The 136,384-nt window shown below is 33.7% G+C and overlaps 1 protein-coding gene across 15 annotated transcripts; it reads right to left on the minus strand.

The window, feature by feature from the left end:
• Window positions 1-22,203: 22,203 nt before the first annotated feature.
• Window positions 22,204-118,814, minus strand: LOC128219771 (inositol 1,4,5-trisphosphate receptor type 3-like). Of its 15 annotated transcripts, none has more exons than XM_052927752.1 (69): window positions 118,741-118,814; window positions 117,673-117,951; window positions 112,376-112,446; window positions 111,522-111,646; window positions 107,245-107,331; window positions 104,424-104,501; window positions 100,342-100,422; window positions 99,870-99,973; window positions 97,945-98,032; window positions 97,510-97,597; window positions 96,810-96,917; window positions 95,948-96,093; window positions 95,298-95,376; window positions 94,747-94,832; window positions 90,566-90,691; window positions 90,164-90,214; window positions 89,627-89,763; window positions 88,973-89,102; window positions 88,138-88,365; window positions 87,522-87,632; window positions 86,777-86,806; window positions 82,632-82,700; window positions 82,139-82,271; window positions 81,567-81,652; window positions 78,286-78,417; window positions 77,162-77,291; window positions 76,186-76,279; window positions 75,353-75,407; window positions 74,643-74,752; window positions 70,636-70,723; window positions 70,029-70,136; window positions 69,354-69,490; window positions 68,689-68,756; window positions 68,069-68,124; window positions 67,270-67,431; window positions 66,475-66,713; window positions 66,203-66,284; window positions 65,640-65,827; window positions 65,225-65,338; window positions 56,083-56,161; window positions 55,378-55,464; window positions 54,702-54,878; window positions 54,103-54,232; window positions 53,329-53,467; window positions 52,629-52,938; window positions 48,841-48,938; window positions 47,391-47,490; window positions 46,480-46,590; window positions 45,775-46,020; window positions 44,379-44,525; window positions 43,821-43,970; window positions 43,416-43,517; window positions 42,590-42,688; window positions 41,910-41,948; window positions 39,024-39,092; window positions 37,716-37,733; window positions 34,623-34,728; window positions 33,918-34,036; window positions 33,535-33,704; window positions 32,562-32,651; window positions 31,765-31,917; window positions 31,213-31,318; window positions 30,732-30,855; window positions 28,650-28,828; window positions 24,375-24,524; window positions 23,869-23,946; window positions 23,513-23,632; window positions 23,119-23,253; window positions 22,204-22,487 (listed from the first exon to the last, which is right to left on the minus strand). In XM_052927752.1, the coding sequence occupies exons 2-69, from the start codon at window positions 117,756-117,758 to the stop codon at window positions 22,401-22,403; spliced, it is 7,809 nt and encodes a 2,602-aa protein (XP_052783712.1). In that variant the 5' UTR covers window positions 117,759-117,951; window positions 118,741-118,814; the 3' UTR covers window positions 22,204-22,400. The 15 variants fall into 15 exon arrangements, with proteins under 15 accessions (XP_052783712.1, XP_052783711.1, XP_052783709.1 ...); XM_052927751.1 differs by lacking the exon at window positions 118,741-118,814 and adding an exon at window positions 118,605-118,721; XM_052927749.1 differs by lacking the exon at window positions 118,741-118,814 and adding an exon at window positions 118,596-118,692.
• Between the last annotated feature and the right edge of the window lie 17,570 nt (window positions 118,815-136,384).

The raw sequence follows: 136,384 nt of genomic DNA on the forward strand, positions 1-136,384 counted from the left end.
CCTATTTCACCTGATACTTTGGAAGTAATCAACTTGAAACACATTCTTCATTCTTTTCTTACAATTTATAAACAAGGTGAATAAGTGCAATTTTAATGTTTTCTGACAGTATGACATTATTTGTTTTGGAAAGACAAAGCATTTTCCTCAATTGAATGCAACACAATACTGCTAGGTGGAGACGGATTGTGTTTAATATAGATATTGATATCATACGCTACTGCTCTAATGCACTTTTAAACACAAAAATAGCATGTTATAAACATTGTTCAATGTTCTCAATTACCATACAAACACGTCCCAAAAAACCAAGATGCAAATTTCCTCACGTGGGTATAAAATTATGGCATTAATTGCGCAACAAGCGACCGGACATGTAAACGCCGGATGTATTACTTTTCAAGTACTTCAAGTGTTTTCTTACCAAATGTAACACAATTCTTGTTTGTATTAATTACGTTAATTAATTATGCATTAATTATCAGACCAGTAGGCACAGCTCTAATTGATCAATAACCAGCGTGAAGATAAAATTAATTACAACATGAAGTCATTTTACTATAATCACTCATATTCACTTAGGTGTACCATAAACGTAAACAGACTGAATTAAAACCTTTAAAAATGACATTTAAACTTGATTATTGTTTTTATGCAGTTTTATTGTTTGAGCATATACGAAAAAGGAGAAAAAACGTTAACATTCGAACACATATACAACAGTAGTTATAATTAAAAATTATATTTATGCACGTAAACATAATAATAAACATATGTCCTTTTGCGTTCATAACAAAACACCCCAGTATAGAAAAAAGGAATGTCAATCTTATGTTTTAAAAGTATTAATTATTCTTTTCATTATTTTCTCAAAACGGAATATGTCAAACATCTTAAAATGTACAATCAATTGTGTTTGGTTTGCCTCAAAACAACATTTTATTTACATGACTTATAATGGTATCAGTGAAGTTGACAAAAGATCCATTTTTTCTTATTCCATTATGTAAATGCCATGTTTGGTCAATACGTCAGCTACTAATAACACGGTAACATTGATACTATTGTACACCACTATTTCTTCACTCATACCTTATATTTAAAAGTATAATATTAGTATTAATATATTTCACATCTCGCAAATTTTGAGTATAATTTCATTAACCCTGAGACTGACCAGCTACAGGAATAGAATGATCAGCCAAGTGATTCTATGAATTATATCACATCCCAATCCATGAGGAACAATCTGGTGTTAAGTAATATCACTGAGCAGCACGAGACCATTTCAGACTCATGACATCTTTTGGTGTAAAACTATTTCTACCGACAACATTATCACAAAAGAATTGTATAGTGACATGTTAGGAAGTCTTGATTATCGTAACAAAGTGGGCCAATAAGGTACTATCTCTGTTCGATATGAAATGTGTGGCAAATCCAAATTTAGTTAATTTGTACCACTTTCACATTTATGTTTAAGAATAGAGTGTGTGATGTTGTCAAGCAATCTGAAATGGCGTGAAGGGGTAAGCAATAGTTATACTCTATGCACATATAAACTCATTAAGGAACATTTTGAAATTGAACTTTATCTAGATGTTTTACCAAAGAAACTAAAAATGGCTTTGTCTAAGCTAAGATTGACATCACATAAACTTCATATCGAAACAAGCCGATATGGCCGAATTATTATAATAAAGAGAGCGCAACGTTATTGTACTGCTTGTAAGTGTACTGATTAAGAATACGCATCATTTTATCATTTAAGCATGTCCTGTATATATACAACCTCAGAAAATATTATTAAATCATGTTACATTAGAACCATAAGTTTATCGAACAATTGGTATCAAAAAACATTTATCTCTGTCTGCTTGTCCTATTAATGTTACTTTTGCAGAAATTTTATATTTACCAAACATTCCTTACAATTAAAAATAACGATTTTGTGATAGTTGTTTTGAATGTGTGGATTTTTGTTTAGTTTTACAAATCATCTAAAATAAATACTATAACTATTTGTTAGTAATTCAACACGTTGTTCAAAAGGAATTCTAATCTTCTTGAAACCATTGTTTACAAGTTAACATTATCGTAAAGGCATTTCAAAAATGTGTATAAAAGCCTAGTAGCAAAACAATTACAATGACCCTGTCAAGCCCATGGTAAATGAAATAGGTAAATTGTATACTCTTTAGAGAGAAATGGAAATACTGGACCAGTGACATGTCATACGTTTGGGATTATAACCATAAGGTTATTTCCCAACACCTGAATATATGCAGACATCTGAGGTCACCACTTAAAGACATAGGATAATGATATCACCCATAGCCTGGAAAATACAGACAGGTAACTGTAAGCATGGGAACTGAGAAGCCACTGAGACGAACCCGAATTCACTAAAATAGTATTATGAAATGATGATTTATACCAAATATCAAAATCTCTCATAATACATCCCTCTTCTTACACCATTGTTACGAGCGTGAGAACGGCAGAGACTGGCTTGTTAAGAAGTATTATACAATGAATAAAATTGCAATAATACTAGAATATTAAAATGTAGGCCAATCAACCTAACTGGCCGAATAAAATGCGACCGACAAGACGGTAAACACAATTATTTAATTAAAAATGAACCACAGTTGATAATATCATCAATACAATACAGTAAAAAAATGTACATGCAGATATAGGTGCTCAAAACAATAAATGATACTATGACAAGTTAACAAAGACTCAAGAATGGTACATGTACCCCCCCCCCACCCACACACACACACTGCTGTTTATTCTCTTAAAATGAGTAAATTAACATTTACAGCATACAACTATAACAAAAACAAATAATATCCATAAAAGATATGTTCAGTGTCTACAAGGTATACTTAAGATATATAAAAAAAAAAACCAGTAAATCAAAAGTAATAAGAACTTTGTACAAACATTGCCACCTGAGTCCTATACGTTGTCAGCAAGTGAGATACATATAGACCACTATTTTAATTCCCTATGATTTGTTTTAAATTTGTGAATTGACGATTGGAACGCGAAATAATATCGTTTTATAGTATTTTACGATCCCCAACACAATATTTTGGATGAAAATTCTACTTGTGAACTACACTTTAAACAACATAAGAAAAAGGTACGTTTCTTATAAGGAAAAATAATAAAATTGACAGATCGTAGTCAGTAGGTTTTCGAACAAGTTACCCCATCTTGGGTAGTAGTACAAACAATGCGGTTATAATGTCAACATAAAATCAAGTAGAACCAGCATGTTAAGTTTAAATCACTAACAATACAGCTTTTAATCCTACGAGGGAAATTGTTTGATATTTTATAACAGTGCGCTGATTCACTTCAATGTGAAAAGAGGAAAAATACCACAAGTAACACTGAGATTTCCGAATTGGTTTAGTTTGCACAAGACTGAAGTTGATTGCACCAGGGCTATGAATAGAGTTATTATTACCTTTGCGCAAAACCGTCTCCGTGGCCTAGTGGTTAAGGCTTCCGCCTACGGAGCGGGAGGTCGTGGGTTCGATACCGGGCCGCGTCATACCAAAAGACGTTAAAAGTTGGTACAAGAAGCTCCCTTGCCTGGCGCTCGGCATTAAAAGGGTAGTGCTTTGAAAAGTGGTGTACTCAGTACTGGTTCAACCCAGGAACGTTGCATCCCGTGTATCGGTGCTTTACACCGAGCACGTTAAAGAACCAAGAGGTCTCTTCGCAAAAGAGCTAGGGTATCGCACCCGGATCTCTTGTATCTCACTCTGTTTCTTATGTCTGGATTTGACTGCGAATTGCTGTCACTTCTATCCCATGTCACTTATGGCATTTAAACACAATTTAAGTCGTGATGGCGTAACGGCGGGGTCAAGCCATAATGCAGCCAATGGGCGCGGGCAGACATTAATTAACTCAAATAAACAAACTACCTTTGCGTAAGCAAAATATAAATTAGAGTTAAGTGTCACATGTCAAATAAATATCCTCAAACCCACACACAAATAAATGTAATCGAAATGTGACTCATTTATAAAGAAATATTTTAATGACAGTCTAATAATATGTTATTTAACCAACTAAATGACATGTTTTATCACAAGCGCAATCAGACAATCAAATCCGATTGTTGTACAGTTTGTCAGGATGCAGACCTGTCACGCAAATATCTCAATGTAAAATAGAATCTTACAAAACAATGCAATGGTGAGAATATCAGGAGATAGTCGACTTTGCGAGCTGCAATTTAAACAGTTCTGTACCTGGTTGAACATGCCGTGAAACTCTTAATTATCAGCACCCCTACCCCCCGGTAGTCGGACAAGTCTGAGCGTTAGCCTACAATAGTGTGCATGTTTTGAATTTCAATTGAGTAGAGTTGACAGAACTAACTTCATTAATTGCACGTTTGATAGAGTGAAACTAAGTACAAATGTGTTTTTTTATCAAGTATGTAAAACTTTATTTTATGTGTCTTAACCGACATTGAATTGGCAACAGTTGTAACTTTTATTCAACAAGGGAGACAACTTTAAGACGACATTGACGCGGCACATTGATCTTTCGACGACCTGTACCATTATAGTGTGTATTGTTAATAAATTAGTACTTGATGTCAAATTCAAATCGAGCTTAGAGTTTAGACCTTTAGTGGTGAATAGGATCAGTTAGTAATCATGCCCCAATTTCTCGAAACTTTTTAAGTTCCTTAAAACAGGATTAAGCTAATCTCAGTATTTCCCCTTTTCTATAATTCGCGTAAAATGAACTTCATTTAGAGTTATTCAACCTTAAATAGGAATTTCTTTTATGGATATAACAAATAACCATATTTCAGTTTCCAAAATCACAGTTTAGAATGTTTTTGGCTAAATGAAAGAAGTTACCTAAGCCTTTTAAGCTTAAGAAGTTTCGAGAAATTGGAGCCAGACACACAAACAAGCTCCTTATCAATAGATTATTGGAACCGGTCAATCTTCCATCAGCAGTCCCATGAAAAATATGATTAAAACCAAAACATGAAACCTGAAGAATCCTCTCCAAAAATGATATTCCGCGTTTTCGTTATGAAATGTATCTATCTTTTTTGCATGAATATGACATGAACCGGTACTCGCATACATTTTGCGGGTACCTGGTGAAGTTTTAGTATCCGATACCCGGTCAATACAGAAACGAATTAGACATTACAGGAATGAAAAATACATACGTTTTTTAAGTTATTTAGTTGTTGTTTCATGCGTCAAGCTTACATAAAGATAGGCCGCATTTTGTCAAACGATAAAACCATTTCAACACTGTGTTTGTATTATTTTCAGGTAAAATGTTTACTAAGCGGGGTGGGACAGTGTCTAGTCCATGTTGTGTTTTTTTGCGATTGTCATAGACATGTCAGTTAAATAGTACGCTGGATGTATGTGTACATATATATTGAGAATGCTAACTTTTAACTATAAGTACATTGAGTGCCTCCAACCACATTAGGCTCATTTCGATGTGTCTCGTGCAGACACAATAGTTTCACGGCCCTCTGTATTTCTTATGCGGTTAAAGTCAAGCCATTTAATGCCAACGATTGTCATAGACATGTCAGTTAAATAGTACGCTGGATGTATGTGTACATATATATTGAGAATGCTAACTTTTAACTATAAGTACATTGAGTGCCTCCAACCACATTAGGCTCATTTCGATGTGTCTCGTGCAGACACAATAGTTTCACGGCCCTCTGTATTTCTTATGCGGTTAAAGTCAAGCCATTTAATGCCAACAAAACCAATGTGTAAGTCTAAAATCGAACCTAGTATTTAATTACCACTTTGTGGCCATACTGAATGAGGTGGCCATATCACTAAGATGATCCTTATCGTAAAGATAGTACTAGTAATTCACTTATCTATGAAAACATTTCCATAAAATATAACCGGATGTAATGGAATATAGAATTTACAATTATATCATCCCATATTGGTTACACATTATTTTGCATTCACATCAAATACTAAAACCCACAGGAAATATCAAATTGTATTACGTTTATACCGTGCTCTTAAAAAAGCACTATTACTCCCAAAATAAGATTTACCACAATTAAAGATATTGTTTTAATATTCCGACAAGGATGAATGAATGTCGAAACTAATGGTTCTTATGAAGGATACCGAGTTTAATTTGAAAGAAACGAGCATAAAACACGGTATTTCTACCTTATGAGACTATAGAAGATCACTGTAAATCTTTTAGCATTCACCAATCATTTAATAGTTTTGCGCTTTCTGTTATTAAATACACGGTTATAATCTTGTTATCAGTAAATAATATTTTTCATAAATTCATTTTTTAGTAAATCTGTGATCTACTTTAGTCTCATAAGGTAGATATACCAATGACCTTCATGAAGTTAATCGATCTGCTTATAGAAAGTTCCACTCTACAGAAACCGCTTTACTCAAAATCCATAACGACATCCTCCAATCTTTGGATAAGAACAATTTTACAATTCATGTGATGCTTGATCTATCTGCAGCATTTGATATCATCGACCACGGAACGCTGATCCATCGCTTAGAACGTCACTTTGGTTTTACAGGCAAACCCCTCGCATGGATGACATCATATCTCAGCGACCGCTACCAGACAGTATGCATTGACGGCGATCACGACCAGTGCTCATGAATTACAGTGTACCCCAGGGATCTGTCCTTGGACCAAAAAAATACACTATGTACACAAAACCTGTTGGAGCTATCTGCAGAAAGTACGGATTGAACAATCATTTTTATGCGGACGATTCACAGTTGTACTTATATATTAAGCCTGTGGACTTAATTTCTAGCGAAGAGACCATTCAACGTGTTGAAAGCTGCCTAAAAGATATAGTAAATAGGATGAATAACAACATGCTTAAACGTAACGCTGACAAAATGAAGATATGGCGACAGGAACTTTCAGTCAGCAGCTGCAATGTTGTGGAACGCGCTTCCCTCCTGTATAAAGGACTGTAAAACATTGGCTAGTTTCAAAAAAGGCACTCAAAACTTACTATTTCACTAAAGTACATGGGAACTGATTATATCTACAACATCAAATTGATATTAAAAGGACAAAATATAATTTTAAAACTTTATCATATATCTATTGTTTTTTATATTTAAATCACATTAACTTTCACAAATGTTTTAATCATTTTGTAATGTTTTATAAAATTATCTTTGTTTAAAGTGTTTTATCTGTTAAATTTACAATTCGGTATTGGGATTTTGTTTTAAGCATTTCATATCAAGTAAGGTATTCTGTTTTCATTTTATGTAACTTGGAGTTTGTAAAGCGCTTTTGTTTTGTGCATGAAATGAGCGCTATAAAATCTGGTATATAATAATAATAATAATAATAATAATAATAATGTTCGCTGCACGTTTTTTTACAAATTAAACTCGGTATATAGTAAGTGTTTCTATTTCTATGGGCAACTATATAGTTTGAAACCTATTTGAGGAAAGAATTTCTAAATAAAATTGGAGTAGTATATCAAGCCAATCTAACAAATTAGTATTGATTTGTATTGCAAAGATGTTGTTGCATTTCAGAATAATTCCGGTACCATTTAGGCTATCGAGTCATCCTTGATTGGCCTGTACTCCAGATCAAGTGAGTGTGCATCGGGGATTTCTTATTAGTGTACACTAAGTCAGGAAATGGATCATGAAACAAATGGCAAACCTCAAGACGATTGCTTGTAGTGCTGAACACGTTAAGTAATGCATTTATAAAAGCCTTCAACATTATTATTGTTTGAGGGTTTGTCCTTGATTGTATTGTCATTTAGCTATATCCACACGGCTTGCTGATTCTATACGAGCTTTGCTCATATCGGGACAATTTATTCAAAATATGTTAAAATGAAGCCATGCTGTTTATCTAGCAAACATCCCATCAAAGGATTTTAAAAAAAGTGGTGGTATGTTGTCGAGTGTCGGGTGTTCGAGCGAATTGGTCAAACAAAATTCCGAAACATATCTGATAAATCACCTCGAAATCCACAAGATACATTGATGCAAAGGTGTAAAGTGACAAAAGAACGCGAGGTATAAATCTTCATATATTAAAGAATCAAGGAAATCACTCTCACAAATTAAAATTGAACTTTATTGGTTCGTGTTACACGTTTTTTATATATATACGAGTAAGCTCTAACTATGCAATAAGCAGCGTCAGGACATAATTAATTTTAACATAATGATATATCAAAATAATAATTAAACTAATTATTGCATGGAGAGCTCGATAATATAGTAAAACATTTTTACACATACCTCGTGTTTTAAAGGCTACGTTTTATCGCGCACTTCGCGCCTGTTAGTAAAATTGCATAAACTCGGTCATTGAAACTATGAGACAATTTGCATTGTTTTGCAAATCATTCCTTCATTTAGAATATAATGTGTTTTGTCATAATTGTTTGATAATTTTTGGGTAGGTTTATCAATCCCCAAAATAAATACAGTAATGATATTTGCCATTCAGTACGATAACATTTTACCTTGTTTTCTATTTATCATCAAACTATTGTTTACAAATACACATCAACGGAAAGGCATTTTAAACATTTGTGCTATTTGAATTTGTTTAAAAATAACTTTATATGAATGGCTCCCACTGTTCCATTTATCAATGAGCACAAAGTAAACAAAACAATGCATTCAACTACAGAGGAAAAACCGACAATAAATATTACAATGAACATTACAGGAAAAAGGTAGTACAAAACAATTTACAATGACCTGTTAATCCAATATAAAATGGAAGTGGTTAACTTCATTCCGAAAACGTGACATAAGATTCGGAAATACAGGACCAGTGACATGTCATACGTTTTGAATGATTACCATCAGGTAATTTCTTCAAATCTGAGGTTACCCCAATAGACAGGGCTAGAAAAAAAAGAATTAAATACTTGCCTGGGCCAATAAAAACAGGGAGCTGTAAGCGTGAGAACTGAGTTTTCACTGTTACAAATGGGGAGTCAATATAAATAGTATCATAAAATGATGACTCATACCAAATATCAAAATCTCTTAAAATACATCCCACTTCTGACATCATTGTTACGAGCGTGAGAACGCAGAAGGCAGAGAATGGTTTGTTAAGAAACATTAAATAATGAATAAAATTGCAATAATATTAGAATATTCATATCAACCTTACTGCCCGAATTAAATGCGAACGGCAATAATGATACGGTAAACACAATCATTTAAACATAAATGAACCACATTTGGTAATATTATCAATACAATTTAGTAAAATAATGAACATGCAAATATAGGTGCTCAAAACAATAAATGATACCATGACAAGTTAATCCCACATTGCTTTTAATTCACTTAAAATGAGTAAAATAAACATTTACAGCATATAATTATAACAAAAACTAATATTATCTATAAAAGATATGTTCAGTATCCATAAGGTAAAGTAATAAAAACTATAAAAAAAACCACATCCACCCCTGATTCCTATATGGTTGTCAACAAGTGAACTGCATATTTCAAATGAGTTATTGACCACTTATTGATTTCCTTATGAATTCTTTCAAATTAGTTAATTAGCCGATTTGAACGCAAATAATGTCGGCTTTTAGTATTTCACGATCCATGACACTATATATTTCGGAATGCCGTTAGGGCCATCGCCTATGAATGTGTTGATCTGAAACGCGATACTCGATAGTACGATGATGACAACGCGAACTCACGAAACTACGATGTTGAAAATGCGACAGTACGATGATGAAAACTCGAATGTACGATAACGAAACACGAAAATACGACACTACGATAATGATAATGCGATAAACTATCGTGTTTTCACCATCGTACTTTCGCGTTTTTACCATCGTAATATCGTGATTTCGCGTTTTCATCATCGTACCATCGTACTGTCGTGAATTTATCATCGTACTATCGCGTTTTCACCATCGTACTATCGCGTTTTCACCATCGTACTATCGCGTTTTCATCATCGTAATATCGCGTTTTCATCATCGTACTGTCGTGTTTTCATCATCGTACTATCTCGTTTTCACCATCGTACTATTGCGTTTTCATCATCGTACTGTCGTGTTTTCATCATCGTACCATCGCGTGTTCACCATCTTACTGTTATGTTTTCATCATCGTACTATCGCGTTTTCACCATCGTACTATCGCGTTTTCATCATCGTACCATCGTACTGTCGTGAATTTATCATCGTACTATCGCGTTTTCACCATCGTACTATCGCGTTTTCACCATCGTACTATCGCGTTTTCGTCATCGTAATATCGCGTTTTCATCATCGTACTGTCGTGTTTTCATCATCGTACTATCGCGTTTTCATCATCGTACTGTCGTGTTTTCATCATCGTACCATCGCGTTTTCACCATCTTACTGTTATGTTTTCATCAACGTACTATCGCGTTTTCATCATCGTACTGTCGTGTTTTCATCATCGTACTATCGCGTTTTCATCATCGTACTATCGCGTTTTCATCATCGTACTATCGCGTTTTCATCATCGTACTGTCGTGTTTTCATCATCGTACTATCGCGTTTTCACCATCGTATTATCGCGTTTTCATCATCGTACTGTCGTGTTTTCATCATCGTACTATCGCGTTTTCACCATCTTACTGTCGTGTTTTCATCATCGTACTATCGCCTTCCGGTGCGCATGCGCATAGAAGAGTGCTTGTATTTAGTCATTGAATTATGTCTTCAACTGAAGCTTTTATCATGCATTTTGAATTGATCTGAAATACTGTTCATTAAAAGTTTAAACAACGATGGATAAATAGTAGTAGTAGTAGTAGTAGCAGTAGTAATGGAAGTAGCAGTAGTAATGGAAGTAGTAGTAGTAGTAGTAGTAGTAGTAGAAGTAGTGGTGTGGTGGTGGTGGTGGTGGTGGTGGTGGTGGTGGTGGTGGTAGTAGTAGTAGTAGTAGTAGTAGTAGTAGTGGTGGTTTTGGTGGTAGTGGTATTGGTAGTGGTGGTCGTAGCAGTAAACGTAGTAGTAGTGGTAGTGTTAGTGGAAGTGGTAGTGGTAGTTGTGGTGGTAGCGGTGGTGGTGGTGGTGGTGGTGGAAGTAGTAGTAGTAACCGAATGTCCTGAAATCGACATTTTTTCTATGCGCATGCGCACCAATAGGCGATAATACGATGATGAAAACGCGAAATCACGAAACTACGATGGTGAAAACGCGACAGTACGATGGTGAAAACACGATAGTTTATCGCATTATCATCATCGTACTGTCGTATTTTCGCGTTTTCATCATCGTACTATTGCGTTTTCATCATCGTACTATCGCGTTTTCACCATCGTATTTTCGTGATTTCACGTTTTCACCATCGTACTATCGAGTATCGCGTATCAATTCAACACATTCACAAGTGATGGCCCTATGGGCATTCCGTAATGTATTGGATGAAAATTGTACTTCTGTACTACAATTTAAACAAAATTAGAAAAAGGTACCTTTCTTATAAGAAAAAGAAAAGAAAATTGACTAAACGTAATCAATATGTTTTTGAAAAGGTTATCAAATCCTGGATAATAGTACAAGCAATGTGGTTAAAATGTAAACAAAAACTCAAGTAGAACCAGCATGTTAAGTTTAAATCACAAACAATGCAGCTTCAAAACCTACAGAGAGGGAAAGTAAAAATTGTTTGACATGGTATAACCGTGCGCTCTTTCATTTCAATGTGAAAACAGAAAAAATACCACATGGAACCCCGAGAGTTCACGTTAACTACCGATTTGGTATAGGTTGCGCAATACTGAAGTGGATTGCACCAGGGCTATGAAAAGACTGATTTATTATTACTTTTACGTAAGCAAAATATAAATTAGAGGAAAGTGGCAGATCTTAAATAAGTATCCTCAAACCCATGCACAAATTGAAGTATTCGAAATGTGACTCATTTTTAAAGCAATATTTTAATTATATACTAATAATATTTTATTCAACCTACTACATGTAAATTATATGTTTTATCACAAGTGCAATCAGACACCGATTGTTGTAAAGTTTGTCAGCATGCATATCCTTAATCTATGTAAATAAGAATCTCGAAAATGCGATGCTGAGAATAGCAGTAGAAAATTGACTTTGCGATCTGCAATTCAAACAGTACTGTACCAGGTTGAACATGCCATGAAACTCTTAATATTCAGCACCCCTCTTCTCCCGGCAGTCGGACACTCGCAAGTCTGAGCGTTAGCCTCCAATAGTGTGCATGTATTGAAATTTCAATTGATTAGAGTTGACAAAACTAACTTTAAACCTTAAGTTCATTGATTGCACATTTGAAACAAAATACAAATGTTTTTGTTTTTTTTATCAATTATGTAAAACCGTATTTTATTTGTCTTAACCGACATCGAATTGGAAGCAGTTTTTACTTTTATTCAATAAGCGAGACAACTTCAAGACGACATTGGCGCGGCAAAAAGAAGTGATCTCCCAACGACTTGTACGATTAGAGTGTGTATTGTTAATAAAAAAGAACTTTCTGATGTAAAAATGTTGAGCTTACAGTTTAGGCCTTAAGGGGTGACAATTGAATCAGTTAGTAATCAGCCCCGAATTTCTTGAAACTTCTTAAGCCCCTTATATCAGGATTAAGCTAATCTCACTATGTCTCTTTGTCTATAATTAGCGTAATAGTAACTACAATGAGAGTAATTTAACCTGAAATAGGATTTTCTTTTATGGATATCACAAATAACCATATTTCATTTACCAAAATCACATTTTAGTATGTGTTTTGACTAATTGAAAAAAGCTACTTAATCATGTTAAGCTCTGAGTTTCGAGAAATTGGAGCCAGACACACGAGCAAGCTCCTTATCACCAGATTATTGGAACCGGTTAATCTTCCATCAGCAGACCCCATGCACATTACTATTAAAAACCAGAACGTTAAACCTGAAGAAGAATCTCCAAAGAATCACATCCCGTGTTCTCGTAATGAAATGTGTCTATTTTTTGCACGAATATGACAAGAACGGGTACTTGGGTACGTTTCGGGGGTACCTGGTGAAGTTTTAGTACTTTATCTTAAATGAAGATATACCGCATTTTGTCAAACAATAAAAAACATTTCAAAACTGTATTTGTATTATTTTCAGGTGGCATGTTAACAAAGCGGAATGGAACAGTGTATTAACTAGTCCATGTTGTGTTTTTTGCGATTGTCATATATATTCGATGTCATTTAAATAATACGCTGGATTTATATGTACATATATATTGCGTACTGCTATATTACACATGTGTTATACGGAAAAGGTGTGCTGGTTATATTAAACCGGAAACAAAAATGTCTATATACGAATACTACCTCAGTTCAACAGTGATTGTTCTGAAACTAAACACAGTATCACCATGAAATGCACTAAGATATTATAGTCCCCGAAACATTAATTATACGCCACAGCCAAAGCAAACTGTTTATTTACTTATTTACATGCGTATTTGAATTAGAAGGATTGTTCTGCCAGTTGATATAAATAATCACCATGATAGTGACTGATATATTCGTTCATGTGCTACTTTTAGTCGTGAAGGAGTAACTGGATTTTACACATTTCATAGTTTTGTAAAAGTTAGGTATTGTCTGGCTGTTGCATGGAACATTGACATCTCATTCGATGGGCTTTTCTTATGTATGTATTTATTACATGCTTTCCAATGTCCCTTTCCATATCCAACAGTGAAAATACTGCACGCCGTATGGAATAATCCGTAACACCATACTTTCGTTTTCTGATTCCGTACCAGTTTAGTTGTTTGAAGATTTACGAACAAGGAGAAAAAACGTTAACATTCCAACACATACGCAACAGAAGTTATAAATAAAAATTATGTTTTTGAATGTAACCATCATAATAAAACTATGTCGTTTTGCGTTAATAACAAAACACCCAATATAGAAAAAAGGAACGCCAATCTTATGTTTAAAAAGTGTTAAGCCTTTTTTCATTATTTTCTCAAAACGGAATATGTCAAACATCTTAAAATGTACAATCAATTGTGTTTGGTTTGCCTCAAAACAACATTTTATTTACATGACTTATAATGGTATCAGTGAAGTTGACAAAAGAGTCGTTTTTTTCTTATTCCATTATGTAAATGCCATGTTTGGTCAATACGTCAGCTACTAATAACACGGTAACATTGATACTATGGTACACCCCTATTTCTTCACACATATCTTATATTTTATTTTTCTGTACATTTGATTTATATTTGATACATATAAAAAAATGAGGTACCCTTTTTACCGATATTAAACGCGTGCTTGGCTTAGATTAAGAGAAAACTAGTCTGAATTCTTACAATAATTCATTGTTTCCTGGACCTGCAAGGTGTCTATACAGCATAAGTAAGCACACGATATTAAAGCTGCACTCTCACAGATAAACCGTTTTTACAACTTTTTTTATTTTTTTGTCATAACACAACACGGGTTTGCTTTATTATTACGATAACATATTAACATTTGTTTATTAATTAATATAGGGTAATTACACCTTTTTGAGGTCGTTACCATCTGCAAAGGCCCGCAAAATGGTTTACAGCCCGACGAGTAGCGCGATTGTTGTAAACCATTTGAAGGGCCTTTGCAGATGGTAACAACCGCAAAAAGGTGTATTAACCATTATTGCATAAAATTACACACCATGAGTAACTTTTTTGTTGAAAAGCTGTTTAATGTCACGAAAATACAGAAACAGTTAGTTCAAAATAACCTCATTAACATGTACTTGTGTGACGTCACGAGTGATGTCGCTGAAAAAGTTTTACATTAAGCTCGAATTGGGCTGCAAAAAAACTCGACAGTTTCATTTTTGTTTCAACGCCATTTTTTTCAGTGTTCAGTCGATTGGAAAATGTTTTATTTTTTAGTAATTTACTGGATTACCTGGATTATTTACACACAATACCTATCGGGTAATCGAATAATTACCGATATATTCCTACTTTAACATTTATGTTTTGGCAACTAATTTAAACCGGGAAAAATTGTTAAAATGTTCTGGACAAAATGTTCAGCCTCTAACAGAGAAAAATATATTTGAAAACTCTTTGTTCATTGCATACGAAGTAATAGAATCATGTCCATATAAGTCGTTTGTTCTGAAAAAATCAACAGAAATGACTAAAGTTGGGAGGAGTTAAACGATTTAGACTTAATTTAGTGCTTTTAGAGCAAACAAATAGTCAAAACAACTGCAGAAAGTACTATCTAGTAAACACACATCAGCTTGCCAGGAAAAGATATTTCAGAAGGAAATATGTAAGTTATATGTGGTTTATTTCATTTCTTTAATGTTTGTATACAGCTATATATGCTGAAATATGTTTTAGTGCAATATTTGCATCGTTGACCCACTTTCGGTAAGAAACCAGGTCACTCAGTCTCCATTGTTATGATGCGGGCCCTGATAGCGCTTATGTTAAACAAAAAAGCCGGGAATTAACGGCACGTGAGTTTACTGAATAATGCACGTTTTTTTACCGATAACGCCCGGGTAATTGCGTTTTAACACACCACGATAGTGGACCGAAAACACACATTTTATGCAATGATCGTTATTAATAAAGAATTTAGCGTTCGGAATTTGCCGATATTTCTCATCAAAACAGGCATTATCATACAGCGTATTGGTTCAGCCTCCACGCTTTGGCTCCGGCTTCCTGGCTTTGGCTCCAGCTCAACCCAGAAAAGGAGTATAAACTGCTTATTCCGGTAATCAGGCGGTCATTTTTATTCCCAACAAAATAAAAGCACTCGATAATACTGGCTTTATCTTAAATGTAAGCTTCTTGAGTGAAATTCAGCTGAAAATTGGTGAAAATGTACTACTTTTGTTTGTAAACATTGATGTGTTTGATGGGAAAATCGGTTTTATAACTCCATTAACAATATGTTTACAAAATAACCCAAATACTTGTGAAGATTAAACATATTTATATGGCACTGCATTCCCCGATTTCTCAAATAAGCCCTCATAATTGTGATATTAGATAAAACAACGAGTCATACTTACGTTTTACGATGATATCCGTTCTTTTGCTCTAGCTCGGAAGTGTCATTGGCTCCTTTTTATACACAGCTCCTAAAAGAGCTGGAGCCACTGTTTCGCATCCGTGAACTAGTTGTTTGCCAATTCAAAAAGAGGCGAATTCGCGTCATCGAAAGTAAAAGCGATTGACTCAGGAACTTCCCGCAGTTTTGTATATTTATAATGATCTTCAAAAATCACTTTTGTTAAAATGGCCGCATTCTTCTTTAAAAAATGACGTAAAATAAGTAACGTAAATATTTGTCATTTTTTGCTGTGACAATTCTTCATGTTTTGCTAAATAAAGAAAATTCTGTATTATCTGACTTGATTTGCTGGAGTAGCCTCCCGCGACTTCAATACACAAAAGAACGTCGTTGACATGATTTGTTTGATATTGCATTGCCTTCGCTTCTGGCTACGATAAGAATTGGTATATGTACACTTTTGCACGTAATGATCAATGCTGGGGCAATAAATTAACTGGTTTCACCCCTAACTGAAAACTAACTATGCCAAGGCGGTAACGTAGTTGTATGATTGTTGTTGTTTTCTTGTAGAGTTGTGTCTCTTGTGTGATTTTTGTTGTCTTACAGCGTTTTGTTCTTTGTTTGGCGTTTGTTGTATTGCAGCGCTGTGGCTCTGTTTGGTGTTTGGTCTCTTAGTTTAAACTTTATATATTTTACAACGACTGAGAAGTAAGCTATGATGGCTTTTACCTCAGTCACTCTCGTTGGCACGATGTTGCGCGAGAGTGTGGTCTTGTGATGTGGGGGAAACCGTTGAACCGGAGAAAACCCACTTGTCCGGCTTGGTGACTATTAACCAAACTCACATGCGCACTGGCCGGGAAATGAACCCGGGTCGCCTTGGTGAAAAGCGAGTGCGCTAACCACTGCTCTTACCGGAAAACCTTGGTCTCTGTAGCGTTGTGTCTTTTTAAAGTGTTTGCTATCTAATAGCATTGTGTCTCTTGTTCTGGCGTGTGTTGTATTGTAGCGCTGCACGGCTCTTCTTTGGTGTGTGTTGTCTTTTATCGCCATGCCTTCTATTTGGCGTTTGTTTGTTGTCGTGTGGCGTTTAAGTCTCTTGTGTGGTGTTTGTTTTTCAGCGTTATGTTATTTGTGTGATGTTTGTTCATTTTTAAGACGTTCTGCAGAAATGGCATTCAAAAAAACTGCTGTAAGTCACCAGAACATTTACGCAAAGCAAGGATTCTTACCGCTGAAATACACTCCAAACCGCACGACGTAGGGTCAACCAACCCTAATATTTTATTTTATTCCAAATTACATTGCTAATTCACACGTAAATGCATTTTAAAGCACTGCGGATGGTCCCCTAAACATGTTACGCAAAGCATTGGCACTTAACGCTGAATTGCGTCCTAACGCACAACGGGAAATCACCCGAACCCTATTTTCTTACGGATTAAATGGAACAATTCACGCGTACTTGTAGGGATATAATTTTAACTACAAATAATGTAGACGTTTTCTAAATACATTTAGTATACAAAAGAGGCTACATAAATAAATAAAAGAAAGAAAATATGGTAAAAGCAATTTTACTTTTTTTATCAATGATATATTTGAAAAATGCATTCAGTATTATATTCAAGCAGATAATTGTTACTGAAGTAAGATTTCTATTTTCATATAATGCAGCGTTAGACAATCGATGTATGTATACATCTAAATGATATTAACAATAATAGCACAAAAAAACCGTTTCAACTGCACTTATAAAACTAATAACAATCAAACTTTAAATTGTAGACATCAGTAGTAAATTGTATACCATTTTTCAATGATTTGGACGGGTAATTATTGTGTGCATATTTACCGATCAATAAAGATTTGAACTTTGACCAAACCAAAGATTTTACTCGTTTTATACAATGTATATATATATATATATATATATATATATATATATATATATATATATATATAAAATAAACTGCAGCTGGCAACAGTTTCACTGTAACCTGCACTGTTACACGCTGACATCAATTATATTATATAATACTTGTTTTTAATTGATTTTTTAAAGCTGCACTCCCACAGATTGAAAGTTTTGACAGCTTTTTTGTCTTGGAACGAGCCAATTTATGCGAAAATGCATGTAAACCAGTCATATAAGACTGCTGACAAAACATAAGATTGCAGATTTTTATATTTAAGTTCAAAAATAGATGTTTTATACATTTTTCTTAAACCGTTAGTACACAGTTTTAGCCATAATTAAAACATTAATTTTGGAACGGAAATATGAAAATCTGCGATCTAATTTTTTGTCAGCAGTCTTCAATCTCTGGTTTGCAAATATTTACGCAAATATTTGCTCATTCCAATCTTCATGACAAAAATTTAAAAAAAGTTGTAAAAAAGGGTAAATCCGTGAGAGTGCAGCTTTAAATATAAGCTAACTATCTAAATTTTTCCCCCAATGTCCCACCTGATCCTCATTTTTCTGTAATTCATCCATTAGTATGTAGAATAAAACGATCCATTTGCACCAAAAACCTTGGATATATTTGGAATGAAAGGTCATTAGGTCAAGATTGTGTAATATAGTTCTGCTCCCTGAAAAAGGCATATGGTTGAAAATATTGGTCTGGCAGTCGTTCAGTCGGCACAATAACACTAGATGTATTGTTTTTTTACATTAAATGGTAATGGTTCAGGTTTTCTAGGTCAAGTACATAGTCCCCAGTGTTTTAAAGGTTAGTATGTTTAAGGCTATGGTCCTCACCAATAGTGAAAAGATCGTCTGTAGAATAGCTTGATAACGGTTTGACCTAGGACGACGAAACCTCTATGGTTGGTTGGACCACAAGATGACCCTCATAGTCTTCTGTCAGTAGGTAAAAAACGAAGGTCGCATACTTATGATGTTGTTTGAGAAAAAAATGTTCGTACACTTTTGCACAAAACTTAGTGGTAGACTTTATCCGCAGTATAACTTTTGAACGGTAAATATTATATACCCCATACCATAGCACACATAACATAGTTCCGAAAAAAGAAGACTTAACTTGCAAGATAAATGACGCTAATAAACGGAATAAAAAACAACTACAAAAAGTTCCAAAAGATAATTTATTAATATTGTATGAACATCAAAAAGACGTAGAATTCAAAATGGACGGGCGACATTGGTTCATTATAAATATTTGGAGCACATTAAACAGATAATTAAATCAAAGAGAGGCACATAATGACAATATAACAGATAAAACTTCAATTTTTATCAACATTTCCAAAGATCTATATATGTATATTGTATTCATCCAAATATTTTTGCATTGATTTCGAGAAAAGATAAAGTTTTAATATCTAAATTTCAAAGTACTTAGTGTTAGCTTTGGTGTTAAGAAAGCAAAGTAAATTGTTGGTTGTTTATCTAAATATACTTAAACTATGGGTATTATGATATTCTTCTCAAAAATGTTTTTTTGGAAACAAAAATGTTCTCTCATTTAAAATAGCATGACCATCAAATTTCATAGCATAAAATAAATAAACAACATCAATCATAAATAGCCCATGTTATAAACACAGGTATCACATGAACACTTTTTCGAATTAGTATTCATAATAATATATAATCTTAAATCTATGAAATATATTTTGAGTCCAAGAGCTTTATTGGTATTTGACGTCTAGGCAAAGCATGTTTCATTTAGCAAATAAAGTTTTTTTAAAACTCGATTTGATTTGTGAAAGTCACTAAATATTTAACTGAATTTCCTGATCTTACGATATCATTGTCATACGCAATATTATGGTCGTACGCTTGTTGGTCAAGTTTAAGTGTTAAACAATATGTTCTATTCTGTGCAGTCGATAAGATGGCCCCTATATCTTTGCATTTGACACTCACGAGATGCATGTTTTTTTTATAAAATGTCAATATCACAGTGTATGTATAAATATAGTTTAACAATATCTTATATGTAACAACTCTTACCGGGACATTCAAAAATAGAAAATAGAGAACTCAAAAATGATGCTGTGCAGTTACTTAAACGAAGGCTTATAATGAATTATGCATTGTGCAGAAATATTTAAAAAAAAAAACATGAAAAGAAAAAGAGTGAAACATTAACATATCAATTTCTGCTTAATAATTATATGTCCAAAGCTCTTGCTGATAAAACAACAAATATGGGTTTAACGCATGCTGATCGGTGTTTTATTTCTACTTGATTTAAAACCGTAGATGATCAAAGTTGAATGTATGGAATATGACAGCGCATTGGTTAATGTATCAAGAAACTCATAGGTCATAATTAAACACACAAAAGCATTGACTGAAAAATGCTTTTTGAAAAAGTATTTATTTATGGATCAGTTTTTTCAAAAAAATAAAAAAGTACTTCAATTCATCGCATCTTAACACTTAATTTCAATCAGAACAAACTACCAATTTTCATTAATTGTTACAGTGAAAAGGTTGAAAAAACTATATAACATATCACAGACAAGTTATCTCTTTTAACAAAGCTGAATTAAAATAAAAAAAGATGTTTCGATCAATAATGTAATGATTGTCTTACTACACATACTTCTATAATTTTACTGTTTTAATACTTTGTAATTGTCAAGAAAACCCTTGCAAACATGATACAATAAACAAGTCAATTGTCACTTTAAATGTAAATGTCTGAAATATTGAAAGAACAGTATCAAACAAAACTTATATAGTGTGTCTGCTTCAAATAGTTTATAACATCAGCACACTTAATAGAAAATAAATAATTTCATATGTTCTAAACATGTAAATGTTCAGAAAAATTCATTTAAAAGCATCATATTCAGATCGATCAAATTATAACATTCAGCATGTCTGCTATAATATATATTGTTCATATAACTGTAACACACATCTTGTCTGCTATAACTTATGCACAATTTCGACACACAATAAACAATTTCACTGGTCCTATACATATGAATATGAAGAAAAAACATTTTAATAATATCATCATATTATCAAGAAAATTGATATTTTATAATTATGCTGTATGGTATATTTTATTACATCTGCACAAACAATAAACATTTTCACTTATCTATACATGTGAATGTCATGGAAACTTTAAGGAACATTATCATATTAAATAAAAACATAGCATAAAGCTTGATTGATCTCAGACACCACAGTTTACTAAAATAATAATACTGGACAAATATATACTTTAAAACCAGTGCAACGCAACGAGATGCAACTGCTCATTTTGAAATTGAAAAGGGCTTATGAGCCAGAGTTGAGAGCTTTGCTATATATGTGTTTATTGTCTCTGGCAACAGAAGTACTGTTTCTTACTTGAATCTTACAAAACATACAAGCCAAAGTCAATAAATAAATAAATTAAAACAACATATAGTTGCAACCGGATGAACAATATAAACAGAAATAATATAAATGTAAGACATCACATTTGTACATTGTCATGTCTGTTACTGTTATAATTGTGGAACAACCACTCGTAATAAATGAATTATAAGAGTTATAGAAAATGAAAAATCACATAACATATTTAAAGATATAAGTATATGCCACGTATAGGTTGTGGTTCTTGTTTACTTCTTCTTAATAGTTTACCCATTTTATAATGTCATAAAAAGCCATCTAGTATGTTCTTTTATATTGATAATGTTCGAATGGCATATGCTTATAAAAGTCTGACTTCAGTTTACATTATCAAATACATAACACAGTTGCAAGTGCTGTATGAAATCACAAGGAGTGATACATCTAAAACAACTTGTACGTTTTGAATATGATTTGAATTATTTCACAAATCATTTATTTTTGTTTTTGTCTAAGATCAACCTTATTTAAACTCATTAAAGCTGTATAATAATTACACAATACTTACAAAACCAAAATACCTAATACCTAAATATCAGCTAAAGGCAAACTTCAGTTTTTTAAGTTTTGTATGTCTTTTTAAAAAACAAATGGTTGCTCTAAAACTATTTCTACTTTTCCATCACTAAACCATTCAAGGGTTACATAAATCATTCACATTTTATGACAAGAAATCTAATAGTGTCATGGTATCATGTATTTGTGGTCATTGATTCCAGAAAAAGTATGTGTCATTTTTAGGGTTTGGAGTCTACAACAATATCGAATGGCGAAGATATAAAATAAAAAGCAAAGTAACACAAGCTATTACATAGTATTCTTTCAAGAACCAATGATCCTGTTTTGTTCACCATGTTTTCCTTGTATACTTTAGAGTTTATAGGTTTTTATGTTCCCTTATTCCCATTTTTCTTGTGTGTCTGTTCCCATTCCTGTTGGCGCTGTTTTTCCTTTGCTCTTAGATGATCGGCCTCCTGAAAAGTACATGTCACATTTGTAATATTAACTTTATACTGTAAAACCAGCATTGTGGATGTTTTGATTTCTATTTTATGCGTGTAAAAAACCCATACACACAAGAATACTATATTCTGAACATATTGTCAGTGTACCATTTCCGTCATAATAATGCAATACAGTCTACCTTTTCTTTTATTCTAAAGTGTGTAACCTATTAAAGCATAGTTCCTTCTTTCTAAGGTATGGAAAACTTTAAAGCAAAACTGTTCTTTCATTCTAAAGTATGGTAAAGTATTTAAAGCACAACTGTTCTTTCATTCTAAAATATTTAAGCACAAAGATCGTTCTAAAATAAGTTATACATGAAGACAAAACTAGTCCTTCATGTTCATTAATGCAATACAAGAGAGCCTAACTGTTCGCTCATTCTAAAGTATTTAATAAACTAAAGCCTAACTGTTCCTTAATCTTAAAATATGTAATACCTTAATGTTTAACTTTCTTTTCATTCTGAAGTAAGACATTAATATAAGCTTACCCTTTGTTTCATTTTTAACATGTATCTGTTGATTCATTCTAAAGTATGTAAACTATTAAAGCTCAACTGTTGCTTTGTCAGAAAGTATGTAATACATTAATGCTTACCTGCTCTTTCATTTTAGTAACCAGGTAGTCAATCTGCTGCTGGAGGTGTTCCATTCTCTGCTCGTTCGTGTCTTCCTCATTCTCGAGACTCAGAGCTCGATTCAGGGGGAAGAACTCAAAGTTGTTGATTGTCAGCTGGAACGGAGGTATTATATGCATTAGACGGAATTCAAACTGAGTATGTATACCGCCGATATACAACGATCAATCTGATCAGTAAAATTACTTTAAATTAGGTCTTCGATATGTTATATAATTAGCACACCACATGGTCTTATTTAACAATTAACATGTATTTCCAAATGCCAATACACCATCTGCACTGTACATCCTCCCGAGGCTTTATTTACTACATCAAGCAAAGACCAATCATGTGTGTTGCTCCTGTACTTACGAGTTTGTAGACAAATAGCTCAAGAGCTGAGTAATCATTAGGCCGCGTCTCGTCCAAGTGAATGAAGAAAAACAGGTACGCCCACTGGTAATGCTCCTCCTTAACATGCTTTATGAAACCCTGAAATGTGCGAGGATAACATGTTCAACTAGTTCTCATTTTTCTCGGCCCATCATGCGTATTTTTTAATAAACATGTATTACACAATGTGTGTAATTGTCACTAGTAATACACGTACACCAAGTTTTGTATGTATTTCATTAATCGTTTTTGAGATATGTTAAAACAGTGTGCATGGTGACAACACGCTATGACACTACCTCAACATTTCTAAAAGCTGAAATATCAATACTCACGCCTCCCTGTCTTTCAAAATCATAACTCTCTCTGCTACAGATGAAACAGTTGCTTTGCATATCTTTGTCGATTTCCCACTGAAAAGAAAGCAATGTAACATTTTAAGATCTGTGATGAAAGAAATGGCATAGATATTGTCCAGACCATTCAGAATAAAATAAAAGTTAAAACTTACATATTTTAAAACGATTGTGAGACAAGTTATTACTACATTATATTAATAACTCTCGTTGGCACGATTTTACACGAGTGTGGTCTTGTTGTGTGGGGGAAACACCAGTCCCCGGAGGGAACCCACTTGTCCGGCGTGGTGACCACAAACCAGAATAAGATATCATAATTATATACCGGTATGTGTGTTTATTTATGTTATTATTTATAGTTTATTTTCTATATTATGAACATGTGTTTGTAATATATCAATTTTTAGATCACAGGTATTTTTTGTGTCTTGAACAATCTAAATACGTTCAATTTTAGGTCACATCAAAACAAAATCACTCACCTTAGAATCTCTCAGCTGTGAGAATGTATCAACGATGATACCGAAGATGATGTTCAGGCCGATGGTCGTAATGATGATGAAGAATGAAACGTCGAAGAACGTAATTCCAATGGCCTGTTTGAAGTCGTCTGACATGTTGCCTTCAAATTGCTGGTGGATAAATAAAAGACAATCCGTCATTACGAGGCTCCATTATTAACAAACGAGGTAAACATTTATAACATCCAGGGGCCCGTTCCAATAAAGATCGTTTGGCTTAAAATTGTGAATTCTCCAGGAATAACACCGATTTGGCTTAAACTACGTTTTGTTATTTCAAAAACAAATCAGAAGAACATTTAGACTATGTTTAGTGTTACATAGCACCATTAAGCAGCGTAAGGTTAACGAAGAAGACTCCTTGTTTCTTGTTTGTGATGTTTTGTTTTTGTGTTCTATGTATTTGGCGTTTACCTTGTGCAATTAAATGTGGTTTATGTTTAAACATTTGGCTATTGAGCTTGTTTCTGTAGTTTTTCATATAAATGTTCTTATTGGAACGGGGCCCGGAATCTTAATCTTTCTAGTAAAGCACATAACAGATTAACATTATGTCAATATTTGGTTGTATAAAAAACATGCATACGCCGATATATATATTTTTTTTATCATTTTCATACTTATTATGTTTTCCTAAAAGAATGATTTTTTTCTAAAATCAATTACTTCTGACAATTTGTTTTTCTTTTCTTGTAAAGTATACAAAACATACTACAGATTATGTAGACATATTATTTATTAAGAATACAGAATTAGCTACATACATTTAGAAAATAAAGAAATGAGAATGTTATACATTGTAAAAGCATTTTTTATAGAAAAAAATGACAACATGCATTCAGTAATCTTATCAAACAGACAATAAAAAACTGAAGTATGAAATAGTGATTTCCAAATAATGCAGAGTTAACAGCAGATGTATACATCTGAATGATATTTAAAACAATACAACTAAACAACTGCACTTCAAGAACAAGCAACAACCAAACTCTAAATTACATATAGGCTTCTGCATTCCGAATTTGTATAAAACTTGAAAGATTATAGTCTACCTTTATCCTTAGGCTAGTTTGCACATTTTACTGAATTGGTTAATACTATCAATTGGATACATATTCACCTATCAAAAAAACTTTTAACTAATTTTGACCAATCCAAAGATTTGACTAGTTTTATACAATTGACTGCAGTTACGCAATAAGCAAGCTTTAATGCATGTATCAGTTTTGTCGAACCAGCGGGCACACTCAGGGGATTAAGACGAAGTGCAAATACTTTTACTTTACTCCTGTTATTCCCTACACAAGATAAAGTTTTCTGCAGCGGTAATAAAATGAATTTTGCAGATAACAATCATAGCCTCATAGTTATCTATTGTCCACATCCCAATCAGCAGGAGAATTTTTCGGAATTACTGGCATCATAGATGTTCCAAGAAAATAAATCATTCGGAGAACAAAAAAATGCCAAGTCTGTACGTAGGTGGGCTGTCTCATCGGGCAAGTTAAAATCCTGCCTGTCAGAAATCACCTGCTTTCTGAAATCTGTACGCAGTGTGGCAATCCAACCGGTTCAAATCATATCTGTCGGTAACCACCCGCTGTCCTAAGTCCCCTATATGCATGCTACTACCAATGCGACAAAAATGATAGGTGCATTACAATTATTATTTTCCTGTATGTTCTATGTAACACCAAAGGGCGAATTAAATTTGCAAAGGCGATGAAAATATACTGGTACAGACAAGCTAAAGTCATATTTCACCATATATGGTCCCCCAACAAAACCGTGATGTAGAACGGAAATATAACATTCATATATTGTTCTACAGTGTCGTCCATTTTCTGCATTCCACAACCATTCACGGTAAAAGGCAAACACAATCAAGGCATATATGTAGAACACTGCCAGAAATAAACATCCCACCATAAGTAATGAACGACCTGAAAGTGATATAATCGGCTTTAAAAGGCACATACCAAGAGCCCATCATTATACAAGGTTTTTAATGTTTCAAATTGCTGTTGTCTGCTCGGTGGTTACTGTAAATGTTTAAACGATTCAGTTACGCTAAGTCCTCTGCTGGTAAACTTAGGTTGAATAAAGGTGCCTATCGAGCCAAGAAGTAAGCAATACAAGCAAGAGTTGAATTAGTTAAGGCCAAATTGAAGGTTAGGGGAAATCATTCGCCACAGCAAGTTGCAAAAAAAACCTCCCAAAACAATTAACAACCAATTTCAAGTATTAGTTTTTACCGAACAAAACACCAAACAAATCAACGAAGAACGATAACTGAGCACACTACAGTCAGCATCCCTGAACATATCAAAACTCTGCATGGTTGTATATACAGTAAGAATTTGGGATTTAACGATGATTAAGTTATTATTGCAGAGTTTTTATTTCTGTCCCTGAATTCGGCGATAGTCGATTATCGCTAGAAGTGAAATAACAATACACAATATCATTTTTATCAAAATTGTTGAATTTCCGTTTCCATTTGTAAAAGAATCAAGTATTCTTACTCATTATGGATCTCTCAGTGATGACTCTAGATAAAGTTATAACAGCACTCGATAATTACTAAAGGCTACTTTGTGAAATAAATAATATATTCAGTCCAAGTACGAGCACATGAATTGTGCTTGTCCAGCGTTATCATGTGACTAGTTAATGTCTATATTGGTTAACAGTAAGGATAATTGATATCAGGGTGGTTCTGTGTCATGTCATCAGCGTTATTATGTGACTAGTAGATTTCTCCAATCAATTCGCCTTAAACATCAAAGATTCTTTCAAGGATTTATTTACACAGGAAAAGACAAAACTATTCAAACCACACAACTCTGTCAATTTCAACAAGACGTTTCATTTGCAGCAATTATCACACAACGTATGACAAGCAGACGCTAATAAAACAAAACAATTCAGAAGAGCAAAACCTTTCAGGCTCAAAATACCACCAAATATGTGTTCTTACAGCATACGCGCTATCAACTAGAGCGTGGTGAACGATTGAAACAAAGCACTCGTAAACTGTTCGACAATGGCGACCATTTTCCGCCAGCCATCTATCTCCGTAGAACGCAAACAATACCAACGAATATATGTAAAATATTGCCAGACCCAAGACTGCAACTAACAGAAGAGATCGTCCTGAAAAGTAATTATTTCATTTTGTTCAGAATTTCATTTTAAATATTTTGTTCACTTGTAGCTTCATTCATCGTGCATGTGGAATAAATGTCGAACTATGTTGAGTGTGGAACAAATGTCAAAACATGTGTGACATACATACACAAATTACAAACTGACAATTATACTACGTTTTAATTTTGTGATTTGAACAAGTACAATACAACGGAGACTGAACAGTGATGCTTGCAAAATTACGCCTTACATATACAGAAACAGTTTGACCAGACACCTAATGTTGTTAGAAGATCATTGTATATTCATGGGTACAGTCATGTACTATTTTGTTTAAACCAGGTCAACCAAAGACCATGTGATATCGCGTGGTAGTTATTGGATACTCGCCTAAATAACTGTAAATTACTAGTATCAAATATGAAAACTGTTTATAATGCCCTTAAATCAAAAAATGAGTTCCCACCGGAGGGTTAAGGACGATCAAAATACTGTGGACTAAGATACACTGCAAATGGCACATGGAAAGCCTTGATAAGGAGATTTTCAAGTACCAAAGAGAATATTTGCAAGGGAATAGTCAAACTAGGCTGCCATATCCTATTACCATCTTAGCTTAGATTTACCATTATCTTAATTTTAAAAGGAGAGACGGATAGGAATCACTGAGGCATGTCTTAGAATAAGGGTAGGTACTTTATTTAATTCGACCTCTTTCAGGTCTGTCAACATCCGATCAATCAGAAATTACTTGCTAAAACAATTAGAAAACATATGCGCTGCCATATCAATCTCTGTGAAAAGCATTGAAAAGTGCCAAACTTGCAATCTTTAAATTAATAATAAGAGAGGGGTAGGGTGGAAAATGAATATTGATAACAACACAACATATTACAAGACAGAATGTTAAATGACAGCAGAAACCAAATAAGAGAAAAGGTGAGTCCATATTATTGGGGAGGTCAATGAATGGGTGCAACTAAATAACAGTTTACACTACAGGGTTATACACGATGTTAGCACATATAACATTAAGTGAGTTTTAAGAAGTGGAAGGACTGTTCGGACTTTGTTCCCATGGCTTACCGTATAGGGTCCTTCAACCAGTCCATGATGGATAATGGACGTTAAACACTCGTAAATAGTGGTACAGTGGCGGCCGTTCTCGGTCGACCACATCCATTCTCGATAAAACGCAAATAAAATAAGAGCGTATATATAAAAGATGACCAGACCGAGAAGGGCGACCATCAGTAATGACTTTCCTGAAATAAAGCAACATGTGTAGCTTAGGGTATTCTGGGAATGGTGCAATGGGTGTGGCAGGCATGACCGCTCCCATTTGCTGATGTGCAATGCAAGTGGGAAGATCATTGGTCTTTCTACATGTGCTCATGGCTTACCGTATATGGCCCTTCCACCAATCCATGATGGAGTACAGACACAAAACACTCGTAAATGGTGGTGCAGTGGCGGCCATTCTCGGTCGACCACATCCATTCACGATAAAACGCAAAGATTATCAGAGCGTATATATAGAAGATGGCCAGACCGAGAAGGGCAACCAACATTAATGATTTCCCTGAAAGAAAACAACACTTGTGGCTTAATGATAGTATCCAAATACCCGGTAACCCCATTTTATTTTTGTATCGTTTGAAAAGGTTATAATGCCTTCTTATTGCATATAATATGTATGAAAATGTATAAAACAAAATAAATAAATATATTGCAGTTTGTATTTTTGTTCTTTATTTCTAACGAAATCAAAGGTTAACCATTATTTTTTTTTAAATATTTTAGGTCATAAAAGTTTGTTGGTTATATTATTTTAGTAAATTTATTACATACTTTTTTCTACTACTAAACCTATTCGAATGATATCAAACTTATATGTGGTCCGAAGGCATTTTGAATTCAGTTCATTCAATATCATGTAGATCTGCATGTATGCCTTACTGTAGTTCATTACTCACTAAAACCACTCCTTGCCTTGTATAAGTGTTATTGCCTATGACCATAATTAATCAGAAAACCATTTGACCACTATCACCACTATGTAATTGGTTCATCTAACTAATTGCTTCTTTATCTTAACTTTGCCGTCTTTGGAGACCAAACAATTTCATTTTTCGATCTTCAATATATCCAGTAGAATGTTTACACATTACAGTTTTACATATTGATGACACCTTCAAAGTCATATCAAAACAATCAGGCATAAGATAATTATACAAATAAAGGAGTATGAGACATAGCCTCTAAACATTTAAAAAGCATATGAACATCGGAAACTTAATACATACAAACAGTATGAGAAACAAATATGATATCTTTATAAACGATTTACAAATGGTGTTGTAACAAGAAATATCACACAAGTGTTTAATACCCTCAGAATTACTGCCTGGACACAGAAATGTTCAATTGTTGTGTTTGTGAATCAATAACGATCAGCATGTACATTATAAAACTGACCAACATTCTGCTTTTGTTTTATTAGACTTACACAACATTGTTCAGATCATTTGTGCTATTTCATTCCACCAAGTTAAGGGCCATAACTCTTATTTAATGTTGTGAAATGTCTCCCAAATTGCAGGGACATAATTTTCCATGTTGACCAACATTAAGTTTCTTGAGTGTAGGTGCATTACTTTTAAAGCTACATGCACAACACAAAATAGACCATTATTTAGCAGGTCAAGGGCCATTTATTTTATAAGAAGAGAAATGCTAACACATTTCAAGTGCCCGATTTCTTATGCTGATCAACATTCATATGAAGTTTCATGACTGTGCGTATATACATGTATGTTTTATTTTTGGAGCTACAAACTGTGTGACAAGACCGGACATGTGCAACTCCTATGAAGCCCTCAGATATCTATCCGAGGGAATTATAATCAAACACTGCATGAGACAAATATAATAGCCTTAATTAGTTTGTATAACTTTTGAACATAGGTACAAGTTCAGCTAGGTAAAATACTATTAAACAAATGTCATACGAAATACAAAAGCAAATCTCCATATATGAAATAAAACTTAAAATATTTAAAAGCAGATTGTTTAAAAAAGAGAAGGAAATGTATCCAACATTTAAAAACTTTTATTTTATTTCTTAAAATAAAGTAAAAAACTTCAATAGAAACATAAAAGTCATACCATTTGTTGTAACAGCCTGAATAACTCTCTTCAGAAGCTGGTTCATCTCCGTAATGTGGAGCAAGTGGAAGGCAAAGAAGTAGCCATCTGTAATAGTGCCGGCTATGGAACATCCTAGGAACAGCTGGAAGGTAAACAATTTTACATTCAGTGTCAATTCATATTAATATTTATGCCAATATTTTCGGGACAACTAATTGTAGAGCAAACAATATACTTGAGTAACTGTTAAAAACAATGAGTGTAGAAAACTTTCTTTGGAATCTTTACAAACGATTTTAATCGACACATCTGTGAAAAAAAGTGTCAAAACATATGAATTTTATACATGTTGATGTTCTGAAGTAAAATTAGTCGAGATTGAAATTTAACTGAAGCATTTTAGTTACGTTGGTGCCAGAGATACTGCATGTTTTTTGGCTAAACGTACATAAAAAATCATAATATAATTCTATTCACAAAAGAGCAATACACAGCTTACCACATAATAAATGGTTTTCACTCCATATGCCTTCATTTCTAGATGTGATTCACCCTGCTTGTCATTCCACGTACCCTCACTTTCATCTTCTGCTTCATGTTTTTTCCTAAAATCACAAAGCTTAGTATAATCAGCTTAATAATTAATAGCAGGACATAATTTCTCTAAAATACAATTGTGTTTAAACATTATCAAATTCTATGCTTTAACAATTCAGCAATTATATACAATATGCATGTGTTGCTTTAAATTATTTAGATTTTTATTTCTACTATGAAATACTATGTCGGATATAAGAGGAATGTTTCCTTGAAAGTTACACAATTAGTTTATAATTTCATTTTCCATGGTAAGAAAATAATAAGATAATTTTATGATTGTTTTTTTTAAAAGAGGGCATGTGCTCCTTTTTATTTTTTTGAGCTTATTGGACGCCTTTACCCAGTTTTTAACCTCTGATGGTGGTTTCAAGCATAGAAAGGCTGGAATGAAATCTACAGATTTTTTTTTCCAAATTGAATGCATTAAGTACCTCTCTCCAAAATGTCTTACCTGCACACACTGACTATGTCTGCGAAGGAAGGAAACGTGGGTCTGTTAGATACCACATAGCTGATGAATATCGCTAGAGACAGTAAATTGTGTATGCCCCCAAGGACATAGATGGCAGTGCTGCCACCTGAAAATCTGTACCCGGGTATGTAACTGAAATTAACAAAGTAAATAAAAATATGCCCTTTCCTGTGCTTTAACCATTGAGATGAGCTCTGAATGGTCATCGATGCATGGCAAAAATATATTAGAGAATATGCTTTAAACAAAGAGTAAAAACATAATTATAATGATTTTGAGCCATGCTATGCTAAGATATAGTATATAATTAATAAGTTGGGACAGATTGAGAAATGACTTAAAAAGCGGTTTTGTGATATTGTGGCCTGATACACTTAAACCAATCAGCAATCACCACCAATGAGCAAAACTTATGATACCAGAACCCCAATGGAAATAATCTTCAAGGTTTTCATGGGTCATCCTAGGTACCAAATATAATTTCTCAGTTTTGAGATTGCTAATACATATATTGAATATTTTGTATTCATTAAGATATCCAGATTATATAACTAATGCTTGTATTTTAAAATTTAGCATTTGTGATAAGTTTTGTGATGTTTTGAGGTACATTGGAGCTCTATTCTACATTGTAGCTCTATTCTAATGTTAACGTTTTTTAAATCTACCGAATTATATGTAACGATGTGTAAATTGAGTGTGTTTTAACATGAATTAATATATATATCAATCAATTTATCGGGCAACATGTAATCTGATCCATGTCTCTTTGTTACCTTGGTTTAGTGTCATCTGCCTCCCAGGTGACGAGAACTACCATAGTGATGGCAAGTGTTATCAACATCACCATGTAGTTCAGAGGCAACCTGAAAAACGCAGAAACATATATGTAAGAGTGATGGCTAACATAATTAACAGAATGATCGCAAATAAAATCAACTTCACCATCTTGTTAAGATGCAACTTGCAAAACCAAAGAAAAACAGTAGTGGCTAATGAAATCAACATCAGCATTTTCTGTGTTGCAAAACACAGGTACAGGTATGTCGGAGTGGTGGCAAATATAATCAACAATGTTGATTTTGCATGTTGCCTCTTGGCAACATGGTGATGTTGATTCAACTTTACCATGTTGCCAAGAGGCAACATGCAAAATACAGGCAAGTCAGAGTCTGGCAAATGAAATCAACATCATCATGTTGTTCAAAAATAACTTGCAAAACATAGGTAAGTTAGAGTGGTGGCAAATGTTATCCATAAAGTGATGGCAAATACAATCAACATAATGATGGCAAATATGATCAACATAAACATGTTGTTCAGTGGCAATCTGTAAATCACATACATCAGATGGTAAATATAATTGACATCTCTATATTGTTCACAAGCCACCAGTGAAACACAGAAATGTCAGAGTGTTGGAAAATATAATCTAGCTGGTAATATGTGTACTTAAGATTATGTAAATATCTTGAGAGATTTTGACTTATAGCCAAGGTAACAGGTTTGCATAATGATAAAGCAGATGATGCTACCACCATTGACAATCCAAGCATTGACAATATCATTTCTGCAAGAAAAGACAAACTAAAATTTTATTGTTTTTACATAAATTACTATTCCTCCAAAATGTAATTCCTGTGAAAAAGATTTTCTTACATAAATTTTACTTTCAAATGCAGAAAAACACCAATAATGACATCATTTCCAGTTACTTTAGCAGGTTTGTTGCATCATCTCTTTGCTTACCACATCTTTGTAAGCAGTCTGCCAACTGGGTTTGCATGCACTCTCCGCTGATATTTGATATCCTTTATGATGTCACTGGACCAGTCCATAAAATCACGAATCTTGTTGCTGGGTGATGTGCGGTCAACCTCATATTTGAACTTGTCTTTGATTTCTTCTCTGAGTACTTTCTGTAAGTTAGAAAAAAGTATAATATAACTTTACATTGATTTCATTGAGAGGTTTTAATTTGAGATCTTTAAATGAGACATGAATTGTTTGGCATCAATTATGTCATGCAGTGATTCAGTGCCATTTACCAGTAATAAAACATTTTATATAACATTTAAAAAAAATCATTTATAAGAATTTCTAATGCAATATATTTTGTATGTTTATTGTACCTTGTCTTTGACTCTGAAGTACATTTTCTGCATGATGTCGTCCTTCACGATTTCGATGGACAGTGTGCTGCCCTTGTAGTAGTCAAATGCCGAAACCTGGTCCTCTGTCTTGAGGATTGCTGTGTAAAATTAATATAAGAATTAAATTAAGAGACTTTTGCAAGTTTTCAGCAAAATAAAGCATATTACCTCACATTTTCAAATAAATGTTAACGATACAACTCTTTTCAAAACTTTTGATTACTTTTATCATTGTTACAAAATACCAGGAATTTAGGAATTATTTTGTTCTGTATGAGACCCTTAAAAAAGGGAAAAAGTCCCTTTAATTATAAATGCCAATGCTGACCTTATAAATAAACTGATAAGCCATATTTTAAGGCATTTATTACATAGCAGCTTAGATGTTAAGACAAATCATAATTTTTGAAGTTGTCATTGATCATAGGGTATCATTGCTGCACATATTAAGGAGTGGATGTGAAAATGGTTCTAATTGATAAAATATTTTTGCTTCCACCAATTGATAAACACAGTGTAGTAGTTAACAATTAGTTTAAATGACAGTTATGCTAACACAAAGGCTTTGACCATACCTCAGCGCAATTAATAATTGAATGCTCCTGTTGACTAATGAAACATCAAAAATTCTGACCTCAGAAAAAAATCCTGATTTAACTCAGAAACAAAACAAACAGTATGTACATTCACGCGTGACTGAAGGGTCAAGGTCCATCTTGCGCGCAATCAGGTGGTAGTATTGGAACCCCACACCCTGTAGAAGGTTGTCCAGCTCTTCATCCTCACGAGACTGCAAGGTCAAGGTCACATTAAAGGTAAAGGTCAAATTATAATGGTGTAGGTGACATAAAATCTAGGTCAAGGTCTGCATTAAGGTAAGAAGTCACTTTATGAAGTGTGGTGTAAATTTATTTTTGTTTTATTATCAAATTAACATTACAAATTATTATATAGACAATTGCCCAAGAGGTCATTTAGGTAATTTAATCTAATGTCTATAAACTGAATGAAATTAAAAGTCTATGTGAAAAAGAAAAATGGAAAGAACATGATTGCAACATTATTAACTGTATGTCACTCCTTTACAGTGTGTTACAAAAGCAATAATGTTCAATTTATTAGACAATATAATTTGTATCTGTAAGTTTTCTTTATCAATTGAACTTAAATGAGATGTATCTAAATTAAAAATATGCAGACACAAAAAGGCCAAAAAGAACAAAATCAATGAAGATTTCTTTTAATAAACAAAATTATATAGGGAATTTAAGTGTAAGTTTAGAACAGTTAATACATTATAAATACACATAAACCTTCCTGCGTAATGTTTTTATTTAGAACTACATGTAGGAAATAGACACAAGGAAGAACACATTAAAACTTTTGATTGTTTCTAAGCAAAAAAAACATTTCAAATGTTTTCACTGTTTATGTTACTTATCTCAAAAAACAATGTTTTTAAATTAAGTCAACCCCAAAATGAGCATGAATTTAGATAAATGAAGAAATGGAAATTCTTATTAAAATAATAAGAAATCAAATTTAATGGTATTAATTACAGCTACAAGCACAACATTCAATGTTAGTCTGTGTATTTGATTGAAATATCATGTAATTATTAAAGTGAATGTATGTATAATTATACATCTATGTAAACATTAAATTAAGCAAATTAGAAATTGCAGATTATGATAAAATCAAACAATATATCATTGTGGCTCAAACAAAAATAAGCCTGTGTGAAACCAAGAACTGGTGGTCTATTTATGTGACCTAATCAACTCTGGGGAGGGATGGGGGGGGGAGTATCCTCAGGAAGGGTGACTTGGGGGGATGGGGTGCACAGTTTCTATTATAAGGGTGAGCAGGTGTATAAATTTTGGGGCAGCTTGAATCTGTTAGCATAATACAGAAGGGATTAACTCATTTGGGAGTCAGGATAAACCATTTACCATTTGATGAGAGGAGGATCTACGCTGTTATTCAAGAGCAACAATTAACAGGAGGTAATCAGTTAATTCAACCTTATTTATTTTGCACACATTAATAAGCTGCACGATGCAAGTGAAGCTTGAATCAAGCTTGAATCCACCGGGTTTAAACCAGAGCTCAGGTATTCATAACACATTTTGGTAATTATAATAAGTCATTTCTTAACTTATGTCGATCTCCTAAAAAAATATAGTCCGATATAAAGACACGAGTCCAAGTGTTTTAAACATAAAAATATATAAATTGCATAAAAGATACTTAACTAAGGAAAATGTCTTAAGTTAGGAAATGATTCAATATGTTTTATGAATACAGATGGTGGTGTCCTCATTTAAGAAGCCATGAAAACATGCTCCTAGCGTTGGGCTGAAGCCCATATGACATCTTGGGCGAGAGGCAGACAACTACATGAACACCTGAATAGACACTTCTCCACCACTTTTTAAACCCCCTATTAAACTCAAGAGATATAATAGCATTAATGAGGTTCACACTTAAATGTTTCAAACGAGAAATATTACCGGTATATGGATGTCGACCAAAATGGGGTTTCACATGCACTATAATAATGGATCTGATGTTATGGGATAATGTTTCGCATTTTGTTACACATGCAATGCGATTGAAACAGTAACAACGATACCTTTTTTCTGTTTTTCACTAATAAACGTGGCTGTTAAAAATCATGTTTACAAATTATAAACTGTGTTAATGATTTAGAAGCAGACAACATGTCACAGACCATCAAACATGTAAAAGACTGAATATTTGAATGAAAATCACACGCTATACATGAAGTCAGATGGCAGTTAATAAGTAAACATCTTGTAAGATTCACTATGAATAGTCAATTGACTTTGATGACATGAACAATTTCGTTAAATATTTCAGAAGGTGTACTCCAGGAATCAAAACTGTAGTTGATATGCTGTATACAGCATATTATGATGAGTGTTCAATGCCAAGAAATAGACGAAATTCCAACTTACGATGACCTCTTGTGTGTCAATTAAGACAAGAAGAACACACTCTTATGCTACAACGTGACAACAAAACTGATAAGTTGTTATCAATGTCAAATAAATATGTTTAAACTAATAAGGGGATGTGCGATAAACTATAACTAAGGACCAATAGGGTAACAGCTTTCTTAAGACAGTTTGATGGTATGTGTTTCGCCTAGTAAACATATATTTATCAAGCGACACAACAATGTAAATTGGGACATATAATTTTATCAAAACCTTTTTTCCATTAAAAATGTCCAAGGCCATTATTACAAACACTCTCAAATCTGTGTTCACACCCAAGAGACAAAAATGCAAAAGGTAATTTCATAATGTGACTTTTCTTCCATTAGGGTATTGATAATGAAATTTGCTCAATTACATCACTATTTGAAATTGTACAATTCTTTACAAAGTCAGTTTTCGACAATTTTCTCTTTTTTTCGCTATTTTATCATATGGAGTACACAGCCCCTTTAAAGTCTAGTTTCAGACTTGAGACTGTTTGTAATCATGGGCCAAGATGCTTTAACTTTTAAATAGAGTGAGAATAGAATATATACTTGCTTATCATTATAATTTTGAATATATAGGGGTTGGGGTTAGGTTAATAATTGAAGAGTAAAATAGTTGTCCCAATATACATTCAACATCACAATAAGCCTAACAAATACTAGCTCTACTTACTGACTCCTAGGAAAAAAGTAATAAAATATGTTAAAAACTGGTTCAGAACAAAGCAGGTTAAAATTGCTTAAATATATAGATATAACAATACTGTTTTATCCTGTAGTTTCTAGAGAGCAAAATAAACACATGCATACACATGCATACAAGATAAATTAAAAGACATATGGTTTTGAATTTGTGGTATTATACATATATAATAAAAAAATGCTGATGAAAGATTACACAAGTGACATGCTTTCTAGATGTTGAATGAAATAAATGGAAGTATGACATAAAAGTTTTATATATTGTTATGCAATAGTTGAAATTATCAAGAAATTTTATATTATGACATATTAGGCAGATTGTTCAAAACTTTGTTCAAGTTAACAACTTTGTTAACTTCATCGTTGTAAAGTTTTAAATGAGAAATATGTTTTGATGGGTTTATATATTTTATAGAAACAAGTTTTAAGCCTCAAATATTATTTAAATAACAGAACAATTCCCAAGTGTATTGTACAAGTTTTCAGGGAAGTTAAGATCTGAAAGTTAACAACGATGACGTTAACAATATTGTAAACTTTAACAGAGTTCAGAACAATCTGCCCATTATGTCTAAAAAACATTATGCTACATATATAGCCCTACCCGTTTGTTCCTCTTTTTTGATTAAGGAAAAAATCTATTAAATATTTTTACTATTACAATGTTTACATTTCCATTGAACTTCATGGGTAATCCATTTAAGACATTACATACAATTGTTCTTATTATTCAATGTAAAAATATATTAGCTCTAAAATCATACAATCATTATTTTATGCTTTGAAGTTATCCATCTGAAATAAATGTGCCAGAGTTCCATTGTGATGTCTTCTTCAAAAATGAGTCTTTATAATGGAAATATTCATATTAGCGAAAAATTGTTTTTAACCCATTGATAGGATTACATAACCATGCAACTTACAACAATGTGAACAATAATATTAGAGAGAATTTTGAAAAATAAAAATAAAAAAGCTATAATTGCATTCTTATAAGGCTCAATATTTTTAAAAAAATGTCCCTTTTTAATCCACTTGCAGGACTCATTTTCAATGAAGACATCAAAATGTGTGCATAAAAGTGCCAATTTATTTGTATAGATAAAAAATGCCTAAATATGCTCTGCAAAACATTATGCCCAAATCAAGCAGTGAAAATGACGCCATCGCAGTGGTGGTATGGTTATGGTTATGAACCAAAAATCCAGCAATCTGGGTCGGAATCCTGCTTGCAGTGGCATTTTTTTATCACTGTGATTTTTCTATGTATATATTATGGCATGTGTCTCCTCATTTGTTATAATATATATATACTTATATCAATTCTAAATACAATATAGCTCAAGCAGCTGGTTGCCATAGTAACCTACCTCATATGCCATGTAAGCTTCAGTCATAGTGTTCACCAGAACATCAATATCGAGGTACTCCATCACCTCCTAGAATAGTACACAATAATGTATAATAGATAAGTATAGTTAATACAAATATATTTTAGCTTGATTGGAAAGACAGTTTAAAGATATGATTCTTTCTGAACTAAAGGTCAGTTTTCTGGCCTATAGAATCAGAACTGGCCCCAATTTTTCAAAAGTTCTTTTTTCCCTTACAACAGAATTAAGCTAAGCTCACTATTTTTTCTATAATTTGCATAATATTTACTTCTTTAAGAGTTTTTATACTATAAATAGAAATGTTTATCTCAATTTATTAACCATTTATCAAAATCAAATTTAAGTTTGTCTTTCGGCTAATTGAAATAGCTGCTTCACAAGCCGGGTAAGCTTAGCTTTAAAGAAGTTTTGAGAAATGGGGCCCAGGTGACAACCCCTTGAGAGAGAGATAGACACATTTGCCACTCTCACCCTCAGTTCAAATATCGTTAAATGTACTAAACTATTAAATCAAATTATTTTATTTACAAATATATTTGTTCCCATTATTTAATTGTATATAATTGCACAGAGGCATATTTTGATATTCAGCATTACAAAAAAGCAAATTCAATGTTTTCAACTTATTTAGTTATTAATACCGAGTTTGTTAAAAATGTTCTTTTGCAAAGAACAACATTATAACAGTTACAAAATCATGTCGCAACACTATACTATATTCATGTAAAATACAATACGTGATACAAAATACATTTGTAAACAAGAGCAATGCAGAGCTTATGCAACTACTTGTCTTTAAAATGTTTTTGTTATTTTTCAGTCAAAATTGGGGCATAACTCAACAATAACTAAGGCTACAAATCATAATGGGCTGTGCTCTGCATGTGTCTGTTGTCTGTGGATACATATTTACCAAATTTCATTTGAAGGTCTGTACCAAGTTTTATTTGAAAGGCTGTACCAAGTTTTGTTTGAAGGGGTGTAACAAATTCCATTTGAAGGTCTCTATCAAATTTCATTTGAAGGTTTGAACCAAAGTGTTTTTGAAGGTCTGTAACAAATTTTATTTGAAGGTATGTACCAAATTTCATTTGAAAGTCTGTACCAAGTTTCATTTGAAGGGCTGTACCAAATTTCATTTGAAGGTCTGAACCAAGTTTCATTTGAAAGGCTGTACCAAATTTCATTTGAAGGTCTGTACCAAGTTTCATTTGAAGGTCAGTACAAAGTCTCATTTGAAGGTCTGTATCAATTTTCATTTGAAGGTCTTGCATGGTTTTGTCATCTGCAATTCAATGATACTGGTAACACCAAGGCCTTATTTGGCCTTGTTAACAATACCTCAAGTTTCCCATTAAAATAGACATGCTAGAAAGGCAAAAACACCAGATAAAACCCGATTTTCTTCATTCCTGCATGCAGTTAGGGAACTAAGTCCAAGGTGAAAGGATTATCATTCGTGGTAGGGAAATACTAACTTATTAACTGACAACATAACAAACAATTCACTTTATAAGAATTTAGCTCACATAAAATGTACACTTCGTATTTGTCTGAAAATTTAATATTATATAATGTAAAATATATTTACAATACCAAATAATAGCATTTAAGAGAAAAGATAATAAACTACTTTGCAAGAAATAGCATTAAAAACTGATCAAACATATATAATGAGTGCATTTGATAATTTATAAAGCGCATAACTATTGAGCTTGCTTGTAAACTATTGAGCTTGCTTGTAAAAACAAAAGTGCTGTGCTGGCACAGTGACTATACACGTCCAGAAATCTGTTTATCTTCAGTTGAAAAGGGGCATAACTCACAAATTATTTAAACCAGAGTTATGGACCTTGCTACAAGTGTACATATTGTCTCTGGCAACATGTGTACTTAGTTCCATTTAAATATCACCAATCTGTTTTTGAGTTATGACTAAGGTAACTTTATTGTCTGCACCAAAAATGCTGCCTCCGCCACTATAATGCAGACAACAAGATCGTCCAGGCTATCACATTATACACCGACTTCATTCATCAAAAAACTGGCAAGCTGATAACATAGCAGTATGTCTTTAAATTTCTAACATCTAAAACATCATTAAGCATATAAACAAAGTTTAGTGCTCCAGCCAGGATTTGAAAAGGGCAGGGTGCTAAGGTCAGAAAGGGCACTTTTGATGCTCATTAAATGAGCCTTAATTGGGCATTTACAAGGGCCAATGTTCAATTCTTATTGAGTATGTGTTGTAACTACTTTCAAAACTAAGTCTTATAGTTTATTATGATAGAGACCTTAGCTGTTATCTTTAATTTAATGTCAAAATTATGTATATTTATATTTTTTATAATTATTTTTGAAATTAGACTCTGACAAACAAAAAGGCACAGAAGGGTGTAGTACAAATACAGCAGGCTGCTGGAAAAAGCAGCGGGTGCCCCACCCTGCTATTTAGGCCAAGCTGGAGCACTGACTGTAACACCTACCTGGGCCAATTTTCACTTATGTCTTGATTCTGAGGATGAGATTTTTATTAAGACTCAGAAATACATAATTTGGTTAAAAAGGCCTTATAACAGCAACACTTCTAAAAATCCCTGCATCTCTTACTTAAATAACACTCTTTTCAATCAAGCACATATCTTGTGTCAAAAAATAGTTACTTTATATTAGAGATGTGTTGACATATTTAAGAATTTACTTTTTTCAAACTAAGACTCAGGACATTATTGAAAAGAGGCCCAGTTGTTTATTTAGCAATAAAGCAAACTGTTTGTCATTGAGTGGTTAGTCCAAATTGCTTAAAAAGATGTTAACAACTGAACAGAAGTAACAATACACATGCGTACAACACTATTGTACCTTGGCGGATACAGTATGAAGATGCGCCATCTCTCCTGACTTATTTACATAAGATAAATTTTATATAATACAGGGAATTAGAATATGCGTGGAATATCATTGAGTAAATAAAACATTTCAGATATTTAAAGTCATAATGAGTTAAACAATAGAATCATTATCCTAAACTAATATCTTTTTGAAATACTTTTCATCTTGCAGTCTAAGACACTTTCTAATCATAAAGATTTGTGGTACACAAACAAGGAAAATGCATATGATTTGTGTACAGATTAAAGATATCAGCCTTTATAAAATAATTTAAAAAAAAATCATTATAAGGTAAGATGCCACAAATTCCTCAGTTAAAAAACAACAAAAATATTGCTTATAATTTTTTATTTGTACACAAATCTTATCCTTTTTTTTGTTTTGATCATTTCAGTCAAAAGTTAAACATATTAATGCACTAAACTAAAAAAATAAATTATTGGGCATTAATCCATATTATTCCCCTTAAAGTATTCATTCTTATTCAAATGAAAAGTAAAAATGCCACACCTTTTAATTAATTATAGCTGTTATTCGAATCAATTACACCACATTTTTTTCAGTGGATTAAATCAATTCAACATACAATGTATTAGTTTGAATCACGTAAGCCATTCACAAACAAAAACATAATAAATTTACATGCATACCCTTGGTAAGGATGACATTTGCTCCTCACTGTTACTTTTCGAGTTTTCCTCTGTCAGACAGCGTATAAGGATTCCGATGGCATGCTTCAGCGAGTAGACCTTAGAGAATAGAGAAAGAAATACTTTATTTTAGTAAATAAACTCGAAACATCAGCGTGTGACATCTGGTTTTTGATTAAGGCAATCAGATTTCTGGGCAGATTACAGTCTAGGGTGTCTTAGTATGACATTTACCTAGTTTGCAACAACCTCAAATATTTACATTCAACTAGTCCTTTGTACAGATGAAAATTGACCATTATATTGTATAATATGCAAGGAATTGTGATGTCACTGTTTATTTCAATATTGCGCTCTGATTGGATAAGCAAGTCATTTAACCAATGATATGCAATGTTACAAAATAAGCTTTTTTTTTATACATACGTATCTGGTCGGTTCACTTCTTTAATAACAAATACTCAATTGCAGATGAAATTTCAAATGTAGAATCGCAATAAATATTTTTTTAAAAACAAGTATTGATAGCATTTTTTTTTTTCGTTAAATCTGTTTTAACTCTGTGCTCGCTTGCCCTACTGCATGCATACAGTATTAATGCAAGAACAAATGCTATATTAGGTGGAAACCCCTTTTTCTAGCTTAATAAGAGAAGCCTTAATAAGACCAAATGCATTCATTCCCTGCTTGTCTGAAAACACTCCTGTCAGTTTCTGAAGCAAGGTACTTTGATTGTAATATACCATTTAATTTGAAGATGTATCATCATTTTTTATCCTTTTGATAGACATAATATCTTTTTTTGATATTCAGATTATGTTCATACCTCATCATCCTTGCAGTCCTGGTAGACGCCAACCCGCAGAATGTGGTTCACATAGTCACAGATTTTGTTGTCAAACACCACAGACTGGTTCACACTGTTGCCCTATAAAGTTAGAAATGTGGTTCACATAGTAGCAAATCTTGTTATCAGACTGGTTTATACTGTTATCTTAAGCTTCACACTGATTCACATATTTTATTGTCAAACACCACAGACATCTTTTGAACGTTTTTGAGTCATAGCAAAAATGATTTTGTTTTTTTTGCCGGGGCAACAACGATTACAATGGCCAGTATAAGACACCAAGGCTAACACAATTCTTTAACATTAAAACTAAAATAAATAAACTAAAAACAGCAGTAGATGATAATATATTATTTTTGGAACTGATTTTCTCATACGTACAGACGTAAACTCGACCAGTGTCTCGAACACTTGTGTAATGAGTCCTACAGAGTTCTTGTTAATACTGGCATACAGGATGTTCAGGAATTTGGTCGTTTCTCCAACCAGGTTCACAGACTTTATGTTGTCAGGTTGTTCTCGCAAGTAATTCTGAAATAGGCCATTTATAATGACAATGTTAGTACATCTTAACCGGATACTTATTCACCAAATTTTACAGAACTTACATAGAGCATATCACACTCATACAGAATTTATTCACAAGAAAACTTTTAATGAATCCACAAACATAATATAATTATGCTATTCATTTAATATCATAAATACCGATTTATTTCTTTGATCATTTATAGCACTAAATACATTTTTTTAAGTATATAATTATAATTATGTATTGTTTATAATTTATAATGATTACATATTCCTTTATTTGATCAACAGTTATAACAAGACTGTTATATATATTAATAATATCAATAATAGATATTATAATCATCACTATTTCATAAAAGGGAAATCATAAATGATATTAAAGTAGAAAAGATTTTTTTTTCTTACCTGAAGTCCATCATGTTGGTTATCACACATAAGACCAAGTATTCGCAGAACAAGCTCGATGTAACCATCATCTTTAAACTCAAGATCGGGCATTTCTGAGTTCTCCAACAAATTTTGAAATTCTTCATTGTCTATATTATCAACGTCCTGGAAGAAAAAAATATTCAAAAAAATCAAATTCAACTAGAGCTGTCACAGGAGTGACGAATACCCCCAAATGCCTCCTGGACACAGGAATGGCAAACCATTCCTTTGAAAAGAGGCCATAGCTCCAAGGTTACTGCACAATGCATCTTCTTTTATCATGCATGTATTGTTTTATTTAAATCTGTTGAGTAATTTAGAAGTTACACTGCTGACAAGAAAAACTAGCATTTCATGAGTTATCGTCCGGTAACTGTTTTTCTATTTTTAGTAACATTGACCTTGACCCCACCAGCCCCAATATCGAACTTGACCTGTATCTTCTGATGTTACACCTGTGTACCAAAAATTGTTCAAATCTGTCTAGCCTTTCATGAGTTATCGTCTGGAAACCGTTTTTCTATTTTTAGTAACAGTGACCTTGACCTTGGCCCCACCAGCCCCAATATTGAACTTGACCTGTATCTTCTGATGTTACACCTGTGTACCAAAAATTGTTCAAATCTGTCTAGCCTTTCATGAGTTATCGTCCGGAAACCATTTTTCTATTTTTAGTAACAGTGACCTTGACCTTGGCCCCACCAGCCCCAATATTGAACTTGACCTATATCTTCTGATGTTACACCTGTGTACCAAACTGTATCTTCTGATGTTACACCTGTGTACCAAAAATTGTTCAAATCTGTCAAGCCTTTCATGAGTTATCGTCCGGAAACCGTTTTTCTATTTTTAGTAACAGTGACCTTGACCTTGGTCCCACCAGCCCCAATATCGAACTTGACCTGTATCTTTTGATGTTACACCTGTGTACCAAAAATTGTTCAAATCTGTCAAGCCTTTCATGAGTTATCATCCGGAAACCGTTTTTCTATTTTTAGTAACAATGACCTTGACCTTGGCCCCACCAGCCCCAATATCGAACTTTACCTGTATCTTCTGATGTTACACCTGTGTACCAAAAATTGTTCAAATCTGTCTGAATTTGAACAGTGCTTTTAAATTGTAGTGACCCCTACAGTTTCGCCAAAGAGAAATAACTAACATGAGATCTCGTCATGTGATCCAAATTTTACTTGTTTCCGATGTGGATAAAATCTTGTGGATAATGATGACATGCAAATGTATCCGAATGCCTTAGAATGGCATCATGAAGCTAAGTAGAAATAATTATTTCTTAGCAAATAATTTGAATTATATTTATGCAAACATAATTGCTATTATATTTAAGGAAGAATTGAGCAAATGATCCTACCTCAACATCTATCGTGGGCACAACCGGCACGACCTGGTTTCCCTTTGTTGGTAGACCATTCATCGGCCTTCCACTACTCATTCCACTTAATCGGCTTCCTCCCAGCTTGCCCATCTCAATCCCACCATTCAGTGGACCCACCTTGGATCCTCCACCAGGGGGCGCCAGGAATGGCGCTTTCAAGGATGTCTGATTTGGAGATAATTTGCCTGAAGCCATACTTGTCTTTGATCCCAACATCTTTCCCTGAAATGCAATCATTGTACATATAACATAAGGCTCTTATGATGCCAAAGACACCAAGGCTACAGAATGGCAATAACATGAGTCATTTCTACAAAAAAGCAGACAAGCTAAAAAAAGGGGGGTCCGAATTGAAATCCTTTTCTTCTAAGGGTTATTCCAGTAAAACATATAACCCACCGGGGGAAGGCAATTATTTAAATATATAGGATATGGGTGGGTGTTTTTTTTGCTAATTTGGACCCTGACAGGGTAAATTTGTTTCTGTAGGGGGGTGGTATATTTTAAAAGTGCCTTTCCTCATGGGGGTTATCTGTTTAAATGAAATAGCCCTTAATATTTGTACCATGATATGTTTTTATTTCATTTCTTTAAACTGTGTAATTCATTATTTGCCAAAGGCTGGACATTGAATTTCTGTTTGATGGACAGGATATGAACACAACTAATGAAAGATGGTACCGGAGATCTTGCCCTGCTTGCCCTGCTTTTAGGACGTCCTCCTAGACTCTGCATAGATCTCCTCATTGACGACATCGAAGACACAATGTTCTTTTTCAGGTTCCGTACAGCCTAAAATGAATCACGGAAGTACATATTAAGGATGACCATAAGACACAATGTGAAATCATATCAATAGAAGTAAGTATTGCAGTGTGTAGCAAGGGCCATAACTGTGGAAATCATAAATCTTGAATTATGCCCCTTGTTTGAATGGCAAGTGTACATGCTCCAACAAAGGTTAAAATGCAAAATTAGGTTGCCAATTGCCTTATATTATTAATAAAGGTTATTGTTATTCAATCGACTAAAATATTTTCTTGCGCAAGTTGTCTTTGGCAACATGTGTACGAAGTTACATTTTAATATCTTAAATGGTTTTTGAGTTATGGTAGCAGGGTTAAAATAAAACGCATGATGACAACGGGACTTCACTTAGCTAGATACATCATCATATGAATGATAAAGATTGCGGTGATCTGAACAACTTTACCAATGTCAACAAAAGTTCTAGCTCAAACAAAACTTAACTGCCACAGTCCCAATTGTAAACAAGAGTGCAGCGGAGCAAGCACCAATACTAGTTAATTTTCTTAGTTAGACAATGGGCATAACAGTTACTCTATATTTTAATTTATAGAAGCCAGAGTTATGGGTCTTGCAATGCAAATATGTTTTGTCTGTGAACAGATGTACCAAGTTCAATTTCGATATGAGACAAGCTAAGGCACATTAAATAATGATGGATGTTTTTTTGTTCATTCAACAGTTAATATCTTTCAGTCGATGTACATGAGCTCAAATTAAACTTAAGCGACAATGCATACAAACATTTTAATAAATGATAATAAATCTGTGAATATCATCTTTACCATTTCAGCCAGGGTTCCTGCTGCCATAGCCTTCTGCAGGGCCTTGGTCTGAGCAAGTGCCTCCTCAATCTTGGCATGGTGCATTGCCTGTAACACGCGCCTAGAAACAGGGGAGATAAAAAAGGTCAATATTTGGAAAGTTAGACCAAAAAATGTATACTTCATAAAAATATATATTTCATTAAATAAATATTCATAAAAAAAGAGTGAACAAAAAAGTTTTATCTTAAATTCCTATCGAACAAATTAATTAAAGTGAATAATCATCATATAATAAGTCTATACATTTAATCTATATTAAAATGTAACAATGTTTGCTGGTTTTACAGAATGTGACATTTATCTACCGTAAGTTTAGTGATACTTATATATGCAATCAAGAAGTTGAATAACTGAAAATCAATTCATTGTCTTGATTTATTACACAAAATTATTTCATTGTTACAAGTCATTCATTATGAAAGATGCAGTTTCTTATAAAATGTAGCAGTAAATCATTTAAATCACATAACTTACAATTAACTTTATAATTATATAACAACTAACAAACACAATAAACTAACGTAATTGTTTGTTAATAAGAAAAGCACTGGACAAATATTATTATGGGAAAGAGACATGCAGAAGAATAGTATAAGTCAGAAATGGTTAGCTGAAGAAACACATCAATAACATTATTATCATGCATGCATTTTTTTAACTTTAGTAGACAGGAACACATTTTATTAGCATGAAATAAAACTTTGTTGAAACAATTAAGAGATGAAATGTATTTGCTCCCAGATAGTAAACCTGAATGTTTTAAAAGTGCAATCATTTGAATCATAGATTCATTAGACGCATTTTCAGTTACTTGACAACATTATCATATGATCTTTCTCTTTCTTTATGTAATCAATGATAAAGATAACTTAACACTTGAAAAAAAATATAACAATTTTACTTACATTTTACTACCTAAAGTTTATACATACACATTGTTATATCATAATATAATCTGTGATGCCACAGTTAACATATTGTATACTATAATAACATAAATAAAAATAATGTTTGAAATATATTGTAAGTACAATTATTTTCCTTAGACACGCCCCTGAGTGATTCCATTCTGTCTATTGGCTAGTTATTTTTACACTCATATCAATAGACTTTGATTCTAATTATAATCTTAAACTTGTAATCAAAGGTGGTTTTGAATACGGCCCAAGGCCAATTTGTTTTCTGCAAATGCACAATAATTCACACCTTTAACCATTTAAACTCACTAAAAAAAATGACACATTTTTGCTAACAACAATGTTGACACACTGGGAGATTGAATATGCATTTCAGAAAATAAAAACAGCAAATGCATTAATCATTCCAAGTGCAACTAACAAAATTGAACACATTAGAAAGGGGGGCAAAACATGTTATTTTTAATTCAATCAAAGTGCACTGAAAGTACCTCTCTCGAGTAGCGATAATGGCTAAGGTCATACGTTGTTTGATTGCAAAGAAAAATGTCTCCTCACGTGTGGTGGTAAAAAAGTCATACATGCTCGTCTGAAAGGTGAGATAATGATACAACTTTTGGATTTAAGTACATCAAGTTTTAATTCAACTGTTTGATCCTGTCTGTCTTTGTCCGTGAAGATTTGTTTGAATTTCCTAGATACCGAGATTTAACATGGGTACCTTAATAGCCATGGCTTAGGAATTTTCCCTACTGTAACACAAGCACTTGAGATTTAAAAGCTTAGCAGAAAGCACTCTTTTCACATCTAAAATCAGCAGTTAAAACAGTGTAGACTTCCTAGAGGCTTGGTGTAGACCTACCTTCTATTCTATTGGTGAACTAATTCAATTTTAATAGGAAGTGCTTTTGAAAAGCAGGCATACATGCCATATCCCCCAGCGGGAGGAAAAATCCCCCGGAATTTCGATCCATCCCCCGGTCTCCCAGCGGGAGATAAAAATCTCCCGGAATTTAAAAAAAAATAAATAATTTTTTTTTTAGAAATTTTACATCAGGCAATAATGACAAAGTGAAACCACTGTATTTGAGTGAAACTGAATGTAAAGAAACAACTCCACCAGGGTGAAATGCCAAAAGGAAACTTTTACAACAAGTGATCAATTAATTTGTAGTAATTATCAAAGGCAAAGAAATATTACTATTTTGGAAGGAAGAAATTAATAATATTTATTCTATTCCCTTATTGTCTGAAAGTCATCAAAGCTGATAGAATTAAGCACAATTTTTTTAAAAGACTCTGGAGGAAGGTAAATTTAATTTAATTGTCTTGAAAACATATTTTTCCAATGACATATTTTGTTCTGCAAGTGCATTACAGTATGACATGACAGTGTATCATAAGAATATGATGAATATGATAAAAACATAATGACATAAAATAATTCTGTATAATGAAAAAGTTAAGAGGTTTTCAAAGCAAACTATAAGTGAATACATTTTTTTGTACTTGCGTCTAAAAATACTTTAAAATTTCGCCAACTTCGACTTGCTAAAAAAATCCCCCTGAATACAACCAAAATCCCCCTGAATTTTCAGCCTTTTGAACAAATCCCCCTGAATGGTCTCCAGAAAATATGGCATGTATGAGCAGGTCATTGCTAAGGTAATTTAAATTTGCACCATTCTCTCAAAAAGCAATCCAGCCTAGGAAATTTGTTTTTAGGAACAGTTCTAATTTTCTATATCATATACATATGCAAGATAGTGAGATGGTAGAAAGAACAAGTATTAAATGCTTGACAACAGCTGACAAAACATAGAAAACAAAGAATACCAGCATTAATTCATTAATTAAATGCTTGACGACAACTAATGAAACATAAAAATAAAGAGTGCAAGTGTTATATGCTAGGATTTGACAGTTGACAAAACATAAAATATACAAACATATGCTTGACCACAGCTGACATTAAACATAGAAAATAAAGTAAACAAGCATTTTTTGATAGATGACTGCTGACAAAACATAGAAAATAAACATTAATCACATTATCCTCCAAAAAACTCATTACCCAGTTATACTTGCATATATGATAAGAATCTAAAGCTTATTATAAAAAGAAGGCGCAATGCCCTTAAACCACCTTATCAACAAACAAACATTGTACAATCACTTTTTTGAACAAAAAACTTCCAAGTAAGAATACTTTTATTTCTAAAAAAGAAACAGTATGATAGGTGAGTATTTTTAAACATAGTTTATTTAATTTAGGTAGTAAAAATTTCTGTTTAATGTGGAATTCAAATAATAAAAATCAGTTAAAAGTTTTTGATATTACAATATTTTGTTGATAAAACAGTCACTAAGTGAAACAGACACCAAAGCTCTGGCACTTAACACCTGAGCGATGGTTGAAGCTAAAATGGTAATAGAAGAAGCTTGCATGCCCTTCTGAAAATAGCGCTACTAGGAAAATAATACATATAGGGGGTTATTTACTACAGGTCTTTGTACCTTTCTCGCATGGCAACTTGAGCCAAATTAAATTTGTCTTTCATGGCAAAGAAAAACTTTTCTTCCCTTGTGCCAGTGAAATATATATACATTTTGCCCTGAAAGTTGACAAATCTGTTAATTATTATGAAAAATATCATGTGATTTCATTTTTATAGTTTAATGCTGGTAAAGTTGTCTTGTAGGTATTTTATAATTGAATCTAAGAAATTGGATTTAGAGGTAATAGTTAGATGACATGAAGTGAATTCTTAATGATTAAGAATGGGCGGAGTGAGCGTAACAAACGAGTCCTTCTTAATCATTAAGCATTCACATCGTGTTATTTAACTGACTTAGAATACAACCTCATTGACTGATACATTGTCAGCGCAAAATTTGATGCAGGGAGGGTGTATTGGATGATTGGCAGTAGGCGGATCTTTAAACACGCGTGAAAGTTGAAAGTCTTAATGATTAAGTCTACTACTTAATGGTTGCCAGTCTGTAATTTTATTGGCTGAAATCATAAACTAGGTTGTATTCTAAACAAATTTATAACAAGAGCACCATGTAGCAAATGCCTATGCTCGTCTCCGTTTTTTTTTCTCAGTCATTCAACAAGCATAACTTGACACTAATTAATAACTTAATTATAACCCTTGCTAAAGAAATGCATACAGCATTGTCTCTTGCAACTTGTGTACCAAGTTTCATCTGAATATCTTGAACTGAATTTATTGCACTAAGTTTTTGCACTAAGATGACAATACCAAGGCTATCACATTTTCTTTAAAAACAGACCAGCTTTGATATGATAAATGATTAGGGCTATTCCAGTAAAACATATAACCAACGGGAGAAAGGCAATTATATTAATAATATATGGGTAGGTGTCTTTTTTCCCTAATTTGGACCTCAAAAGAGTAAAATTGCTTCTGTACAGGAATGGTAAAATTTAAAAGTGCCTTTCCGCTTGGGGTTACATGTTTAAATGGAATAACTCTTTAACTTTTGATTACTGTCCTAGCTTTCATACTTATCATGTACTGAAAAATATTACATAATATCCTATATAGCAATTAAAGCCTATATATATATTTTACTTCATAATTATGCTTAATTCAAATGAATGAAAACATATAGTATAATTCATTCTTGAATTCCAGTAACAGGAAAAAAAATGTTTGTGAATTCTATTATTGACATTGCATTAATATGAAGGCATTATTTTGCAGGCGTACAGGGCTTTTTCTGCCCATTTTGGGAAAAAGACCCTAGACATTTTGGGAAATTTTGCGTCGTGAAAATGCGGAAATTGGGAAATTTTACAGTGAAAAGAAAAAGCTATCTAGTCTCCTGTGAATAAGGATTTTGATTTAATATTAGTTTATTTTCCCTTTAAAAGACCCACAATGGCTGAAATATCAATCCTTGGGGTGTAAATATCTATTGCAATAAATCATGACATATAATAGTTCATATGTCTGAATGTAATGAAAATCAATGATTTCTGAGTTCAATTACCAAAAAAACTTACAATCACATAATTTATTAGGATGTTGAAAATGAACCAGTACAGGTAAAAAGAATTTCTAAAAAAAAAAAAAAAAAAAAAAAAATAATTTTTTTTTGGATTGGGATTTTTTTCTGAAGATTGGGAAAAATATCTTATATTTTGCTTTGGGAATGGGTCCGATAGTCGGACCCGTGGGTACTATAGAAAAAGCCCTGGCGTATATCTCTTAATCACTCAAACATAATAAATAATCATAATACCAACCTGGACATCCTCATTTCCATTGAACAAAAGCGCAGCAAGGAAGGCAAGCAGCTCCCGTACCACATCATCGCTTGGTCGTGACAGGTGCTCTAGTGTCCCGTCAATACAGTCATACTTATTCAATGCATTTTGAACATCTTCGATCATTTTCAACTGTTTTTTCGCTGACTTCATATCGACCTCAAAGTCAAGAGGGAGTTTAACAATCTCGTTGTGTAGAAGACCTCGCAGCAGTTGCAGACATTTCAGGTCAAGTTCCAGTTGTTCGATCCTTTCTTTTTCACTTAGATTTGTCAGCTTAGTAGATATTCTGTGAACAAAGTATGTTTAAATAATGTATTATATGATTTCAGATGATTTATAAATGATATTCAATGTATCACTGTTTTGAAATTTTAGCATGCTCTCATTTCCTAATCCAACATTAGCAGTTACAGGGATGGGTTACAATTTCAACTAGTATGCCATTTCAAAATGACATTATGTTCGCATTTAAGTTTGCCCGCTTTTCTGCAAATCTAAAATTAACTTTCATTTTAGGTCTTTTTTAGGCATGTTATAAACTGAATAATTGTCTGTTTCCGTGTGAGATCACCGTAAATTTCACCATGTAAACACAAAAAGTGAATATTTCATAAGTGAAGATGGCAAGTGGATCAAATCTCATGAATACATGGATTTAACAAAGGACAAAACTTACGAGAGCTGCTTGACTAGTTTCTCCGCCATTTGGTATCTTTCTTCAGGATTCCGGGCCTCCTTGTTGATAAAGCTGTTGATGTGGGCCTGAAACTCGGCACCCAGGGGCAGCTCTTCATCCCCGTCGACTTCTGAGTATGCTGGAATACAAAGATCACAAGTGAGTGGATGCTGACTACCTATAGGCCATATAGGCTGCGCCCTACACTCTCTCTCCGAATAATTGAAACATTAAAAATACCAGATAAATAAATTTAAAGTCAAAAGTAATGACGTTGATATATTTGTTATTATATTTAACAGTAGGAAAATAAAAATAAATAAAAGCACACCATTATCAATTTAGTTCCAAAAATATTGGAAAGCTCCCCTTGTCCACGCAGACCTGCACATTTTTTTATTAGCCAAGTTACACCCCTGGGCCCTGTTTCATTAACCGTCGCATCGCAAAACCAGCAAGGTTGCAAGTTGCAAGAAATGTGACCGAGTTTACAACACTGCGCAATCTGCAATTCTTTTATCGCGTCCCAAAATAGAGCTTGGGACATTTTTCTCTATCGTCGCAGTCTTATTTTGTGATGCGACCGTTAATTAAACGGAGCCCTGATTAGTCTGAAAATTGGTTTGAAATGCTGACATCTCATACTTACATTATGCCCATCCTGAAATATTGCGTTTTGTGCCCACTTGGTGAGATATATTGCCATCATACTCCAAAACAAACAATAATATCCTCTAGAATATTAGTTTACTTCAGTTATGTAAACACACTCACGTTGTTTCGAAGGCCAGCCAATCTGTGTCTGCAAGTCATTTATACCGCCATATGACACTTTCATGTTCTGAGCGAAGACATTCAGTTGTCTATTGATTTCTTCCTCCCCTTCATAGAATTCCTCATAAGCCTGCAATGGAACAAAGATTTCAGGTAAGAGATTTACCATGTTGATTTAGATATACATGTTTATGATTGGACAATATATAGAACTAATGTACACAATCCATTAGTGATGTATAAGGCTCATTTGATTTTGATGAGAAAAATATGTATGCATTTTGAGTTTTCAGATTTAGCAAACAAGGTGATTAAATACACTGATTTTTTCCATACCAATGCGATTCTGTAGTTGTTACTGAACAGACAGTAGAACGAAAGAAATCATGCAAAGAATTATATGAAAAAGAGATTCGGGGCTCTTCAGAACAGTTTCATTTATACATTTCATGCTGCATAGTTTGGGATTGAAGCTGCCACCAGGTGCCGCTCCAGAAGGCAAGGCTTTACCCCTGAGCGATTGGGTAACATCAATGACAATAACTTGATAAATTTCTTTTAAAACACTCAGGTGAACTAATAAAGAATAAGACCCCCACCTTTCTAGCGTCACTGCGAACATCCTTGCCATCAACTCCAGACCCGTATTTCTCCTGGAACTCTTCCATGTCTTCTGCATCGAGTGTCGCAATGGAAAACAACACGCTCATACATGACACTAGGTTGCTCATCTGGCGCTCAATACTCACTAGCGGGGACACAGATTCCAGAAAGTCCTGAATAAAAAGTATAGAATGATGAGGATAATAGACTAAATATGAAGATAAAAAACAAATGTATATATTTATATCCAATGTTAACAATTTTGCATTTTATGAACATGCTGAAAGGCTCAAACTTAAATTTTGTGCAAGTATGAATTTATTATCAATATTATGTAGAATTGCACTAAAAAACTTATTTATTCACCACATTTAAGTTAATATTGCTACTTCACTAAGGACAGTAAAACCTTTACATTTCTTCAACAGTTACTGACGATATAAGCAACCTTGGACCATACTCATAAAGCATCTTTGTCTTTAGTGAAAATTACTCTTTTTCTTAGCTGAATTGCAAGAAACTGAACAATGGTTTTACACATTTACATGAATACATTTGATGAAAAATAGAGGGTATTTCACTAAAATGCCTTATGAATACAGCCTCTGTTGTATTTCATCTGGTAAAATACATGTGTTGGGTATGAAATCCTAGTTTCCCTGACAAAATTACCTTAAACTTCCTGGCAAGGTTATCAATTTTCGGTGGCTCCTCTGGATACAAAGCTTGATCTATCTGGTAGTAGTTTCTACAGAATATCTGGAAATAAAAAAACAATTGTCTGATATCCCTGTCTGATATCCCCTGTTTTATTCCCTGTCTGATATCTCTGTCTGATAATGCCGTCTGATTCCTTATCTAATATTCTTGTCTGATATCCCTGTCTGATAGCCCCCGTACTATACCCAAGTCTGATATTCATGTCTGATATCTTCCATCTGATATCCCGAGTTAAGTATTACACTCTGCTTCATCTTATATCCTTGTCTGATATCCCCCGTCCTATATCCAAGTCTGATATACCTGATTGATATCTTCCGTCTGATACCCCCAATTTAGTATTACACTCTGCTTCATCTTATACCATGATTCATTTGGCTAGGAAGATCTAGCAATCACGAGTTATTACTGAGGAACTGATTTTGTAAGTCAATTTTCCCACAGTATTAATAATACTGTTTAAATGGAATAAAGTACTTAAAGGGTAGCGGACGATGGCAAACCAGGGATCTAAAAGTTTACCAACATATGTAAGCACTCACTGCCAGCTCACATTAGTGAATCTTCATTTATCAAATTGCTTGTTTAATTGTTCAGAAAAAAAATCATTCAAATAAAACCATTGCGAAATTAGGATAATCTAGTTTTTTGACCAACCTGTAGAAAAGGCATGACTCCATCGAAGAGGTAGTGTAGACATCCTCGCATCTGCTCGGAACGATCTGCACCTCGCTCACTGTAACACAGAGGGTATACAGTGCAAACATGAAATAAATAGAATAAATTTATGTATTGATACAAGTATGTATATAAAGCATGCCAAATTTGTCAAAGTTATTTATCATATGAGATGCAAAATCAGTTATTGCAAATAATTTTCTAAAAAATATTTTTTAATCTTTAGAAGAAAAAAATAGCACTCAAAATTTTCATTTAAACTGTAAAATATTACTTTTTTTCTTTTGAAATAAATCATGAAGGAATCATCAATTGTGGTAAAGATTGATTCTGTTAATTTAAACAAGATAATTTAGTTTAAAAAAAATAGAGTTTAACTTAAGACAATATCATATAACTATTGATATGTAATAAAATACAAAAATTAAATTAATTTGCTTTTTAGAATTATATTAATTTTTCTGAGATGGCAATTCACAAGCTGCAAGGCAATATTAAGAAATATGGATAATATATTGGGAATGGAAACTGTGTGACAAATAAAAAAAAACGCAGGGATAACACATATCAGCCACAAGTTAACTTTATTAAGTAATGTTGAAAGATATTTTATGTTAGAATTAGACCTTAAATCATTTGTTCAATTTTTTATATTTCATCAAATTCCCATAAAAAAACCCATCATGTTTTAGTTTGAATCATTATAATGTTTCACGTTAATTTATTAACCAATCATCATTTTTCTAAAAACACTTTAACACAACACAAGAAACCTTCCATGGCACATCTACGATACATAAGAACAGAGTATATAAAAATTGTTCTACAGTTTGAATCAAATATTCTAATGCATGAAAATAGTATAGATTATATACCTTTCAAAGCTTGTATATTGAATTCAACAAAAGAGCCGCAAAGCAAACTCCATCACTAGACTATTTTTGTCAAACAGGGGAAATAACTCAACAATTATAATAGCAGAGTTACAGTCCTTGCTAAACAATTGTTGATTTAGCAGTCAAACAGGGGAAATAACTCAACAATTGTTTAAAGCTAATGGCAAAAGGATGGTGACATTCAATGGCACACCTAGGAAAAAGTGGTCTTGATATGAACACAAGGAAGAATTGAGCTGTTATATTCATAAATATAATCATGTTCAAATTCATACAGAAAAATGTGTATATATTAAAAGATATTATTTAATGATCTCAACAAATATGCTTGTAAATGCAGTATGCACATTTTTTAAACTTTTAAATAGGTATCCCTACTGTTGCTGTGAATTGTGTAACTAGGTCATGATAGTTGACTGTGGCTTTGTGAATTGTACTCCTTTTAAATTTGCCTTATAAATAAGAAGACACAATTTTTTACTTTTAGGACCTAACGACGCCATATTTGCAACAAAAATGGAACAGATAGAAAGATTATAAGTATTTTCCATGGCCAAGAGTGAAAGATAGGTTCATTCCGACCCGAGCGTAGGGCGTTTTGCGGAAACGATGAACCTATCTTACATGAGCGGCTATGGTAGATGCTTTTTCTCCCACCTCAGTTAAACAAAATTTAGTCAAAAATGTATTTTTTTGCTGGAACTCTTTTGTGCTTTTAAGTGAATTTAATTGCGTATGGATATGCGATAATTCGTGGTTGTTATGGATATGCACGCAGTGATTCAGATTAAATATGTTAACTAGTCAAATCGGTCTTTAAATAGTTCTAAGTAGAGTGAAGCATTATTACCTTAAAGGTGCGTGAAAACTGTTTAATGGTGACATTTGAAGCGAGAAAGAATTAATTAGCGTTCTAAATATTGCCACAAGACTAGGTTTCCATGATGCTACAGACGACAGTCTTCAACAAGGGAGGTAATTACAATGTGGCGAACATTAAAAAAGGAGTTCCATACGGGCATTTTATCTTCGCCCGTGGGCAATATAAGAATTTCTAGCATGGTAAAATTATTGGATCTACTTATCTGCGGTGGGAGAAATAATTAACACACATCATGGTTTTAAGAATTTAAATATAATTCAGATATTTTTTAAATTACACTTACTTTTCCTTGAAATTGAGCACACCTGCTCCATTATATTTCTGAAAACTACTGCTCGATTCTCCATCATGAATAAGACATATTAATAATATTAGCACTGAGTATAGTGAATGTTATTTCAGGTGGATTAAATGATAATGACCTTTCAGCAGATATAACATGCTCATATAATGATGCCAAATGTTACATAACTCTTTAGTTTTCAAATATATCAATAGTAGATGCCAGATTTATGATAGCTGATGCCAAATTTAACATAGAAAAATGATGCCAACTATATCATATATTATACCATAAATGTAGCCCATGCCATTGCAGGTGAAGCCAAATATAATGTAGCTGATGCCAAGTCTAATGTAGCTGATGTCAAGTGTAACCTAGCTGATGCTAAATGTAATGATGTTGATGCCAAATGTAACGTAGCTGATGCCCAGTGTAATGTAGCTTATGCCAAATGTAATGTAGCTGATGTCAAATGAAATGTAGCTGATGCCAAGTGTATTGAAGCTGATGCCAAATGTTACCTAGCTCATGCCAAATGTAATGTAGCTAGCGCCAAATGTGATGTAGCTGATGCCAAATGTAATGTAGCTAATGCCATATGTGATGTAGCTGATGCCAAATAAAAGGAAGATGATGCCAAATGTAAGGTAGCTGACACCAAATGTAATGTAGCTATTGCCAAATGTGAAGTAGCTGATACCAAATGTAAGGTAGCTAATGTCAAATGAAATGTAGCTAATGCCAAATGTAATGTAGCTGTTGCCAAATGTGATGTAGCTGATGCCAAATGTAATGTAGATATTGTCAAATGTGATGTAGTTAATGCCAAATGTAATGTAGCTGATGCCAAATGTAATGTAGCTGTTGCAAAATGTAATGTAGCTGTTGCCAAATGTGATGTAGCTAATGCAAAATGTAATGTAGCTGTTGCCAAATGTGATGTAGCTGATGCCAAATGTAAGGTAGCTAATTCCAAATGTGATGTAGCTGACACCAAATGTAAGGTAGCTGACACCAAATGTAATGTAGATATTGTCAAATGTGATATAGCTGATACCAAATGTGAGGTAGCTGATGCCAAATGTAAGGTAGCAAATTCCAAATGTGATGTAACTGACACCAAATGTAAGGTAGCTGACACCAAATGTAATGTAGATATTGTCAAATGTGATGTAGCTGATGCCAAATGCAAGATAGCTGACACCACATGTAATGTAGATGATGCCAAATGTAATGTAGCTGTTGCCAAATGTGATGAAGCTGACACCAAATGTAATGTAGCTGATGCCAAATGTGATGTAGCTGATGCCAAATGTAAGGTAGCTGACACCAAATGTAATGTAGCTGTTGCCAAATGTGATGTAGATGATGCCAAATGTGATGTAGCTGACACCAAATGTAATGTAGCTGATGCCAAATGTGAGGTAGATGATGCCAAATGTGATGTAGCTGACACCAAATGTAATGTAGCTGTTGCCAAATGTGATGTAGCTTATGCCAAATGTAAGGTAGCTGACACCAAATGTAATGTAGATGATGCCAAATGTAAGGTAGCTGACACCAAATGTGATGTAGCTAATGCCAAATGTAATGTAGCTGATGCCAAATGTAAGGTAGCTAATGCCATATGTGATGAACATGTAGCTGATGCCAAATGTGAGGTAGCTGACACCAAATGTGAGGTAGCTGATGCCAAATGTGATGTAGCTGATGCCAAATGTAAGGTAGCTATTGCCAAATGTGATGTAGCTGACACCAAATGTAATGTAGCTGTTGCCAAATGTGATGTAGCTTATGCCAAATGTAAGGTAGCTGACACCAAATGTAATGTAGATGATGCCAAATGTAAGGTAGCTGACACCAAATGTGATGTAGCTAATGCCAAATGTAATGTAGCTGATGCCAAATGTAAGGTAGCTAATGCCAAATGTGATGAACATGTAGCTGATGCCAAATGTGAGGTAGCTGACACCAAATGTGAGGTAGCTGATGCCAAATGTGAGGTAGATGATGCCAAATGTAAGGTAGCTGACACCAAATGTAATGTAGATGATGCCAAATGTAAGGTAGCTGACACCAAATGTAATGTAAATGATGCCAAATGTAAGGTAGCTGACACCAAATGTAATGTAGATGATGCCAAATGTAAGGTAGCTATTGCCAAATATGATGTACATGTAGCTGATGCCAAATGTGAGGTAGCTGACACCAAATGTGATGTAGCTGATGCCAAATGTAAGGTAGCTAATGCCAAATGTGATGAACATGTAGCTGATGCCAAATGTGAGGTAGCTGACACCAAATGTAATGTAGCTGATGCCAAATGTAAGGTAGCTATTGCCAAATATGATGTACATGTAGCTGATGCCAAATGTGAGGTAGCTGACACCAAATGTGATGTAGCTGATGCCAAATGTAAGGTAGCTAATGCCAAATATGATGTACATGTAGCTGATGCCAAATGTGAGGTAGCTGACACCAAATGTGATGTAGCTGATGCCAAATGTGAGGTAGCTGATGCCAAATGTAAGGTAGCTGACACCAAATGTAATGTAGATGATGTCAAATGTAAGGTAGCTGACACCAAATGTAATGTAGATGATGTCAAATGTAAGGTAGCTGACACCAAATGTAATGTAGATGATGCCAAATGTAATGTAGCTATTGCCAAAGGACACATCTTGTGCCATCTGTAGCATTACCATAGCTGATTTACAAATTTACATAATTGATGCCAAATTGAATATATTATTAATAAGCTTATGGCAAACTTCAGCATGCTGAAAGATCACATACACAGACAGTTACTTTAACAGAACCTCAAGAATTCTGTATGACATTTAATTGTCACATCACTAAGGTTTTACCGGAATGGGCTAAAAGCTGCCGTGATAGGTCTAGCTGTGTCAATGCTGTATATTTCACTAAAAATGAAATTAGTTCCAGCATAACTTTCTTGAAATATTTTTTTGTTGTATACTGATACATTTGGTATGATTTGAAACATACAAATTAACAAGCAAATTCGAGAATATATATCGACCACCAAAGAACAAAACGGACAGGCAGGCAGACTGATTTTAAATGCCAGATCTGTATTATAGGGCTCTCCGCCCAAACCTGCGACAGGGGTTAGATGACATTGTAACATAGGAAAAGAGGAAATCATTTTTTATTACTAAAATTATATTATAATTATATATCATGTGGAAAGAAATGATATTCTGGGTTGACTAGAGTTAATCAAAGTTGAATAATATTCGCAACTGTGTATATGTATTACAAGTCATTTCTTTTCACATTTTAAAAAATACATAACTATAGAAGAACAGATACTGTACACAAATTATGTTATTAAACATAATCTCCAAATGTTAACAAGAGATGTTTGTCAAACATTATGCCCCCTGAGCGCCAAGTTGCCAGAAATATTTGGACAATTGAATGAAATATGCATGGACTGAAATGACAGCTGATTTGTCATTGGATGCATATGAGGCAGGTCATCTACTTATGATAACTTAAGAAGGCAAATAAATGCCCAACTAAAATAGTAACATAAAAGAAAATCATTTCTATACAAACATTTATACATCAATCCCAATCATCTGTGCATGCATTAAAAAAATATGGACAATCAGAAAACCTTTTTTCAGCTTACAGTCACACTGACCTTGACCTTTGACCCACTGACCTCAAAATCAATAGGGTTCATCTGCTGGTCATGACCAATAAGCCTACCTAGTATGAGGTCCCTGGGTCAAAGCGTTCTCAAGTTATTGATCGGAAACCGTTTTTCATGTTAAGGTCACACTGACCTTGACCTTTGACCCACTGACCTCAAAATCAATAGGGTTCATCTGCTGGTCATGACCAATACACCTACCAAGTATGAGGTCCCTGGGTCAAAGCGTTCTCAAGTTATTGATCGGAAACCGTTTTTCATGTAAAGGTCACACTGACCTTGACCTTTGACCCACTGACCTCAAAATCAATAGGGTTCATCTGCTGGTCATGACCAATAAGCCTACCTAGTATGAGGTCCCTGGGTCAAAGCGTTCTCAAGTTATTGATCGGAAACCGTTTTTCATGTTAAGGTCACACTGACCTTGACCTTTGACCCACTGACCTCAAAATCAATAGGGTTCATCTGCTGGTCATGACCAATACACCTACCAAGTATGAGGTTCCTGGGTCAAAGCGTTCTCAAGTTATTGATCGGAAACCGTTTTTCATGTAAAGGTCACACTGACCTTGACCTTTGACCCACTGACCTCAAAATCAATAGGGTTCATCTGCTGGTGATGACCAATACACATACCAAGTATGAGGTCCCTCGGTCAAAGCGTTCTCAAGTTATTGATCGGAAACCATTTGGTATTCCGACCGACCGACCGACAGACAGACAGACCGACCGACCGACCGACCGACCGACCGACATGTGCAAAACAATATACCCCACTTTTTTCAAAAGGGGGCATAATAAGCTCATACAAGTGTGACCCATTGAACATAATAGTGGGGATTAGAAATAGTGAAAATCTACACATTTGCTGTAAGACATTAATATCTCATTGAAACAAACAATTTTTTATTTTATTTTTTATTATAAACTAATTGAAAATTATAATAATTTGTATTAAAGCTGCACTCTCACAGATAGAACGTTTTGACAACTTTTTTATTTTTTTTATCTTAGAATGAGCCAATTTTTGTGAAAATTCATGGAAACCAGTTAAATAAGACTGCTGACAAAAAATTAGATCACAGATTTATAATCAAAAATTGATGTTTTATGCATTTTTCTTAAACCGTAACGATTTAGGCCATAAAACATTAATTTTCAAAGGAAAATATGAAAATCTATGACCTGATTTTTTGTCAGCAATCTTATATCATTGGTTTGCAGATAGTTACGCAAAAATTTGCTCTTTCCAAGACGAAAAGTAAAAAAAAAATGTTAAAATGGTCTGTCTGTGCGATTGCAGCTGTAAATTCCTGAAAGCGCTCTCATTCTTAATGATGTCAGGCTGTTACAGAAATATCTTAATAAATACTTTGTCCTGAGGGTTTGAGCACGCTTTGATTCAAACTGCACACTCATGCAGGGCCACAATTTTAAAATATTATTTCACAGTTTTAAAACAGAGTGATATCAGTTAATCTCATTAATTTTTTTTATATAAACCAACAAAAAATAGCATAAAATAAATTGATAAATGAAAACAACCACCATTATTAGCAGAGCAACCACTTAGCTGCACGTAACAGCAAATGAACTAACTTAAATTTGAAGAAAAGTTTGACTGGCAAACACACAAGGGGTGAGCTTATTATTGAATATAAGAAAACTGAAATAGAATATAGTTCTCACATGACAAAATAAAGAAAATTAATGTTAGTTTTCTTCATTTTTATAGATTTTCTCTTTTGTGTATAAAGAATTTTCCACCACCAGTCTGTTATCATATAAAAAATTTTTTTATCAGAATTCATTTAATAAGACTGAAAGGAATAAATAAACTGAAGGGTGAAGGTGAAAAGATTCTGTATCACGCCTCCAACCTGGATGACTCAATGCCATTGGTCGAGGACTGGTCATGCGGTTATAACAAAATTTTTTGTTCATATATATTGAATCACATAATCTTTGAATCGTACCAAAATGGCATCTATTTTCCGATTCCTGATGTATAAATGAAACATTTCCCATATTTGAGCAATGTGAACAGGTTGTTGGCGTGATATGTACCTTACAGGGTTAGTAGGTGACTTGCTTATAATGGGATACACGAGGCGCAGGAAACCATATTTGTGTTGTAGCTTAGCTGTCTCCCAGTATGGATTCCTTTGCCCCGTATATCCCGTATCTGGTCATCTACTTTCCTCGTTACTTATAATATCTCCTTTTTCCCTAATAGACCTTGATCACTTCAACCTCTCATACACACAAATTAAACTAACCTGGGGTTACTGAAAAACAAAGAAGAAGCAATTGCAAAGATTAAAATAATAAAATGAATAATAAGATTTTGTAAGCAACAAAACAGCATGATCGTGCAATTTTCTACACAGATAGTATCTTGAAAATACTTGAAAGTTTATGCAAATACCAAATTTTACGACAGTTATTGTTTGGATATTACCATGTGGAGGAGAATTTTTGTGATTAAAAATCAGTCAAAATCTGATGTCAGTTTCAAAATATGTATTGGAGATGCTTCGGAAATCAGACTTAAATGGACAAAAAAAAAAGGCTAAAAAAACTTAATACAGTCTTATGTGGAATACATAACCATTTTATCTTATTCTGTGGAAAAAAACACCATTCTATATCGTCAGTAAACTTAAGGATGACTTCTTGTAAAAGCAATTAAAGTTAAAAGCATGACATACTTTTATGAATTTTAATCTTATTCTAAGCAATATCTGTTTATAAAAGCACCATTGTTTTTAATTCATGCATGAATGAATTTGTAGCGTGCGTAAGTGCTTTCAAAAGATGAAATGAATATTAAATAAAACAATTAAATAAACATAGTCTATAGAAACTGAACTGATATATTATGCATGTTACAAAAAAAGAAACTAACAACTACATGTTTCATATAAGTTACAATATAAATTTTCATAAAAATGAAATATCGTAAAAACGGAAATGACCTCATTTATAATTTTTCTTAATAGTTTATCGAGTGTTCTTAAAAGAAAAGCTGAGACATAAAATTACAACATCAATAAACAACATATTGGCCCGATTGTTCAGACCTTTCTTAAAATTAACTATGTTATTTAAACAACATCGTTGTTAACAATAAAGGTGATTTTTGTATGATGTGCTTATATATTTAATAAAAAACAAGTACAGCTGAAACAATTCTCTCAAAGTTTGTTAGGAATACTGCAGATCATAAGTGTATTCATTAAACTTTCAGAGCTATACCAATTTGGAAGTTAAAAACATTGAAAACTTTAACAAAGTTCTGAAAAATCGGCCCATTATTTACTTTAAATAAAAAGACAAAAATTGAAATACAGGCACATGGCTTATGAGCATACTTTTTTCCTGGGGGCTTTTTCAGCAGTTGTTTTACAATCTGGGCATTGTTGTTGCAATACTCAGTCACCCGTTCGAGGACACCGCACAAACTGTCAAGGTAGCCCCACATGGCCCTGAAAAGAACAAAAAAAAACTCAAATAAGATCAGTCACTATTTGATATTTAAAAGTCTGCATGTACCTATAAGGCTGCATTATGGCTTCCTATATGACTTAAGAGAAACTTTGTTGCTGAAAGGGCAAATTGCCAAAAAGGGGACATTGCCGAAAAGGGAGAAATTACAAAAAGGGGGAATTAATACCACAAACGGATGGTAGAGAATATGCCGACCATCATATGGAGATCATCATGAACATTAAGAATAATACAGCATATTCTTACTATAGAAATGATTTAGAATAGTAATTTACTAACTTGTCATGTGGCACATCCCCGGCTCCGCTCTCAATCATGCCTGAGGCCGTGTTGAGGTACACCCACAAGAAGAACCTCAGGAAGGGCCTCTTGAGATTGTCACTGATATTCGGGTTATTGAGGACCCGCAGGAGGTCAGGGATCTTGAAGATCGTTTGACAAATCGATTCTATGAATCTGTTCTCTCCCTGAAGTGAGAAAATAATATTGTTATAACCGAAGTAACCGTCCAAAACAGGGATTGAACTGGTAACCACATGCTTGAAAGGTGAGTGATCTACCAACTGAGCTTACCGGCCTGGATAACTCACATGCTCTCTGTCATGTGTGAGTCAGTATCTTGCAATACTTAATTTCCTTCTGTGCCGCAATTTGTCCCAAAATTCCCAAACTTGACTGAATTTATACAACCATTGTGGGCCTCCGATTATCTGAGTCCCACACTCATCTTATGTCATGCTCCAATCATGGGCGCCAAATGTCAAAGGTTCAGAAAAGCATGTGGCTAACCAGGGCAAGCAAACTAAGAAATAAAGTTAAATTTCCCCAGAAAATGGCATTACCTCTGCACAAGTAGCCAGCAGGTCCACCATGGAGATGAGAAAGTTGAGGTCCTGGCTGTTACTGGAGGTCAAAACAGCCTCTCTGAAAAAGAACATATCCACTTGTTTTATATAAGCATTGTTTATCTGCAAACAATACATGTATTCAAACATGCTTGACCGTATTCCATCAAGTGCAATACCAACATATTTCAATCTGCTGACTGCTCTGTAAAGTTGCCTCATGCTTCTTAAGAATTAGAGAATCAATCCTTGAAAACTTGAAAAGTTACCTAGCCTGCTCGTCCTGGTCAATAACAACGGCCACGTCTGAACGGAACTGCATAAAGTAGGTCATGACAAAGCCCTGATTTCTCTTCAATGGTAGATCCAGTTCTTCAACTTTCACCACGGCATTTAGCAGGTCCAGAAACTGGGGGACGCTGGACTTGTTTTCGGCAACCAGGGCCATGATCTTCTGAACCTGGTGTTGGGCTATCTTCATGCATGTCTTCGAGTTACCAGTGAAAACCTGGGAAAGAAAAAAAACTTTGTTTAAATAAAAGTTTCGTCATTTACAAAAAGAAATCATTTTAAAATGAATCATCATTGCAAAAATAATTTAATGCTGGCATAGACAACACCCACTTAACCATCTCTCAAAATAAATCAGTAGGATTAGGGATTTAGGAGTTTATTAAAAAAAAAAACGCAAGCAAATGCAAATGCTCAATCCATGTTATTCAGTAAGTCAAGATGCATAAATCAAGATATATACTGAGTTTATAATATATATATTGAGATTTTCTAGCTATTTGTTCAAACTTTTGAACCAAGTTTCATAATAATACCATAAATGGCATTTGAATTATGATCGCCCATCAATTTTCTGAAAAAAGTCACAATGACCTTGACCTTAGCTTTGACCTTCTGTTCTCAAAATCTAGAATGTATCACAAGTCGTCCAAAAGTTATTGATCGGAAACAAAAGCATGACAAGGACACCGAACTCTGGCAAAGTAATCTCTTTGTGTCTGCAATGCTTGACAGATGCAAAAAAAGTTTAAAAAAATTAAATATTATGTTACCTCAGTGAGGGCCTCTGCTAGTTCTGCTGTGGCCCCTTCCTTGGACAAGAGAAGGTCCAGTCTGTCAAACAACCTCTCCTGTACCACGGAGTTTTCACGAGCAAGTCGTTTCATCAGGATGAATGTCTTCTCAAATACACTCTTCAGCCCTGTGTACTGGTCCTAAAATATAAGGACATTTATAAAATAATGATATTTTATTTACAGGGGACAGCATCATATATTTAGCCCCAAAGAGAGTGATTGAGAGCACCCAAAATAAATCATTCTGAGTAGTTATAGCTAAGGCCCAAAAAAATAAATTGTTAGGTTAGGGTAACATCCTTTTCAAAAATAGGTAGGGGAGGTAGGCTTTTTTTTTTTTAGGGGAGGTAGGCTTTTTTTTTTTTTTTAGTTATCTTCTATATAAGCATTTAAGTTTTTAAACTACTGTACATATTGAAAAGCAATTAATTTTTTTTTTTTTTTTTTAAATTGATTATAAAATGGTAGGGTCGACGCATATTCTGTAGGTAGGGTCGGGTTACCCGAACCAAATGTATTTTTTTTGTAGACCTAAGATATATTTGAATACAGCAAGTACAATTTTCAAATTGATTTGTGCCACTCACTAAATATTTCTAAAGATCTTGTTTTCGATATTTTCTAGTACATCTAGACATGCTAGTTGATAAAATAGACTGTCAGTGTACATTAAGATAAATCTTAGATGTTAAATAAATATGGCTTTGTTCCTTACAAACAAATAACAAGAAAACTTAAATTATGAATTTGTTGAATAGCTTGTGATTGTACTTACTAGCAGTTTGACATCAATCTCCTGGTTGAGAATGTTGAAACAATCCTCTATCACCCCTGGAAAAAATAGAAACAAAGTTATATAGTGAGTTAACTTGGGCAAATTGCTGCAAAACTCTCTGAGATACAGCTGTGCAGCTTTCATTTTTCATCACAGTCTATGACCTGCATCAAAATGGTGCTCACTGGTTTGAAATGGAAAAAAATGACCGACATAAAAAAAGAATTTATGGCCCCTGACAAAAACTCCATATTTTATTTCTAACTTGCAAATTTTATTGCAAGGACCTGAGAATTGAAAGAAACATTATGTTGATGGAGCAGCTAATTTCTAGACATTGAGTGTGTCAGGAAAAAGCTGTTTTCATCACACATCCTTCCATGTTAAGAGTGGGTATTTTCTTGTGTTAAACTAGTATGATATAAAACAAATTAATGTCAAGTCACCCTACCATTTCGATGTCAAATTTTTTACTGAAAAGTTAATAAAATTGTCATTTTTGTGTGTCAAATAGATCATGTGACTGGTGTCTAAAGACCTCCATAAGAGAAATTCCGTCAGATGAAGGTACATACATAAACAACATGTAGTTTATCTGTCAAAATTTGTCAAATTATTACCATTGTTGTAGAGAATGCTCTGGTTCATCTTGTGAGGTTCCTCCTCCTCACCCTCCAGGTGACAGTGACTGTAAAATATCAGTGAGAAATACTGTATATTGATTTAATTACGTGATAATTTGGTTTGGTCCATACAAGTAAGTGACAGTTTCAGTCTAAGGTGAAATAATTTTTTCATTAAAAAGAAATCACCATATCTTACTGATTATCTGCTAACCATGGTTTTAGCCGATTTCATGATTTTGATTTTTATAACTTTTATTCAATTTCTTACAAACATCTGTAAATCAATATTTCGCAATGTTTTAGTTTTGAAGCTTGATTGACAAGCGAAAAATCTGGGCCATGAAAATTTCAGAAATTTACACTCTAGCGATATTTTTTTTAATCTACAATAGGCGAGTGTTTAATATGATTATAATATTATGATGGTCAAACTGTACTAAGAAAACTTTGAAAACTTGTTGTCAAGCCAAGCAAGTTCAAGCCAACAGGGTTCGACTGTATAGCAATTAATAGCAAAGATCACTTGAAGTGTTTTCTTAAAAATAAGTACTGAAACTGACTGGCAAAACAATATGCAGGTTGAGTACTGACAGTAAAACGTGATGTAAGAATAATTATACATTTTTGAAATCCTGATTAATTAACCAATCAAAACTTACTGAATGAGGCCATCCAAGATGGATGCCAGCTGGCTAGCTTCAGTGTCACCGAGTTTGTTTGAGGACAGACGGCGGAGGGTGGGTAGTTTTTCCTCTATGTCATTGTAAATCTGGACTGACATGTCTGTGATCAACACCTGCAGGATAAAAAAGGTCAGTACATGTTTAAGCCCAAACCCTTCATATTTAATATTTGTTGTAGGGCGTTATAATTTAGTTGACTAAAAGAGAATTACTCAAATTTATTTTTATGAACATTAATGGGACTTGCTTTACACACAGCGCAGTGTTAGTGTGATTAATTTACCGTGATTTTAGAGAGAAAATCTTAAGATTGTTTCCAACTTAATACAACACTTTATTGCACAAGATGCCTAATGCCCTGCTATCACCAATATTGCATCACCAAAGATGACACCATGGCCGTGTCAATTCAAAGTTTGAAAAAAAATAAACCTAAACCTTGCCACAGTGAGTATAGCTGAGCAGAATATTCAAAGACCTTAATCAAAAATTAAAAAGCGCTTTCCGCAAAGCCGCTAAACAACAGTTTGAGCTAACTAAAAATACAGTTTGGTTGTTGTGTGTTCTGTAGAAACCAGCTTCTGAGCAACGCACACCTGGAGAAGCATACTTTGTTCTATACGAAGATGGTTCAATAATAATGCACCTTACCTGAGCCTGTACGGCCCTTGTGAAGAGATTCTGGTGGGCGGAGAAGTGCCGGTTCAGTAGGTGCATGGATTTACGTACCATGTCATCATACTCATAATGGGACAGATCCTGAACAGAAAAAACAGGATTGGTGATTGTGAAACCTAACGGAAGGTACTGAATTTTTAGCTATGTTGCTCTTAGCTTAAATTCTTCCAGAAATATTATTAAAATTAATACCTGCATCCTATAGATCCTATTGTCAAACTTGGTAAGATTGTTTTAATTTCATATTTTTCCTGTGTTTGAAATGTTGTACCATATTTCAAGTTTTTACCGGATTTTTTTTCATTTTTACAATATCTGAATATTTTCATTCCGCTTTTATATATCCTAGGCTATTTCTACAGTAAAAATAAAGTATTTTGAGTGTTCAAGTATAATCTCCTGCCAGATAATTTGAAATCATAGACTATTATGCCAATTTACTATTTTCCCTATTACAACCATATTTAAAAAAAAAAAAAAATTAACCAATTGGGGATTATCACTTTACGAAGCACACATCAAGAGGATTTTATCCCCACCAGCAAAAATGGCATGTATGAATTTCCAAAAAAGTATTTACCAAAAGGATTTCCACAATCTCATAGGCCTTGAGAAAGGATGTGATCTCAAAGATTTCTGCAAGCTTTTTTAGACCAGCTTTGCCCACACTGAAAATAAATTTAAGAATTTTTGACCGCATGGATATCTCAATGGAGCTGAAAGTATCATTTGTATAATGAATAGAGAGTTTGCAAAACACTACTTGTTCTCAGGGCATGTGGACTTAACTTTATGTGCACTACATCATCCAGGTCAAACCCAATATGTACCCAATCGTATTTAACTGGACAAAGGTTAAAAAGGTTATCTATGAAATTTTAAAATATAAATTTATTTCCTTGAAATCCAAGGGCCTTTTCAAAAAGACATCTTAATTGTTAAACTCTGCTGAATAGTTCTTGGAACACCTGTTCTGTTATGAGCATAATGGAAATCATAAAATTAATATTATATAAATATTTTTATTAAAACGCAGTTTACGCCCAAAACGGGGTTACCACTGGAAATTTACCATCTTCAGCTTTTCGATCGTTATTGAAACAGCCCAGAGTTTTATCAGAAATAATAATCTTTACATATCTATTATGACCTTTGTTTATAAAAGAAATTTTGTTTTTCATGATTGTTATTTTTTTTTAAGATAAGGTCAAATAAGTAATAGTTTGTCTATGCATACTAATTAATATATAAACTTATACATATTAGAAATTAACAAACAAGTTAATAGTAGAAAGATTAAAAACATGATTATACAAGGGTGTAGATCAAACATGTTACATAACGCAAATTTTAAACAGTGTAGGAAGTCTGAAATTTCTCTGAAAACAAACTATTCAAAACGAGTGCTCTCAAATTATATGAATAATACAGTTCATTTTAAGATGGATTCAGAATAAAAACCATTGACTCAAAATGAAAAAGAAAAATTAAAATGCAGCGCGGAGCAAACACAATCATTCGTCTATTGGTTTTTCTGTCGAACAAGGGAAATATCTCTACAGTTATTGAGCCAGAGTTAAAGCCCTTAAAGCTATACATGTCAGCATTGTTTTTGGCAACATGTGTACCAAGTTTCATTTGAATATCTTAAACTAAATCATTTTTTAATCTTAGCCAAGGTTAATGTGTTTGTATACGGTGACAGCGTTAACAATGACACCAAGCTGTCACATTATACCGAGACATTTTTCTTCGGAAAACAGACAACTCCAAAAATATTTTTTATACAGTGTTCTAAAATAACATCTCTCAAAGTCTAAAATTGCTCTGAATCCAAACAATTAAAAACAACTACTCTTCAAAAATATGAATAACAGCTGTAAGACTTGTACAAAATCAAAAACATTGACTTCAAATTGTAACCAAAAAAAGATTGAATTGCAGTCAAATCCTATTGGCCCAGACAAGATTTTACATTTTAGAGGTTTGCTTATTATATCACAGTATTACATGGAAATACACGATTCTGCTTGGCTCGAATTAATCATGGCTTGAAGTTTTCTGGTTTGTCCCAGCAAGTTAGAGCAAAATGGATTTGACTGTAGAGTTATAATAAATATACATACAGGCTTTTTTTGTATAATTTTTTTTACGATATTTTTGGTGCATATTGAATACTTACCGAGTTTCGAATTTGATATTGTTACTAAAATCATGTTTTATTATTAAACATATTAAGAGATTGGGATATTCAATAATCAAAACAAACATTTCCAAGTGGATTTCAACAGTGCCATCAATTTTAAACCAATGCATGATGGTTGTGAAATTTGGGGAACAATCTAGGGGAGAAAACTGTGTTATTAACATTTTATTGTAAGGAATGAACAAAATAAGGGAGTTAACTGGGTCATATGAGAATGGAACCTTTATCAAAACAAAACAATTATATCAAAGTGGCTTTCAACAGTGCCATCAATTAAAATCCAATGCATGATGGTTGTGAAATTTGGGGAACAAACTAGGGGAGTTAACTGTGTTATTCAGTTTTTGTTGTAAGCAATGTATTCCGAAAGAACAGGATTTCTATGTCAATGGAACTAAACATTTTTTCTATCGATGTGATAAACATTTGTTCAAAATTTGTATTTCAAAATCCTTCAATAAATGAAATAATCAGAAATTAATTAAATAAATTATGATAACAGCAGAACCTCATACACATGGATGAATACTTCTGCAATACATACCAAGCGAACATGACATTTAAGATGTGTGTGGCATTATTTTTGAAATCAATATACATTATTATAACAGTAAATAATTTTATGTCTTACTGCTCTTATAGAATACAATGCTTAAATATACTCTCAAGTTATTATCATGCGACCACATACGCAGAAGTTTGTAGATCTGGTATAACTTGTATATGGAAGTTTTTAGGCATATAGTAATTCTTTCTTCTGGTGGTTTTTGCCATTAATTCTCTACAACAATTAATAGAAATATAAGCTTTCAGATAAGTATATACAAATTCATTTGATTATATGCAGCCTGATTTTAACTAGCCATTAAATTTGATTTACATCACTGTCATCCTTTTCTTGGGTAGAAGCCAGCATTTGTTCTTTTTTAGAGGCCAAAAGGGGTGGGGTTTGAACCCTGACAACCTCCTCCATGTAAGGGCAAAAGGGTTGGGGTTTGAACCTATAAACTTATGGATTTGAGACCAAAAGGGTTGGAGTTTGAACCCATGGGCTGCTGGATTGCAGGACAAAAAGGTGGGGTTACAACCTATGCACTCCAGGACTGGGGGCCAAATGGGGTGGGGTTTGAACCCTGACAACCTCCTGCATGGGAGGACAAAAAGGTTAGGGTTATAACCCAATAACTCCTGGATTTGAGGCCAATAGGGTTGTGTGTTTGAACCCATGGGCTGCTAGATTTGAGGCCAAAAGGGGTGGGGTTTGAACCCTCGCTCTCCTGGACAGGGGGCCAAAAGGGGTGGGGTTTGAACCCTGATGAGTCCAGCATGGCAGGACAAATGGATAAGGGTTTGAACCCATCAACTCTTGCATTTGAGGCCAAAAAGGTTAGGGGTTTGAACCCATGAGCTCCAGGATTGGGGGACAAAAGGGTTGAGGTTTGGACCCTTGAACCCTCCTGGATTGGGGGCCGAAAGGACTGGGGTTTGAACCCATGAACTCCTGGATGGAAGGCCAAAAAAGTTGGGGATCGAACCCATGAGCTCCTGGATGAAAGTCCAAAAGTCCTTGGGTTTGAAGTAATGACCCAAAATTGTGAGATTTTAACCCATGACCTTCTGGATGGTCAAACTGGATGGGGTTTGAACTTATGACCTCCTGGATGGGTGGGTAAGAATATATCGCCACTTGGTTGGGAGACAGACAAATATTATAGACCTAGTTTACCAGTTTGTAAAGTCTCAGCTGGCATTTTAAATAAGTTTTTATATAAAGAATAAAACAAAACAAAGTTGTGAATTTGTTTTCATATGCATCTACATCTAACAATGCTATATATCCCACTACCAACATTCAACTCTACCATTCCAATCCTGGATCTAGAATATTTAATATAAGAACATATTCTGTACTTCAACAGGGATGTCTTTTCCATATCTGGGGAATGGGACCATGGAAAATTTGCAACTTGACAGAAACAAAACAAATAAATATTTTTAATGCAAATGGATGAAAAAATGTACACAATTTTGTGTCAATAATAAAAAATTATCTTATTTATTTGCATTTGAGATTCACTCATTTTTACAAACATTAATAGTTTTGAAATTATGGAGTAAAATTTTAACCATAGTTTGGGGAAAAAAGTTAGTCCTTGGCTTGTTGTGCCTTAGATCGGCCCCAAAATTGTTGAAAGACAGCCCTGTACAGCTAATTTAAATGATAATGTTTAATCCAAATATTCTACAGAACAAAGTTATAGATAAACAATAATCTATCACCGACAAAGAGTACGCTTTGATTGGTCAAGCCACATACAAAGGGAAGATTTGATTGGCCGAGCCACATACAAAGAGAAGCTTTTATTGGCCGAGCCACCTACCTCATGTTTTGTTCCAGCTGGAAGTTATCGAACATCAGGGGAGCTAACTCAACGACAGCGCCGGGCTTGTTGGCCTGAAACTGTGTAGTCTTGAACAGGTTGATGAATTTCTGAAAAGAAAGTTGTTCAATGATCATGGCATTGATGGAAGAAATGACCAAGTGATATTATGAAGTATAGAAGATTTTGGTAGGTTCTGCCATTTAATCCCTCAAATAATCACATAATAATGGGTAGCGTATATATAAAAGCAACATTCTTGAGATTTAAATCATTACATTAGCTTAAACTTCAAACATGTCAGTGCTACAAATCAAATGCAATGCTCATCTTTTATTTTCAGTCAAAAAAGGTGCATTTCTCATGAAATTAATGTCAGAGTTATGTGCCTTGCTACAGAAGTGCATACTTTCTCTGGTAACTTTAATACCAAGTTTCAATCAAATATCTCGAACAATGGGTAAAAGTTATTCAAAAACACTGAAAAAATGGTGTTTTATTACTGAAATGCTTTTTTTTTAAAATACAGTGTAAAGGAGAAATATTTTTTGAAATAGGTGACTGAATTTAGTAAATCATTTACTGGATAAGATGTAAATGGTTTAAAGTTATATTGATCAAGGTATTAGTTTTGGCACTACAAAGACGACATTTGATCTTTGAAAAACAGACCAGCTAAGAAACAAAAACGAAGCAATTAATTGACTAACCTCCAGTCTGATGTTGAAAATGAAGTTGAAAAACAGATCCAGAACTTCCAAGGCCCTGGAAAAACAAGAGAAAATAATCTAAGCAAACGCTAACTGGTTTAATAAATATCTTGCATGACAATTCATGTAAAATCCATTCAATTTGTTTGATTAATTATGACAATTGGGAAAAGAATAACAATTCTCGCCTAACATTCACAGGAACATTCACTATCATTGTTGAATCCCACAAGCTTTTAAGTGCTTACCTAAAATTTATCCAACGATAATAAGGCATTCATAAATCTCATATATCCAAAACTATCTGAATGTCATCCTATGATATCTGGGCCCATAATTAAGAACAGTCTCAATTTGAAGTCTAGACTAAGACCTAGGTATGCACTTTTATTAAATTACATCTTTATTCCATTCATTAAAAAAATAAATAAATAATAATAATTTACAATTTCAACAAAAAAAAATCAGAACATAATATCATCATAAAAGCTTAACCACGAAAAAAATGTTAATAATGAAATAATATTCTGCAGTTTTGCCACTTAAGTCTGAATTCAGACTTGAGACTGTTTGTAATCATGGCCCCAGAAGTAACATCTCTTGAGTAAGTGCACAAATGAAGCTGTGAGGAGAACTTGTGCACAAAAAATGATATTGTTTATTCCTCGAAAATGATTAAATCATATATTAATTTTCTGATATATTGATCAGGAATCCTTGGGACAGTTTCGTACCTAAAAGATATTCACAACAGTACAGTACTTCTGTTATAAGAATTGCTCTTAGAACTTTTGACAAAACAGCCCCTCGATAAATAACGTTTAATCACTTACTGGACTTTAGCCTCAACAATAGCCTTTGTTTCCGGGCTTGGTTTGAAACGTTCTGTCTTCCTGAATACGTCCAACATCTCCTGGGCTTCCTTTCCTGCAATATCACGAATGATACAAGCTGAGCTTAACAAGAATGCTGTAGAGCGAAACTCAGTTTTTTCAGTTGAAAGATGACTTTAAAATTATTTAAGCAAGAATTTTGGGCGCAAGAATTTTTGGGCCTTGCTGAACATGGGCATGTTTTCTCTGGCAAACTGATATATATATATATATATATATATATATATATATAAAATATTAAGTTGAATATCTTGAATGTTTTTTGAGTTATGGACAAGTTAAAGATGCAATATTACTTCTAAATAAGGTTTAAGACATTTACTATAATTGTTTTAATATACCAAAAGGGATTAACAAAAATCAAAAACAATGATGCTTATGAAGGATACCGAGTTTAATTTGAAAGAAAGGTGCAGAGAACATGGTATTTCTAGCTTATGAGACTACTATAAGATCACGGTATATCTTTTAGCACTCACCAATCATTTAAAATTTTTTTTGCGCTTTCAGCTATTAATTTTAAGGGGACCATCTTGTTATCAGTAGTTATAATTTCATATATAGTTAAAATTTTATAATCACTAAAAATTCATGTTTGTTATACATGTGTATGTATTGATTTTGAATACTTGACTGTCACTTTAATTTGAATATCTTGAATGGATTTTGAGTTATGGACAAGTTAAAGGTTTTTGCTAAGGCTGAGGCCAATGACAACATGGTTATCACAACAACAAGATTTAATTTAAACATATTTATTGTGTTCAATGAAATACAAAAATAAATGCACAATGTAAATTTTAGTAATATATAAAAAAAATTCTCAAAGACAAGCATTTAAAATGCATAATTATGTAAGTACCAAGACTACTTTTTCTTTTAAACAAACAAACTTTGTCTAAATAAAACTGTTTACCATTGTTCTCTGGGTATGGCTTATCGTTGCGTCCATCCAGCAGGCTCATGAGAGGCTCCAGCAGTCGCCTGATGTCCTCAGACTTGTCGTAGAAGCCAAAGAGGACAAGGTAGTGGACGAGACGTAACACCTATTGAACAGATGATTTACATGTCATTATAAAATATTTTGTTGTAAAAAATATACACAAAAGACGTAAAGCCTATTAAACAGGCCCCAATTTTTCAAAACTTCTTAAGTCTCTTATAACAGGATTTAGCTAAGCTCATTATTTTTGTTCTTCTATAAATAGTGTAATGTTTACTTATTTAGATTTTTAAGACCTTAATTAGGAATAATTTTCATGATAATCACAATAAACCATTCTTCATTTATCGAAATTCAATTTAAGTATGTATTTCAGCAAATTGAAATAAGCTTCTTAAGCCTGTTAAACTTAAGAGGTTTCGAGAAATTGAGGACCGGAAGACTAAATGTTATGATAAAATATTTTGATGTAAAAAATAAACAACATGTTGCTACCCATTATAATCATCTCTTGATGTCCTCACTGAAGACTTGTCTTGGTGTTTATGCTTATGTCTCTGCTAATGGAATCGCCAGACAGATTCTAACTTGATCATTAAGAAAGCCTATGATGAAAACATTCGCCAAAGTCTTATTTAGTCAATCACTGTTTTATAAAGTAAGCTTTTTACAGTTCACACATGCTTGCTGGCTAATAAAGATGTGGACAATTTGAAAGTTGTAACTGATTTTAGCTTAACAATTGAGCCCCCAGTGGGGCTGTGCCTGGTTTAAGCTAAGCAAGTCGTTCAGAAACATAAGAAATTTGACCTGTTGTAACATTTGAAATGCAAGAGGTGGAAAGGGGCCTGTTTGTTTTCTTATCAGAGCTATGGTCCTTGACCAAATTTATATTCATCTGTATGCTCAATATCTGAAGGATTTCTTATCCAATCATTACCATACTTAAGGCAATGAGTTGCACAGAAACTTGACAGAACAACAATAGATGTCAAGAGTTATGGCCCTTTAATTGACCAAACTGATAAAGTATGCTCAGAATTTCTTAATCAATCTTTACCATACTTATGACCATGAGCTGCAAAACACTGCATTACCTGTCTGACAAGCATGTTGTTGCCGATAAGTGAGGCAGTCATGTCACCATTGCGCCCAAGAAAGTCCGAGATCCAGCTGCTTATTTCCGGGAAATACTTGCTTGTCTGTGAGCTGCTGTTGTCGGTGCGATTCTGAAATTGAAAACAGTAACTTAAAGTTTGTGAAAATCTAGCCTAATGTTTGAACGTTTCATACTTTATTTAAATATAAGAACAAGGGGAACAAACTTCATATAGCGGTTACCTCCATTGGCTGTAAAGTATTACTGCCATTAAATATATCATGTGATGTTGATCAATATCATGTGACTGCATTCAAAATCATGATAATTTATTGGTTTCAAAAATATCTTCTAGATGGGGAATATTCAATATTTAAAGATTTAAACAAAACAATATGGCATTTAGAAAAAATGAAATGAATTCCTTTACAAGTGGATAGCTGAATTCCAGTCATTATTTTTAATTTGGTAGCAGACGTCTTAACTCTGATCATCAAGGGAGATCACTAAGTAGGAGATGGTCCATTCAGTCATTTATACAACCAGCATAAGGCCTAATTAGAGAAAATAATTATTATCATTGACTGCAGATATCTTTGCCAAAACGGGTTTGCTAAAGCTTTGTAGAAACTTTGCAAAAGCATAGATAAAAGCTTTGTCATAGCTTTGAAAAAAAAAACTGCTTATAAATCACAAATGTTATTGTACATTGTTCTTAAAGCGATGTCCTGACCATTTCAGCTTCGACGTAAGTTCTCCTAATGTAATGATATGAATCAAAATAAAATAAATAAATGCTTATGGTTCCAGGGGTGTGATGTTGAATTGTTTAGCTCTCAAGAGCTCCATAATAACAAATTCTATGCCATGACAAGAGAGCTCTATGTATGATTTATCTACTACGTTAAGTTGCTAATTACTAGTATGGTAAGGATTTCATGTTTAAAACTATTGTGTATCATCCTTCTAGCTATAATTTCATGTTCATTTCAAAGCCATTAGTATTAACATTTGTAATCATGGTATTAACACACTCTATTTTAGTCATGGTAATTCTACTTGTGTTTATCACATATGAAAACTTACATTCTAACTACAAAGGCATGCATACATATTAGCTTTCTGAACTTGCTGAATAATATTCTAGAAATATACTATCTTGTAAGCATAGTATAGTGTATCCTCGGTACCCAGTCTAATAATTAATATAGCATATGACTCCACTAAATATCCTGGTCAAATTGACTGCAGACAGCTTGTACTTACGAATATTTAATGAAGTGAAACCTGGACATTTGATTGGTCATTCAAGACACACCACAGGCAATAATGCAAATAGCTAAATATGAATATTAATGCATTACCAAGTTTAAGTTCCAATGCTGATAATAGTGTGACTTTTATTGAATGCAAAAAATGAATCTATATTATTTTGAGTAAAAATGATGGTAATACATGGTGGATTTTAAAATCCATAAGTCACATTTCTAAACCAGAGTATAATTAGCCACTTCTTTGTGTATACTACTAATAATAATAATAACAATAATTATAATAATATCATGCATTCTATTTCAAGATGTTCACAATACATTCTAACAGTAAAAACAAAAGATGATGTCACAGAATTTGTTCCTCAAAGGGATACATTTCAACAAAATATCTTTAAATGAAATATATAGGAGAAACACAATATAAATGATATACTAATCTAACATTGAATAGATGGAACACAACATATATAATAAGTATAACCAAATTAAACTTCATAGCCAAGTACAGTCGAACCCCATTGGCTGGAACTCCAAGGGCCCTGGCAAAAATACCTCAAGCCTCGGAAAATTCGAGCCAAGCAGGAATACTTACATTTAGTAGAAAGAAATCAGTCCTAAATTACATCCAATCTGAGCCAACGAGGAAATCAAGCCAATAAAGTTCGAGCCAATGAGGTTCGACTGTACCAACATGAATTAAAATAAACATTGCTTAACAAAAGCTAAAATGTAAACCAGACCAGACTTTTCCACAGGCCTGGTGAAACTGCCATCCAGGAAAAGACTAGGCCAGATTTATTTTTAAAGGATTTTTGATGCTAGTGGAACCCCTCAAATTTCAGGGACTTCAGGGATGGCATTACAACAAATATAAAACTAAAGTTTGCCTAAAGGGACCCCCCCCCCCCTTGGCAAAATCCATTGATAAATCAATAGCATATGTAAATTTGAAGGACTGAATAACTGACTTGCTCTGTTTTTTTATTTGTAAAATCTAAAATAACATTTAGTAAGGTCGTCTGTATCTGGAAACTATAATCTGTAAAGATAGCTACATGCACGTCTCTGTAAGCTGCAAATAAGACCAGTTACCTTTTCCTCAGTAAAGTTCTGTAAAGAAATGAATGACAAGGAAAACATATAAGCCATTGTTGATAAGAATTTGATTTCAGGTGTACCCAAAAAGGGACAAAATGAAGACACCATTTTAACTTCGTATGGCCTTGGTCTGTATGTTATTTCAATTTATTTGTTAGTTAATGGTTAGTCACAACAATAAAAAAAGACTGACTTGAAACATAAACAAGAGAGTTACAGAGTGAACACCATCTGCTTTATTTTACAGTCAAACATAGGGCATAACTCGACAATTTGACTCAAGCCAGAGTTATGGGCCTTGTTATAGTGTTGGGTGTATTGTCTCTTGCAATTGTCTCATGTGTACCAAGTTCCATTTGAATTACTTGAACAAATTTTTGGTTATGTCTGAGGAATAAAAAAAAAATCTAACGTTCGACAACAGCACTACCCAAATGTTCTATTTCTAAAATAAACAGATATGCTGAAAATAACCCTCTCCTCATTTGAGGCTATGATTATGAACAGTCTCAAGTCTGAATTCAGACTCAAGAGGCAAAACTAGAATTTTTCATTTTATTTTAGCTTCCCTTCTAGTTGATTATTGATGATACAATTTGATAATATATATTACTATTTGAAGTTAGTAAGTTGTTTACTTATAATTTTGTAAAATAAATGGAATAAAGATGATTCTTTGTTATTTAGTAAAAGTGTTTTATTGAGTCTGAGTCTAGACTCAGGCTTGAGAGACTGTTTGTAATTATGGGCCATGGAAACTCATTCACAAAAAAATGTTCAATAGAGTGAGTGTCAAATATTCATATATATATTAGTAATAGCTGTTAGTAAATGACCTTACAATACAAAAACACACTTTCATTCTCATAATAGTGAAATATCTTAAACATGATGTCATGGACCATACCTCTTCGTTATCCACATCATCATAGATGTACGAGAGTTTCACCCTGTCCACAACGGAGTGGTTGTCCGCTATGTCCACAAACAATGCTGAAAATGGAGCAGGAAAGATTTGACAGTTAATAAAGATGACAATAACAACATTGTAAACTTGGATAAAGTTATCAACAATTGGCTCAATATTCATAATTCTTCACAAGAGCAAATCAAAAGATTGCCAATGCTTGTTCACTTTTTTCAGTCATTAAAAGGATGAAAAAAAGTCAGCCTGAGTCATCTAAGACCATAAGCTTTGTCATTTTGAACATATGTACCACCTTTTGTGTCAATAACTTAACCATTTGTGTTATATTTTCAAAGCATTTTAGAGCATTAACACAATGATGATGATAATGATGATGATGATGATGATGATGATGATGATGATGATGATGATGATGATGATGATGATGATGATGATGATGCTGACAACAATGATGATGATAATGATGATGATGATGATGTTTTATGGGTTTTTTTTATAAAATATTGATCATCTGTCTCTTATTTTTGAAGATAACTAAACATATCACTCACTGATAATCAGGTCACAGTACATGGCCCTCAGCTGGTCTGGTAGTCGGTCATCACTGAGACAAGTAAATGCCTCCTCCCAGGTCAGATAGTTCAATTCCTGGGTTATCACAGCTATAGAGTGTGAATTCTGGCCCTAGAAACAGAAATCAAAATTAATTTTTTTTAGGAAACATAGAACTAAGATGGGGTATGAAAACATAGAACCAAGATATGGTATGGAAACATAGAACCAAGATATAGTATGGAAACATAGAACCAAGATATGGTATGGAAACATAGAAACAAGATATGGTATGGAAACATAGAACCAAGATATAGTATGGAAACATAGAACCAAGATATGGTATGGAAACATAGAAACAAGATATGGTATGGAAACATAGAACCAAGATATGGTAGTAGAACCAAGACAGAGTCACGATTTCTGATTTGTTTGAAACAGAACCGTGACACAGAGATGGAGGCTTGCCAGATGTATTACACTGATACTTACATGGCACAGGTAGCCAAACAGCTCCAGTTGATGTTCCAAAAAGAGGTATTCATCATCCTCTTTGTCTCGCTGCAATGTTGAATAATATTTATAAAGATAGGTACATGAATCCAGCTTAATCATAAAATTATCCAAAACAACAGCTGAGACAGTCAACAAGGACCCTTATGCATTTTATAAAAAGGCAATTCTATGAATATACATTGTAAACCGAACAACAATTAAAATACTCTCATTATCCGTATATGTAAACATATAAAGTACACATTCAAGTTACACACATAAGCTACACATACAATCATGACATAATACATGAATAAACAGAATTAAATAACCAACTGGGTTGTTACTACAAAGATTATAAACATCAGAAACAAACACACACTAAGTGACACACTGAGCATGCTCATGCAAGATGACTAAACTGGCATTAGTACAAGCAACTGAATAAACATGCAAAATAAACTAAGGCTTTCCTAAAAAAAAATTATTCCAGCAGCTTGACCTATAGTCCAAATAATTGTACGTGGGCAGATTTTTACATTATTTTATATGGCAAATCCGATATTAAACATCTATCATTTTATCTTATGATTTAACCCAGACTTTTTTCGGTATGCTGATCAAAATCAAGAATATTTTATTTCTTTTTTTATTTCTTAGTGATCTCTTGTCATTACTAAGATATCAACAATACTCTAAATTAGAGTTCCACAGATTAAAAAAACAACAACATTAATTGTTAAAGCAAGAGTAATGGATCTTGCTATAAATGTGTGAATATAAATGTCACAGGCAACATTTGTACCAAGTTTCATTTGAATACCTGAAATGTTTTTTGAGCTATGGCCAAGTTTCAAGTTATTACACTGTACCCCGATGATAACAATAAAAGACTTTGAAAACAGCGAGGCAATGATGCAATACCTTGAATTTTATCTTAGAAAAACAGAAAAACTACAGTTCGGCAGTTAATGATACATAGCTTCAAACCTTTTTTTAGGATAGCCTTATACAATGGTATACAATTTATATTCATATAGCATATTCATCAGTATAAAATGTATATTAATTTATAGAATGGCAATTGCATAATGAGCTAAAAAAGCAATCTTCTTTGCCAAAGAATAAATATGAAAAATAACTACATAATTTGTGGTGCAGTGTTATTATAATATATAATATACATACAGTACACATACAATACACATTTATATTAAACACTTATATATGATAATTGTCTCAGATTATATTGCTATTAAATAAATAAATGTGATATTTTGAATTTAAAATGCAACTCACAAGTTAGTTAAAGAAGTAACATAATAAAATGTCTTGAAATGTCCAACCCTTATAGCTTCACAAGTCATTTTTAGAACCCTAAAATTTTTGTCAAAAGTTTGTCACTATAACTTGGGGGTGTGTAACCTTAGAGTAGCAAGTAACCAATTAAGGGTTTAGCGACAAAGGCTTCAGCAGGTCCTCTTAAGGTAACAGTCAACAAACTGTTTTACAGCAAAATAATTTCTTTTTTTTGTTCTGAATCTGGGGCCATAAAGCATCTTAAGTAATTTCCTAACTAAAGTTGATTTCTTAAAATTTTCATAGTCAAATTAAAAGGGTTTTTTAACATAAAAGTATGTTGTTGTTTTTCAATTAAGTCATTGAAAATTAATTGTTTTTTATATTTTTTTCAGAAAGATTTTTATATCATATGACCTCTGAATGAGGTACTTTATTTTAGAAAGTGATTTACATGAGGAAATGACTAATTTAAAAGATGCTTTATAAATACCAGAGAAGCATAATGAAGCATTATGAAGTTCCTAGATTTTATCAAAGACTTCTGCAAATCTACATTTTGGTGTACAACTATGGTACAATATTTATTTATATCTTTTTACTACGTGCACCAAAAATAATCAAATAGGCACAAGTACTATTTTAGAAACTCAATGAAACTTAAAAAAGGGTACAAGTGGCTATATCCTACCTCAAATGTGTCCTGGCATGTTTATTTCAATATATATAAAAAATCATCATGAGTTCTTGAGTAATTATGAAATCATTTTAAAAGAGCACAATATATGTTTACACTTGATAGATGCAAAAAAGATAAATCTAATGCATTTTTGTATTGTGTCGAGTTAAAAAAAACATTAGCCTTTATAAAATCAAAGGCTTGTTCTTGTTTTGATCATCAAAGTCAAATGAGTTAATCATAATAAAGCTTTAAAATATACAAATTAAAAATAAAATGCATCGATCAAGAGTTACCTATACTGTGTCCCTATAAAGGCAAAGCTCCCTGTTGTTACAAAGGATGAGGACAGTGGCATGCATGGATAAGCCGTATTTCAGTCATCTCTGATTCAAATTTTTGAGGCCTTCATTATGACTAACTTAAAGTTCAGTGTGTGTATACCATGTGATAAATTATATCATAAATGTTATGTCAGAAGGCAATATTTTGCTTCCTACCGTAATGAAGACTTTAGACATAATAAATTATATAACGTTACTATTTCTTCACCATTTTATATGGAAAATAGTGCATACCGGTATACCATTTATGACATAATATATCACATGGTTTACACACAATGTTGTTGATTTATCAGATATATTTTTTATTAATCTAATGGTCACAACTTTCATATCTAATGTCTTTTAAAAAAAATGAAAACTACAAAATGATACTATTAAGGCCTCAAAAAGTTTGCCAAAATTATGATCTCTAACAGTATAAAATATGCATACACTTGGCCGATTGTTCAGAACTTTGTTAAAAATTTGCAACACAGCTGTTAACTTCATCGTTGTTAACTTTCAAATCATTGCTGCTATGGAAAATTAATCGATACAATTATGATCAGCTGAATTTCTAACAAAATTTGAGACAACTGTTTCAGCTGTATTAATTTATATTTGAATATGTGAGCAGTCATCATCAAAAATTTCACGATGTCGCTATTGAAACTTGATTAAACTTGAACAATTAGTTCTGAACAATCGGCCCACTGTTTGATAAGATTGTAAGAAGGGAACCTATCCCTAGGGAACTTTACCTTTAATAAGAAACATTTGTTAATTAAACATCATGCAAAAAAGCACACATTTTTGTTTACAATCTGGAGATCAAGATACAGATTAATTTAGCAAACTTTTCCCAAAAATTCCTCTAAAACACTATCATCTAAAGAACAAACAAGAGCTGTCACAGTATGTGACGAATGCCCCCGAATATGACATTGACCTACGAACAAGGTCAGTACATGAAAAGTTGATCTTACCTTTACGTGTCAAATACATATGGCAAGTTATTTTAAATTGCCTCTGAACATAAAAAAATACCACCCATACTTGACAACCTACACTGTAATGTCCTTATATTCAGAATTCCCTTGTGAATAAACACTTAGTGTATCTTTCACCTTAGAGGTAGGGACATGGGTCTTGCACACGAGACGTCGTCTTTGTATGCTACATGTAGCAAGTGATTTTAAAATCTGTCCATACAAGGGAAAGTAACAGCCCTGACACGACAACCTATACTCTATGTCCTTATATGCAGCACTCCATTGTGAATAAACACTTAGTGTGATCTTGACCTTTGAGGTAGGGACACGGGTCTTGCACGCGACACGTCGTCTTGGTATGTGGAACACATGTGGCAAGTTATTTTTAAATCTGTCCATACAAGGGAAAGTTACAGTCCGGACACGACAACCTATACTCTATGTCCTTATATGTAGCACTCCATTGTGAATAAACACTATGTGTGACCTTGACCTTTGAGGCAGGGACACAGGTCTTGCACGCGTCACATCGTCTTGGTATGTGGAACATATGTGGCAAGTTATTTTAAAATCTGTCCATACAAGGGAAAGTTACAGAGCCGGACGGACAGACAGCCGGACGGACGGAAGGACGGACGGTGCGATTTTAATATGCCCACCTTCGGGGGCATAAAAAAACCCATGTATATAAGAATGTCTAACAATAAAACAAATTCATTCCTTGCATTTTGGATTGTAAACAATTAATGTGAACAAACTGTATTTTTCTATGAAGCTGTTATTTTGTAACCACATAACCGTAACTCTGAAAAACCTAGCCACGCGAATGTAGCAGGCTAAACTTACATCGTGACTTTGGCCAATACCTACATGGCGCTAAAGTAAGCATAAATTCATTTTTATCATCTTATTTTGAAGATTATTGCATGTCATTTGATCAAAAGTCAATTTTTTATGCCTTTTACAAAGCAACGTCGATCATTGGCTGCATAACAGAAGCATCTTTAACGATATGTTTTTGGATATTTGGATTTATTTTTAAGCATCAACTTTGATGATTTTTCTAACTAAAGTTTGTGTACTTGAAATGTGGAATATACATTAAGCATTAACACTTTCTTAAGTTAATTTAATTGTTGAAATTAATTAAAATGTTAACTTAAGATGCTTCTGTAAACAATTTTACTTAATATTAAATTTAAAAAAACACATAAAAGATTGCATTTTACAAAACATGAGGGAGTGACCCTTAAAAAAGATGGATCTGGAGTAAATACTTGATGAAAACATGTCATCAGATTGGTAAAACAGTTGCATACGTCTGCTTATATAACATCTCATGCAAAATACACACTATACATTATGAGGTCAAAGAAAATATCTAAAGATTCTCATCCAGATGGGGTTTTTTAAATGCAGCAATGGAAGATTGATTTCATTTTTATTTCGGATCCCCTTTCTTTTTTTCTATGTTTTAATATCTACATTCAAACTCTTTTCAAAGAAAAAATTATAGGGGTTTCAGACATGAACGCGCAAGGACAGGAACCTAAAATTGTTCCTCTACAGCCTAATTAAAATCAATTCTTACATTTGCAAATGTGACTAGATCTATGTAGGATTTGCCATTATTTGTTGAGACGTAAACTTTCCCATCATCCATTCCAATCTTCTGGCCAAGATCCGTGAAGAACACGCAGTTCTGAAATAAAATACAAAGCTTTATTACATTTTTATTTTTGGATAGGGAATTTCATTAAGACCATGCAATGAAAGAAAAACATATATTAAATGAGGGAATTTAGTGCTGTATGTTATGTCACCGGCTAGTGTGAATATATCAACACTTACATTGTACAAGTATATATATAGTGGCATTAATATATATAATATACTGTGAGAGTTTCTCTATATTAAATTATAGTAGCTTCCACAGTCACACAGTAATGTCTGCCTGTAAAGTGAGGGATCATAGATTCCATCCCAACTTGATGCTAAAAGCATATTTGTGTTGTCTGTTACTTCTTTAATAGATCTGGCATGAAAAATCAACAATTATAAGTTATTTTATTATCACATGCTTTATTTTGTTTTTTCTCCACAAGAAGCTTAAAGCACATTTGTGTAGTCTATTACACTGACACTCAAAATCAACAATTATAAGAGATGTTAACAATCAAAATTTATCATATCAGCATGCTACCTACCATGCCCTTCATAAGCCAGACTTCTGTGATGTATTTCTGATTGTCAGCTATTGATACACCATCACACACGCACAGGACGCTGAGTAAATCCAGGTATCGATAATTCTTGTCCCGTTTCAGCAGGTCGATAAACTTATCGATGTGGTCATGGGTGATTCTGTCGACAATTTTCCGATTGTCTCGAATCAACTCCATCACCATGTGTGCTGCATTCAGACCAATCTTTCCCTGAAATAGCAATATTTTTACATCAATTAATAACGTCAGATTAAATAAGAAGTGAAAAGCCCACATTCGGGCTGAAATAAATTTATATCAGGCCAAAAAAAAGAAATTGTTTGTTTGGGGTAACATTCCCGAAAATATTAGGTAGGGTACTAGATCAAGATATTTTGATTTTTTTTTTTAAATTTACTATGGCAAGATCATTTTCTATTTTTTTGCGAATATCACTCATATAATTCTGTTGTTGCGGAGATTTATTCTGTCCAAAATCAATGACAGTTTATGTTTAAAAAAAACACATAAACAATAGTGGTGTGAAAGCCATTTTTTTTTTTTTTTTTTAAATATTCTAGGGTCGGTGGCTTTTTCTAGAGAGGGTGGGATTACCCGAAATAATAAAAAAAATAAGCGTCAGTGTCTGAAAAGTATGTAACATTCCATGTTTCTAATAATTTTCTCCCATACAAGTAAATATGTTAATGTTTAAAATAATGTGCTATATTTCAAACATAATTCCAATACGGTAAATGTATCTCTTGAGAAACAGGAAAATTTAGCTTATTATTATAACAAAAATAATTCTATCACAATTTTTGTCCTTTTCTTTTACCTCTTTGATTTCAAACTGTGTGAGAAAGAAGTCAATGTATTTTGCGATGTAGAGTTCGTTCTTGCGCGAATTTCCCATCAGGTATGTATACAGCACATTGTACGCCATGCTGAATATACGAGTCATGTGGCTGGAAAGCAAGTGGAGGCATTTAGTCAAATGAATAGATACAATGACCATATACAGCACATTGTATGCCATGCTGAATATATGCGTCATGTGGCTGAAAAGCAAGTGGAGGCATTTAGTCAAATGAATAGATACAATGACCATATACAGCACATTTAATATAAGCCATGCTGAATAGACGCGTCATGTGGCTGGAAGCAAGAAAAGGCATTTGGTCGATAAATACAATGACCATGATGTGCCGATTGTTCAGAATTTTGTAATAGTAACAACATGATTTATGACATCGTTGTTACTTTTAAGCATGAAATATTGGAGGTGCTCACATATCTTTAAATATAAATAAGCACAGCTTTAACAGATGTCTAAATTCTAATGTTAGAAGAACAGATTGTAAGTGTATCCATTACACTTCCAGAGCAGTAACTATAAGAATGTTGACAATGATGAAGATTATCTCAACAACATTATTAACGTTGTCATTTATGCACTTGAAACACAACCTGTCATCATTTATACACTCACAACTGGTCCGCTCCTTGGAAGGGACATTTCAGCAGGCTGACCAGTAGTTCCACAATACGTAGATTCCTCATCAGTTTCTGCCGCTGTTTGATTGGCTCCCCATTCACGACCATGAACTCGGCAATCTCCTCCAGACCCTGAGCACAGACAGAAAGTTTGGTTTAACTGAATGATGGTAAACGGGATGCGAATAGATGAGGGAAGAAATCATACAGGGTAAGGAATCTATGACATCAAAGGGGTTCCCACTTGGGTCACCATGGGTTCAACAACTGATGTCATCAAACTATTTATCTTAATTTCTCAATAACTTTTTTGACAGGAAAGATATGAAAATATTTATTTCCTATAAAAGACTATACTTTATTCTCCTTAGCAACAGTTTTTTCAAGTTTTCACTGAATCTGTTCTTATTGTCAGCTTGATTGAGACTCTTAATTGACAGCAATGGGATTGTGACACTGTAAAGGTAGCCCTAGAAGTGGCTTATACAACTTGTCACTGAATCTATTCCAGTTGCAGAGTCCATTTACTTACTGTGACAATGCTGTGTGACGCCTTGGCATTTAATATCACTCCATCCTTTTTCTGTAAAACAAGAAGTTAGACAATCTGTTAGCTTACATGGAAACAAGTATATTACTACAGAAATATATTTTTGCAGAGCAAAGCTCCTAATAAATACAATAGGGTTTAACAAGCACTGTGTTTTGATCAGAAAGGTTGTAATTTTGACTAAAGATTCAGGTTTCACAAGGCGCTAAGCCAAACGAAATAAAAATCTGCAAAGATCTACGAGTCAGTGCTAAATAAACCCTTTTATTATATTCATAACTGCTAAAATCACTTAAAAGCCACATGTTTTCATAATAAATGTCATTTAATGACTCACTATTTTCATAAAACAAAAAGCAAAAATTCAACTGAATTCCAACTTACGTCAGCTACGAGTTTCTGTATAAAAGGGACCATTCCAGCCATGAAGTTGAAGATTTTCTCGAGCGGCTGTTCGACAGCTTGCAACGTGAATGCATCGTCATACTGTTTCTCCTCAACAACTCCGATCTGCAGAAAATCGATATATTTTTTTATCAAAATTATAATGTATATCCGTTCATATCTTACAACATTTTTCATATTAATGTGTTAATTTTTGAAAGTGTACTATACTGTCATTTCATTCCAAAATTTGACCATTTAAGAAATTTCAAGAATTATTAAATAACTTTTAAACAATATATATTATTACCGGTACCATAAAATCAAACAGGGTAATAGACCTGATTCATGCCTTAATTTATACTTAGACTAGTAATGTATGCAAATTCCAGCAGATATTTCTGCTTGCGAATTCAATGAATAACATCAAGAGTGCAACACGGAGTTGTATAAATGCCAATGTTTGTTTCTTTAAGTAGAACATGGGGCATAACTTGAGACTTACTAAAGGTAGAGTTACAGGCAATGCTATACATGTGTGTATTGTCTAGGGCAAGGCTACTGTACAAAGTTTCATTAAAGTATTTTCAGAGGTTGTTAATTTATTACCAATATTCAGTTTTTTACACAACAATAACTTGCTAATTACGGTAATCAACCAAAGCTATGACTATATCTCACTTTTTTTTCTTTTAAAAGCTGTTGAGCTAAAACTCTATAAATTGACATACTTATAATAATGTCACTGACACTAGAAAAAATACAAATCAATAAAATGCATGGTATTCAAATTATCTTTTTGAGAAAACATTGCTTTATAATCACAGTGTAACAAAAAAAAAAAAAAAAAAATTAAAACACACATAAAACATAAAATCAGACACAACATACATGTACATATCAACATAAGTCTACAAACATAACAGATCATAATGCAAAGGTCACACAAAATGAAAAAGATATGTAAAGGGGCCCAATATGCAATCAAAACAAGATTTATTTTAGTGCATTATTATTTTTAACTGATTTTACTTTATTGATAGGAAACAACAACACATAATTTGTGTATATGTAAAAATTATTAGCCTTGATAAATGGCCTTTTTAATAAATATATATAGCTACTTGGCCAGGAATTACTAAATTACTTTAAAAAGTGCCAAAATATCGCTCATACTTAAGTATCCGTACACAAAATCATATGTTTTTTTTGTTTTGATCATTAAAGTAAAAAAATATAATTTTGCATCAAACTCTATTGCGTCCTTCTAAATATAAGCTTGAATTAAAAGTAACGGTACTTAGTTTGATGTCCCTAACAGACTTAGTGCATAGGCTGTGTTCTTTTAAACACTTCATGAACAAAAGTTTCACACATATTTAGGTAAATTATAATAAAATATTTTCCTTAAACTACAAATTAAAAACTAACTACAAATTATATTGAATTTGAACAGATGCGAAGTTACCCGTCATGCTAGTAATTTTACTTACACCAACTCTTGATAGGATTTTCTTTAAGAAACATATCAAATAACATTAGGAATATGTGTATATACTCTCTTTTATATACATTTTTTGGCATAAATGTAAAAGACATGTTCATGACAAGCTTCACAGTTATTTACAAGGGAAATAATTGTATGTGCAAAAATATTCTCTATGATAACGGAGTGTACATTTCCTAATCCTTTTTTATTTTTACCAAGATAAACTTTTCATAAATTGTGCATATATACGTTAAAACACTTTTCATATCATTTCTAAACATGATATGGCCAAAAAAAAAGTAGGTAGGCATAATTTTTCTGTTTTTTTATTTTTTGGAGAAACAGGATTCTGGACCAAACCGACTTTCATTAGGGTTTATCACTAAAGTGGAAAAATCTATACATTAAACAATCAAATTTAAACAAGTTCATTAAAAAAATGCACATTTTTTAGGCAATTATGAAAATATCACACTGCAGCAAGAAAATAGGGTCGGTCCGGTTATTGAAAATAACATTGATTTTATGCCAAACTACAAAAGTATCATTATATTGCATGTTTGTTTTATCCTCAAAATTTTGAAATGTGAATCTTGATAAACATAATAATAACATAATGGTGATGATACATGGATGTATAGGATACTAATTAAAGTATTCAATTGTTTATAAAATATGTTGTAATCATTTGCGCTTTAAAAACCTTTGCACGTTTCCTGGTATCGTACAAGAAGAACTTTTGCTGAAATTAACACTTTAAAGCATGATATGAAAATAATTTTATCAATACATAAGTAATATTCGAGTCAGACAGAAAACAGTCACCATGGAGAAAGGTTGATGTCTTCATTAGGTTGGTGATGTTGATGACTTATAAATTATAATGTCATAGATGATGATGATGATGATGATGATGATGATGATGATGATGATGATGATGATGATGACGATGATGATGACGACGATGATGATGATGACGATGATGATAATGATGATGGTGATGATGTTGAACATTCAGATAGCTTTGGTGTTGATGATGACAACAACAGCAACAATGATGACACCCACTCTGTCAAGTTTGATCATGTGACTGATGATGGCAATGAGTGTTGGAAAGATTATACATTCATAAAACATATCTGAAATGAAAGCAAAGAAGTTCAATTCACAGACTAAGGCAAGTTTGAAGCTGGGCAACTTACTCCAACTTTTTTATTTCCTGTTTGATCCTTGCAGCATTTTTAAAATAACAACCTCATTAGCATGTTTACAGTTGACAATGATTCCAGTCTTTTCCATCAATGCTATAATTATCAAACACATGTAAAGAAACAAACATTCAACCTTTAGAACATTAATATAACACAGCATTATTGAAAACTGATAATGAAGTCTTCTACAGGGTAACTGGGACAAAGGTGTTTGATAATCATCATATAAGCTTGTTAACATCTAAAGATTCCAGGTTGCCATTTGTAAAACATCATGTCAATGTAACCTTAACTAACCATAACCCTAACCCTTGAACTGGGCACTGCTAAAAGTAGTACAGCTTAAATATTGGAAAAGTAACAATATTACTCTTACAGAGCTACAGATAACTTTTTTACTTAAAGTGCATTTTACACCCTTATGCAATCTGGTAAAGTGTATGGTACACACTTGGGTCATTCATTAAAGTGTAATGGCGATTTCTAAAGGGTACTGGTACATTAAATTACAAATATAAATGACTTATTTCATTTAATGAATTTTTATAGCACACATATAAGAACTTACACAAAATTAAAATGTTGCTCAGCAAATAACAATTCCTGATTAATCTGCTGAGCAACATTTTAATTTGTGTAAGTTACGGCTAGCGTAAAGACGGTCAAAAATACTCTGAGGAACGTAACGCCCGATTTTCTTTTTTAAATCGTACCGGTACGAACAGCTGTTTGGTTTTATGTCGTAATGGACGATTTTTAAAGTTTATTTACACCCATTACGACCCTTATCTATAGCTCTGCTCTTAGCTTACCACTTCAAAAGTACTTCAGTTAAAAGAACTGATAAATATCATTGTCATATTATATCTTATTTTTATTATTTTTAAACATTCATGACCTAAGAATTCCTGTTTTTCACAAGACAGCAATTTGAAATTGAGTACAGTAACAGTGGGATGAGTACATTTATTTTATGATGCAATACTTTACAAACAATGGGCGGAGTGGGTATCAGTCTTAGTAATGTTAAGATTGTGGGGCTTGTAGCTCCCACGACATTTTTCATCACAACTGCATAACAACATCATTTATAACCACAGCAACACAATTTCCACCATAGCAACACCATTTTTCACCATAGCTACACCATTTTCACCATAGCAACACCATTTTTCACCATAGCTACACAATAGCTACACCATTTTCACAATAGCAACACCATTTTTTACCATTATAGATACACCATTTTCACCATAGCAACACCATTTTTTACCATTATAGATACACCATTTTCACAATAGCAACACCATTTTTTTACCATTATAGATACACCATTTTCACCATAGCAACACAATTTTCTACCATAGCTACACAATTTTTACCATAGCAGCATCATTTTACCCTAGTTACCATGTTCACCATAGCAACCATTTTTACCCAAGCAACATCATATTTAACCATGACAACACAACCAAGCCTACCTTCCTTAGCTGGGAATTGCTCCACTTGAGTGAGCCCATAGATTTGCTATCTGTTTGAGATCCCTCTTGCGCCTTTTTGTAATCCTCTACAAGACAGAATACACATAACTACTGAATTATTCAGGCTAGAGACATGGAACTGAAGAAATAACTGTTTTTGTAAAAACATGGGAATTAATAATATGAGATATGCATATCACCTTGTGATTGATTTTCTTCTGCATCAAATGGTTGCATGATAGTATATCAGTCAATGTTTAAAAACAATGAACTTACATTTTTATCCACTACCTAAAGTTAATAGCCAGTGTTTCTTTACTTAATCCTCAGAGAGGGTTGTGTCTAAAGATTTTGGTTAGGTAAAAAGTAAAAAGAAAAAGTAAAGGTAACAGATATTTTACAGCACAAAGACATGTATTACATAAGCTTTGAAAAGTTTCTTAATGACAAACATATATGCATGTTTTTGTTCTTATTAAATCTGCTATGTACAAAAAAAGTCATGGCATTGTATAATTTGATTAAGTTACAAAGTGGGTTAAGATTCCTACCTGTAAGAGCATGCATCCAGTGGCCGGAAACTACATGTTCAATACGACAGTAGCTGTCCTCTGGTATATCATCACTTTCCTACAACGACAAGGACAAATGGTGAAATAACGGATGGTTGAATTTTACAAAACCAGTCTAAAACTGTAGTGAGGTCTTTATTAGTTTTCATTGAACCAACATAAGCAACCACAGTACTTTATTACGTTACATTCAAATATACCATGGGGAAATTGACTGACAAAATCTTGTTTATATGAATATGCATGAAACAACTCTTCTTCCAATGAAATCACATGTTAAAATTAAATACTCTTCAATAACCCTGTAATGTTGGTTGTTTCGGCAGCCAAGTGGTCTAAGTGGCTGGTTTAAAATTTGTAGTGATCAGGCCGACCGATGTCGATTTGAGCTTTGGCCAGAATACTTTTTCTACGGGGAAAATGTTGAATTGTTAACATGTGATAATCAGATTTCCCCAGAGCTTTCCCTGCGGAACCAAGGAAATTGCCTTTTTAACTTTAAAATTTCATGATTACGGTATTTTTCATAGACAAATCGCCCACAGTACACAACAAAGAATAATACAGTAGTGTATGGGGGGGGGGGTATCTGACAATGTAACTGACCATGCAAAGGCAGATATACCTACCCGAATGACTGGATGCAGCCTGAATACTGTGTTGGGGTCCATGTGGTCGGAGGTCAAAGTCACCTTTCCGCCCTGCTGCACACACAGGTACTTCCTGGTACACATGTGAAGCAGACGACACTGCTGTTCCCACTTTAACACACCTCCTGAAAAATTGATGTTATAATTTGGTATTTTAAATAAGTTTTAGCATTATTCATGTCATGAAAAGACATAGAACAACACAATGTATTAGAGATAACATTGTAATGATTGTCTGAGATAGCTATGAGCTATAGCTGGACTATCCTATCAATGTGAGTAAGACAAAATATCAAAACATGAAGAATTTTCATTCAGGATAATATCTTAGGACTTATATATACCTATTTACATATTAAATTGAGTAATATGCTTGCAAAATCAGATGGACCACTTGTTAAAATATTATAAATTTTGAAGAATATAATTTTACTACTTAGAAATATCAATTGGCAAATGTAATAGTACGATAAAATAGACATGGTTGATAAGGGCCAATATATTGACCAGTCTCAAATCATGACTTTATTGGTTTGATTTTTCAGAACACTAATTTGTCAGTAAACTCAAATCAAACAATTTCTTCTTAAACTTCTTTTTTTTACAATGATTTTAAAACATGTTTTAACAATATTATATTAGTCACGCTCATTGGCATGATGTAACGCGAGAGTTATGTCTTTTGTTGTGGGGGAAACCAGAGTACCCAAAGAAAACCCACTTGTCAGGCATGGAAATCACGAACCAAACGCCAAAGTTGGGAATTGAACACAGACGAGAAGCTAGTGCGGTAACCACTGAGCCAACCAGACTACCAAATCAAACAATTTCATCAAAATACCTGCAACAGCGCCTTCCTGTAATTCTATCTGCCAGTACGTCACTGCAGAACTGCTGGGGAACAAGGTCTTCGGGTTTGACTGGTCTACTGGCCTCATCCGCAGATGGGCTGGAATAGAAATGTCAATTATTGCACATGTCATCTACCAGTCTGTTAATAAAACTACTTGCAAATAATACTCATAGGGAACAATTATGTCATTGCTTTAATGGGATTAAATGTTGTGTTGTGATGATATAGATGTACTGATTAAACATATACATCCTCAGTCGAGTGCCCGTCTGTCACTGGGTGTTTCACCCCTTATCTGGTTACACCCTATAAACGGCGGGGCAAATAGTGGTGATCAGTCACTACCTCGTCTATATATGCTTCAAAGTTGGTTAACTGCATGGTAGCCCGAGAGCCAACTGGACGCTCTCTCTGCAGCTTTCCTAAGAGAGTGGATGGGTTATTTTCTGACATGTCCCTTGATGCCCAAGGCTCCCAGGATTTTCCACACTGACTTTAATGGAAAGCCTCTACATCCAACTTCCATTGCGAAGATCCACATCTTCCATCCCCTATCTTTACATGTGTTAACTAAGTTTCGGTTTGTCCCCTTTTCTTCTGTTTAATGGTATCATAAACTGTGTATAAACTGACTGAGAAAGAAACGGGTATACATTTGCATGACATATTAAAGCAACATTCCACCTACCATCTTCAGTAAGAACATCATCAAACAGTCCCTCAGCCACAAGGTAGGCCTCCATCTCCTTGTGGTAAAATGCCACCATGTCACCAACCTAAACAGAGGGAATAAGATATCATTAAGATAAGGTTTAGTTAGGGTCTATATACATACTAGCAACAGAATATGATATATATGCATTATATTTTATCACATTCATAATATATATATTACACACTAAAAAAATCTCTAAATGAAGAGCTTTTAACAGACTATACATCATAAGCTGAAATATTTGTCTCAAATGCTGTTACAACAATTGCAGATTAAAAACAACTGTATTCATTGAACTTGGAGAGTAGCAACAATTTGAAAGTTAACCATGATGTCTTAAATCAGGTTGTTAACCTTAACAAATTTAGTTCTGAATAATTGGCCCAATATTAAACAAAGTATGAATACCTTGACTTTCTTCTCATCATCTGGTGTGGGTTTATATTTCCGCATTACTGTGAACCCTGACTGCTGGACAGACAGGTTCAATTCAAAGCTGAAAACAGTAAATGTGCTTCAACTTATATAATGAAGTAGTTAAAGGGGACTTGCTAATGTTTTTCTGAAAACACTTATTTTGTAATTATTTCAATTTCAGTATCAAAGAGTACTTTCAACCGATGCTATACACGTTTGAGGATCTATTGCACAATGTTAAGTCAGATCTTAGTCTTAAAACAACAGTTTTTGACCTATCAACTCACATAATATAATGTCTTAGTCCTTGCAAAAGCATCCCACAGGGGTACCATTTACATGTTGATTAGTCTTTTGTGACCAAGGTGAAATATAATAATTCATTATGTCAACCAGAAACTAGTATACTCATAGCTAGCGGGACAAATAAAACAGTATGTTTTATACAGATTATGATGTATCTTATTATTACTATCGAATGCAAATTATTGCTCAACTTGATCAAAGGGACATTACTGCATCCTTAATAAATGGTAACATCGGGGATACGTAACACTGAATAAATAATCAATCTTTCTAAATCTAAATAAATAGTCAATCTTTTTTAATCTAAATAAATAGTCAATCTTTTTAAATCTAAATAAATTATCAATCTTTTTTAATCTAAATAAATAATCAGTCTTTATCACTTGCAAATACACATTTTTTTCCTCATTCAAATCAGAAAGAAAAAAATGTCAATCGATTTAAAAGCTTACATTTTACAAAAACTAAAGTAAATATAAGGCTTCAATTTCAGTATTCTAGGGCGAAGGTTCTGTGATGATCGCTGAGGTTTCCATTGTATTTTTTTCAACTGATTTTACTGGGTATTTGTATAGATAGAAAATGTCCTTTAAAGTGATATTGATTTGCTTTTATAAATCAACATACCCCATTAAACAATAAAAAAAAACATAAAAAAATCTATTTTCAATCGGTCTACTACAAATAAGCATTCTCTAATATTTTATTAAATGACTAAATGAAAATAATATAAAAGCTTTTATGAATGATATGAAAAGGGTTACATTTGAATCAAACTGAAATACTCAAATATTAGAATGTATTAGTCCCCATTGGAATATTATTTAGACCAAGGTCAAGGTCAAGACAATGTATAAATCACATGAATTTGAACAAGATCAAGATCATATGTTCTAAATACACACATTATATTGTTAAAATGGTATTTGAAGTAATGCCAGAAGTTAAAATACTGCAGAAGTCTCAAATCATTAAAACCTTCTTTACGGCTTCAAAGACATTTCAAGGCCAGATGACTACCTCTTACATCAGGGAAGTTTAAGCTCTTAAATTAGTACAGTATTCTAAGGTCCACACATGATAGACACTTTAAAAACTTTAAAGCATATATCAAGTGACTTAAATTATCAAAACAAAAACAAACATAATTTGATTTGTGTACAATTAAAAGAATATAAGCCTTTATAAATTCCAAACTTATAGTGCCAAAATATTGGCCCTAATATTTTTTATTTGTACACAAATCATGTTTATTTTGGGCATGCTGCTTTGCCTGGTAGCTCGAAAAGCCTCGTAACCAGCTTCTGCACTAATTAAGCAAATGTTTCAGTGTGTTTTATAAATGTACAATGGAAGCTATGAATCACTGCACTTTCGTTCCGCGCTAATTCTATAGCTATTATAGCTTATCATTAACAATGAAACACAGCTTCAATTCCTAATTTATCTCTTGTCAACAACTGAACTTTCAACTACAGCTTATTCGATAATTGTATGATATCATTCTATTACAATGCATTCTGCATTAAAAGACAGACAACCATCCTTGATTGAATAAAATCAAAACATAGTTGACTGTAGCCTTCACCTAACGGTTTCATGTAACCTACCCCTTCTGGTATACTGATTGGCCTCCAAGGAGACTTTTCGAGACATGGAGGTACTGCCCTGGAGATTTGACACTCTCAAACACAATCTGGTCATCAACTTGAACCTACAAGTAGTTTGAGAAGTTTATATAAGGAACATGTATAAATTGACACATGTATAAAACATCAATATTTATATCATGATTTGCTAAGAATACAAGTGTTCTATGCCAACAAGACTTTGGCTTTTTTGATGGCTGAAATTTATAAAGAAAAATAAAGGTTGAAAAATCAAAGCACTTGAAGTGCTGATCAAAAGATCATATTTTGCGTATAGTGGAAACCGTTTGGTTGGATATCCCAGGGATCGGCCAAAATACCAATGTTGAGTAAAGTGGGAATATAAGTTCAAGCTGACGAGGAAATCGAGCCAAGCGATAGCCAACCAACAAGTTTTGACTGTATTATCAATGCAATACATGTATAAACTCACCACATCTCCTTCAGCCTTGACCTTGTACCTTGGCATGACCTTGAACTGGGCGTGTTTGGCATTGTAATCGTGTAGCTCCACCTAGAAATATTCATCAACAGTTTATTCAAGGTATTCAATGAACAATAATCTATTAGGCCAAATTTGTATGCACAGTGAGTTATATGTTATAATTAGATGACATTAATTAAATTCTTAATGATTAAGAAGGGCAGAGTGAGTGTAGCGACGAGCCCTTCATATTCATTAAAATTTTAATTCACGTGATCTAACTGATTTAGAATCATTGTCAACACATTGTCAACAAAAAATCTGATGCAGGGATTGTGCATTGAATGTGGAGTAGTTGTCTGACCTTTAATCCCCTGGGAAAGTTGAAATTCTTAATGATAAAGCCTAGTACTTCATGATTGCCTATCTGCAATTTCATTGGCTGTAGATGTGTAGGTCAATTAACTGTAGTATTAGTTGCAGTGGCCATGTGGATTTTAATGGTAATGTCAGGAAAGGACACAAAATCTTGGAAATGAAGCACAAGGATAATTTTTTTGTAACCGAAGTATAGATTTGTCTATCTGGGCGGGCTTAAGTCATTGACCTAAAAAAACAAAAAGAGCAAAGCTTCTACGCAGATATGATTAAGAAGCTATGTTTTCTTGGTCCATCGAGGGAAATAACTTCACAAATTTTTTATTCAGAATTATGGGACTGTAACACATGTGCGAAATGTCATAAATAACTTATAGTCTATATAAAACCAATCTTCATGCATGCTTGATTATATAATCTTTAAGAGTTTAAAAGTTAAGGCCAACCACACCCAGACAAAGGAATTATGATGTGTGTTATATCTTGTAATTTTTTTTTATATTACAGATATGTTAAGGTAAACCATGGGTAATGCTACCATTTGTTTGTATTTAAAATTATAAAATCAAATCCTATTGTTGAATTGTTATAACTCCAGGGCCCAATTCTCAAATGTGTTTATGCAAAATTTATAAACACCTAAGAAGCTTATTTCTTCAAGCCAAATTTCTTACTTAATCTTGTCTTCGATGAATAAAAATTAATTTATCATGATTTTCATGCAGATAACTTCCTTTTTAAGTTTAAGAACGTGTAAGAATGTAAACATTACACAAATTGTACAAGATTGTATTTGATTGTATTAACCAGTCATTGAAATTAGACTGTTGGATGATCAAGCCTGAATACTTATCCTATTGCTTGGCATAATCTTTTATAACAAGCCAGGTGCTATATAAAATTCAGAATTTGAGCAAGCAGGGAAGACATTTTACCAGTGCAGGACTTGCAGGCTAGTGTTAATTTCGACCACTGATTAACCAAAACAAAGAAATCCATTATTATCTTAAAATGAATCTCTTAAAAGTTTCAAAATTTAGAAAATTACATAAATTATACTAACACAAATATAGTGAGATTAGCTTGATCCTGTAATATGTGGCTCAAGATTTGTTGAAGAAACTGAAACTGGGCCCTTCTCTGGTGGAAGAAAAAAAGTATGCTTTAGCTTTGATTTCTGTAATAAAGGACTTAATTATAAGCGGTTTCGAGAAATTGGGACCGGATTGTTCGATTGACAAATGGCAACTGGTCAATAGCCGTACATTGAATGAATTATTGGTTAATTAAATTATCTTTTATAAATGAATATCAAAGACTGGTATTTGTTTTTGTCACAATGTGTTTAACAAACATGAAACAAGTGAAAGCCTGTCTACTCCTGGTCAAATGTGGGAGGTTACGTCGAAGTAATTAATTGGATAAACAGTCATGTGATAGTAATTAATATAATTCCCTTATTGGTCAATTGAATAGTTAAATAACAACAAGCGTAATGTCAACTGGCAACACAAACACTTGCACAACAATGTATTGTACTTTTGGCCTCAAAACTAAACATTAAACCTAAGGGTCTATATATCAGCTTATGGTTCACATTAATAATTCAAACTGCAAAGAAACACTGGATTGTTATATGAGCCTGAATTATCATCATAAAAGCGCTAATCAAAAGGCTGCATTCAGTATAAATCATAAGCTTGTCTCCGTGTTTCATGAATATTTCAGGACCCTTTTCTATTGAGGAATAATGACATTGCGAAAAAGATAACTAAATGGCTTTCAAAGTATCTTCAAAGTTTTCAGAGTTTAAATATTTACAACCCCGCTTCTATGTCAACCCTAAAACACTGCCTTTTGAATGTAAAGAAATTGCAGGCTTTAACATTCCAGGACATCAATAATTTTCTGAAATTTGATATTCAGATTCAATATTGCTTCACAGAAAATTTCCTTATCTGCTTCGATTTTGACACAAAGCATTGGAGATTGAAGTCATTTAAAATGAATGGCTATGTTTGCAAAATGTAAAAAAAGCAATTAAAACCAAGCTATTACTGATTTTAATCAGGTGAAGCGGTAGATATAAACAGTGGCTGGCCCAGTTAGTGGGTAGTGCGCAGTTAGTGGGTAGGCTACCCAATATAATGTAGACCACTTAAAAAATTGTTTAATAGTATGTACTTCTACAAGAATAAATGGTTATGCTACTGCAGTGCATCAAAGCATATACTTTTATATGTACATAATATTTACAATCTTTAACCCTTATTAAAATGCTACCTGGGGTAAAGGCTTACTTTATACCTATTGTTTTACAAGGATTTTGATGCAATATATTACAGTATTAAAGAAATCAGTCTCATTGGAACTATTATGTTATGCAAGAGTGTGGTCTTGTGTAATAGGGAAAATCAACCAGTACGCCAAAGGCAACCCACTCGTCTTCGTGATCACCAACTAAACTTAAATTGTTAAACGCAAGGCCGAGAACTGTTTATGGGACACACTGGTAACAGGAGACTAATACATTTATATTAATGTAGCACTAGTTTGTGACATGAGTTCATTATTAATCCTAATATTTAATGCTAATGCCATGTATAATACGTCTTAAGTATTAAATGCTACACATTCCTGACAAGCCAATCCCAACACCAACAGATTTATGTAAAGTGCAGACTAAGTAATAAAATTAAATGTAAAGTTTAATATTTTGAAAGTTCACTCAAAAGCTCTAACTTTCCCTTTACATCTACATTTCTTATATAATTTTAGAGGGGTTTCCAAAAGCAATATAAATGCTTTATGGTTTTCTGGCACTGGACCAGCCCTTGTAGTTTTATCAAAAAACAACCTACTTTTTCAGCCAATGATATTGCAGATAGGCAATCATTAAGTACTAGGCAATAAAAGCCATTTTATAAATAATGAAGAATTTAACTTTCCGGGGTATTTAAAGGTCAACCTACTGCCATTTATTCGATACACACTCCCTGCATCATTGACAATAAGACAGCCAATGAAACTGAATTTTGCAACAGTAAGATGTCCTGAAGTAATATTTTCATGATTAAGTAGGGCTCATTTACTCCGCTCACTCTGCTCATTCTCAATCACTCAAACTTTACCCCCAAGTCATTCAACCATTACTCAATAAGTCTACGTATAGAGGTGACTTGAGAGATTTTTTTATCTTGTGTCCTTGACGAACGAACTTTTTCCCAAGACTTAGTATGTCATGACCACAATTTAGTTATACACGATTGTGAAACAAATTATTACAACATTATATTAATCACTCTAGTTGGCACCTTGTTACGTGAGAGAAATGTCTTGTGTTGTGGGGGAAACCGGAATACCAAGAAGAAACCTACTAGTCTCACAGGCTTGGTGACCACAAACCAAACTCACAATTGCGCCCATGCCAGGAATCCAACTCAGGCCCCCTAGGTTAGAAGCGAGTGTAACCACTGCGCTAACCAGACTACAAACTTAAGTTCTCTTGTTATACATATTAAAAATTTTCCTAGTCGTGATAATAATGAGTGTGGGTGGGTTAACAGTCTCTGATAGAAATGCCAGGTGTCTTTGACTAATCTGTGATTGGTCAAAGTACAAACAGATACATGTATTATTAGCATGTCTTTACCACCAACTGTCGTCAGGACAACTATGATAAAGCCTCCATTTCAACATCCATAAATTCTTACCGCCATATTGTTGCTCTCTGTATAGGAGGTAACTGTTGTGCTGACATGGATGAACTTGTCCGTAAACTTGTGTTTCAGCTGAAAATATAAGAAAGGATATCAAGATATCTCATGATAGAGTCAGGACTTTAAAGGCAAAGATCCCTGTTAATGGGTTTCATTTCATATCTAAATATTATGTGCAATGCATACATAGAGGATACTTTTTTGTTTCAGTGTAAGATTGTAATATATTTCACCAAGTAAGTACCAAAAAATATATATATCAAGGGAGTGGCATATGAGTGAGATATTTATTTTTGGTGTTCAGAATGTGGATATATTGCGATTGCACTTTACAAAAACATGAGGGAGTCCCCTTAACACATACATTTATTTATTGACTTCAATTTTGTGGTAAATTTTGAACAGATGTCTATCTCCTGCTTAGAGCGTTTCACTGACTCCAGCATGGAATAGTGTTTTTTAGCCTACTACAAATGATGTATTGTTTTAACATAATAATGCTCGTTTTAAAAGTTGTTTTTTTGCATAGTCTGCATAACAAATAAGCAGAGAAACACCCTTACTCAATATTCAGTTTTATTAACCTTTATGCTTCAATGATAATTTTAAGGTCTCGTTTTCTAAACAAAAAATCAATCCATTGTCTATTAAGTAATAGTTAAAACATAATATGTAAAACCTTAAGGATTAAAAAGGGTGGAACAAGGGAAGGGAAAGAGCCCATCCCTTCTAGTCATTACAAGATTTTACATAACATATTCAAACTGTCCAGGTGTTATAAATCATTTTCAGCAGAATGGTGTTAAACCAATATTTTATTACAACATAAAGTATCTGTTAAGTTTAAAAGGTGTAATTCTTCACGATTACACCTAATACTTATTGAAGGGCTTAAAAAATATAAATATAAGTTATAATCTTAATAAGACAAGGAAAAGGCATTATTTACTTCAGTTTTGGATACAAGAGTGTTTATAATATGGTCAGGGTCAGACATTCAATATATTCATTGGTTTTCACCAATTAAATTCCAAATGTATTGAACTTAGAGACCTAACAACCAGATATTGTCAATAAATACTCAAGTTTATAAACCGCCAATAATGTTCCATAATAATAGTGCAATCTTGTGTATAAATATTTGTGAAAAATGTCTGAAAGTTAACTTTCGATATGAAGTTATATTGCAAAATATTATTGAAAAATATTGTGAAATAAAAAAAATAGTTCACAATCATGTATAAAATATAGGTGAAACAAAATGATGTTTGTTGAAGTCAGGCTTGCATAATGATTTTGGTTTCATTTATATATAACATTTACAAAAACCAAAAAAACAACTTATGAAATTATACATCTGTGTCACCTTATTATCTACTTTTTCTCCTATAAGTTATACATATGACTTTTATATATATATATATATATTATGTGCCTCAGCTGAGGGTGCATTATTATCATGTAATATGTAAATGAAACTTTGTGCTTGGACTTTCCGTTTTTTTGAAAATATGAAAAGTAAAAGTAGACCCTTTTTCGGACAGCCCTGAAAGACGTTGTCAAGTGTCCAGCCCAATTCTACATAAGCCTACCATAGGCTTAAGAGAACATTTACAGCATTTTTTCTTTCAAACAGCTAAAGATTTCTTTGTTGTTGATTAAACTTCTTCAGAGGTGTACAGTGCAAACAAATAAAGGAGCATGATAAGAAACTTTTTATTTGCATTTGCATTCAATATTAATAAATCTTTATCTTTAATAAAACCTACTTTAATTTAGCATAGCACACAATGCTGAAAATCTCTTCTTTTCTTTTCTGATAATTTCAACCCTCATCTTCTTTCAAACTATTGAATGTTTTCATGAACAATATATGTTTCACCTCATAATGGTCTTAAATGAAATGATTAAGGAGCTGTTGTTTTTTTTCTTTACCATTGAGTTTTTATAAATTGTACCTTTGAAGAGTGAGAATAGGGGTGGGGAAGGGGGTGTCACAGAGATTATATCCTTTATTATCTGCACAGAAAGGAACTATTTCTTCCCATGTTGTGTAAATGTTGTCTCTTCTCAGTACTCTTTGAAAATAAGGCTCATGAGAGGTTTAATAAAATATACACAAATAGTTACTTAATTTGTTAATGTTATGTATAATAGCCCATGAATATGACTTAACCATGATGCATCAAAATTTGGATATAACAATGGTGACCATGTATTTAAAGTGGATTGAAATATAATGCATTAATCCGATAGTGTAAATAAAAGTGTCTTTAGCAATCATATTAAATTGTGATTATCAAATGAACAAGGGGGGGGGGAGCAGATAAAGTATAACCTGGATTATCTGCCCATACAGGAGTTTCTTCCCCTGTTGTCTATTCTCATCTAGCTCTTAATGAGGTTAACTATAAATCCAAGATAATTCTTCAGTAATAAGATTGAATTATTTATATCAACTGAACAAGGGGGAGTGTAAAAGATAAAGTCCAAACTAGATTATCTGCCCATACATGAGTTAATTCCCCTGCTGTCTCTTCTGTTCTAGCTGTTAATGCGCATAAATCCCAGAGGAAATAAATATGTTTTTAAGTTTTCAAATAAAATCATTTTTATCAACTAAACAAGGGGGAGTGTAACAGATGTCTAGACTGGATTATCTCCCCATACAACTGTTTCTTCCCCTTTTGTCTCTTCTGATCTAGTTCCAAATGAGCTTAACCATAAATCCAGAAGGGAAAACATATTTTTAGTAATAAGATTGAATCATTTTTATGAACTGAACAAGGGGGATGTGTTACATATAAAGTTTTACCTGGATTATCTGCCCATATAGGAGTTTCTTCCCCTGCTGTCTCTTCTGTTCCAGCTCATTATCCTCTGTCTCAGCATTAGCTGCAATCTGTTAAACAAACCAAGTCACATTACAAACAATTTCATGTTCTTTAATCTTTATTTTTATATTCAAAAACTGTTGAAAATCACATTATCAAAACAGATATTAATGTCTCATTTTATCTCATTGCTTTTGTAGAGGGCAATAAAACCAAAAAAAAAGTCCTGGAAAAAAGTCATAGAGGCAATGTTGATTAAGAGTGAGGTTTTTAAAAATGTATTCTCTCATAGAGTATGTTGACAAAAATGTTTGGTCAATAATTTATAGAAAAAAAAATCTAGAGTAAAAATTGTCCTAGAGTACCATTGATTATTTTTCAATTATCACTCAAGTACTTTTTTTTTCTTTAGAATATTGAGCATTGCATAATCCTTATTAACGTAATAGAATGCACTTACAAAAAAATAAAACAAGTAATTTTAAATCATATCATTTTGTGTGAGGGTGAGATTGAGAAATGACTTGAGTATTTTGGTGGCATAATGGGGCCACTTTTTTATGGCAACAGTATTTAATGGCCGGCAGCAATGCAAAAGTGGGTGGGGAAGGTCAAAAACTAAAATGTTTAAAAAACACATGTTTTATTTAGCTTTGAGGAACGATATTTTTAGGTAGAGAAACATTTTTTCTTGGCAACATGCTTTGGGAAAGTAAGGAGTTAAACAAATTTTCCAAAATATTTTTTTAACAGATTTTGGATCAAAAAGCATTCACCTAATTATGGAATGGTCTGTCGACATTAGCACTTTGTTTCATGTCAAAATGCCCATGACTTGTAACCTATTCAACAATATCTTGCAAGAGATCTTGATGATGTCTTGTCAAATAAAAAAAATATTTAGAAAAATAATGAAATTTCGTGGATGAAATTCATTTCTGGGTTACAAAAATGCATATATCTTTTTTAAAATAGCTGCAATCAACACAAAGACACAAGACATTGTTGATTGGCATTCCGATAAAGTTGCCTCACAAACATATTCTTTTGTATTAAGACATTTCCTGGAAGAAGGAAAACCTTTTTGATTGGAAATCCGATAAAATATTCTTTCGTAAAAAATGTTCAACTCCTAATAACAGTCATGCTTGTTAAATATTAAACTTCAAAACTAAATAGAAGTTGATTTTTTCAAACATTTAAAATTTTGGTCCCTCAATCGACTTTTGCTTCGTTGCCGACCCTTAACTAGAAAAATATACCATGAATGGAAAATTAATAAGGATGAGTTACTTTTTGTTCTAAATAGATGCCTTTCAAAGCAATTTAATTTAAAAATTATTTGTCATATTCATAGAGATATATTCTTTTAACATGGTCTTCATATATACTAGATACTAAGTGCGAAAGACCTTAAATAAAAGACTAGTTCGTTCCCAATCACCATAGACCCAGATCAACAAATATAGACCACATGAAGACATTGTCCTATACATCAGAATTAACCTGATACCCCAAATTAATGTCACCTAGATCCATTCAAATGTCGCATTTAGTAAATAAGGTCAGAAAGTGTACAATTAGCCAAATTGTGCAAATGCAATAACTAGATATTTTCAAAGATAGGCAGATTTCCAGTGTTAAAGCTGCACTCTCAAAGATTGACTGTTAAAAGATCAGATCGTAGTTTTTATTATCTTAGTTTGAAAATTGATGTTTTATGGCTAAAAGCATTACTAATGCTTTAAGAAAAATCAGTTTTTTTCATCAGTTTTCCAGACAATTTAGATCTGTTCTATTCTACCTTATCTTATATGACTGGGATCAGATGAAGGCATAATGATGTCAAAGTAAGCTGAATATGAGACAAAAATTAAAAAAAAAGTCAAAACTCACAGTCAATCTGTGAGAGAGCAACTTTAAGATCAATTCTGTTAACGACATAATGCACTTACTTAGAGGACACATGATATTTCGTGTAGGAATAAATATGATAGTTTTAGTAGATTAATGTTCCTATCTTTTGTTTTAGGTGATTGTGATTATTTTTGTCTATCTTTTGTTATAGGTGTGATATCAATATTAATGGCTCACAGATTTGGAAAGAAATTCAGTAACATAATCTGACAACTGTTAAACAAAGCAATAGTACCGCTAAAACTGTTCAGTAATTACTGGTGCATTCCAGTTTTCTGAACATATCAATTTTCACTTATGAATGGTTCAATTCACTTTAAAAATGGAAATGTACTGATTTTAAGATACTATCTAGGCAATGTACATAATATGTACTTTTTTACAATCAATTTACTATTATACATACATATGTATTTGAAAATCTCAATGCAAATCAGGGGCGGTTCTGGTTCATTTAGGGGTATTTTATTTCATTTTAAGTAGATGATTTTTTTTTTAGGGGGAGGGGATCTGGATCTGCTAGTGACATATATATTTTAAAATCACAGTGGAAATTTAGCTTTTTGAAAACATATTGTTTGAACCCCAATGAGCAAATAATGATTCTTATATTACCGGTAAATACCGTATTACTTATGCAGAGAATATGACCTCAAAGGGTCCTTTGAAAAAAGGTCCATGGGATGACAAGTGTTCAAGGACGTACATGTATTGTCCTTATAAAATATCATACAATGCCTGTCCTGTGAGTGAAAAATGAATGGCTTAAGCCTAAGTCACACATTCAGGATTTTTACTGCCGTCCTTGATAGGACCATTCCCGATTAAATGTGTCAAAAGTCGGATCAAGATCCTGTGTTTCCTGGCTGGAAATTCCAATTTTTATTAAAATTTGTAAAAACATTTATTTAATCACGACAACATATTGTTCAGGAGGCGTCCCGATCCAGCCGTTTCCAGCAGAATTCGTCCCGATTATCCCGTTCTCGATCCGATTCTGATCCGATTTGTATCTTTGTCATGGTAAAAAACGACGGAATCTGTCACGACATAGTCACGATTGTAATCCGACTAGACAAAATCGGCTGTGTTTCCCGAATGTTATGGGGACGCACCTAACTGTCGGGAGTGCTTGGCCGACCTCTCCGGACCATTCCCTATCCGTAGGACTCTGTTACGAACATAAACGACTGCGTTCAGACAATGAAGGACATTCCAGATCATTGAGGATAGTAATCCGACTTTTTCGCTTTTCGTGTTGTAGCGCTGTCTGATCTCAAACGGGAGCCATAATCGGCACTGTGTGAACGCCGCATTAAGCAGCATGAACGGCGTGACATTGAGTTTAAGGTCATGATAGCCATATCAGTACTCAAACAAACTAAAGTATATTTCTTTTACAATCATATGTGACCTTTAATTGTAAAAAGAATGGCAGCGCTGTGCCTAATAGGTCAATGTCTTAAATATATCACATTTCTTTTACATGTTAAACATATTTGAAATGTTGCCAAGGAATGATACCTACTGCGTTCAAAGACTGGCTATAAGATTCATATCAGGTTGATGTGGCTTGTATGTTTAAACATGTGGTTGGTCTGTTTAAACATGTGGTTTGTTGAACCCATAATAACAAAAAAATTCAAATCTTACAAGAAATTGATACATTTTTACAGAATAAGATTCTCCATTATCCCTAAGGGAAAAAAGCAATAACTGTCAGAATGACATTGCCTGGCTTGGTGACCAAAAACCAAACTCACATGCCCAAAGAGCGAGAATCGAACCCGGGTTGCCTAGCTGAAAAGTGAGTGGGCTAACCACTGTGCTAACTGGACCAACAAAGCAGTACCAAATTGAAAGGAAACAACAATGACATAAATGACCTTGTTATAACTTTAACAAAGTTCTGAACAATTGGCCCTTTGTGCACAAAGCATCATGTGAATATTTCGGACCCAATTTTCAAAACTTCTTAAGCTTAACAGGCTTAAGCAGCTTATTTTAATTAGCCAAAATACATACTTAAAATAGATTTTGATAACTGAAAAATTATTTATGTGATTATCAGAAAGATAAATCCAATATAACTCTAAAACCTTTAAAAAGAAGTAAAATTTTATAACGCATATTATAGCAAAAAAATAGCAAGCTTAGCTTAATCTTGTTATAAGGGACTTAGTTAAGAGAAATTGGGGCCTGAATTTTTTTAAGTTCATGGTGAAAGTTTTTGAATTGAAGACACTGCCAATGACAGGAAGGCTATCACAATACCATGGTTTGCTTTCTTCTAAAGGAAAACAAAGGGAAAAAATAGTACATTAGATATATTTAACCACACCTGTTTTTGATGTAGTTGACTGCGAAGAATGTAATTATTTGGATCATCTGCTATCTTTGACTTTAGCTTGCGATAACCTTTGTTTAATTTGTAACGATTCCCCACGCAGACTTCGAACGCAAAAACTGGAAAATAAAAGAGTGCAAGAGGTTATTAAATTAAATGAATAAACAATTTCTTATCTACATATAGTGATAGATTATCAAACAAATTTCATAATCTATAATCCAATAGGAATAGACAGTTATTCAACATTTGGGAAAGAAATGTTTTTGGCAAGTGGGAACGTAAATGAATATTGGTAGTTAAAATTGCCAAAAAAAAAACTGCATGACTTCATGGTCTGACGAGTGCATGACAATGCACAAATAAAGGGAAACAATGTCAGCCAAGATATGTAATGATAACATTTTAACAGTTCATATCATAGACGCACAAACATTTCTATGTGCGTAATCACTGAAAACAAGACCGGGATCTTTAAAGTTAATCCATATCAGTGCTAAAACACTCTTTTAAATAAAATGAAAATTTTTAGCAAGCCCGGAAAGCATTTTACTGGTACAGGGCAGTGCTTGCGGGCTTGTGCAATTTTATACCACTGTATGCATCTATTTGAGTTCGTCTTACAACTCCTCTCCGCACGCAGACATTTTACTGCGTAATTAAACTAATTCTAGCTAGTATAAGAGCCAATATATAGTATTGTCACGAATTGTACATCTTGATGTCATTTGTAATGTACAGAATATTTGTTAAATATTCAGTTACAGAAACAATTCAAAGATTTTAGAAATTATAATCCGATTGATTACTCAGAAGACTGAATCACCCTTTTTTTTTTTTTTAAATACCATTTTGATCCCTGATGTCAGGTTTGGATTTGTTCTGTTTGTGCCCGACAGCAACTTCATTGTGAACTGAGCTGAAAAAAGAAAATAAAGCATTAAGCGTTTATAATACACAGAGATATAGGTAAATAAAAGTTAATCTATGTGAAAGCCCTTTCTGATACTGTTCAGGTGATTTTTGCTCTTAAAATTCTGTATGTCTTGATCTTTTACTCTGAGACTTAGAATAACATATTTTCAAAAGACACTGTGCAGGCCCAGGCATGGTGATACAAAAAACGTTTGCCAGTCTCAAGCATACATGATGATAAATATAATGTATTAAATGTAAAACTTGCTCGAATTCAATGTAACAGAATTTCTCACAGCTCTTTAATTGCTAGCAAGACTTCCATTCTAAGTTTAAATAAGTCCAGAAACGTGAATTGATATCTAATAAATCAAAAGTATAGAATAAAAGATTATGATAATAAAGACAAAGAATTAATTTGATATTCTACCAAGTCAAGAATAAGTACACAATTCTTAATTAAACTATTTAGAACAATATTTCAAAACACTTCTGCACCTAATAACCTTAGTCAAAATAATTGATTGTTATGATTTTTGACATGTCAAGCTCTTCCAGGACTCCCATCAATAGAATAAGTTGAATCAGAGCACATGCTTGGTTTCGAAAGAATCAAAAGAGTCTCAACTCCAAAAAGTGGGTATCTGTGAGGGAGCTCAGTACTAACAATAAATCTTGGTAAAGGGATAAATAAAATCCTAATGTTATGACTAATTGTCTAAACTATAAATAACTCATATTTACTGGTGGAGTTTTAATTTTAAACAAGAATATGGCAGACCTACTCACAGCGTGTGTATACCACGTGATAAATTACGTCATGTATGCTACATCAGAAGGCAACATTTTGCTTAAAATGAAGACTTAAATCAAAGATAACTTTTCTTTTACAACACCATTTTAAATGAAACAAAGGGCAGTCTATGTCGCTTAAAGAGCCACGCCTTCGTTTTATTACCGGAGTTTGATAAGGTGGTTAATTTTATCAAATACTTCGACAAACCTGTTTCCAAAATAATGTTTTGACAGTGCTCCGTCAGACGGCCGTAATAGGAAAAGGTTTGTTGAAGTGTTTTAAGAAACTACACTCTCAATCAAACTCTGGTAAAATACCGAAGGCGGGGCTCGGTAAGCGGCATAGACTGCACTATGTTTCGTTTAAAATGGTGAAGAAATAGGAAAGTTATCTTTGTTAAATTCTTCATTCGAAGCAAATTATAGCCTTCCGACATAGCATTTATGACGTAATTTATCATGTGGTATACACACACGGACTCAGTGTGTGTATACCAGTCATGATAAATTGTGTCATAAATGCTATGTCAGAAGGCAATATTTTGATTTGAATGAAGACTTTACACAAAGATAGATGTTACTTTAATATTTCTTCACCATTATAAATGAAATACACACACTGCTACTGTTAATTAACAATGACTTGCCTGATTGATTAACATTTACTAGCAGAAAAAAGCAGTGCAAGATAACAAATCTATGTAAAAAGTCTCAAACCATTTGACGAGTTTGTGTTGCAAAAAATCTTTAATTTATTCTACAAATCAATGCACATTTTAAACAGAAAGATTTTCTCACTGAATTTGTTAAAGCATTTCAGATTAAATATCATACTGTCAAAACGGATGTCATTTCTTAAATTCTTTATTAAATCAGAAACAATATTTTTTACCAACACATTTAGTTTCCCATTAATATACATATGTAGCCACATTACAATGGACTGGAATAAAAACAAGCAGGCAAGGTTAATTAACAGTTTATAATAGCACCCAATAAATCTTCTTTTGAGATTTCATTAATTTATTAATGGCCAACATGCAAAACAGTGACTTGACAAGCTATCTTTAAGCATTTTTGTAGTTTGTTCAGGTCATTGGACAGGGATTGAATATTCATAAAATGATGTTAATTAGATCTATAACAATTCATATGGCATGCTATTAATTGAGTGATGCCCTTGACACAACATGGTATTAAACTGTTAAGTCACCACAACCCTCATGATTGAGAGCTCTTGAATAATCTCAATCTCAATAACGTGCTGTGGGTGCCATTACTATTATTACTTAAATAGTTTCATTACCATTATCAAAATTACTGAAATGAACAGCACATTGAACTGAAACAAATTATTGACTTCATTAGTCTTCTTGCATCACAAAATCTGTGGCAGTTTTAAAATGCCATCTGCCAATTGTTTACATGTATGATATCACACAGGTCAGAGTATGCCAGTTATCTGGGTTGATAAGCTCAGTTGATACAGCACCTGGCCCAAGACCACAGTTATCTGCCCCCCCCCGTTGACCAAGATCCGGATGTGAATACAGAAAAAAAGAGTGCTTGTGTTCAAGTATCAATATTTTATTAAAACTGAATGAAAAAGAAGCAAAAAATGTTCTTTTTGCAGAGAACTTGACTGAATTTGACACTCTATTGCAGAAATTGATAGTTTTCAATGTAAATATTGGAAAAATCATAGCTTGTGGAAGTCTGAAAATTAGTTGTTTGTAGCCGATTGACTCCCTGGCGGAAGGGTTATGTATTTGAACTCAATTTTGACAGTCGGGTCAATGGTCAACATGGTGTTTTCTTGTGATTATATTTTGTGTCTTGAATTGTTTTAGAGATGCCATGTCCTTGTTTTTCAATTGGGGTGTGTATCAAGTCAAAAGCCAGGTTAGTGTCTATATGAAACATATAGTAAAAATAACTGTGGTCTCACGCCACCTAACTTGCAAGCAGGTGTTCCCAGGTTCATTCCTCAGAATACCTTATAGTGGTCTGAGCTTGTGACATTTGGCAACTGTGGGACTATGGCTAGTGCGCTTAGTGCAGGAGTTGAAGTTTATTGTTTCTTTCTGACCAATTTGGCCTCATGCATTTCTGTTCCTAAAACAAACATTTTTTCCAAAAGTGAAAACAACATTCCCGATTTGCGCTGACTTTGTTATTCACTTATTTTTTCAAGAATTTGGACCCCCAGATTGAATTTGGATGTATGCATTTGTTCATTCTCAAAGAAACACTTTATCGCATTAATTTATCTTTTTCTGTCTTCATTTAATGCATTCTTGTTTATTGCTTAACAAATGTGGAATTTTTAATCTTAGGCAAAATGATACTTTTTTCTAAATAGCAAGACATTGAGCGTTCAGGATAAAGTTTTTGAATGTATCCCTCCATTCTACCAAGTAAAAAATTCGTATAAAAACTCTGTACTGTATGATGTCGATTAAGGTACATTCCCAAAATAGTGGAAATTTGTAGTGAGTCAAGAGGCTAGTCATTCTAAAATGCCGTTCAGGCTTCTTCTTTTTTTTAAATTTAAAATCATTCTAGACGGCATTTTAGAATGACTAGTCAAGAGTCCTACTGGCAATTGTGATTTACTTGGGACATCATGTATATTCACAAGAAAAAACTCACAAAACATTATAATCAAGAACATGAAAAATACAATTAACTTAGTGGCTCACTCCGTGAAATTCTCAAATAATAATCTTGAAGATATGCCGATTTGCTGCTTCAAATAAAATGGCTAAGTTATTAACAAGGGCCGTAACTAGGAATTGCAAACATTTTACGCTATTCCCCGTACGTTCTCGTACGTTGTTAAGGACCAACAAAATGATGTTTTCTACCTGGCAGCTGGTAATAGGATATGCAGATCGCTGGTTTTAAAAAAAAAATGAAAACCGGGATTCTGTACCTAACCGACCAATATCAGGATATATATTACTATTGTAGACAGTCGGGAGCAAAAAATAGGATCGGTCGCAGTTAAAGTGGTTCAAATCAAAGATTTGTTTTACGGCTTACGTGTTATCTCAATCACGAGGGTTGGTTGTTGTTTTTTTTGAAACATATTGTCCAACCTGCCGTGCAATGAAATTTTCGCCAACTCGGTTAAAGCACCAGAAGAACTCAGATCCTTTCTCCAGTGAAATATCTCGTAATAAATATCGAGAAAACTTGTATAAAGTTTTAACTTAAAAATAATAGACTACCAGCTACCCTCCTTATAAAATAAGACCACCAAAAACTCTCTCCAACATGCAATCAAGCGTAAAAGGACCTCATTTAATAGTTTACCATTTTGATATGGTACATGTCAAAACTTTAATTAAATCTTGTAAATTTATTGTATTCCTCGCGTCGAACGACATTGTATGTTTACAAAGCGGTTTAGGGTGAAGGCTTTTCATATTAATTTGGAGGAAAAAATGCATATATTACACCAGAACCTATCGTTTAAAACTAAAACTTATTTTAAGAAGAGTCCCAAAATCAGTCATACTACGATTAGAGACCCTGACTGGATGGGGTATACGCCCCCCCCCCCCTCCTAAAACGTGCACAGAGTCCCAAAATCAGTCATACCACGATAAGAGCCCCTGAGGATGGGGTATACGCTCTCCCTTCCTCAAACTTGCACAGTGTCCGTGCCAAAGAGCTCAAAAAAGAGAATGAATAACCAAATACAGGGATTAAACGCAATGTAATGCTTCTATAAGGTAGTAAACGACCTTTAAAGCGGGTGCGATGCCCGTTAATTAATTTAATATCTGGGCAAACAAAGTCATGTTTATGGGACGCGAATGTTATATAGTAAAATGCCTGAGTCAGAAGCCAGCGTCAGCGAGAAAGATATAAATGTTAGCAAGCAAATGTCAAATGAAAGTAACAGAAAGGACGTTCGACAACGGAACATGTCGTAGGACATTCGTTGGACATTTAAAAGATTCACGCATGACAATCGTTATTGTCCTCGCGTCAAAAATCGTACGAAGTGCATATGCCAATCGGAACACAGTCGTAGCATAGTCGTAAGACGTCGTATGGCAACGCTAGAAAGAGGAATAGGCCTGACGTCGAGAATATCCTACGACACTTAACAGTTTTCACTATACGACTATCCAACGAAATAGCATTTGAAAGATCGGCTTATAACGAAATATCCTTCCAACTTGTTTACTGAATTAGTACTTTTTATGGTCATGGTTAAGATTGTTTATTGAGACAATAAATCCTGTCAAAACAAACGTGGTAGATATCGCGTCCACATTTTAAAAACGTTATAGCCCATTTTAAACGAAGTCCCAAATAGCATGCACTCTGTAACGCACGAGCAAAGAAAAGGTGTCAATGGCACGCATTATGTATTTATTAATAAGTGAAATTCAAATGTAAAACTTGAATGGTGCTGTACCTGGTCTGTGTTGAGAAAACGAATCCATACGATTCCGCTGAGTAGAGACAGACGGAGTCTCCAATACACAATGTGTCATCCGCCATGACGTCACGACGTCAAGGTGACGTCAGTGTCCACTGAAGACGTCAGTTACAGGTGAAACTGGCGGTTGAGTTGTTATTCCATTTTTTTCGGTGAAAAGTTTGTTATTTTTTAAGCTCACACATAGTTTGATTAAAAAGATTACAGTGAATGAATCATTTTTGTAAATCCACGGGTAAACAGCATTTACGGAAACTGTACAAAAAAGAAGACAAAATAATATTTAAAAGAATAAAACTAGTATAAACTCTAACACACAGACCCTTAATATAATGACTTCTCAAATAACATACGCTGTTATTATTAAAGGTACGTGCATGTATATACAGAAAATACAATGAAATTGTCCAAGTTGAAATACCACACTGATCGGCTTAGCAGATAATATTTTGATAATTTGTTTTTTTGATATTATGTTCTCTCCAAACTACCGTACTAATCTTTTGTCACGCCAACACGAACAGATTATAGATGAAACCCTATCGCGTTTTGCAGTCAATTACATACTTTATACGAGAAGGATTTAGAAGCAGATCGCGCAATATTGCGTTTTATTTAACTGTTAAATATACCCATTGATTTAATTATTACAATGCAAAATGAAATGTGCACGGACAGGAAGGGTATTCATACGTTTTAAATCAATAAACCACTCCAGCAAGCGTTTAAGTAAACTAGATCTGATCCATTTAGAACCCACAATCAACCTTCAAAAATAACAATCCCATTCCATTGCCTAGATATTATAAACCTAATCAATTTTCATTTGTTAAATCCATATTTTGCGAGAAGTATCATAATACTCCACAAACTTATTAAAACTCTATAAAAGTCCTCACAACTATTACCCGTCCACTTTATTCTATAACCCTCAAACTACGAACACACTATCATTAAGAATAGGGATATACTATCAGTAAGAAAATCCACTTCGACAATCGATACCCGGTATGCCTAGTTCAGTTCTTTAACACTATAGATTACCCGCCATTCAATAAACCAACTATTTTGCTCGTCGCCGAGGCTACATGTACTCTGTATACATGATTGGTTTTGTGCAATACCAATAGAAGTGATCGCTATACATACAACTCGGGTAGAAAGAAACCAATATCGAAATGCCCACAATGAAAAAAGGAGTGTTCATACTCCTCTAATAGGTCATTTTATTTATTTATTTTTAAATTTGCTATTCTGATCACGAACAATTGAATTTTATTATTTTTTTGTAAAACAATGATATAATAATATGAAAAGGAAATTAACTCAGTATAAATAAATAAACAATAGAATCATTATGTGATTTGGCAAAAATCATGATATGAGTTTAAAATGCATCTAACATAAGGGTTTTAATTGTGCACGTCTTGTGTTTAAGCAAACTCATTCACCTTTCTTGTTTTTATTCAATGATTTATCAATCGATTGATTTATTGACTGATAAAATTAAATAAGTATATCTTAACATAAAATACTGCTTTTAAGACGGGTGTTCATGTTACAATTACAGTATCTTTTCAGGATACATGATTTATCAATAAAATGATTAATTGGCGGAATGAATTAGGTTTAAGGTTACATTTATAGTTTTCTTTACCTGGTAGGAGGAAGTTCTTTGAGCATGGTACACACTCTAATCACGGGTACAATATACGCTTCCATTCACGTTCATATCATCTGCTTAAACCAAGGACAAAATAAATTTGAAGCATTTATGTTAGATGTATGTATATCGCAAGCATTTAAGATTCGAATACTATATGTTAATGAATATAAAAACCAGATTATTAACTGGTGCATCGTAATAATTAAGTATTTACAACAACTTTAACAATATTTCTATCATGTTTTATCCATATGTTAGCTATTGCTACTTTGTCATGTTCGTAAGTCATAAATTATAAATGATTGTTCCAACTTGCCTATGTATTCGAAAATCAAATAATATTGAACTAACTTTAATGAATTGCAATATAACTATTTTCAGTTCATCACTCATACATGTCAATAATATAAGTCGCTCCATACATAGTATAGTTGATATATTTATATGTAAATATTACCAAAAAAAACTGTAAATTTTACGTGTAAAAATGTTCTGTTCTGGTATACTATTCTCTACATGATCGCATCGCCTGAACGTACGAATTAAATACGATATACGCTTCCATACATCTACGTACAATATACGTTTCCATCTGATCACATCATCTGTTTGTACGGTATACGCTCCCATACGTTATCACATCATCTGTTTGTGCGATATACGCTTCCATACATACTCACATCATATGTTTGTACAGTATACGCTCCCATACGTTATCACATCATCTGTTTGTACGGTATACGCTCCCATACGTTATCACATCATATGTTTATACGGTATACGCTTCCATACGTTATCACATCATCTGTTTGTACGGTATACGCTCCCATACGTTATCACATTATCTGTTTATACGGTATACGCTCCCATACGTTATCACATCATCTGTTTGTGTGATATACGCTTCCATACATAATCACATCATATGTTTGTACGTGTACGCTTCCATACGTGATTACATCATCCGTTTGTATGTACGATATACGCTTCCATACGTGATTACATCATCCGTTTGTATGTACGATATACGCTTCCATACGTGATCGCATCTTCTGTTTGTATGTGCGATAGACGCTTCCATACGCGATCACATCATCTGTATGTACGCTATACGCTTCTATACGTTATCACACCATCTGTTTGTGCGATATACGCTTCCATACGTTATCACATCATCTGAATGTACGATATACGCTTCCATACGTTATCGCATCAGCTGTTTGTGCGATATACGCTTCCATGCGTGTTCACATCATCCATATGTACGATAGACGTTTCCAAACGTGATCACATCATCTGTATGTGCGACATTCGCTTCCATACGTTATCACATCATCTGTTTGTACGATATACGCTTCCATACGAGATCACATCATCTGAATGAACGATATTCGCGTCCATACGTGATCACATTATCTGTATGTACGATATACGCTTCCATACGTGATCACATCATCTGTATCACATCAATTGTTTGTACGATATACACTTCCATACGTGATCATATCATATATTTGTACGATATACGCTTCCGTACGTGATCACATCATCTGTTTGTACGATATACGCTTGCATACGTGATCACATCATTTGTATGTACAATATACACTTCGATACGTTATCACATCATCTGAATGTACGATATACGCTTCCATACGTGATTACATCATCTGTTTGTTTGTACGATATACGCTTCCATACGTGATCGCATCATCTGTTTGTATGTGCGATAGACGCTTCCATACGCGATCACATAATCTGTATGTACGCTTTACGCTTCCATACGTGATCACATCATCTGTATGTACGCTTTACGCTTCCATACGTTATCACATCATCTGTTTGTATGTGCGATATACGCTTCCATACGTGATCGTACGATAAAAGCTTCCATACGTGATCTTTTTATCTGTTTGTACAATAAACGCTTCAATTCGTGATCACATCATCGGTTTGTACGATATACGCTTCAATTCGTGATCACATCATTTGTTTTGTACGGTATACGCTTCCATACGTACATCTGTTTGTACGATACACGCTTCAAGTCGTGATCAAATCATGTGTTTGTACGATATATGCTTCCTTACGTGATCATATCATATGTATGTATGTATGTACGGTAGACGCTTCCATACTTGACCAAATCATCTGTATGTACGATATATGCTTCCATACATGATCGCATAATGTATATGTGAGAAAGAAGCTTCTTTCGTGATAACATCATTTTTATGAACAATATACGCTTCCATAGATGATCAAAATCATCTGTATGTACGATTTATACGCTTCTATAAGTGTCCATTGACGCGGCTATATGTCGCATCTTTGCCCCGCTGCTTGGAACATTTCCCCCAGCCATGTGGCAGGTGTCCGCATTTTCGCTCAGCCATGTTGTAGGTGTCCACCTTTTCGCACAACCTGTGGCAAGTGACTGCATATTCGCCAAAGAATGAGGCAGGTGACAGCCTTTTCGCCCAACCATGTGGCAGGTGTACACCTTTTAGCTCAACCATGTGGTGGTTGTCCGCATTTTCGCCCAACCATGTGGCAGGTCACCGCCTTTTCCCATCGTCGTATTTCCGCTCCGCTCCTTGACACATTTTCTCCCAGCCATGTGGCAGTTGCCGCATTTTCGCCGTGCCATGTTGCAGGTGTCCATATTTTCGCACAATCATGTGGCAAGTGACCGTCTATTCCTCCAGCCATGTGATAGTTGCAGCATTTTCGCCCATCCATGTCGCAGGTGTCTGCATTTTTCCCCAGCCATGAGGGATGTGTCAATATTTTCGCCCAATCATGTGACAGATGACCGCCTTTTCGCTCAACCATGTTGCGGTTAATTTATCTTCGACCGATCATGTGGAGGTTAACCGCATTTTCGCCCAGCCATGTGGTGGGTGACCGCATTTTCGCCCAGCCACGTGGCGGGTAACCGCGTTTCCACCCAGCCATGTTGCAGGTGATCGCATTTTTGCCCAGCCATGTGGTAGGTGTCCGCATTTTTGCCCAGCCATGTGGCGGGTGTCCTCATTTCCCCCATCCATGTGGCGAGTGTCCGCATTTTCGCCAATCCATATTGCGGGTGACCGCATTATTCGCCTAGCCATGTTGCAAGTGACCGCATTTTCGCAGTGTAACGTTTTCTCCCTTTCGCCGCGAAATGTCAAAAATCAGCCACTATACATTGCAAAAGAGTGTGTGTAATTGAACATAGAATTATTGCAACAAACTTATTACAAACAATCGTTGTAATAACGAGATTTAAGAGGAAATCTTCTGACATCAACAATGACCTTAATTTATTTCACATATTGTCATCGGTAAACACCGTGGCACGCACCGTTTCGCGAATTGTACATTAAAATGCGTTCTTCGTCAAAATTTACACACGAAAAAAAATCAACGTATGCTAGAAAAATATCAAGCATGTATTTCCGCATGTATCCAACCCTCGGGCCCAAAGCAAGATTCGTTGCCGGCCACTGCACGTGCCCTCCGGTCAGATGTATCGATTCAGAGACATTTCTTTCCGGACCGGAAACTCATGATAAATATTATTAATGTCCCATGCCAATGCTTGATGTCGATAACCCCGTCGGCTATAACGTTGTCAGAGGCAACTCTGACCCTAGGACCAATATAACTGAGTACTAATAGTCCCAGCCCGACCCATCCTATCTTCAGTATCCTTCTAGGCACAGTTGCCTAGCGCCTTTTCTGAAGACTCTACGCCATTGTCTCTTTTATTGATTGATAAACGGGTTTCCCTGTCAATGTCAGCGTCAAATTTCGTGTATAACGTGCCAAACGATTTTCACAGTTTAATGGACATTTCACAGATTTGTCGTACATAATCAACTGTTCTGTATTATATTGTTATATCTACATGTATTTATGTGCATGGTATGTAATATTCATAAAATCATCGTCTAAACACAATAGTTCCCAATAATTTTACTGATACTGCAAAACCACGAAAGGGACTGAATCTGGTAAATTATTCTTATATGCATGACGCGTTTCTCTCCCTTATAACTGCTATTTTATAATAATAATAATAATAATATCTTTATTTTAAGAAGGTGACATATTAAGATCATGTACAAAACTACAGAATCTTATTTTCGATATGGCCCTCTGAAACAGAATGAAAATATGGCAAATAATCATAAGACAAACATGAAGACGATGCTAACAACGATGACGATGATGATGATGATTGTAAGTATGCTGTTGATGCTGACGATAATGATGCATATGATGACATGATGATGATGTTGAATCAATATTAGACAGATACTCTCAGTTAAATATAATTATGAATAAAACATCACAATTTGTATAATCACAAGTTTCCTATGAGGTACTGTTTGACCTTTATTTTATACGTATTAAAGTTTTTTGATTCTCGTATTTCCAAAGGTATATTATTCCAAACAATTCTGCTGTAATATGTAAACGATGCTTTCATATAATTAGTACGAGGTCTAGTTTGTAAAACAATATCTTTGTGTGCCATTGATCTTAGCATATATACATTATTGTCTGAAACTGTTACTAATTCTGACATATATGATGGAGCCATGCTATTCAACGTCTTGTAAACTAATACTGCTGCGTGGTATTTACATCTATCCGAGAAGTTTAGCCATTTTAGTTCTTTAAATAGATTTGTTGATGAATCTCGTTTAGATTTACCAAGTATGATTTTTGCAATTCGTTTTTGTAAGTTATTTATTTTATTCACATATGAATTGGTTCCCTTGCCCCAGACCAAGCAGCCGTAATCAAAATTTGGCAGAATATATGCATTGTAAAACATTCGTTTTGTATCAGGTGTGAGGAAATATATTATATTTTTTAGAAGTGCAATTTTCTTATTCAGATTTTTACAAACATAATCGATTTGCACATGCCAGTTTAGTGTATTATCTATATACAACCCTAATAACTTTTGCACAACAACATTAACTATTTGAACATCATTAATACAAAGTTCAAGATTCCCAGTGTTTTTTAATTTATTTGCAGACCCTATTAACATGCATTTAGTCTTGGAAGGATGCAATGACATATTATTTAGTTGACACCACTTATTAACATAATTTAAATGATGTTGTAATTTATTTTGAATATCCGTCAACTGATATCCAGATTCATAAAGTGTTGAGTCATCTGCATATAGATCTATATTTAATGTTGGATGCATAACTGCAATATCATTTATGTATAAAATAAAAAGCAAGGGTCCCAGTATGGAACCCTGGGGTACCCCAGATGTAACAGTGAGTTTTTGCGATTTAATTTTGCCAATCTTTACAATTTGGTTTCTATTTTCAAGATATGATTTAAACAAATTCAATGCTATTTCAGAAAAATGATACAGTTTCAATTTATAAAGAAGAATTTCATGATCAACTAAATCGAAAGCTTTTCTCAAATCCAAAAATATCGCACCAACTAGTTTACCACTGTCAACATCTTTAAGCCAAGTATCTATAAGTCTTATTAGAGCAGTGTTACATGAATGGTGTTTTCTAAATCCAGATTGTGTTTTGTGTATGACATCGGTTTTCTCAAAGTACAACTGTACCTGTGTCGCTATATGCCTTTCAAAGATTTTTGATATAGTTGGGAGTATTGAAATGGGGCGGTAATTATTGGGGTCCTCTTTGTTGCCCGACTTGAAAATTGGTATTACTCGTGCTTCTTTCAGTTTATCAGGGAAAACTCCATGCGCTATACTACTGTTGATAATTGATGCTATACAAGGTGTAATAGTATCACCACATTGCTTCAAAATTTTGGGGCCTACTCCATCTATGCCTGTGGCCTTTCCAACATTTAATTTATCAATAATAGTATGGACTTCATAAGGGGTAATATGTTTAATCTCAAACCTATTTGTACCTAGTTTTGTATCTAGAATATGTTTTAAGTTTCTAAAATTTGTATTCAAAAACTTTGTTTTATTTATAATGTTTGAAATGCTTACAAAATGACTGTTTAATTCGTTTACAATATTTGACGGATCTTCAACCGGAAATTCATTAAATGTCATTTTATGAGGTAATGCTGTCACAGTTGATTGATTCAAATGTGAAATATCTTTTAGATTTTTCCATAAATATGTCGGATTTTTATTGTCTTTTATTGCATTGTTGAAAAAATTCTTTTTACTTTTCTTTATCATAGAAGTTACTTTATTTCTAAGTATTTTATACTGGTCTATGTTGCCAGTTTTTCGGCATTTATCCCTGTGATTTATTATAGATATAATTTCCTCAGTAAACCAATCAGGCTGATTCTCGCGTTTCACACGTTTATCTTTGACTGGGGCATGTTTAGATAAAATGCCATTTAGAATTTCATAAAATCTTTTCAGTGCATCATTGGAATTTGACAATGAGTATATTTCATCCAGTCCTGAAAACATCAATTCTGCCTGAAAAGCTTCTTTTTCAAATTTCTTAAAAGATCTATATTGTATAACTGTATGGCTATTAGGGGCCAATTTTGGTAATTTGTCTGTAATAGAATGTGTGAAACAAACGGGAAAGTGGTCACTTAGTGATAAGTGAGACACACACCATTCAGTTACATGATTACTCATATTCGTATATAAATGATCTATTATAGTAGAGTTATTTTTTGAAATTCTTGTTGGTGATTTGATTAATTGTTCCAAGCCATACTTCGTGGTAAGATCTGCCCATTTAGTGTTGTTATATTTGCCACTTTCCGGCGAATAATTGATATTAAAATCTCCAATTAAATGAAAACCAATATTAGAACTATCAGCTATTTCTAACTGCTTATCATATAAGTCAATCCATTTTTGTTGGGAGTTCGGAGGTCGATAAATGAAATTGATTAAGAACGATTTACAATTTTAACAGCCATATTAAGAATACATTGCTAGAAACCGACCACATATGTAAGAAACGTACTTCAGCAAAATCATACGACAATAATGTCCTCTTTCCGGTAAAAGTCGCAAAAATTATATTTTTATAATATATTGTAATATTTTATTATTGATTGTATGAACACATTATTTTCCTTACCCCGTTCCCTCCCAACAACCCAATAGAGCGTACCAGTACCCTGTGCGTCTTGCTGGTTGTAACCAAGCCGAACAAAGACACTCAGGTCACCGCCAGAATACCTAAACCACACTCTCGCGTTACATGGTACCAACGAGAGTGACTAAGAATTATCTTTAAGTTGTAAAATAAATATTGTTTTAACAAACGAGCATTTAGTTTGATCAACATTTGAGTTCATGTGCAGGACTTTAACACCCAAATTGCGAAACAGCGATTAACTTTTATTTGAAAACGTGTGTGTTTATATTTAAATACATAAAGGTTAACATGTCCAGATTTGAAACATGCAGAAGCACCAAACTTCCGATGAATTTACAGTGTTGCATGATATAATACAAATCTATCCAATATGAAGGGCACAGGGCAATTTGTTATCTTCGTCACCCATGTACAATGTGATATTTCACGTACATACGGACCCCGTTCGCTGGAACACCTAAGGACCGGCGAACATACAGCGAGCATCGGAAAATTCGAGCCAAGCGGAAACGTATACCTTCAGTATAAGGCAATCGGTCCTTTACATCTGGTTCGAGCAAACGAGGAATTCGAGCCAAGCGAATTCGAGCCAACGGGGTCCGACTGTATCATATTTAAAGGGACTGACTCATGTTTTTCAAGGTAATGCACCTGAAAAGAATAATTTTATCATTATGTGATTCTTCGATACCAACACTACAGTAAAAAATACAACTTAAGTATAGACAACTGGTTGAAGTGGGGATCGCCGCCCCGCCGCCTACGGTCAACATTTTTTTAAAGAAAACTGACGCCAAAACCGCTCGCCATCAGGGAATCTTAAATAATCTGATGAATGATTTAATCGTTAAACCTTTTGTTAAACCGCGTTATTATTCAAAAGTGTACTTCAAAGACCAAACTTTGAGCATATATCAACATAAGTCTTCCAGCCGGATGTTTTTTAGTAATAACAATCCTGATGATTTGCCACAATTTATTTCGTCTTAAAAAAGAGAGGACTTTACACAAAAAAACATGAGCTAGTCCCTTTAAGGTTCTTCCTGTGTACATTCATTCGCCACATGCGAAGGTGTAATGGGGAGTTGAGCAATCTGTATGAAAAATGACTTAATAAAAATGTCAGCTCAAAAAACATCTGCAATTGTTTGGAAGTCTTTCTACGCACTTACTTCGAATATGTTTTTGTGTCAAAATATTCAAGACTTCCAAATCAACAATATATTGTGGCTTTATGATTAATTATATTTTAAGAAATATATTTTCATTTTTATAATTAGAAATTTATTTCACCATTTTACTTTATAGCTTTCTTATTTGAAAATATATAATCACAAATCACAAAATATTTAGCATGTTGACACAACTACATACATGTATCTATATTTTTCGACAGATTAAAAAAAAATGAATGCTTTCTTAAGGTACATTCACTAGCGGATTTAGAGGGGGGCGCATCCGGCGCGCGCCCCCTCTAAAATCGTCAAAGTTTACTTTTTATGTCAATTTAGGAGATAAAAAATAATAAAATACGCCCATAATGCATCATTTCCAACTACAAATTGTTAATTTTTCTTGATTGCTTAACCCCCAATCCATATGCAAACAGTTTATGCCATACACTTTCGGTTCAGAGGGAGGGGTGCATGTCAAAAGGTTGCGCCCCTAAGCTACGCCCCCTCTAACGTTGATTCCTGGATCCGCCCCTGACATTCGGATGAATCTTCTTTCGTAAAATTTGCTTACCTCTATATTATACCAAATCATGTCGCGAAGGATGTATTTGTACAATCGATTTTTCCCTCAAAATTAAATAACACATGAACATTTTAAAACAGTATAAGTGTTCGGTCTTTACGTCCATGTTGGCACTAATTGAGTAATAAGAGCGTTAATTGTGTCAACGACCTTCAATTCTTGACTTTACACATACACTATGTTTCGTTACTTCTCTATTATGAAATGGTTAATTATGACCTGTGCGCTGTTCATAATTATTAACTTGTAAGTGCATATTTTCTTATCTTTTCAGAAAAGAAACAATGCAATTTTGATTCATTTTGGAGAAAATTTGTGTTGCAGTGTAAAACACCCGGCATTTGCAGTAACAAGAGGAGCACGCTTTAAAACTGTAAATGTATTTGGCAATAAATAGCTACAATTTTGTTCGACTCAAACATCAGGGATTGGAAAGAAGTTTAAAAGGCTAAAGCGACATAAGGGGTAAAATTTAGAAACGAAAGAGTAATGCAAGACAACGATGAAATTTCACTTAGATACAACACATCCAAGCAAAGATATGAAAGAGACACTCACACCTCGAATAATGTGGGCCGGGCAGGCGAGCTGCGCACCCATTAGTTAAGCGTTGATCTTTGCTACAAGGTTCTCCAATATATGGCTCATAGCCTTATGCATCATGGAGGATATATAAAAAAATATAAGTAACGCCTAACTTTGGTGTAACAAAACCTTTATTGTGCAATTTCGTGTAACGTTGTTTGGTGACAGTTGTTCACGGATGACCAATACAGGAGACCGGTAAACTAATGTGCCATGGGACACCGGAGACAAAGTATGCATGTACAAGTGCCATCGGAATTCTACGATTTCAAGAATGAACGTTCGATATGCATGACACCGGCAATCAATACGTCATTCGGAACTCCTCGGCCATTTCATCGAAAACATCCTCGGATGTATGCCGGTACATCAGTTCAAGTAGTTCGTAAATTTTTGAATAATATCATTAATTAAATGTATTGTTTAAGAGTTATTTTTATTGCTCTCAGTTAAATTTGATTGCCAATGAAGTGTTTTTTTGCAAACATAATTAAGATTACCAAGAGTTAAGTCATAAAGTTTAACTGCTAAATAAGATTACTACGCGATCTATTTGCAGCGGACTTAAACGTACCACTTTTTGAGTATGTAAACCGTCCAAATACATCCGAGGTTGTTTTTGAAAAAAATGGCCGAGGAGCTCCGAATGTCAATACGCGGGTCAGAACATGTTGATATATATGGATGTCACCATTTACGCATGAAGAGAACTGGGCATAATGGTTAGCGCGGTTTATAAATTCGCGCTACACGGTACAATAGACAAAGTTTACCGGAGGTAATACGTGGAGGTTTTATCAGAAGATAGAGGAGAGGTTATTTGAACTCGTGCAATGCATGTAACGCACAACGGGAGCGGTGACAAGGGCCATGAGAAAAATGGATAAACGCATGTCTAGGTTCTGAGCTGCAATTTGAAGGAAAACAGCGATTATGTAATTTTATACGACTATACTCCCAGCAGAGCTATTAAAAAGTGTCTTCTTACGGTTATAAGCAGACCGTTCCCGAGAACTTCGTGCAATCCCACACTAGCTGACACATTGTATTCAGAAAGGTCATGATAATAATATATTGTTTAACTTTTGGAAAAATATTTGTATTTTTCATATATAAATCTGTATTTATTTATTAATGCATTTATTTGCTCACTTATATGTATACAATACAATTATCGTCGTATAAGTCAGATACTGTTACTCGTTTTTTCTTCAAAAGTGTCCTCGTTTCGCTACGACGAACACCAATTTTAACCTCGGCTTCGCCTCGGACAAATTTGGTGTTCGTCCTAGCGAAACGGCTTACGTCTGTAAGAGAACACTTTCGAAGAAAAACTCGTGCTGTATCTTTTCCTTAATGGGTTAAGCACGAAATGGTGGTTACTGTGATTTTTGACGGTTTGCAATTGCAATGATAAACGACAACCAGAGCAGAGCACGGTGCATGGCAAACGCCACTCATAAGTTACTTCCCTTTTCTGTACAGTTCTCAGTTCGTCAGGGAGATAAATGCTTAATAATTTGGGTTCATTCATGTCAGTTAAAATTAGAATAATGACCTGTAATTTTTGTTTTACGAAAAGTAATGTAGGTAAACAGTCAAATGCGCCGAAATATCATGCCCGTGGGTTTGGAAATGTCGCAGTGACTAAATTTATCGTGTATTTAAAGCCGGACATGTTCTGGAAGAACGGAACCAGTCATTCGTTAAGACCTTTCTTGGTCTGACGACGAACACGTGAACTGAGAATACATACTACTTCATGCAATAGCCAATGTCATTTATATATACTAAATAATATGGAACCCTGCTGAACACCACATATAATATATACGAGTGAGGACTACCACTTAACATGTCATTAAAAATCTTAGATATGCTAGTAAGAAGCGATACCTATAATTGATAGGGTCATCTCTATCAGAGCCTTTATGGATTGGATTAAATGCAGCTTTTAGACTTTCAGGGAATACAATTCTTGGTATCTTTGTTTATACTTAAAGTAATTATGTGTTTTCATATATTTTCCGCAGACCTTTAATTGTTTTGTGGGTTTCATGCCGTCAACTCCTGATGCCTGATTCTCTTTACTTCATGTGTTGATATATTTTAACCTCAAAATATGTAGTCCCATGTGCTGTTTTTTTTTTGACAAGTGCAGATTTAAAGATTGTGTTGAATAAATTATCATATTGTGAACACTAACTAACGTAGATGCGCAAAAACATCAAATACGTTAGAGTCAGATTTTAACTTTATCTTCAGAAATAGATCGGACTACCTCGGCCTACCCCGACCTGGGATGGAGGTATGTCGGCTTTTTTCTGTAGATCGCCCAAACTTGAACTCTAACATTAACGTAGAAAACATAAGAATGTGCGATCACACTAATGATTTAATAGGTATTTTAATGGCTAAAATTTCAATTAAGACTTTTCTACTTTTTACACACCAGTCACTCTGAATAATTACGTTAATTAACTTAGTATGCATAGCATTAACAGTTAAAGGGAAGTAGGCATGCTTGTTGAATATGATATGCTTGTATTAATACATGCCCGTGGCATAAATGTTTTATATGCTGTTCGATTTATTGTTTATATTATGTTTTTTGGAGAGGTTAACATCATCACCGAATAACCGCTATAATATGTGATCTCAAAACGTTAACTGTAACGGTTCAGACCGTTTTTTTTGTGCAATAATTTAGCACATTTTGAATGCCCGCTATATAGTAATGGTAAAAAGATACCCATGTGTAATGAAATTAAATAAACAGTTTTTAAAGACAAGGTTGTTATTGGATCGTATTTTGAGTTGAATTTACTGCAGCTGAACTATAGTTATAGTTTCATAATTGATCTTCGGGTAATCTCAATGTGACTGGTATTTGTTGTTACTTTTAGCTGTTGTTGTTGTTGTTGTTGTTGTTGTTGTTATTGCTGCTGTTGTTTACATTATCAAGATCTGTCCGCGCCCTTGAATGGCACATTTTGGCTTGACCCAGTAGTATTCCCAAGTGTGACAAAATCCTATCTCTTACTAAACATCTTAAATTACGTGAAATTCGATATTGTTTAGGTAACTTATATCTGTTTTTCCGACAGGTATGCAAAAACTGCTCTCCCAACTTTTTCTGTAATAACAAACTCTGGAGACAGCAGATGAGATCTGCCAATGACTGGCATATTAAGTGTCTGTTGTTTCAAGGTGTTTTTGTTATTCCTTTAATGCTGGTCGTCCTAAAGGCGGTTCACCTTGGACGAAAAGATGAAGTGTGGAAACATCTGCAGGAGATGCTGTCCATTGGAGCCATACAATCTTCCCAAAGCCCGTCGCAAGAAAGACGGGACCATCCGGTTCTGCTTTGACCACCGGAAGTGGACACACAAGGACGCATACCCACTTTCGCGTATCAACGATACTCTGCACCTTCTTGCTAGTTCCAAATATTTAACCAAGTTGGACTTCAAGGCCGGATACTGGTAGGTTAAGATGGATGAGGCTGATTAGGAGAAATCTGCATTTCAAGTTGGTAATTGGGCTTCTTCGAGGCGAATCGTATGCCTTTCGAGATTTGCAACCCTCCAACAACTTTTCAAAGGCTGATGGAGCGTTTAATGAGTAAATCAAACCTAAAATAGTGCCTTATATACCTTGATGACATCATTCCATGTTCGACGGTGGAAGGCAGAACAGTAGTGACCTTTCTAGCTGTAGCCTTTGTAGAAGTGGTGGTAGGGAAACCAGTAATGGCCATGAACGGCTTGAGGCTGTTTTACAACAGTTGCGACTGCACAATTTAAAGCTCAAGGCCTCCAAATGCGAGGTCCTGCGACAGGAAGTAACTTACTTTTGACAAGTTGTCTCCGAGAATGGCGAATGTTTGGAGCGAATTCGTGTACAGGGTTGTAGAGTAGCCAGATGTAGATGTCCTTGTATTTCATATGTGTCGTGAGGACCAGAAGGGTGGTGGCCCTTAACACTACACAGAAACCTTTTGCCCCCCAGTTCCACATTTACCAATTGGAAAATTAGGTAGTGAGAAATTAGATCATGAATCGCCTACCTTGTTGCCAGTTACTGAGTCCTGTGTCATTATACCAAACCCTCCACTAGATCTGATAATGACGAAAATGTTGGGTTCTATCGTCCTCCACATCCCCGACAGGCAGCTCATGCAGGAGTCATCCACAAGAGTTCAACGATCACCGGTATGGCCACAGACAGGAGAACATGATATCACCAAGTGACAAATAAAAACGTGATGTTTCTGTGTTGTGAATTTTGTTGATATTTGAAAACAATTGACTGACTAATTGCTTTGCTTTTCCCAGTAGTTGAGTATCGTATTGCCGAATTGAGGTACTTATAGATACGTTAAGAATTTACTGATTTTAGTATATGAGAGAAAGCTTGCAATTAGGTCATTGTTCAGTGATTTAATCTAGATTATATATTTAGGTAACGGAGTTCATATGTATGGTATTGTTTTGTTCGTTTCTCTTTATTACTTGAAATGTACTTGTCGGGGAATGTCGCGTAATGCCAACGCTCACTTAACTTTCGTGATAGTTCGTTCAGTAACCAACCAACAACTGTTCAAGTGTTCTAAGTCTTTATTGTTCCCCGTTCTTTCTAAGTATAATAATCAGTATATAATACAGCATGACATTTAAGGTAATCCCACATCCTAACTGCCGTCCATTAAGGACCCAAGGCCGGTCTCCTTGCCGTGCCTAACCCAACTCTGTCTTTTTACATCCAAAATCATTTCTCTTATACTAATTTGTGGTCTGAATATGACAGCTTTACAACCCAAGGAATACACGTTTTTGTAATTAACATGACCATTTTGTACATTTGTACCAGGTCGGCTGTCAACCATTTTCATATTCAAATGACAATCAAATATGCCCAACATTACTAAACATACAGTATGTAGACACATATCCATTTAATTAAATCTTAATTATATCTTAAATATAACGTATTACGTCACATTCTATACGTAACTCTGTTACGTGACAGGAAATATGTCACAGGGTGTTTTATTTGAGTTTATTGGAACTCATATAACCCTAATTTCTATCTGTTGAAATAAAGAAACAACTATTTAACTGTCTCTTCAGTCATTATTTTTCTAATTCATAATCAAGTTTAAATGAGTCATTTTGTTTTGAAAAACATTGTTTTACAGGGGTGTTAAGCTACCATCGGTTTAGTAAGATAATATTGTGTAGAGTCATTTAAGGTAGTGCAGTTCTGCAATTATGCATCTTATTAAAATATGTATTATGCATATATATTGCAGATATGTTTACCATTATCATTTCACCTCTGCCATTGTTTCGTCATTTATATTTATGCGTTTTGCTGTCGACGGAACATTATTCTTTTAAATTATATGGCCATTCTATGCTTGACACATGATGATAACGCATTTTATAAAACCATATATTATATATTACAGTCGCTTTGACCATGCCACCCGTCGTCAATAATACGAACCCGAGCTAGATCCCGGGTTACATTGATTACAGAAGAGGGATGCTTTCAGCCTCTCTACATGAGTCTGGTGTTGAACCTTAATTCCAGCATTGATACGAGAGGCTTAGCCGTGTTTTTTTTGCAGATATTGTTTTTTTTAAGAATTTCATAGTGTATGCCATCTTCACCAGATGCATACATGCCATATTTCTGAGAGGCTTCCCAGGGGATTTTGATCTGAATTCCAGGGGATTTTGATATTACACCAGGGGATTTTTACGCGACGAAAATTTGCGCAATATCTGCATTTATAATATAAGAATAAATACAGAAATACACTCAAATTACAATAATATTTGGACTAAGTCATCATGTCCTTCATGGAATTTCACACTCATAATATTATTGATGCTATCCACTGTCAACCTTAAGCAAGTTTTGAAAAAAAACAAAACTTTTTTTTTTAAATTCCAGGGGATATGGATCCCCCGCCGGAGGACCAGGGGATGGGTCGAAATTCCGGGGGATTTTTTCCTCCGCCGGGGGATATGGCATGTATGCAGATGCGTCACTTGTACAACCAGCTTGTGCCATTTTGAGTTCAACCATAGATGTTGGGTCTTTTTTTTATAAATTGTCCTACATTTTTCCTATTAATCTTATAGCATTGTCACATTAAGTGTTCCACTACGGAACAGTTATCTTCACGTTTTTACTTTTTCGATATATATTTTGAAATGGTCTTGATATTGACAAAAACACACATATTTGATGATTGGAATTACTTTTCGTAATAAGACCATTGTTTGTATAAATGTTATTAGTATTATTTAATGTCGCCGTCATATTGACGTTTTTAATTGATCTTAATGATTGTTTTATCGGATTACAAAGTTAGACATGCCGCATGGGGCTGGGCGCAGGACCTCCATTTAAAGCATGTGGAGGGTCATACATAAAGAAAGAGGAAGTACACACTAACCAAAGGAACCCGCCATGAGAAACAGGGGGCATTTTCGAAATGGTTGACAATTTGACAATAACTAGGCGTCGACGGCATCTGGGGCCTGTTATTTGGCAGACAAGGCCTAAATATTGATGGGACACAAGGTGGGGTCTTAACTTAAGGGAAGACAACAATATTAGATTGAAAGATGACATTATCACTGTCCATATGTTCTTAATATACTTAATATAATAAACACAAAGACCAGACAAGTAACCCAAATATGATTTCAAAGTTCTCATTTTTACAAAGACAAATGCAACTTCCTCTTTGCGGTAGAGGCGATATTTTTCCTTTCTATTTGCTGAATTTCATGTCATGTATTTTATGTTAAACGATAGGTCTATATTTACTATACATCTCAGTCAAGGGCATATTTTAAGAAACACAACATCCTACCCAGATTTATGAACGTATGCCAAGTGCGTAGTCAATAGACCAATCTTTCAGAAAACGATTACGATCTTAACGTAGTGTTTACTTATCTGGATAAGTTTGACAAGATATGTATCCACAATGGACTGAAGTACCCTTCAATGCTTTACACGCCCCAGCCCGTGATATAAAATGCAAATGGTAATAAAAACATACATTAACGTAAAAACAAACACGGCGGTCCTGCTTTAATCAAACACTATTTTTGCATTGCAGAGATATGTGCGGTTTTGACTTCTTAAAAAAGATTTATTACATATTATAAACTATATATAGTTTGCATGTAGATCTGATTCAACTTTCAATAAATGCTTGTTCTCGCCTTTCAGGGAAAACAAGAGAATCACAATATATACAAATGCAATGCACAAATCACGTAATTGTTGCCGGGCCACCTCTGACCTCTAACATAGGCTGTAGATTCGGGAACAGAAAAACTCGTGGATTCGTACCAATCGTTTATATAGAAAGTATCTATATCATATACGTCATCTATATCATCTAAAACTATGGATACATAATATAGTATATAATATAAAACGGAACATGTACAAAAACTTGCACACAATTTAAGGTAAACAATGACGGGATCATTGAAACAATGTAAATAGCTCACGACATACAAAAACTCACAACATAATTGATCAATAAAAA

The sequence above is a fragment of the Mya arenaria genome, chromosome 15 (genome assembly GCF_026914265.1).
Source record: "Mya arenaria isolate MELC-2E11 chromosome 15, ASM2691426v1".
NCBI lineage: Eukaryota > Metazoa > Mollusca > Bivalvia > Myida > Myidae > Mya > Mya arenaria.

Coding starts and splice junctions, on each gene's coding strand:
- LOC128219771 (XM_052927752.1), bottom strand. CDS start 117,758: ATGGCGGATGACACATTGTGTATTGGAGACTCCGTCTGTCTCTACTCA. Junction 75,408..76,185: donor ATTGTTGAGGCTAAAGTCCA/GTAAGTGATTAA, acceptor TTGTTTTTCCAG/GGCCTTGGAAGTTCTGGATC. Junction 46,021..46,479: donor CAAGCAGGGCAAGATCTCCG/GTACCATCTTTC, acceptor ATTGCATTTCAG/GGAAAGATGTTGGGATCAAA.